The 144179-nt window shown below is 42.6% G+C and overlaps 2 protein-coding genes across 6 annotated transcripts, besides 1 other annotated feature; one reads left to right on the top strand and one right to left on the bottom strand.

Annotated features, from left to right (window-relative positions):
- KIAA1210 lies at positions 32348-104843 on the top strand. Of its 4 annotated transcripts, NM_020721.1 has the most exons (14): positions 32899-33187; positions 35885-36005; positions 59826-59896; positions 66814-66982; positions 74276-74402; positions 75007-75141; positions 78331-78486; positions 86787-86984; positions 89382-89489; positions 89703-89811; positions 93732-96932; positions 97932-98095; positions 100358-100463; positions 101974-104843. In NM_020721.1, the coding sequence occupies exons 1-14, from the start codon at positions 32899-32901 to the stop codon at positions 102147-102149; spliced, it is 5130 nt and encodes a 1709-aa protein (NP_065772.1). In that variant the 3' UTR covers positions 102150-104843. The 4 variants fall into 4 exon arrangements, with proteins under 4 accessions (XP_016885177.1, XP_016885178.1, NP_065772.1 ...); XM_017029688.3 differs by lacking the exons at positions 32899-33187; positions 35885-36005; positions 89382-89489 and adding an exon at positions 32348-32541; NM_001394962.1 differs by lacking the exons at positions 32899-33187; positions 35885-36005; positions 89382-89489 and adding an exon at positions 55666-55751.
- A 1866-nt stretch (positions 104844-106709) lies between these two features.
- CT47C1 (cancer/testis antigen family 47 member C1) lies at positions 106710-110485 on the bottom strand. Of its 2 annotated transcripts, none has more exons than XM_047442414.1 (3): positions 109400-110485; positions 108366-108518; positions 106710-107315 (listed from the first exon to the last, which is right to left on the bottom strand). In XM_047442414.1, exons 1-2 carry the CDS (start codon positions 110250-110252, stop codon positions 108397-108399), a joined length of 975 nt encoding a protein of 324 aa, XP_047298370.1. In that variant the 5' UTR covers positions 110253-110485; the 3' UTR covers positions 106710-107315; positions 108366-108396. The 2 variants fall into 2 exon arrangements, with proteins under 2 accessions (XP_047298370.1, NP_001383061.1); NM_001396132.1 differs by having other exon boundaries at positions 106713-107245.
- Positions 141649-142848: an enhancer, noted in NCBI's record as "CDK7 strongly-dependent group 2 enhancer chrX:118174593-118175792 (GRCh37/hg19 assembly coordinates)". NCBI's record gives its function as "activates an origin of replication core promoter dependent on BRD2, BRD4, P300/CBP, MED14 and CDK7 cofactors, with strong dependence on CDK7, by STARR-seq in HCT116 cells {active_cell/tissue: HCT116}" and the evidence as "EXISTENCE:reporter gene assay evidence [ECO:0000049][PMID:35650434]".

Here is a 144179-nt window from a genome sequence, read left to right as displayed (position 1 = left end):
TCCCCCTAGAAAGCACAAATGGCCAAGATGTTTTCCAGAGTGGCTGTATCATTTGTCACCCCCACCAGCAATGTATGAATGATCCAGTTTCTCCAAATCCTCACCAGCATTTGTGTTGTCACTATTTTTTTTTCATTTTAACCTTTCTGATAGGTATCTCATTGTGGTTTTATTTTTTATTTCCCTAATGTCTAGCAATATTGAACTCATTTTCATATACTAGTTTGCCATCTGTATATGTGTATATGTTCGTGTCATTTGGTCATTTTCTAATTGGATTGTTTTTCTACTGTTAAGTTTGAGAATTCTTTATATATTCTAGATACTAGTCCTTTATTGGATATTTTCTCCTAGTCTTTTCATCCTCTTAACAGGGTCTTTCACAGAGAAAAAGGTTTTATTTTGATAAAGTCCAACTTATCAATTTTTCCTTTCATGGATTGTGCTTTTGGTGTCACATCTGAGAACTTTTGCCTACACCTGGATCCTGAAAATTTCCTCCTGTTTTTTTTCTAAAAGCCTTCTAGTTTTACATGTTATATTTAAATCCATCATCCATTTTGCGTTATTTTATCTTTTTTGGCCTATTGATGCCCATTTGTTCCAATGCCATTTGTTGAAAAGGCCATCTTTTCTACATTAAATTTCTTTTGCACCTTTGTCAACAATCGATTGGGCATATTTGTGTGGGTCTAGTTCTGGCTTCTCTATTTTATTCATTAATCAATGTGTCCACCCCCCTGCTAATACCACATTGTATTGATTACTGTAGCTATGTAGCAAGTCCTGAAATCAGATAGAATGATTCCTCCCAGTTTGTTCTTTATCGAAATTGTTTTGTCTATTCATAAGTTCCGCTGGCTCTTCATATACATTTTGAATAAGCTTGATGGGATTCTGCATCAGGAGATTTTTGGTGCTGGCTGCCATTCATTCATCAGATATTACTGTGTACCAGTCATAATTCTGGGAAATCTTTCCCTTTTCAGCAAATAGCACTTAGCACAGGTTTGCTGATTGGGGTGATGTTTCAAGCCTCAGGATCAGGGTTCTGAATGACTGTCTATTCTAGGGATTTTCAACCTGGCCTGTATCTCAGAATCACCTGGAGGAGGAGGGCACTTGTTGAAAATGCAGCTTCTTGGACCTCTCTGGGCTTTCTGTCTCTGTTTTATTTTATTTTATTTCATTATTTTATTTTATTTTATCTGTGTATGGAGACAGAGTCTCCCTTTGTTTCTCAGGCTGGTCTGGAACTCGTGGGCTCAAGGGGTTCTCCTGCCTTGGCCTCCCAAAATGCTAGGATTACAGGTGTGACCCCACATGTCTGGCCCCTGTCTCCACCTTTGAATCTTCTTCTTTTTCTTTCTCTTTTAAAAAGTATATAATGTACGTAATGTATATACAGTCTAGCATTCTTATTTGTACTTAGTGGGAAGAATGGGGAAAAGTAGTACATTTATTCCATCTTCCCAGAAGTAGAAGCCTCCACAGGAAGGCTTCGTTTGGCAAAGGAAGCAGGAGGGAGAGGAAGAGATCTGGAGTGTAGATTTTATAAACCTGTCTAGGTGTGGCACCAGGTACCACCACTGGTCCAGGTTAAAGTTGCCCCACGTGGTTCTGGCTGCCTGAGGTAAGAGGTGTTGGGAGAGATGCATGAAGGGACAGGGGAGAGGCCCCAAAACATGACCCAGACCCTCATTACTCAATGGGATCATGCAGAGGTTCCAGGAGGCTTGGGCAGGCCCCATAGCAACCCTGGCCGGGATTCCTGAGTGAATAGGCCAGGCTCCCAGCAGCCTGTAGGTGGCACCTGGCATCAACAAATTCTGATGTGGGCCTTCCAAGGAACCCAGTTGGCTGTGGCCACAGCTGGTTGATCCCAGTAGTGAGCTCAGCTGATTCAATCAGTTCTTATTCTTGTAAGCCCACAGGGCTCCACAGTGAGGCTGAGCTCCTACCTCAGAATGCAGTGACTACCCTGGACATGGCTGCTCAGAAAGTGGGAGATTCTCACAATGCTTTCTTGGGTAACTAGTGGGCAAGAAGAAACAGATTTTTATTTTTTTATTTTTTATTATACTTTAAGTTCTAGGGTACATGTGCACAACGTGCAGGTTGGTTACATATGTATACACGTGCCGTGTTGGTGTGCTGCACCCATTAACTCGTCATTTACATTAGGCATATCTCCTAATGCTATCCCTCCCCCCTCCCCCCACCCCACAACAGACCCCAGTGGGTGATGTTCCCCATCCTGTGTCCAAGTGTTCTCATTGTTCAATTCCCACCTATGAGTGAGAACATGCGGTGTTTGGTTTTCTGTCCTTGCGATAGTTTGCTCAGAATGATGGTTTCCAGCTTCATCCACGTCCCTACAAAGGACATGAACTCATCCTTTTTTATGGCTGCATAGTATTTCTTGTGTATGTGTGCCACATTTTCTTAATCCAGTCTATAATTGTTGGACATTTGGGTTGGTTCCAAGTCTTTGCTATTGTGAATAGTGCTGCAATAAACATACGTGTGCATGTGTCTTTATAGCAGCATGATTTATAATCCTTTGGGTATATACCCAGTAATGGGATGGCTGGGTCAAATGGTGTTTCTAGCTCTAGATCCTTGAGGAATCGCCACACTGTCTTCCACAATGGTTGAACTAGTTTACAGTCCCACCAACAGTGCAAAACTGTTCCTATTTCTCCACATCCTTTCCAGTACCTGTTGTTTCCTGACTTTTTAATGATCACCATTCTAACTGGTGTGAGATGGTATCTCATTGTGGTTTTGATTTGTATTTATCTGATGGCCAGTGATGATGAGCATTTTTTCATGTGTCTGTTGGCTGCATAAATGTCTTCTTTTGAGAAGTGTCTCTTCATATCCTTTGCCCACTTTTTGATGGGGTTGTTTGATTTTTTCTTGTAAATTTGTTTAAGTTCTTTGTAGATTCTGGATATTGGCCCTTTGTCAGATGGGTAGATTGTAAAAATTTTCTCCCGTTTTGTAGGTTGCCTGTTCACTCCGATGGTAGTTTCTTTTGCTGTGCAGTAACTCTTTAGTTTAGTTACATCCCATTTGTCAATTTTGGCTTTTGAGAAAGTTTTTTTATCTCACTTCTTTTGAAGCTTTGTTTGAGAAAAATTCTGTTTCTTTGAAAATGAGCTCATCGAGCATCAGGAGATTTTTGGTGCTGGCTGCCATTCATTCATCAGATACTACTGTGTACCAGTCACAATTCTGGGAAATCTTTTCCTTTTCGTTAAATAGCACAGCACAGTTTTGCTGATTGGGATGATGTTTCAAGCCTCAGGGTCAGGGTTCTGAATGACTGTCTATTCTAGGGATTTTCAACTGGGCCTCTATCTCAGAATCACCTGGAGGAGGAGGGCAATTGTTCAATATTCAGCTTCTTGGACCTCTGTCGGCTTTCTTTCTGTGTTTTTTATTTTTATTTTTTTATTTACTTTTTTAGAGAGGGTCTCCCTCTGTCACTCTGTTGTCCAGGCTGGAACCCTCCCTGGGCTCAAGCGATCCTCCCACCTCAGTCTACCAAGTAGAAGGGACTAGAAGCATGCTCCGCCATGCCCGGTTAATTTTGCTCATATTTTTTGGAGATGAGTTCTCACTTTGTTGCCCAGGCTGGTGTCAAACTCTTGGGATCAAGTGATCCTTCCGCCTCGGCCTCCCAAAGTGCTAAGATTACAGGTGTGAGTCACTGCACCTGGCCCTGTCTGTCCTTCTGCACTTGAATGGACCAAACACATTTTTATCACAGCAAGATCTCTGCACTTGCTCGTCCTTCTGATATAATGCCTTTTCCATGGCTGGCTCCTTCTATCCATTCAGGCCTCAGCAGAATGTCACCTCCTCAAAGAAGTCTGTCCTGGTCACCCTATCTAAAACCATAACCCCACCCTAGTCTCTCCTTATCACCTCCATGTTTTGTCTACTTCATAGCACTCATAGATGCCTGCTATTACCTTCTTTCTTTCTTGCCTGTTTTTTTCACTAAATTGTAAGCTTCTTGTGGACAGGGACTCTTTCTTCTTCAGTGTTGGATCCCTGGTACCTACCATGGTGCCTGGCATATAGCAGGTATTTTCTGGATATTAGTTGATGTTCCAGTTGAATGACTGAAGGTGAGCTTGAGACTCTTTTTGTTAAGCAAGCACTCCAGATGATTCTGGTGCCCACTCAAATTTGACAACAAATGACCAAGTGCCACAGATAGAGAAATAGAGACTGGGCTGAATGTGATGTGCTCAAAATATTCTCCACTTCAATTTTTTTTCCACTCTCTTGTGATATAAAAAGAGATAGCTCATTTTCCTATAAGGGGTTGAGGCAAGCCAGGAGAAAGTTGCTGGTTATTTGAAGTCACTGGTCAAGAAGTTTCTAGTTCATTGAGGTTCAGGTCTGGCTCCAAGGGAATTAAAATATTTTTGTATTCCAGTCTGAGAGTTTATTACAGCACATCTATGACTTTTCAATCCATTCCTGACTTACATTCATAACAAAAACCGGTGTGATCTCCCTGTGTGCACAGCAGTTAGCAGTAGAGATTTGGCAATCAGAGTGAACCCAATCTAAAATTGTTTTAAAAATTCATCACAGCAGGCTAGGTGCGGTGGCTCACTCCTGTAATCCCAGCATTTTGGGAGGCTGAGGGGGGTGGATTATTTGAGGTCAGGAGTTTAAGACCAGCCTGGCTAACATGGTGAAACCCCATCTCTACTAAAAATACAAAAAATTGGCCGGGCGATAGTGGCACAAGCCTGTAATCCCAGGCTACTCGTTAGGCTGAGGCAGGAGAATCGCTTGAGCCTGGGAGGTGGAGGTTGTGGTGAGCTGAGATCTGCACTCCAGTCTGGGTGACAGAGTGATACCCTGTCTCAAAAGAAAAAAAAGTGTCACAGCACTCAGCAAAGCATATGATTTCCACATGCCTAAGGAAAAGTGGACTTGCTGCATTTCTTCACCAGCTCTGTGCCCTTCCTCATGACTGCCATATTTACAGCTGGATCCAGATTGCATGGAAGAACCAGCTGCTTTGTTAACACATGGGTTCCTGGTTTGGCCCCACAAGCGTGGCTATTGCCTTGGCATCTGGCACCAGGCTGGGGATGGAGAGGCAGTGATATAAAAAGAGATTCAGGCCGGGCGCGGTGGCTCACACCTGTAATCCCAGTTCTTAGGGAGTCCGAGGTGGGCGGATCACGAGGTCAGGAGATCGAGACCATCCTGGCTAACATGGTGAAACCCCGTCTCTACTAAAAATGCAAAAAATTAGCCGGGCGAGGTGGCGGGTGCCTGTAGTCCCAGCTACTCGGGAGGCTGAGGCAGAAGAATGGCGTGAACCCGGGAGGCGGAGCTTGCAGTGAGACTAGATCGTGCCACTGCACTCCAGCCTGGGCGACAGAGCGAGACTCCATCTCAAAAAAAAAAAAAAAAAAAAAAAAGAGGTGGGAATTGAACAATCAGAACACATGGACACAGGAAGGGAAACATCACACACCGGGGCCTGTTGTGCTGGGCGACAGAGCGAGACTCCGTCTCAAAAAAAAAAAAAAAAAAGTGGTGGGAATTGAACAATGAGAACACATGGACACAGGAAGGGGAACATCACACACTGGGGCCTGTTGTGGGGTGGGGGGAGGGGGAAAGGGGGAGGGATAGCATTAGGAGATATACCTAATGTTAAATGACGAGTTAATGGGTGCAGCACACCAACATGGCACATGTATACATATGTAACAAACCTGCACGTTGTGCACATGTACCCTAAAACTTAAAGTATAAAAAAAAAAAAAAAGAGAGATCCGGAGGATCACAGGACTGCACAGTGATAAGTTGGTGACAGAGGGGCTCCTTGGAGAGTTGTTCAAAAGGCAGGGTCCTGCTCTCCTCCTGCAGTGGCCAGATGGCTGGGTGCTGAATGTCCCTGCTCTAATGGCCTCTGTAAGTGTGACCCAGAGTGCATATGCCACCATTTCCCATCTGTGGTTTCTCACAACCTAGTCTTGTCATCAAAGGCAGCTGGAGCCTGCCCTTGAAACCCTGGGTCCTGGGCAGAACAATGGGACCAAGAGAAAAATGGGGCCAGTGTCCTCCAGAAGGGCCATTGTTGGAGAGATATTAACTGGCTCTTTGGGCTCTGGGCCCCACACAATTTGTCATCTGTTGACCCTTGCTCACCAGGCCCCCAAAACCTGTGGCTCTTTGCATATGTAGTCTCCAGGGTCCCAGAGGAATGTGACTGTGACCAATGGCAGTGGAGTCTGTTTTGTGGGGGTAGTTGGACTTGTTCTGAGCATGCTGGTTACTCTCTTCTTATGGTTTTTGTTATATCCACTAAATAAGGATTCACTTTTATTTTTTATTTTAAAAATTTCATCCAAGAGACACTCAAGATTCGATTTAGGTAAAATCAGATGTTCTGTGTTGCTTATTTACCAGGAGTTGTGGAGGTTTCTTTTGGTCTTATTTGTTTGGTGCTACTCAGCTGGCATCCTTATTAAGTACCACTTACAGAATTTCAAAATAAGGATCAGGGTATATTCTGAAGAGCAGATTACAGGGCTCCCCTCACAGTGTTGTAGACTGGCTGGACTTCAGAGAGCATCCTTTAGAGGGTTGGGCTGGTTAAAATGCCTTCATGGCCTTCTGCATAGAAAAATTGTTTAAAGAAATAACCAAAGTTATTGTAAACAAAACTAATTGAAACAAGGGAATAGAGAAGGAGTAGGTTTTGGGAAGGATGGCTACCACTTCTCCATTTGCTGCTAACATGGTGCTAAAGTAGGACTTCCATTTGGAGAATCTGAGAGAGGGAACAATTACCATTTGAATGGTGAAGCACTGATTCAGTGCACTCAATTAGGGGTAACATCATCACACTAGTGGGAGTGGCAAATTGATGGCCAGCCCTGAGTGAAGATTAGAGGCAGGTATCACACTCTGTGGTCATTTCCTTCTGGCCTAGCACACATCCAGATGAAATTTGGGGAAATGCACATCAAGGACAGTCATAAAGGGAAAAAAGAAGGCATGGAGATATCACTAACGCAGATTAAAGAAAAGAAAGAGGATGGGCAACCTACACCAGTGTGTGCGACCGGACAGAGCAGACTTCTAGGTCTTTCTAAGCCCAGCGGAGACTCCACTGTCTTCTTATCTCCACCTCCCTTCTACTTCCTCCTCCCTACCTACTGCCCCCTGGATAGTTTTAGCAGCCTGGTCCTATGTAAGTCCACTAGAGAGGAAGGGGCCAGATGGATGCTATTGGCTATCACTCTGCTATATCTAAGGAATGGCTTGGCTTGTACTGCAGTGAGCCAAAGAAAACAACAACATGAATAAGAATAACTAACATTTATTGAGAGTTTGTGGTGTGCCCAGGCCTCATTCTGAGGTATTCACCCGGAAAATCTCATTTAAACCTCACATCAACCCTCTGAGGCAGGGACCATTGTCATCCCCATTTTATAAAGAAGTTGCAGTGGTAGAGGAACATATGCTATAAAAAAATGGAGATGTGGTTAAGTCAACTCTGCAGATGGCTATAGGTTTATTTACCTCCCAAGCAAGAACCACAGTTTTTTTTTTTTTTTGTATGGGGAGCTTATGGGGGGAAGGTCCCTTCAGCATTTCAGGACAAGAAGGGAGAGGAGGGAGCCTCTTTGCAAATGTTTGCACACAGGTAGGGATGTCACTCTTCACCCTCCACCCCCATATCCTCCTGCATAGAAAACCTGTTTGATTATTATGAGACCTTGCTAAGAAACCTCACAAATTGCTAGCTTTAAGAACTTTGAAATCCACTCAGGAAACATCTTTTTTATTCCAAGCTTTAAACAGCAGGGAATTAGGCCTGTTAATGGGATCTCTGCTATTTTTTTTTTTTTTTTTTTTGCTTCTGGAGAGGGTATTGGTAACTCTCAGTTTCATGTCTCTTCATAAAGTGCTCTGACCTTGGAATGTAAATGATGATTATCATTATTGTGCTATTAGCAGAGTAGTCCTTGTACATGTAGTCCTTCATATACAGCAACTGGTCTTCTCAATTCCCTAATGAGGCCTGCTTGGTGTGGTTCTGCCATCTTAGCAAGATCAAGAGGTTTTGATTAACTGTTATGACTTTAAAGAACAGCAAGCAGGAAATTAAATAGTTCTCTCTTGGCCTTTAGTACATGTGTCCACTGGCAGATTTAGGTGGATCAGATAAGGAGGTTAATTGTTTTTAAAAGCAGTCTTATGAAGATATTAAATAAAATTTATAGGAGCCCATTGATTTGGACTGAGCTCCTGCGCTAGACCCAACAGACCAAACCAAAACAGTCACTCATGCCAAGGTTGCATTTCACCAAGCTGAAACTAAGTTGTTTATCTGATCTTCTGAGAAATCAAAAGAGTGAGAGAGAATAGCCAAATACCACAAGCCAGTTTTAGCCAGCATGATAAGTCCCCTCTGCTTTAACCTTTACAAGGAAAGTAACTTTGGAATTTGCTTTTTGTTCTCTGTTTCTGCTCTCCTCGGCCCTTTTCTGTCTATAAAACCAAACTCCCCTGCTCAGTTCATGTGAACACTTATTCTATTTTATAGAATGAGGTGCTGCTAGATTCTAGAATCACAATTAAAGCCAATTCATATCTTTAAACTGTATTTGTTGCAATTTTGTCTTTTGACAGAGATATAATTCACATTTCACATACCAAGTCACTCACCCTAATTTTTTTATATAACTTTTGATTATGGACATTGCTAAGCACACACAAACAGTAGAGAGACCAGTGGAATGAATTCCCATGTACCCATCTCCCAGCTTCAACAAAGAGCAACTTATGGGCATTCTTGCTGGAGCTATCTTGCTGCTCCCCATGCCTGTCATCCCCTCATAGCTGGGTGTATTTGCAAACAAATCTCAGACAACAGATCACATCATCTGTAATACTCCAGTATGCATCTCTAACATAGAAAGGATTTAAAAACAACATGCCCACTGGACCTAGTCTGTGTTCACATTTCTAGGTCAGAGGCCTCTGTGATGTGGGGTCCTTGAGCTGCAGAGTGGCTCATGAAGGGGCCTCAGAAGATATATATACTCCCTGAAAATATATGCAAAGGGTTATGTGTGTATATTTTCAGTGGAGGCCACCAAAGTAGTGTGGGCCTCTGTGTGTATGTGCCTGTGTGGGAAAGAGGAGAGACCCAGAGCTTTCAACAAATTCCCAAAGAAGTATATGATCCCATAAGGGCTAAGAGTCCCTGTTCTAGATGAAGGGGCTCGGATGTCCTGGTCCTGCTAAAAGATTTTCAGTGACCATTCCCAGGTGGCAGATTTGCTGGGAAAAGTGCTGAGAAATGTCAGGCCTGGCATGGAAGCTTTACCCATTCTTGCCTGTACTGTATGGCAAACGCAGGAGGCCATATAGTGTCACCAGGGCCCTAAAACTTCTGAATGTAGAAGAGCCCCTGGTGCGGTGTTAAACATGTGGATTCCCAGGCCCCACCTTTCAGGATTCTGAGTCAACAGATCTGGGGTGGGGCCTGGGAATCTGCTCATGTTTACCGAAATCCTGCTTTGAGAAACACAGGTGCAGTGATTAAGAGCATGGGCTTTAAGATTCAATAGACCTGAGTTTAAATCTGGGTTCTGCCTCAGATTAGCTGTGTGACCTTAGGCAAGTCATTAAACCTTTCTGTGAAGTGGACCTACTTCTAGCACCTCTGCCCTAGGGCTGTTGTAAGAATTAGTTCAGGTAATGTAGGTAAAGCACTTCTACATACTGCCTTGCATGAAGAATAACGCTCCATTGGATGGAAATTCTTTATTTATGTATTTATTTCTAGAGATGGGGTCTTGCTCTGCTGTCCAGAGCTGGAGTACAGTGATGCAATCATAGCTCACTGCAGCCTTTAACTCCTTGGCTCAAGCGATCCTCCTCCCTCAGCTTCCTGAGTAGCTTGGATTACAGGTGTGAGCCACCAAGCCTAGCTCAGTAGTTCTTATTCTTGTTAAAAATATCCCAGAGTGAAAGACGATGGAATGGCTCCCCTTCCTTCCCCCAGGATTATAAGGGTTTATTGTCCTTTTCATGGAATTGTAGAGATTCAAAAGGTATCAGAAAGTCAGAAAGTTCATATGATTCATGGGCCCTTGGGCCTCCACTGATTTCAGCTAACAAGAATAAAGCCCAGAAAACTGTAGAGCTTAGTGCTTATCAAGCTACATAGGCCAGGGTGAAACTGGAATGTTTCTTTCCTTAGGTGCCTTCAGGGATTGGCGGTCAAGTTATATCAGTTTTTAGGAACATAGTGCATCAGTCAGGAAACCCTTGATAATGAAGTGAGCCTGATTTGGCAAATATATTTCTTTAGCTACACTGCAAACTCCATGAGAGAATGTGGCAAGTCAGGGCCAGTCCATCTCACATGTAGCAAAAACAACTCAAAACCAATGCAGAAGTTTTGACTAGTGACACCTTCCTACACAGAGGAGGGCCTACTATCATGCCAATGACTTTTTCTAGCTTCAACAATTTGGTGGCCTTTGGCGACCCAAGGCTGGGAGGTACTGCAGTTTCTTCTTTAAGTACAGAAAGGCCCTGCTACACTTCAGACTCCCTGAGGGCAAGGTCTTGTTGAGGCCCCACTAGAAAACCTTAGTATCCATCCAGGACCTGGAGCTTTAACTCAGAATAATCTGTTCATGTCCTTGAGACCTATAGTTATGCCTCAATTTCCTACCCCTACTCCCACTTCTGCCATCCCTAATGTAATTGGGCTTTCTCACTTTGCCCACACCCTTGTTTTTCAATCCTGCCTCCACTGTAGTGTCTACCTGGTGCCTGACATTTCAGGTCTTATCTCTTGTTTCTCACTCTGCACTTGCCCTTGGAAATTAACAACCGAACATAACCTTCCTCACACTAACCCTCTGGCGTCCCAGGAAACATCTTGTACGTTTTTGGAGACTTGAGGTAATTGTCTTGCCTGAGTATATTCAACTCCTAGGCATCCTTCTCAGGGGAGCTTGCCTGGTCACCCCTCTACTCCCAGAGGGGTGACCAGAGAAGCTCTGGATGCACACGAGTGTTAATGGACTCTAGAGAGGACTTGCTGGCCACGTCTCTGTGCATGGGATGACTAGTGACAAAAGTGAATGAGTGAGCTCCCTTTCTTCTTCTAACCAGGGTTCCTGCCTATCCAACTGTGCCCAAAGGCCCAGGGACAGGGCAATGGCTTTTTAGTATGAGAAAGAATCTTTGGGGTCAGGCTGGGGCTGATCCTGTGTCTATTTTCTGATGGGTGACAAGGATGTAGGCCACTTTTCTTCCCAGAGGTAGGGTCAGTGGAGTCAGTGGGGACCTAGGCCTGAGGTCTAGATAACTCTGGCCTTCTCAGCCAAGTAGAACCTTAACTGATCAGAATCCTGGGGAAGGGGCTTAGTAGGAATTTCTGAGAAACTGAGGCTCAAACAGAAAGCCTATTTTGTCACCCTCCTTGTCAGAAGAGTTACCACAATATCTGAGGCTACCTTCCTGCCTTAATGAGCTCAGCCTAGTGACTGTAACGAACCTTCGTGAGGTGGTTCATCTTCTTGATTATCTGGAATCATTGCCCAGGCTAGGGATAGAAATCAACAAAGTATAAAACTGTGGCCTCAAGCCGGGCGCCGTGGCTCATGCCTGTAATTCCAGCACTTTGAGAGGCCAAGGTGGGAGGATCACGTGAGCTTAGAAGTTAGAGACACGACTGGGAAACATGGCAAAATCCAGTCTCTACAAAAAAATACAAAAATTAGCCAGGCATGTTGGCACATGCCTGTAGTTCCAGCTACTCAGGAGGCTGAGGCATGAGAATCGCTTGAGCTCTGGGGAGTTTGAGGCTGCAGTGAGCCGCGATTGCGCCCCTGCACCCTACGGTTACAGCGAGACCTTGTCTCAAAAAAAAAAAAAATGACTGTGATCTCAGTGTATGTCCAGGTATTCATGCATTGGTGCGTTCATTTGTTTGTTTTGTTTTGGAATGTTCATTTTTCTTCCCAAAACAGAGTTGAGAAAAATGTCTGAGGGGGTCCAAGTAAATGACCCTTTATCATCCTAAGAAACATAATCTTCCAATGTGGAATAATTTTGGTTAAGGATAACCTTGGCACTTAGAAAATCAGACAGAAAGCAGCATCCGAGGAAGGCTGCCACTGCCAAGGCCAGCTTTTCCTTGGTGCCCTGAGACTAACTTTAAGTTGGGTTTCTTTATTCATTTTAATTTTCTCATGGGGAAGCAGCCCAGGGGTTAGTCAATGAAAAAACCTTTGTAGTTTGGGGCTATGGAGGACACAGATAACTGTGGAGGACACAAATATGAGGCCATGGAGGACACAGAGAACTAAGAAGAAAGAGCCTCTGCCATCAGCCCCTGGTAAGCCAGTTGAGGAGACACAACATAGATCTGGCATGAGATAGTTTAGTACTTTTCAAAAGATGTCCCCCAGATCCTTATTCTGATTTCATAGGTCTAGGGTCTGGCACAGGAATCTGTTTTGATCACATTCCCCAGGAGACTTGGGGTCTATGGCAAGTCACTTCTCTTTCTGAGCCTCAATGTCTCAGACTTGCCCAGGCAATGAACTTTACAGGAATTCAGAGGAGAAGGAATCCCTTCCTGGGCTCGGGTGAGAATGTTTTTTCTTCATGGAAAAGGTCCAAACTAGACCTTGAGGGATGGAGGGAGGATTTGAAAAGGGCAGAGGAATTATGTGACTAGAGGATCAAGACTATGATAGTGCCACTGCCCTGTTTCTCTTTGTGCTTCTTCTCAGGGGAGTGGAGATGGAACAGTTGGGCCCGGAACAAAAAGTCATTCACATTGAGTACCAGCCAAGGCCAGAACTCAAGTCCCTTGAAATTTCTCAGATTCCATCCCTGCCAAAGTCTGGGAGCTCTCATTAGACACTGACCTGTTGTTATAGGGAATAGGGACTTAGTGAGGCCATGAGTTCATTCCACAAACCTTTTCAAATGCCTTCTTTGGTCTCAGTCTTGTGTTGAGTGCTAAAGATAGAGATCAATAAAATATGGTCCCTGCCCAGGAAGGGCCTCAGTTTGAGCAGACAATTACAGTACGAGGAGCGTGTTCAAGGTCTTATATGGAACATTAGCATGCAAAGGAGAGGCTGTAGTGAAGGGAGGACATACAAAGAGGAGGTGAGGTTTGAGTAAAATTTGAAAACTGAGTAAGATTCACCAGGTCAAAGGAGGGGAAGGGGAGCACTTTTTGGATAGAGGTGGCATACAAGAGTAAAATAGCATGGCATGCCAATAATGAATTAGGGCAGCTCATAGACCTATAATCTGTCCCTCCTCTTGTTGATGTAAACTATCTGAGGCCCCCATGAGAAGAAAGAGTGTTGGAGACAATTTAGCTGTGGCCAGGGCTTGTGTCTCTCCAAGTATTTTCACTTCACTGCAAAGGCTCTGGGAAGACAGGGAGGTGTTTTGAAAGCAATAAATTGACCTGGGCAGATTTGACTTTTACAGTGTTCCCTCTGGTGGTTTTGTACATGGCAGGGGGATGAAATTAACTGAGTAATAGCAAAGGAGATATTGAGAAGAATATTGTTCCAGTCCAAGGAGAGTTGATAAATTGGGGCGGAAGACAAGCCATAAGTGCATTAGAGAGCTATTTAGGAATTCAGATCCACACAGCTTGTGGATTAGTTGACAGTCATGTGCTGAGACAGAAGGCAGTGCTGAGGATGACCTTCTATTTCTTAATTTGGCAAATTGGGTGGTAAAGAGAGGCTTAGGAGATTATGAATAAAGAGGAGAGAAGGAGCTCAACTTTGGACAAGTTGAGTTTGAAATGCCCATGGGACATCCAGGTGGAGATGTCCAATAGCAGCTTGATAACAAGAGAGAGGCCCAGCTTTGAGGTGTTTCTGAGGAGGGATTTCTGGATTCTGTGTGAATTCCCTCCTTATGTGTCCTTTTGCGCTTTTATTACACTTCTAAGAATAGAGTTTGCTGATATCCCCAAATCTATATTTTCCCCTCCCTAATTCTCCTATGTCCGCCATTTGTAACAGGCCACATATGTACCCTTGAATTTCCATGTTTCCTAAAGACATTTCCTTAAATTGTGAGGACAAGTAAAAGAGGACCTCGGATCACCACTTCCTGACTCCTTGAAGTCAAGTGTGGATATTCCAAAGGCAACCGAGCATTTATTCAAGATTCTGGAAATCACATCTACTTTTTTAGGAGTAGGGAGGAAGAAACAGTGGGCCAATCCTGTGGACATTCTGCCTTGAGATCGGCCCTCCTGGGATGGGTTCACATCACCATCATGAACATAAAAGAGTTAACATTTCTTGGAGCATTTCTTATATGTCAGGCACTATGCTGCAGACTTTTCATGCAAGATCTCACTGAAACTTGGTAACAGCCCTAAGGTAGGACTATTATTATCCCTGTTTTTATAGATGAGAAAACTAAGGCACGTGGAATGTGAGTGACTTGCTCAAGAACCCAGAGTTAGTACTCAGTAAAGCTGGGTTTTAAGCCTGCAGCTGACTGACTCTAGAATCCCTGTTCTCAACCATACTTGATGCCATTTAACTCTCATTTTTATTGCTTTTCTTTCAAAAATTCTTCTAATTTTCTTTTATCTTTGGTAAGTAACCACCTGATTACTCAGCTAGTCAGTCAGCAGCCTGGATTGCATACTAGTTTTACAAAGAAAACTCCACTACATGTTGAAGATGGGGTGTGAGACAAAAGAACTAGAAAGCATGGTTCCCGTATCCAAAGACCTATCTGGCTTGTGCACCCATGAAATGACTTGAGTGTGATTATGCAGTGTAGGGCCAGATAGAATTTATAAGGTGGCAAGGCTTCCTGGAGGAGATGTTAGCTGTTTACCCACCTAGAAGGAAGAGAGACAGATGGGGTGAGGAATTGGAGGCACCAGAGAGAACATCTGGTTACTAGATTCTGGTCCAAACTTCTCATTTCCTAGATGAAGAAACATAGCAAAAGAAAAGTGGGGACCTGCCCAGGTTAGGGTCCCTGACATCCCAGTTAGTGGGGCAGGAGAGGCTGAAGACCAGCATGAGCAAAGTCCTAGAGGTGCTGACTGAGAGGTCAAGCACAGAGAAGAATCAGGCCAGGCACAGTCACAAAGCCACCTTGTCCAAGGCACACGTCAGCAAAGTTTGGGAAGTTTTGTTTTGATTCCACCTACTCTGTGGGCTTCCTTTGACTCTGGCAACAATGTGCAGCTTGCTCTTGCCATGTGCCTCTGCAGCCCAGGCTGACAGTGTACATTTCATTAGCCTGCCCATGCTGAAGTCATACCGTCAGTGGAACATGCTTCTGGCTTCTATTTACCCAACACAGAATATTTCCAATAAAGAACTAAAGCTGCTTTATTCCAACAACAACTTACATATTTTCAAACAAAGGAACCATAGAGTCTTCATTTATAAACTTCTAGCTGCCCTGGTGTTGGGTCAGGAAATACCAGTTTTTTACATGGTGTCAAAAATTAATTGACTTTGCATTTCCTCCCACAAAAATGTGGCTCTCCAGACATAAGGACGTGGGGGTTGGAATCCCACCTCTCCTGGCTCCCAGACTACCTTGTCATAGAGTCCTCATAAATCAGGAGGCAATCCTTTCTGCTAGTCTGTATTAATCTCTGCAGATGAACAGAAGTGCCAAGTTCTGGAGGAAAAATATCTTCCTGACTCCCATCTGGAATCTGTTGACAGTTCCTTCCTGACTCCAGTTAGACAGGGCTTAGGGGATAGGTGGATAGCAGCAGGTATGTATTCTTTGACTCGACTCCAGAGTGGGTAACTGGGTGCTTCTTTCCCTCCTCCCCAGCCCTGAGGCTTTGCCCGTCACCCTGAGCTTTTTGCATTCCAGGTACCCAGGACTTCGCCATCCATCCCTGGCCTCTAGCCTTGTTAGCCCTTAGTGGGGAGCTCAGAGGAACTGCCATCCTCTTGCTGTAGCTACACTGATTCTGGATCATGCATTATGCCTACTGGGTTAAGGGAGTGGCGAACAGGGCTGGATGGGCATCAGCAGAATGTGCCTCTGATGCATGGAGCTGGTGCACTCAAGAGCTATAAAACTGGCAGGTAAGTTGGGATATGGAGGGAGGGAAATAGATACAGTTCCTATGAACCTGTCCCATTTAATCAGAATATAATCATTTCAAGAGAAGGGGCTTTGAGGAGCTTCAAGACACAGAGAAACACCCCAATACTTTTATTAGGGATTTTTAAGATCAGATATCTCTGTACTTTGGAAACTTGACTGTCTATCAGTTTCATCTTAAAAATTATTTCCTTTTGTTTGCCATTAATTCTTTAATTCATTCAACAAATATTTATTAAGCACTCTACTATGGCCAGGCACTGTGCTGGCCCTACTGATGAACGAAACCACACATGGTCCTGGCCCCCATGGAACGTATAGACTAGTTGGCGAGTAAGACATTAAGTACATTATCAAGAAATGAATGTTAAAATACAATTGTGAAAAATTCTAGAAAGGAGAGGTAAATGCTATGAGAACACATAATAGGGATGTTCTGACTTTTCAGGAGATCAGGGAGGGTTTCCTCGAGGCAGTGAAGATTTTGCTGAGACCTGAGGGATGAGTAGACTTTAACTAGGCAAAGAGTGGAAGGAAGGGTATTTCTGGCAGAGGGAACTGTATGTGCAAAGGCTGCATGGAGGGCCTGCAAGAAGACCAATGTGGTAGAACAGAGGATCAAGGAAAAGCAGGGTGATAGCTGAGGCTGGCAAAGTCAGCAGGCTTCCAAGGCCAGATCATGACAGACCTTTAAGGAGTCCGCTGAGAAGTTTGGTCTTAACCTTAAAAGCTATGGGAAGCTTTTTTTTTTTTTTTTAATCAAAACACAATACTTTATTTCCCATGTAAAATGCGCCAGAACATTGTAACGGAGTAAGTGTTCAGTCATGTTTTTCAAATGACTACTGATCATTTTGTATCAGGTACATGGAGAAATCTGTTTTTTGTCTTTTTTTTGGGGGGGGGCGGTTTTAAAGCATTTTTTCCATTCCAAAAGTAATACATTTCATTATAGGAAAATTTTAAAATAGAATGAAAAATTAAAATATTTGAAACCCATCTTTCAGCAGCCTAAGGACAATCACATAACATTTTTGACATTTTTTCTTCCAATCTTTTTTCCACAGAGAGGATGTTTTAGAAAATTGTAATTATCCTATATGTATTCTTTTTTTTTCTTTTTTTATTTTATTATTATTATACTTTAAGTTTTAGGGTACATGTGCACATTGTGCAGGTTAGTTACACGTGTATACATGTGCCATGCTGGTGTGCTGCACCCATTAACTCGTCATTTAGCATTAGGTATATCTCCTAATGCTATCTCTCCCCACCTCCCCCCACCCCACAACAGTCCCCAGAGTGTGATGTTCCCCTTCCTGTGTCCATGTGTTCTCATTGTTCAATTCCCACCTATGAGTGAGAACATGCGGTGTTTGGTTTTTTGTCCTTGCAATAGTTTACTGAGAATGATGATTTCCAATTTCATCCATGTCCCTACAAAGGACATGAACTCATCATTTTTTATGGCTGCATAGTATTCCATGGTGTATATGTGCCACATTTTCTTAATCCAGTCTATCATTGTTGGACATTTGGGTTGGTTCCAAGTCTTTGCTATTGTGAGTAGTGCCACAATAAACATACGTGTGCATGTGTCTTTATAGCAGCATGATTTATAGTCCTTTGGGTATATACCCAGTAATGGGATGGCTGGGTCAAATGGTATTTCTAGTTCTAGATCCCTGAGGAATCGCCACACTGACTTCCACAATGGTTGAACTGGTTTACAGTCCCACCAACAGTGTAAAAGTGTTCCTATTTCTCCACATCCTCTCCAGCACCTGTTGTTTCCTGACTTTTTAATGATTGCCATTCTAACTGGTGTGAGATGGTATCTCATTGTGGTTTTGATTTGCATTTCTCTGATGGCCAGTGATGGTGAGCATTGTTTCATGTGTTTTTTGGCTGCATAAATGTCTTCTTTTGAGAAGTGTCTGTTCATGTCCTTCGCCCACTTTTTGATGGGGTTGTTTGTTTTTTTCTTGTAAATTTGTTTGAGTTCATTGTAGATTCTGGATATTAGCCCTTTGTCAGATGAGTAGGTTGCGAAAATTTTCTCCCATTTTGTAGGTTGCCTGTTCACTCTGATGGTAGTTTCTTTTGCTGTGTAGAAGCTCTTTAGTTTAATTAGATCCCATTTGTCAATTTTGGCTTTTGTTGCCATTGCTTTTGGTATTTTAGACATGAAGTCCTTGCCCAAGCCTATGTCCTGAATGGTAATGCCTAGGTTTTCTTCTAGGGTTTTTATGGTTTTAGGTCTAACATTTAAGTCTTTAATCCATCTTGAATGAATTTTTGTATAAGGTATAAGGAAGGGATCCAGTTTCAGCTTTCTACATATGGCTAGCCAGTTTTCCCAGCACCATTTATTAAATAGGGAATCCTTTCCCCATTGCTTGTTTTTCTCTGGTTTGTCAAAGATCAGATAGTTGTAGATATGCGGCGTTATGTCTGAGGGCTCTGTTCTGTTCCATTGATCTATATCTCTGTTTTGGTACCAGTACCATGCTCTTTTGGTTACTGTAGCCTTGTAGTATAGTTTGAAGACAGGTAGCATGATGCCTCCAGCTTTGTTTTTTTGGCTTAGGATTGACTTGGCGATGTGGGCTCTTTTTTGGTTCCATATGAACTTTAAAGTAGTTTTTTCCAATTCTGTGAAGAAAGTCATTGGTAGCTTGATGGGGATGGCATTGAATCTATAAATTACCTTGGGCAGTATGGCCATTTTCACGATATTGATTCTTCCTACCCATGAGCATGGAATGTTCTTCCATTTGTTTGTATCCTCTTTTATTTCATTGAGTAGTGGTTTGTAGTTCTCCTTGAGAAGGTCCTCCACGTCCCTTGTAAGTTGGATTCCTAGGTATTTTATTCTCTTTAAAGCAATTGTGAATGGGAGTTCACTCATGATTTGGCTCTCTGTTTGTCTGCTATTGGTGTATAAGAATGCTTGCGATTTTTGTACATTGATTTTGTATCCTGAGACTTTGCTGAAGTTGCTTATCAGCTTAAGGAGATTTTGGGCTGAGACAGTGGGGTTTTCTAGATATACAATCATGTCATCTGCAAACAGGGACAATTTGGCTTCCTCTTTTCCTAATTGAATACCCTTTATTTCCTTCTCCTGCCTAATTACCCTGGCCAGAACTTCCAACACTATGTTGAATAGGAGTGGTGATGTTCTTGATCAAGTTCCTTTTGAAAATGTCATACTGTTTGAGGAGCAATTGCTACTTAGGAAAGAAAAGAGTTGTTTTCCTTCTTTGAACATATGTAGTGTATTAACATATAAGTAAACCTCATTTCCTACTTTCTTGGATTCCAAAGGGAAAAGTCCTTCTGAAATTGAGCAGAAATCATTAGGCTGGAAAGAGCCTAACTAGATAATGGGAACTGTGGCATGCTGGGAAAAGGTCTGGCACTATTCCTCTAGTAGCATTTTCCCAATTCTGATCTTTCTTTTATACCATGTCTCTATATCCTCTCCAGCCACTGTACTAATTTTAAAATTTAAACAAATTTAAGCCTGTGGTAAAATACATATAGTGTTTACCATCTGAACCATTTAAAAGTGTACAATTTAGTGGCATTAACTACATTCACATTATTGAGCTACCATCATTGCCATCCATCTATGGAACTCATTTCATCTCACAAAACTGAAACTGTAACATTAAATGGTAACTCCACATTCCCCCTGACCCCTACAACCCCTAGCAACCACCATTCTACTTGCTGTGTCTATGAATTTGAGCACTCTAGGTACCTCAAACAAGTGGATTCATACAATATTTGTCTTTTTGTGACTGGCTTATTTCACTTAGCATGCTTTCAACGTTCATTGATTTTGTAGTACGTGTCAGAATTTCCTTCCCAAGACTGAATAATATTCTATCATGTGTATATACCACATTTGTTTATCCATTTATCCATTGATGAACATTTCAGTTGCTATTGTGAATAATGCTGTGAACATGGGTGCACAAATATCTCTTCAAGTCCCTGCTTTCCATTCTATTTTTTTTTGTTTTGTTTTCTTTTGTTTTTGTTTTTGTTTTCTTTTTTTTTTTTTGAGACAGAGTCTCTCTGTCGCCCAGGCTGGAGTGCACTGGCACGATCTCGGCTCACTGCAAGTTCCGCCTCCTGGGTTCACTCCATTCTCCTGCGTCAGCCTCCCGAGTAGCTGGGACTACAGGTGCCCACCACCACGCCCAGCTATTTTTTTTTTAATTTTTAGTAGAGATGGGGTTTCACCATGTTAGCCAGGATGGTCTTAATCTCCTGACCTCGTGATCTGCCTGCCTCGGCCTCCCAAAGTGCTGGGACCACAGGCGTGAGCCGCCGCACCTGGCCTCAATTCTTTAGAGTATATGGCCAGAATTAGAATTCTGGATTGTGAAGTAATTCTCTATTTAATTTTGTGAGGAACCACTGTATTGCTCTTGATAGTAGTTGCACCATTTTGCATTCCCACTAACAGTGTACAAGAGTTCCAATTTTTCCACATCCTCACCAATACTTAATATTTTCCATTTTTGAAATGGTATCCAGGGCTCGGCGCAGTGGCTCATGCCTGTAATCCCAGCACTTTGGGAGGCCGAGGCAGGTGGATCACGAGGTCAGGAGATCGAGACCATCCTGGCTAACACGGTGAAGCCCCGTCTCTACTAAAATTACAAAAAATTAGCCGGGCGTGGTGGCGGACGCCTGTAGTCCCAGCTATTCGGGAGGCTGAGGCAGGAGAATGGCGTGAACCTGGGAGGCGGAGCTTGCAGTGAGCCGAGATAACACCACTGCAGTCTGGCCTGGGCGAAAGAGGGAGACTCTGTCTCAAAAAAAAAAAAAAAGTATCCATCTTAATGGGTCTGAGTAATATCTCATTGTGGTTTTCATTTGCATTTCCCTGATGATTAGTGATTGTTATCTTTTCATTTGTCTATTCTTTGGGGAAATGACTATTCAGGTTTTTTGCCTGTTTTTTAACTGAGTTGTTTTGTTGTTGATGTTTTCTTCATATATTCTAATATGAATCCCTTATCTGATGTATGGTTTGCAAATATTAATATTTTCTTGTATTCCTTGAGTGCTCTCAGTTTTATAGAATGACTTTTCTTAAGGCTGGGCACAGTGACTCAAGCCTCTAATCCCAGCACTTTGGGAAGTCGAGGTGGGTGGATCGCCTGAGCCTAAGAGTTCAAGACCAGCCTGGACAACATGGTGAAACCCCGTCTCTACAAAAAATTAGCCTGACATGGTGGCATGTGTCTGTGATCCCAGCTACTTGGGAGGCTGAGGTGGAGGGATTGCTTGAGTCTAGGAGGTCAAGGCTGCAGTGAGCTGTGATTGCACCACTGCACTCCAGCCTGGGCGATAGAGTGACAAAAAAAAAATGACTTTTCTTAGAATAAGGGTCCCAGTTTTGATCCTAGTTCTACAGTTGACTAAAATGGGGATAGCATACCCTGCCCTGCCCGAAAATAACAGTAACTAACCTTTATCAAGCACCTACTAAGTGCCAGGCACTGTTAAGTGTTTACACATATCAGCTCACTTAATCTTCCCAACAATACCGTGAAGTAGGTACTACTTCATTTTCATGTTTATTTTACAAATGGGGAAACTGGGTTACAGAGAGTACGTAATTTGCCTAAGGCCATACAGGCAGCATGTTCTAGAACAGAGATGTCACCAAACAACCCAGCTTTAAAACCTGGCTTCTGTGAGGAGCCAGGATAGGAGGAAGGCCTGTAGACTGTTAAGTGCTGTGTATGAGAGACGCAAGAGAGGGTTTTCATTTCTGAGCATTCTCTGAAAAGAATGAGGGCTCATTGACATGGAAAAGCCACTTCTGGGGCACTCTAGGATCACGAGGAGTCAGGGAGAGTCCTTTGCAAGGGGCAGGGCCCTTGGGGTTGAACTTGGAGCCCAGCTCCAAAACGTGAAGAACCTTCGCCTTCCTCATTTGGCCTCTCTTTGCCAAGACTTCCATTGTAAATATATGTCCCCTAAGAATCGTTACTTGCAACTGTATAACACTTAAAAAAATTAAACATACCTTCACATACATTATTCCATCACATCTTCATAATGATCTAGTCATTCAGGAAGGGTGGAGGTTATTTTACTATTTTACAGATGGGGAAACTGAGACTCAGGAAGATTAAGTGGCTTTCCAAAAGCCCCGATGTGTGGCTAAATAAGAAGAAAACAAAGACTCTTGGACCTTTTCATTCATTCCTCAATAAATCTTTTTGCAAGCCCATCAGAAGGACAGGCATTCTTTTCCCTGGCCGTGGGCCAGAAGAGCAGGAAAAGCCAGGTATGATAACCTCTCAGTGACTTGGGCCAAAGCCTGATCCATACTTCCCACATGAAGGCTTTGAGGATTGTTAAGTTTTCCCTTCTTATCCCACTGCTTAGCAGTGAGCGCTTGGCTAAAACCACTGCTTTGAGGGACCGGGACCCAAACATTTAGATACCTCTCTAGGTCAAGGCTGCCTCCCTCCAAGATGCAGCAACAGTTCTACAAAAGAGATCCAGAGGACATTATTCCCTCCACCTGACAGATGTGGTAATGAGGGTAAGTAACATGCCTGAAGTCATGCAGCTAATAAATGCTGGAGTTTCTGGCTTCAATATTAATATTTTTTATCACTACACCAAGCTACCAAGTTGCCAAAAGGCGGTAGCAACTGTGGGGACAGTACTTAATCATGAAAGTGCTCGATTTCAATGTGGTTGGAACAGTTCAAGTGTGCCAGTGTGGACATTGTGGGCAGCCCTGGCCAGTGGCAGGTAGCAGGCTGGAGCAAGAACCCAGCTATGTGGTAGGACATTGTAGAATAAACAAAGATCACCCAAACAAGAACAAAAGAGGGTATTTATCCGGAGCTTGCTATAGCAAAGGGGTCAGCCACCACAATTTGGGTTGGCAGAGACTCAAAGGCAGGCAGGGGGTGGCAAAGCTTTATAGTGAAAAAAGGGAAGGCTAAACATATGCCCTGATTGGAGGCTGTTGGCAAGGGAAAACTGGACCAGTTTAACTAGAAACAAGGCATCCTACATGATTGGTGTGCGGGACCTATTTCACTTTCTCTGGTTATTCCTGAGTTGGAAGTGGAAGGGACAGTGGCAAAGATAGTAAATCTGGGATGTGAGATTGACCATGTCCTGACTGCTCTGGAGTGATTGCTGAGAGACTGTGGTTTGGTTTCCTGGCTGGTGGATGTAGAGGTTGTGGGTCAGAATCTTACTGTCATAGATGGTCCTGGCCATTGTCCAGTCAAACTGTCCTAACTGAGAAACCTACTGCTGTGGCTGAAATATTCATTATCAGCATTAGAAAAAAATGAAAGAATTTCCTGAGGTCCTTATGTCTTTCCCCACGGGTTGATGGTACTGTGTTTCTGGAGATTTTTCACATTGGCTCCAACAGGGTTTTCATAATCTGACTGATTCTGATTGACCCATATATGCTTTTCATCATCATGCATCAGAAAGCAGTTTCCTGCATGTGGGAGCAGAGTCCAGATAAAACATTGTGTTTGGAGGGGACAGGGGGCACGGTGTCTGAGGTCCTGAAGCTATGTTCAGTCTACTGAGACTAAGCTGGGGGTTGGAGGAGGGCATTAAAGAGTGGGTGCCCCCAAAATTAAATGGGGTGGGGCTACACACGGTGGTCCAAATTGTAGCACTAGCAATTTGGGAAGCTTAGGCGAGAAGATTGCTTGAGGCCAGGAGCTCGAGACCAGCCTGGGCACCATCACAAGACCTTGTCTCTACAAAACATTTCAAAAAAGAAAATTAGCTGGATGTGGTGGCGTGCACCTGTAGGCCTGGCTACTCTGGAGGCTGAGGTGGGAGGATTGCTTCAACCCAGGAGGTTGAGGCTGCAGTGAGTTAAGTTTGCACCACTACACTGTAGCCTGGGAAACAGAGCAAGATCTTGTTTCTAAAATAAATAAATAACTAGATAGATAGATAGATAGATAGATAGATAGATAGATAAACAGATAGACAAATAAATCACATGTTCCCACTTATTTGTGGGATCTAAAAATCAAAACAAAGTCAGGGACATAGAGAGTAGAAGGATGGTTACCAGATGTTAGGAAGAGTAGTGAGGAGCTGGGGGAGAGGTGGGGGTGGTTAATGGGTACCAAAAAAATAGAAAGAATGAATAAGACCTAGTATTTGATAGCACAACAGGGCAACTATAGTCAATAATAATTTAATTGACATTTTAAAATAACAAGAATATAATTGGATTTAGTAACCAAAGGATAAATGCTTGAGGGAATGGATACCCCATTCTCCATGATGTGATGGTATTGCCTGCCTGTATCAAAATATGTCATGTACCCTATGAATATATACACCTACTAAGTACCCCCAAGACTTAAAAATAAAAAATTACATGTAAAATAACCATTTTAAAGACTTGTGAGAAAATGCAAATGCAAAATATCTCATTAAAAAGTTTTATTTTAATCACAAAAAAGTAAAAAGTAAAATAAATAAATAAATAAATAAAAGCAGGAGTGAAGGAATGCCCAAGACATTTTTCAACTGGGACCCTCCATTCAGAACACCTTTGCAGCCAATCAGTTGTTTTCATTCCCCCATGCCACACCCTACCATGACTTTTTAAAATTAGTTGTTTCTATGATGACAAAAGTAGAATATATACTCATTGTGGGAAAAAACGATCTGGTTCATAACTACATTAATTTAAAAAGGAAAGATCCTGCCCACCCTGAATTCTCATTCCAGAGGTAACCACTGCTGAGAGAAACCATATATCTCCCTATAGGCCCTGTAGGAAGTCATTTAGGAGTGACTCCTCCTCCCCCATCTTGCCCAAAAGGTCAGAAAAAAAAATGCAAGAGATTTCAGATTTGGCAGAAGTTCTGCTCCCCCACTCCCCTGGGATTCGGTTGCCATTTCATTTCTTTAGTTGCTTTGAAGTCCAGATTCAAGTTTCTGAATAAGACGCCTGCCTCCCTCCCATACCCCTTTATGAAAGCACCCATTAGCCTCAGTGCCCTGCTGGGCAGAAGCAGGGCCCAGAGCTTTGGGTGAACTGTCAGGTTTTGAGCCTCAGCAGTCTGTGGGCACATAGCTGCTATGTGTGCTCTTGGGCTCTGCTTTCACCTTGGATACCGGGAGGTTTGACATTCTTTTCATGAATTTTCAAGGAAATATATCTCCCATCTGGATGGAGACTGGCTGTAAAGAACTCAGCTGTGCCTCATTGGTGAATGGTTAAGCACACTGTGATACATCCATACCATGGACACTCAATGACAAAATAAGAATGAAGTATTGATACATAGAATGATGTGGATTAATCTCCAGAGAATTATGTTAAGTTAAAAAAAGCCAATCCCAAAACTTTACATATTACATGATTCCATTATATAACATGTCAAATGAAAATGAAGGAAGTATAGAAATGAAGATAAGTGACTTCCAGGGGTTAAAGAAAAGGAATGAGGGAAATAGGTGTGGCTATAAAAGGGCAACATGAGGGATCCCTGTAGTGATGGAACGTTCTGCATCTTGACTGTATTGATGTTAATATTCTGGTTTTAATATTATACTAAGTTTTATATTAATGATATGTTACCATTGGGGGAAACTGGGTAAAGGGTATGTGGGATCTCTCTTACAACTTGTGATAACTTACAATTTACATGTGAACTAACTGCATGTGAACCTACCTCAAAATAAAAAGTTTAATTTAAAAAGAAAAGCCCTTTCTGTTCCTCTGTTTATCCCCTTTTCTTGGGTCCCTTGTGTAGGTGAACATTGAAGTATAAATGCTAAGTCATCTTGAGGATGGCAGTAATTCAGCAGGGCAGTTCAATTCAGTAATTGAGTAGGTGGCATGTAGGGGGTGGCCTGAAAATCTACACCTTTCTTTCCCCCACCCCACTTCAACTCAAATAGCCTCTGCACTGTACTCAGCATGATACTCGAACCTCCTGCCATTAACACCACTTTTGGGTACCCTCTCCGCAGGCCTAGGCTCTTTGTGTTTTGAGACAAATAATGCATCGATTCTTTGGCTTGATTACTATTACCAGCTGTTGTCACCAGGCACACAGCAAGGCTCTGAGATGCTAAGGAAGCAGGACAGAGACTTTGGGGCTGAGTATAAGAGAGAAGCCAATGTATCTGTTCTCAAATTTTCCTTCCCAAGGATCATTCGAGAGGCTGCAGTTATCAAAGTATGAGGAACACCTTGGCCTGTGAGGAAGAGATTGCTAAGATAGCAAAGATATATATATATATATATATATATATATATATATATATATATATATATATAGTGATAACTTATATATGTATATGTATAGTGATAACAAATATATATGTATAGTGATAACTTATATATACACATACACTTAACATATACATACATTTATATGCACACATATGCGTATGTATGTACATACATATGTATATATACATATGTGTGTGTATATATACATACATGTAGGTACACACACACACACACACACACGCACACACACGGCTCTTTTGTTTCCTGGAAGGAAACCAAGAAGTAGGTAGGGACATGGTGGTGGTGAAGGGTAGAGATGGGTTTTCATGTTTCATCATTTTATACCTTGTCTACCATTAGAATTTTCCAGCCATTTTTTTTCTTTGTCTTTTGGGGAAGTTCTTGGAGGCCAGGTACCCTGGCTACATGCCTCTGCTTTTCCCATTGACCAGTCACTCAGCTCAGGATGTCAGCAGCCCAGGAGGAAGTACTGAAAACTCCTTCTCCAGGATATTAAGGAAGGAAGGAAGGAAAGAAAATGACAGCAGGAGGCTGTTTGGGTAAGCCAGTGTGAATCACTGATTCCAGTCCCAGGGGGTTGCTTTCCTCTCAGCTGCCTGGCCAAGGAAGGCAGAAGAATTCTCTGCCTGGCTAGATGGTAAAAATGCCATTTACTATGCCAAGCAAGTGTCCCTCCTCCAATGGGGGTGGCATACCTGGCTGGGCCCTTGCTCCCTTGGCTGATGTTGAGGGGAGGGGATGCGTGCAGGCTTTGGATAAGGCTGCATGTGGGGGCAGTGTCTCACCCCTCCAAGCTCTGGGCTAAGTGAAGTGTGAGTGATAAATGTGTGTGTTTTCTCCCTGCTGGGGATTTTCAGGTTGGAGACTGTGACTTTGGCCATGGCTGGAGGTGAGGGAAAAAAATTGGGTTCCTCCTCCTTCCTGAGCACTGTTCCATTTTCAGGCTCCTGAGGACCAGAGAGCTGGAGGGAGTGGAGCGAATTATTTTAGAGTTTTGTGCAGCCGGGAGAAAGGAGATGAAGGCATCCAGCAAGAAACTGGCAAGGGCCTTCCACATCCTTGCACCTTTACTGATAGCATCATTGACCCCATCTGAGTTCCAGTTTCCACTCCTGAAGGGGACAATCTGAAATACAGGCAAACAAGCGGGCAGGTGGATGGACAGGTGTGTGTTTAGAAACATTGCGCAATGTCTAGTTACAAACTCCACTCATCTCTGCTCAGTCAGGCAGATCCCCTAGGACCACACCTAGAGCCAAGTTTGTGTTGTGTTATTGGATATATAGCCCGAAAGTAATAAAACTGTACTGTAGACATTCTATACTATACAGACTTCCTCTAAATCTCCTCCACTACAAGAACGAGCCAGGAGTGTGGTGAGTCATGGTGACTTTTCTGGTTGTCCTCCCCCACTACTCCAACCCCAGCCAAGAGATGTCCAATGACTCTGAATACTGCCTGATGGGAGAGGAGGAGGAATGGGAAGAGGGGGAGGAAGAAGTAGTCAGGACTGATAACTGCCATTAGCAAATGCCTATATAAGCATCATTATGTAAGCATTCCTCCCTAGAAGGCATCCTCTCCTCCCCCTAACCCACCATAGTATCTTGTTGGCTCTCCTCCACCCTACTTTTTTGCCCATAATGTGAATTTATGTCAGACTTGGCCTGTTTACAAATGTTGGGGGAGGGCTGGGGGAGGTCCCTGCCCTGCCAAGTGTACTTTCCTCCAGCCTAGCTCCCTTAAGGACAACTCTGGATCTGGTGGTCCCACTTGCCCCCAGCCTCCCTAGAGCGTTGTGAGGGCAGATATTCTCAAGGCACTCTGAGAAGCCTGGTGAAATGGCTCCATAGAAGCCATAACTCAGATCTCTAACTCAGCCTCCTGGGCTTCGTGAGATGTCACTCCATCTGAGATGCTCTAATCAGCAGGGTCACATGGATTTAGACACTAAACCGCTTTGTCTCTCTCATTTCTCACCCTTAAACCCACCCACACCTTTGCCAGCCTTTAGTGGGAGCTCATTCAGTGAGCCTCAGGAGGTGGGCTGAGGGGATTGGGAAAGAGAAAGCAGGGAGACATGAGCCAAAGGAAGGGGAGGAGAGACAGAGACTGAGAGCGACCTTCTGGAATGGTTTGCCCCTGTTCAGAAGTAAGGACGTTTCACTATTCTCCGTTTCTGGATCTACTGATTATAGAGATTTTCCTTTTTTCTTTTCTTTTCTTTTCTTTTTTTTTTTTCCAGACGGAGTCTTGCTCTGTCACCCAGGCTGGAGTGCAGGAGTGCAATCTCTGCTCACTGCAACCTCCGCCTCCCAGGTTCAAGAGATTCTCATGCCTCAGCCTCCCAAGCACCTGGGACTACAGGTGCCAGCCACCATGCCTGGCTAATTTTTTGTACTTTTAGTAGAAAGCGGGTTTCACCATGTTGGCCAGTCTGGTCTCGAACTCCTGACCTCAAGTGATCCACCCGCCTCAGCCTCCCAAAGTGCTGGGGTTACAGGCATGAGCTGCTGCACCTGGCCGATTATAGAGATTTTTCCAGAGCCGCATGTTTAAAAAGCCTGGTAGAGTTTCTGAATCAGCCCTGAAGGTTTCAGTTAAATTTATCCTGCATGTTTTAGACTCACTGGAATCATTCTTAGAGCTAGGAAGATCAGATTCCCCCCAAAGCAATGGAGGCATTTATCTAGGAACTGCGGTTTGGGGGGATTCACTCATGGTGTTTGTACTTTATCTTTTGCTGGAAGCAAGTGGCTGAGCTATGCTGCACCTGGAAATCTACGTTATTGGGCCAGCATCTTAAGAATGTGCCCAACTTTCTTAGTAGAGGTTATACGCATCCGGAATGCCAAGTAATGGAATGTATGCCCTCTTGGGATTTACAAAGGATGAACACTTTCCAAAACCCAGAGCTTAAAAAAAAAAAAAACTATTCCCCAAATAGTTGTTTTTGTTTTTGTAGTCCTGTCTTCTTATCCAGCCTTATCCAGCTCCCACCGTGTTATTCTAACATTTTCTTCTACTGGTCTGTCCTAATGACTGGCTTTTGGGCATGTGGTCATTTTCAAGTCAATGCTATGACCACAGATCCCTCAGAACAGTAACCACAAAGTCCCTCAACAAGGTGTTTTATTCACTACCTATGATTCACTCAGCACTGTACCATGGGCAGATATAAGAAAAAAATGTGCACTTTGGGAGGCTAAGGCAGGTGGATCACTTGAGGCCAGGAGTTCGAGACCAGCCTGGCCAACATGGTGAAACTCCGTCCCAACAAAAAATACAAAAATTAGCCGGGTGTGGTGGTGCATGCCTGTAATCCCAGTTACTTGGGAGGCTGAGGCACAAGAATCACTTGAACCCTGGAGGCAGAGGTTGCAGTGAGTGGAGATCACACCACTGCACTCCACCTGGGTGACAGAGTGAAACTCCATCTCAAAAAAAAAAAAGAAAGAAAGAAAAGAAAAGAAAATGTAAGAAATGTGTTTTTTTCCTCTGGAGACTTCTAATCTAAGTTAAGGAGAAAAGTTATGTGCATTTGAAACACCACGAGGACAACAAAAGACAGTATATAATAAGATGTGGAATGGAATGGTATGATAATAGCAATTCCTATCAGTTATTGAGACCTTCCTAAGGGACAGGCACTATGCTAAAGGCATCACACTTATTATCTCATTTTAATCCTCATAACAACCCTTTGAGATGGGTTCTATTAATATCTCTACTTTTGAGCCAAGGGAACTCAGGTTTAAGAGAGTAAATAATTTGCTGTAAGGCAGTTGGTAAAGGCAGGCAGAGCTAACATCTCATTCCCAACTTTTTATTTTGAAAACACTTCAGAATTACAGGTAAGTTGAAGAATACTGTAATGAAGACCCGTATATGCCTCACCTACATTCACCAACTATTAACATTTTACCACATTTGCTTCATCATTCTCTCTCTCTCACTACACACACACACACACAAACTCACTCCTATGCATTTTTTCTGACCTAATTGAGCATAAATTGCAGATATCATTACACTTCCTTTCTAAATACTTCAGCATGTATCTCCTAAGAACAAAGACATTTTCCTACACAATCACAATGCAGTTACCGCACCTCAGAAACTTAACCAGAGTCAGAATTTGAACACAACTCTGACCCCAGAGCCTTGACCACAGGTGATATGAGATTTCAGTAGAAGGAGCCATCAATGCAGTTTGGGGGTTATAAGATGGATTTTCTGTGGACTCTCTACTTCTGATTATTTGAAGTAATGGAAGGAAGGAGTTAGGCAGAGAATCACAAAGCATGCATTATCCAAACACCAAAGCTCATGTTTTTCAAAGTGTGTTCTTTTTGGGTGGGAAGGGAATGATATAGATTTGCCTTTCTAATTAGCTTCTTTTCTGGCCAATATTAAAATTGGTCTTTCTTAACAGCCTGCTGACATTACAACCGGTGTAGGTATTCCAGAAGTTATTCTTTGATTAAAAACACAATTACAGGAAATGTACTAAGTGGGTAAGCAAAGCCACATATGAATAATGGAGAACTAACCACAAATTTGACTTAGAAAGGAATTCTAGCTAGAAATTCTAGCCACAGGTCAGACTTTAGCATCTGCAACATAAATCTAGTTCTTGCTCAGTTATGTTCCTTTTCCCCAAAGTTAATAAGAGAGGGTCACATGTACTGCCCTGTCCAGAGACCCCAGCCTACCCACCCAGTGAAATTCCAGAAGCAGGGTGTTGCCTATTTCAGACTGAAAGGAAAAACAGGCCTCCGCTACCAGACTTGCGAAGACCCCCTGAAGGGACCCCAGCTAAATTTCTTCTTTCTTCTTATTCTTATTTGGACAAACCCAATTTGGAAAGCCTGTCAGATTAGGCCCAGCTAGACAGTGTTTAATGCCCCTCATGAATACATGCACAGGAGAAATCACAATCTTTTGAAACTCTTGATTCCTCAAAAGTCATTTTAAAAAGCCAAAAGCCTGCATCTGCATTTGTTTTGCGTGTCGCACTCCCACTAGGCACTTTTAAAAAATCAAAATATTTCAGATCTGTGCATCTCAGAGGCCAAGGTAGGGACACACACCTCTTTATGGGACTGAGATTGGGAAAGGTGCCCTACTGGGTCTTCCAGGCAGTCAACATTAGGTCACACTTTTGCTCGTTGTCTCTGTCTCCAGTTCTTTTGGTTTTCTGTGGACACAATCTGATCTGCAACATCTCTGAATCCATGTAATGTAAGCCATGTTATAATTGGGGTTCCCCGTGTACACACAACCTTTGGTAGGGACTTTCATCTCGAGGGCAGAAAAGATTTCACAAATTTAAGGAAATTCTTGCTTTTTTGGTTCATGGCCCCAGACTGGCTTAGGGAGTAAATAGTTTTCCTTAAGACTGAACAAGAACAGCTTAGAACACCTCAAAAACAGTGTTCACATCTAGATGGGAATGCTTGCAGCCTTGCTACTTAAATTTTCTTTCTTCCCTGACCTCTCTCTTCTCCCCTCTGCTCCCCTCTCCCTCCATCCCACACCATCTAAAATGCCAGAAAGCGATTTATTTACATCGCCTTCCCAAAGCCCTTGAGTGTCCTTTCCTGCTCGGATAAAAGCCTCTACTCTTTCCTTAGGGTTTCATCTCCAAATTACTTCTCACGCTCAGCTCTGCAGGGATACAGAGAGGCTAAGAAAGAGCATCTGGTATTTTGCTCTAAGGATGCTGTTGTGGCGGGAAGATGGAGACAGAGGGAAAAGGGGAGTTAACAGTTCCTAACCATGTAAGGAACAAGCCCAGCCCTTTTTGGACTGAGATCAGAAGACAGCGAGAGGCCTTGGAGAAGAAACTTTATCTGGCTGGTTATTGCTTCGGCCTGTGGGTCTGGGGCTGCGTGCGGGTGGGCGCTTGAAGTGCCGAGCTGCCCCCACGTGGCAGCCTCTAAGGGCATGCCCACAGCGCGGGCTCCCATGCACCCCAGCAGGCAAGGCACGTAACCGGCCAGCGGCTCCCTCAGCAGCACCATGGCTAGCTTTCATGCTTGCCTCAAGATTTCAGAGTAAGTGGCGGGCGCAGCCGACCTACTCCCCCTAGACACCACAGAGTGGAGGGTGGCAGAACGCCAGCCGGCCTTGCAGGGGCTCCTAACCGCCCAAATGGTGCTCTCGCCGCAAAAACGGGCGGCGAGGAATGACCCGGGGGTGGGCGGGGGACAGCGAGACACCTCTGGGCTCGAACTTGCAACATCATTCCCCTGTGCACCCCGCTGGTTGGGGGCGGTGCCCTCCTGGGAGAGCTCGCGCAGGTGTGCGTGTGCGTGTGAGTGGGAAAGCTCAGCAGCGGGAGAGTCCTCAACCCAGCTTCTGGGACTCGGCAGGTCGGGGGACACAGAGACAGGTCAACTCTACGCGGGGAAATGAGGGCCGGCTGGACGCCTCGAGGCTTCTCTGCCTTTCACGCTTCTCTCCTTCCTGGCCGGCACCCCTACCTGGCTCACCTGGGCCCCAGGGACCGAGGGGCCAGGATTGGAAGTCGAGCGTATTCCCAAGGCTGTTGCAGTTGTCTTTGGTTGACTTACAAAGGCAAGAAGGAGGGAAGCACCAAGGGGGAGCTTGGCCCAGCTGCAGTGACTGACCTGGAAATACCTAGTTATTCCCGGGGCTTCCTGCCCTGCACACCGCGATTCCCTACCACTTGGTGCAGGGGTACTTTGTGGCACTCCTACAGCCTTGACTTTGACAGAGTTTGTAAGAAATGACTCAAGTCTGAGAAGGGAGAGCTGCACAAGGGTGATGTTTATATAACAGACAGACCAGGGAGAGAGACTGGACAAAGCTATAGCTTCTCTATGTGTCAAGAAACCTAGCCAACATCATCTCAAAGTAAAGCACCACACAAACCTGGATTTTACAAGGCTCATTTCATTGATTAGTAACACCATTCAAATAACTGACAGCAATAATTCCGTCAAATAATGTGGTTCAATTATATCAGAACATGATGTTTTGGCACTAGTAAGCAGCCAGCAAGCAGCTAGCATGACTGACAATAAATGATCTTGTAGGGAGATAAGGGAGATGGGGGACTGGGGCCAAGAAGTGGAAGAGAGACGAGAGGAAGGCCGAGAGAGGGATGGAAAGAGAGAGGGAAACATGGATGAGTAGAGAAGAATCACCTTAAATTTTCCGAGTTGTCTTAATTTTCTAAACTTATTCCAAGCTGTACAATATGCAGTCTCCCAGTTACTTGATGGGGTATTATATTCAAGCAGTATATTCTTATTATGTGTCCACAGTGTTGTTTTTGGATGTTGTATGTGCATATGTTTACGTATTGCAAGCAATTCCAAAAGGAAGAAGATATTAACCAAAATAGATTTAGTCATATGGTTAATTAGTGGGTATGTGAGTGTACATGATTATTGCCAATTTTCAATCATGGAGTGAACACTCTTCTTTTCCCTTAACTATTCCAACTTGGAATCACAGCCAGAAACCCACCTCACTCATTGCAAGTCTCCAATCACTGAGCGTTGCATGGGTTCATTTGGCCCTGACAATTCGGCACAAAGCTAGTTTCTCCCTCTGGGAGAAACTTTTCCTTTCCCCTCCTGGAGCCAAGCAAGCACAGTGTCTGGCACAAGTATTTGTTGAAAGAATCTTGTTGACTGAACGAAGATGCACTTAAGGAGCTTGCCTTCTTAGGGGGTGACCAGGCCAGTAAACAGCAGTTTGCAAGAGGTAGAGGATGGGGACATAAGCTCAGTAGGAGAGAATGTAAATGAGAGTAGGAGCACTTGGAAGCGAGCACATGGAGGAACTGTCGGGTCCTCTTCTTTGAGCTTTTTCCTAGGCTCCAGGTGTTGTGGGAGAGGAAGACTGGGAGGGAAATGGTGCTGGCTCAAACACTCACTGCTCCCCCGTAAACCTTGGGCACTCTCGCACCCTCCATCCCCCTAACACCCCCACCTCCCCCCAACACAAGGAGGTTTCATAGGATCACAACTTGGCCAAATCAGCAGGGTTGCACTTTCTCAAGGAAGCCCAATAGGCCTTGAAATTCAAATTTGGGCAGAAACACAGGATTGGTTCACAGTCTCCTCTCCCACATACAATTGCAGTCTAGATTTTATGTATAAATATATACATTTCTCATCGTGGAGATGTTTGAAATGTCTGGCCAGTGGTGGAAATGGGTATGTTCAGAGCAGCCATCCATATTCTTGTGGGCCTTGACTCCATGCCAAGAGCCTCATTGGCACTTTGCTCTAATCAAATGAGTCTCTAGTTTAAAAACCCAGTTTGGGTTTTTAAATTCCAAACTAGTTACTGTAGATATAGATCTTGTTCAAGATAACTAGTTATTAAGTTCTGTTACTATTTTCATAGAGATAGAAGGACAGCAGTTTACAGGAGAATTATCAAGAGATTGGTGAATACACTTTTTGGAAGAAGGGAGAAAATAGCAGTAGGCTTAAATTATGTGATACCATATTGCACAAGTATAGAAGGAGATGAAGGCAAAGCAAAAGAACTTTTAAAATCTGACAAGACCCTGTAATTGTGGGGTGGGTGACAATGTCTTCACTTTAAGAGTAAACAAAGTGGGCCCCAGAGGTTTTTAGCTATTCTCTTTGGGTCATACAGTCAGTGGCAATACAAAGATTAGACTCCTGAGTACCCTGACTCCCAGCACAGAGCTGTCTAGCTCAGATAGAGGAAAGATTGTCATCTGAGTAGTAGACCAAAAGCATACATTGTGGGATACTGTGGCCTCTCTCTGGGACTGCTGCAGAGGTCAATTCAGCCTAAGGCAAAATGGTGAGCTCAGGCAACTTTTTGTTGTTGTTGTTTTTGAACAGGGTCTCTCACTCTGTCACCCAGGCTGGAGTGCAGTGGAACAATCATAGCTCCCTGCAGCCTTGAACTCCTGGGCTCAAGTGATCCTCCTGCCTCAGCCTCCCAAGTAGATGGGACTACAGGTGTCTACCACCATGGCCTGGCTAATTTTAAAAAAATCTTTTTATAGAGACAGGGTCTTGCTATGTTGCCCAGACTGGTCTCAAACTCCTGGGCTCAAGTGATCCTCTCACCTTGGCCTGGGATTACGGGCATGAACCACCGTGCCTAGCCCAGGGCAACTTTGTTTTTAGCAACCCCAGTCTCTCCTGTTACAACCCATTTCCGATTTCAGTACCCCTTCCACCCCAGGCGTTCTGGGCCTGAACTTTGCCCTTCTCTCCAAGCCTGTCTTCTCCAGGCCTCTGGCCTTCTAGGCCGTGGACTTCCTCTTGGCTAACACATTGCCATCTTGTGGCCCAGGGCTAGCTCTTAGCCAACTGACCTGTGATGATAGGTTAGTAGACATTAATGATTAACTCCTGATAATGTGTATTTCAACAGGACCTGGATGCTTTTGTGGCACTGCAGTGATTGCTGGTAATCTTGGGGATCTGGCCAGGATAGTGGGCCCCTCACATCATGCTAGTCAGCTTCTCCTACTCCAAGAACAGGATTCAGGAAAGTGAGGCTGAGAGCTTCTGCAACAGGTACTTGACACCTGACCAGGGAATTACTATTGTAAATTATGTGTCAGCCTGCTCCCCTTGGCTGCAAAACTTCCCTGATGACCCTGGAAGCAGTGTGGGTTACAATTTGAGATTAGAAGCCACAAATATTGACTTGTAATGAGGTCCAGTTGCTGGTATTCTGAGGATCCATGCATTCTTTCTTGGCCCTGAGCAGCCCCCTGGAATCCAGATGCTAGAGGACAGCCAACCCTGAAGTGTCCTCTACCAACCTGGACCCATCTTCCCATAGCATCTGCAACCAGTTCTCCGGAACCCGAGACCTTGCGGCATACCTAGCTGCACGGAGAGAACAATGATGAACATGAAATTTGGCTCTATGTCACCTTCCAGTTAGGGAAGGCAAATTTAGGCCATTTGAAAGCACCAGAAATGTGTAGCTGCAGCTTAGCCTGCCAGATCAGACCCAACTTCCACTCCTCACTGTAATTAGACGTGTTTAATGTGGTCATTAGAGATCCCTGTGGCACTTCACTTCCTTCTCTCCCTCCCTTCTTTCCTGTTTTTTTTTTCTTTCCCCCTAGTTTTAGAAGAAAGATTGTTAACTCTAATTTCCTGGCAAGGGGCTCAGTCTGGGTGTCGCATTTTGCTAACTTGCATTCACTCAGTTGCACTTTTCATTCATGAGAGCGATAGGAGAATTGATGGGTGCCAATGGAGTGGCAGGTACCAGTGTAGGGGTCAGAGGGAGGAGATACTCTCCCAGGCCCCCAGCCTCACCCTCTGTAAGGAGTTAGGGGGAAACTGGCTCTTGGGCAATTTCTTGAATAAATTATTTGCCGTATTTACCAGTTCACCTAAAGTTTTTTCTTTCAGTTATTTACAACATAAAGTATTTAAATCTTTGCAAAAATTCATTTAGGAGAAAATGGTTTTAAAGCTTTTGGAGATGTCTCTAAAGATGTAGTTGACAGGTTTCATTTGGTCTTTAGCAGCATTCTAAGGGATGTTCCACTTGTTGTAGGGAGGTTTGGTTTCCTTGGGAATATATGAACAATCTGGAAAAGTATATTATTTCATCAGGAGCCAAAATTTCAGCATATTATATGGGAATGCTTAAATTTGTTTCTTTAAAGAAATTTATGTATTTTCTTGATTGACAATGGAATATTTGTGTATATTTATGGTGTACAACCTGATGTTTTGATATATGTATACATTGTGGAATGATTAAATCAAGGTAACTAACATACCCATCACCTCATATACTTATTTTTTGTGCACTAGCTTCTTTTGAATCCTTTGAAAGTGCATTTTCAGTTGTGTCAACTTTAGCATTTTTAGAATTCTTTCATCAGTTTCTCATATACCATAATTTTTTGTTGTGTGTTATTTCTGGAAATTAGTAACCAAAATGTAAAATGCGATGTGATTGCCCTTGTCATTTCCTAATGATTTTCTACTTTAGCATTCTTTTAGCTTTTTAAACCAATCTGCTTCTTATGCTTCCTTCACAATTCCATAGTTATAGTCAGTGGATAGCAAATTTGAGGAATGAATCCTACAATGTATTATAGTAATCCCTCTTGGCATCTTTACTCTCCTTCTACTGCTTTAAACGGTTTTACTCTTTCATGAAATCTTCAAGAGCTATTAAAACAGCCCATTCAATTCAAATTGCTATAAACTTTATAATTCACTAGAAGAAATTAGTTTTAGTGAATTGGCTTGCTTTCAGAAGGCCAAGTTAAGTTAGTGAAGGCTTGCCATTTGATTACTTCAAATGCATATATAGTACTGCCTTGACCCAGTACTTCTGAGTCAAGGTAAGTACTTGTTCTCTTAACAGCTGGATGTGCTCACCTCACCTGCCACTCACCTCCTGCTGTGTGGCCCGGTTCCTAACAGGCTACAGACTGGTAGTGGTCTGTGGCTTGGGGGTTGCAGGCCCCTGTTGCATGCTATTACTTCAAATGCATGTATAGTACTTACCTTGACCCTCAACTGGAGGGTGGCAGGGGCATGTGGGGGATAATTTTGCTCCCCAGGGGACATTGGGCAATGTCTGGAGACATTTTTGGTTGTCAAAACCGGGGCCAAGGTATGCTACTGACATCTAGTGGTTAGAGGCCCAGGGACGCGGCTAAACATCCAAGGATGAGCAGGAAGAGCCACTCCCTACCTCCTACCAAAGAATTTTGCAGCCCCAAATGTCAATCATGCCGAGATTATGAGACTCTACCTTAAACTAATAACAGTTTCCCAAAGTAGAAGTCTGAGGAGGACCCACCTTAAGAGCGTTTAGACCAGCACTGTTCACTCGAAGTTTCTGTGATAATGGAAATGACCTCTATCTGTGGTGTCCAATGAGATAGCCACTAGCCACGTGTGGCTACTGAGCCCTTGCAGGGTGGCTAGCATAACTGAAGAACTGAGTATTTAATTTTATTTTATCGCAAGTAATTTAAAATTAAACAACCACATGTGGCTAGTGGCTTTCCTATTGGATTCAGTGTTAGAGGCACTATGGTCTAGTGGAGCATAGTCCTTGGTTCATGTCCACAGTCTACCACTTTCTAGCTTTATGGTCTTGAGTATGTCATCTAGGCCTTCTGAGCCTCAGTTTTCTCATCTGTAAAACAAGAAGTAACAATGGTACCTACTTTTCAGGATGGTGAGTATCAAATTAAATTATGCATGAGAAATAAAACATGTAGCAGTATCTAGCACAGTAAGAATTTGAGAGATGTTAGCAATTATTGCTAGAGATTTGTGATAACTATAGTAATTGTCATCATGTAAGTGGGGCTTGTGCAGGGCTTAAAAAGAAGACCTCCCCTGGAATACTATTTAAAGGCCACTTCAGAGGCAGAGCTCCAACTCTCAGCCCTCACAGGATTCCTCTAGTCATGTCCCCATGCCTCTTTGGCCACATCTGTAAAGTGGGAATAATAAAATGGTAATCATAGTAGTGCTTCTCCCCTAGCTGTCTATGCTACAGCATTGTTGGGTTGTGCTCTGAAGAGTACAAGTCCCTCTGGAAGCATAAGGTTTGTGCCAAAAGTTTGCACATTACACAGCTGTGCTTTCATCCAGATTCAGTACAAAAGTCCTGCCTTGGTAAAACTGTCTTAAATTTGGAATGTAAGTGTCTGAATTGGGAAGGTTGTACCAGAGAGCAGCAGGAAACCGGGAGTTCCTCACGATGTTAGGCCCTGCTCTGTTGGTCACCTGACCAGTGTATGGCAGGACAGCCCAGGCACCATTTTAAGGATGCATTGAAGCTTGGCATTTGGGGCTGGGAAGCCAGAGCACTATATGGGCAAACCTGCCTCCCAGGCTCCTAATGAAGGAGCAAGTCATGTGGTCCAAGTGGAAAGAAGAGCAGCTTATAGTGTGCCATCAAAGGCCATACTTCCCAACGGTTCAGCCACTTAGGCAGAGTGTCTGGACTGACAGATACATATGTACACACGTGGAAAATATTTTGGTACCATATAGTAGAAAGTGCATGGGGCTTTGGAGTCAAATATGGGTTTGAATCCTCACAATGCTACTTACTAGCCATGTGGCCATGGGTGAATGCCTTAACCTTTCTGAGCCTTAATTTTCTCATTTGTAAAATGGAGATGATTCCTACCTCATGGTGTTGTCACAAAGATTAAATTAGGTAACTGGCAGGCACACATAGGTTGCCCTCAGTAAATATGAGTTCCCTTGTCACCTTATGTTGACAAACAAAGAGTGACCATTAACCAATTAGGTAGTCATGATCCCATTTCTGTTCTTCTGGGACAGCCAAAGGAAATGAAAGTTTCTGCTGTTGGTATAGGAAAGCCATTTAGTCCTTTCTGGAGAAGAGGAAAGGGGGAGGATTTTCCTTGCTGTGCCACTACAGTGTCCAAAAGAGCAGTCTGAACTGTTTAAGAATAGCCTCGGGTGAAATATAAAAAGCACAGGGCCTGGGTGGTCACAAATACAGTTAAGGAGGAGCCTGAGCAGCCTCACCTGGGCTTGATACTTGCCTCAAAGAAGTCACTCCATTCTGTGAACCCAGAGAGAGGCTTTCTGGGGACAGCTGGTTTCCCAGGAGTCTGGGATTGAAACTCAAGCCGTATCTGTGGCCTATTGATCCAATGGTGGCTAATGGGCCAAGGGCACAGGTTGGATCCAGTTGGCTTTGCCCTCACACACCCATGGGCCCCAGCCCCCAATGCAGGTAACCATTGGACAAACCTGCTGGTTACTGGGAGGCTGATGGAGAGAGTATGGGTAACTGCAGAAAGTCTCATCCCCCACTTTTGGGAAACTGATGAAGAGCAGGGAACACAGGTCATTAGCACCATGGGGAGGAAAACCTTCTGGTGGAGAAGACAGAGTAATACCAATAATAGTGAACATGTATTGAGTGCTTACTGTGTGTTATGCCTCATGCCAAGAGCTTTATATGAGTGATATAGTTTAGATACTTGTCCCCTCCAAGTCCCATGTCGAAACCTGATCCCCAGTGTTGAAGGTGAAGCCTAGTGGGAGGTGTGTGGGTCATGGGAATGGATCCCGCATGAATGGCTTGGTGCCCTACCAGTGGTAATGAGTGAGTTCTCACTCTATTATTTCACATGAGATCTGTTTGTTAAAAAGAGCCTGGCACCTCCTCCCCTCTCTTTCCTCTTTTTTTTTTTTTTTTTTTTTTTGAGATGGAGTCTCACTTTGCTGCCCAGGCTGGAGTGCAGTGGCATGATCTCGGCTCACTGCAACCTCTGCCTCCTGGGTTCAAGTGATTCTCCTGCCTCAGCCTCCTGTAGCTGGGATTACAGGCATGCACCACCACGCCCAGTTAATTTTGTATTTTTAGTAGAGATGGGGTTTCACCATGTTGGCCAGGCTGGTCTTGAACTCCTGACCTCAGGTGATTCACCCACCTCGGCCTCCCAAGGTGCTGGGATTACAGGTGTGAGGCACTGTGCCCACCTCCTTCCTTTCTTTCACCATGTAATCTCCACAAACCAGCTCCACTTCTGCCATGATTAGAAGCTTCCTGAGGTCCTCACCAGAAGCAGATGCTGGTAGTCTTGTACAGGCTGCAGAATGATAAGCCGAATCAAAGTCTTTTCTTTTTAAATTACCCAGCCTCAATTCCCTTGTAGCAATTCAAAATGGACAAACACAGTGAGTTAGTTCACCAAGCTGTCTGTGAGAGCAGGGCCCTTCTCTTTATTGAGCACTGCTCTGGGCTCTTCTTAGCACATATCAGGAGCTCAATGAACAATTATTAAATGAATGAATCTTCACAGTTAGCCTATGATGAAAGTACTAAGCCCCACTTATCAGCTAAGGAAATTTAGGTTTTCAGCAGTTCAGTGTCTTGCCCAAGATCACACACCTAGTAATTGACAAGAGCTAGGATTCAAACCTAGATTTGTCCAGCGTCATAGCCTAACCCTTTCACAATTATGTTATGCTTCCTACTCAGAAGGTCAATGTGCCAGATTTCTCTTTCTGTGACAAAAGCATATCTGCTTAGAAACTACTGGATCAGAGAGTCAAGAGCACTACACAAAGATGACTTATGATGTTCATACTTCTTTCATTCCACCTACTTCCTTCATCTCCTAACTTCTGTCCCCAGACCCTTCTATTATCATGTTCATTTTATAAATCAGGAAACTGAGGCATGAAGGGATTATATGACTTACCTTAGGCCACTCAGCTTGTCAAGATCTGCATTAGTCTGAGGTTCTGGTCCTCAAAAATTCCCCAGCCTGATAGGAAGAGGGAGAGTTTCATCTAATGAGGCCAAGGCCCCAGGGGAAAAAATTAACAAAGGGCCCCATATTGTTAAATCAACTTGCTTGAACTTCTAAAAGTAGAAACAAAATATTTTACCCATCTAATTTGAACATTTTGAACCATATTTCTTGCTACAAACACAAAAACTTAGAACAATGTAATTCAGTTATCTACTATAACATATAAGGGAGATGTTCAAAATGAGAAATAGAAACAAGAGAACAGGAAAAGAAGAGATATGGACCTGGGAAAGTCCAGATATGAGTAAGAAAAGAGCAACAGCACAGGAGGCAGTGTATTTCAGAAAAATATTGCTACAGAAGGTCGATAAAGTCATGTTGCATTTTTACATTAACAAGGTCTTTATTTCTTATTTCCTGGCCTGTGAACTTCATGAGCTAAGTACTAACTAGCCCATCCTATGAACTAAGGATCATGGTACTTCTTCCTTACTGCATTTAGATCTTCCCTTTCCATAAGCCCAACTGTCCTGGGAAAATGGAGAGTGAAGTAAGTCAAAGGGAGAGTCTTCTGAGCCCATGGGAGAAAGGAAAGGGTCCTGGGAGCACGGGCGCGTCTGCCTCCTCAGATTTGCACTAGAACCCAGTAGATCAGGGAAAGCTTCCTCTCTAGAGTTTGCCATCAAGCATATTAACAAAGGTTTCTGCATTAGTTCACTGTTCATTTGTGATAGTTGGAGGGGTATCCAGAAACCTGTTAACGGAAAGAGGAGGGGGAATATCCCCACTAAACCTCCAAAACCCTTTTTAAAAATGGGGTCTTGCTGTGTTGTCCAGGCTGGCCTTGAACTCCTGGGCTCAGGTGATCCTCTTGCCTTAGCATCTCCAGTAGCTGGGACTACAGGCATGTGCCACCATGCCCAGCCATGCCCTATTTTTGAAGGACATAATTTTAACTTCACACGTGAAGAATGTTTGTTTCTTTTGTCCTTGTGGCCCCAGAAGCCAAACATCAATGATCCTGAGACTTATTTTATACAGAAATGGCTTCTGTTTGCTTCTTCAGAGTTAGAGGAAGGAGGAAACTCTTTGGGATGAGGTAGTTCTCTTTAGAAGTGGAGGAAATAATGAGTAGGGAATTTTTAGTTAAATCTGCAACCTGTGCTTTTTTTTTTTTTTTTTTTTTTAAGAAAGAGTCTTGTTCTGTCGTCGCTCAGGCTGGAGTGCAGTGGCGCAATCTCAGCTCACTGCAATCTCTACCTCCCGGGTTCAAGCAATTCTCCTGCCTCAGCCTCCTGAATAGCTGGGATTACAGCCGCATGCCACCACACCCGGCTAAGTTTTGTATTTTTAGTAGAGATGGGGTTTCACCATGTCGGCCAGGCTGATCTCGAACTCCTGACCTCAGTTAATCCACCTGCCTCGGCCTCCCAGGGTGCTGGGATTACAGGTGTGAGCCACCACACCCGGCCTGTGCATTTTTTAAATGGGAAATATAGCTTTGGTTTCTAAACAATCTGAAAGTAAGACAGTTTTCTGCAATATTGACAGGCTTCTGAAAGTCTTGCTGTGAAGGCTGGGCCACCATTGGCCCACTCAGGGAGGGCTTATAGTGAGCCTCTGCAAAATCTGGCTACTCTAGGATGAACTGGGAACTTTGAAAGATCATCTCAGGAAATAATAGAATCCAAGAATGCCTGAGCTAAAAATAACCCTAGACTTCAAGTCTAGTTCAACCCCTTACTCCTTAGGGGAGTAAACGGAGGCTCCAAGAAAGGACTCCATGTGCCCCAGGCCTCACAGCTAGTTAATTGCAGAGCTGGGGTTTGAACTGTCCAAAAATTGCTAGAGGCCTCATTGGAGACTCACATCTTAGAGGTGTTTATTAGAAGAAAAATACCTTCATCTGTGGTCACGATTCTCTCTAGATATCATTCAAATTGCTTTTTCTTCACCACACTTGCCCTGTCCTACCATCCATTTCTTTTTATTATTTATTATTTTTATAGATGTAGGAGGTACAAGTGCAGTTGTGTTACATGGATATATTGTGGGTAACTGCAGAACATCTCATCCCCTACTTTAGGGAAACTGATGAAGAGCAGGGAACACAGGTCATTACCACCACGGGGAGGACAGCCTTCTTGTGCAGAAGGGAGAGTAATACCAATAACAGTGAACATGTATCGAGTGCTTACTGTGTGTTATGCCTCTTGCCAAGAGCTTTATATGAGTGATATAGTGTGGATACTTGGTGAAGTTTAGGCTTCTAGTGCACCCAACACCCGAATAGTATACATTGTACCCAATAGGTAATTTCTCACCATCCACTCCCCTCCCACCTTCCCACTTTCCTGAGGCTCCAATGTCTATTAATCCACTCTCTAGCTGCCATCCATTTCTTATGGCTTCCCAATTCAGGTTTTCTGTTTCAGCCATGCCCTGTACCCAAGGTGATTTACAGCAGGGTTTCCTTAAAGCTAGGTATTTGGAGCCCTCACCTCCCAGGAGTCACCTGGAAGGTTCTGGACTTGCAGGTCCCTGGGCCCCACTCCCTCTGAAGAAGCAGCATCCCTGTGAGTGAGTGCCAAGGAATCAGTGATCGTTACCCATGCTCTTGACTTACAGCCTTCCTCCTTAAACCCTGTGCTCACAGTTTGCCTTTATCTGTCATGGGAGTTTTGTAAACCTCACTATTTATTGAGCACTTTCTTTGTGCCAGGCACTGTGCTACTTTCTATGCATCTCATTTATTCCTCACATGCTGGGGTATGCTTTTCTCTCATGCTCAAGTGGACAACGGGGCAGTGTCCAGCTGGGTCAGGGGCCAACCACCTGCCACCCCCATTTAGGAGCTTCTCCCGGGCACTGTGAGGACAGATGCTACTCCAGTGTGGCTTTTTCTTTTTCCTAGGTCATTCTGACTAGGGATTCTTGTGCCTGAAGTTTAGAGAAGCCCAACAGATTTCTGCTCTCCTGGGGTTCACTGCCACTTTTCTTTTCCTTCCAGGTAGTACACTCTAGGAAGAAGAGCCTGGGCACATCATTTACTCCTTCCTGCTCACTAGGGTTTGTGGATGTCACCTGCCCTCTCTGTCCTCATCTGTAACTCATCTGTGCTGACTCTCAGTGCCTCAGTGCTCAAGCTGTCAGCAAACTTTTCTGCCTAGCACCTGGCGTATCTTAAGTTCCGCCTTCTCGGCCTGGCGCAGTGGCTCATGCCTGTAATCCTAGCACTTTTGGAGGCCAAGGCGGACAGATCACCTGAGGTCAGGAGTTCGAGACCAGCCTGGCCAACATGGGGAAACCCCGTCTCTACTAAAAATACAAAAATTAGCCGGGCATGGTGGTGGTCACCTGTAATCCCAGCTACTCGGGAAGCTGAGGCATGAGAATTGCTTGAACCCGGGAGGCGGAGTTTGCAGTGAGCCAAGATTGCACCATTGCACTCCAGCCTGGGTGACAGAGCGAGACACCATCTCAAAAAAAAAAAAAAAAAAAAAAAAACAACCAAACCAAACCAAACTTCTGCCTTCTCTATTGAGTCTTTCATGGTGACTTCAGCCTGCATGGAAATGTCCCTTTTAGTCCTTTCTGCTGTAGATGGAGCCACCCATAAAAGCACCTTCTGGTCCCTTCTGTAGCTTGACGGCCTCCTATGTTGTTCCCCTTCAGTTTCACCTTCCCTTGTTCTTTGACCTCATTTACATCTAAATCTCAGCATACTAGCCTTGCTTTGCTGTTCCTTGCCATTCTCAGCTTTGCCATGTGTTATGGACACCCTTTTCTGACTTGATCTTACCCCTCTGCCTCATTTCTGGCATCTAGCCCCCTGTACCACACATGTAAGCAAAGTACACTCCAGCTTTTTGTTCCACAACTCTTGGGGCCTGCAGACTCCTTCCACATGTAGCCAGTGCCCTAGAGCAGGGGTGGCCCATGTTTTGGCTTCCCTGGGCCACATTGGAAGAAGAATTGTCTTGGGTCACACATAAAATACACTAACTACAGCTGATGAGCTTAAAAAAATTGTAAAAAAAATCTCATAATGTTTTAAGAAAGTTGATGAATTTGTGTTGGGCCACATTCAAAGCCATCCTGGGCCGCATGCGGCACAGGAGCCATGGGTTGGACAAGCTTGCCCTAGAGTTTAACCCTGAGAATCCTTGTCCTAACACATGATAATTTTGCCTCATCTTATTTTACAAATGTGAGAACTGAGGTCCAAAGAGGGGCTATGACTCGGGCAAGGCTGCAAGGACAACTTTTTGGAACAGCAGATTTCAGGACGCGGGCTTTGTAATTCCTAATGTAGTTCTATTCTCAATTGTTTCATGTGTATTCTTTCTCTTTGTCATCAGGGAATTGGTCATTTTCTGTAGCACTTATTGGCTCTGGAGTCAGATTGCCTAGATTCAAATCCTACCTTCAGAATTCGAACTTGTCATGTGCCCCTGGGCAGTTACTTAGCCTTTCTGTTTCCTCATCTACAAAATGGGAGAGAAGTGAAAATAACTAGTACCTACCTCATAGGATTGTTCTGAGGATTAAATGAGATGATGTATCCGAAGCACTTCAAACAGCATTTGCACATATTCATTGTCAAGTAAATGTTAACGATTTTATTTTGTCATTGCCTACATAGCACCTGAAACAGGTCTAAGCACATAGTAGCTGTGCATAAAGACCTTGGGGTTACTAATGAGACAGGCTCTGGGAAATAATGTTCTGACTTTGCTGTCTGGTTCAAGGGGAAGGATTCTGATGGTGGATATTTTAGGCCAGGTAGAAAGAGAGGGTGATGCCATGGCTGGGGTAAAAGGAAAGATTTGGGGCTAGAGAACCTTCGGATAACTCTTCCCACAACTCCAGGTAGGGAGCTGCCTCTGCTGAGCTGCAGGGCTGTACATGGGATCAGGGTTAAAGAAATCTGAGGTCCTAAATTCTCAGATGTCACCTTGACTGAGAATGTCCAGTGATCTCAGATTCTTGGAGGCGTTATTTCTTTTCTAAAATATTTTTAGAAATTTTCTAAAGTTTCAGAAATTTTTTTTTGTAGAGATGGGGTCTTGCCATGTTGCCCAGGCTGCTCTTGAACTCCTGGGCTCAAGTGATCCTCTGGCCTCAGCCTCCCAAAGTGCTGGGATTGCAGGCATGAGCCACTGCACCTGGCCATGGCATTGTTATTTCTGTGGGTATGTGCCCTCTGGGGACAAAGACATCAGCATCACCCCTCCTTATGCCCATTCCCTTCCTGCTAAGATGAAATTCACTCAGAGACTTCTATATCCCTCCAGAACTGGGAGACCAAAAGGCTATTTCTCATAACCATGGGGTGATGCTGAGATTGCTTTCCCCAACCTCCACCCTGTGGGCCAAAAGGCTGCAAGATGAAACCAGAAAGTTACAATGTGCCTGCACAAAGGACACAGATAGTTCAGCTTGGGCTGGGGACACATTGCAGAGGACTGGTTGTTCTTTCTCCCTTATCTCCCCTACCTCCCCTGGCCAGAAAATGACTCCTGGTGTCTCCACTCCTTGACGGCTTTTGAATTCTAAGAGCAGGAGATATCTATATCAAATCCCACAGAATCCAATGAGCTATGTAAAATTCACATCCTCCACTAGCAACCCCCTTTCTTCTACTTTTTTTTTGTTTGTTTGTTTTAGATGGAATCTTGCTCTGTCACCAGGTTGGAGTGCAGTGGCGCAATCTCGGCTCATTGCAACCTCTGCCTCCCAGGTTCAAGCTATTCTCTGCCTCAGCCTCCCGAGTAGCTGGGATTACAGTCACCCGCCACCATAACCAGCTAATTTTTGTATTTTTAGTAGAGACGGGGTTTCAACATGTTGGCCAGGATGGTTTCAATCTCTTGACCTCAGGTGATCCGCCCGCCTCGGCCTCCCAAAGTGCTGGGATTACAGGCGTGAGCCACTGCACCTGGCCTTCTTCTACTTTTACTTTTTTTTCCTCTTTGGAGATTTTTACCTCCTCCCTCAACTGGTGTTATTATTGACCACTGGAAGCAGTAATAACAGCTACTGCAGTAACTCAACAACAAGATCAAAAGCCTTAGACACATTCTGCTGGGATGGGCTTGAGAACTAGCAGAGCATTTGGGGGCAGAGCTCTTGGCACCCAACACACACTCAAAGCTGTGAAGTCCATCCTTAGGGCCCCTCAATTCTGACTTTTCTCTTGAGTCTCCCAGTGTTCTCATGCTTTCCTGCCCCTCCTCCCCAATGCTGGAACAGCACTTCAGTCTGACCACCCAAGGGTCCCCATGCTGCAGACCTATCTCCCTTAAGATCCCTCATCACAATATATGTATCTAGTGGGTCATTTTTGGCAGGACTCTGTGCATTGTTAAAATGTCAGCAAATATCTGCAAAGGTGTTGGGGGCTGCTAATGGCCTGGTGAACTATTCTATTTTCGGGTCATGTAATAGACCAGTAAGGAAGATTCTCTAGGGCAGCAGTGAGTGGGCATTTCAAATTGACCAGATTTTGCCAAGTGAGGAAGGAGAAGAGTGTAGTGGTCGAATCATGGGCTTTAAAATCCAGAACTGGGTTTGAGTCCTAACTCTATTACTCACAACGTGTATGACCTTGCACAGACTGCCTAATTTCAGCAAGACTCAGTTTCCTCATCTGGGAAGTGGGTGTGAAAAGAATAAAAACAAAATAACAATGCCTACTACATAGAACTCTTGTGAGGACTCAATTAGATAATGCACATAAAATAATTTTTCACAGTGCCTGCCTGGCACAGACTGAGGACTCAGCAATTTCATTAGTTGGATTAATTGCATAATATTAATTGCCCCTCACTGCACAAGAACAGAGCCTTTGATCACAGGATTTGTGGATTGTAAGATGGAATAGGACTCCCTGTCTGCTAGGCTTCTAGGCCACTAGAGAGATCTCAGAAAGGACCTTTTAGGCCAAGTTCTTTGCATGTTCACTGGATGACAATCAGGGTGCTCAGAGGTATTTCTGAAATGGGCTTCCTCGTGATGGCGAGGTGGAGAGGGTGGATTCCATTATTCTTTGGCCTTCTAGTGTGTAAGAAAGGCCTCAGTGACAATTGTCCTGCAGCAAGTATCTGAGGCAGGCATCCCCTAGAGCCTATTTGGGCATCTGTTTGATGATCCAGATGTTCAAATACCCACAGGTGAGGGTGTGGAATGTAGAAAGATGATCTTCTCTCCCTGGTATGTCTTGCTGCTGACATCCATGGACATTTGGAGGGTTGACTTTGCCGAATTTGCTGAAGATGTCATTTTAAGTAGTGTGCCATCGCAGTAGTGAAGATGTGAAATTAATCTAACTGTCCATCAATAGATGAATGGATAAAGGAAATGCAGTATATATACACAATGGAGTACTACTTGGCTATGTAAAAGAATTAAATCCTGTCATTCACAGCAATGTGAATGAGCCTGGAGGATGTTATGTTAAGTGAAATAAGGCAGGCACAGAAAGGCAAATAATACATGTTCTCATTCATATGTGGAAGATGAAAAAGTTGATCTCATGGCGGTAGAGAGTAGAATGATAGTTACCAGAGACTGGGAAGGGTGTATGGGTGGCAGGGGTGAATGAAGAGAGGTTGGTTAATACAAACATACAGTTAGATAGAAAGAATCAGTTCTAATGTTCCATAGCAGAGTAGAATGACTATAATTAATAATATATTGTATATTTCAAAATAGCCACAAAAGAGGTCTTGAAATGTTCCCAACACAAATATTTGAGGTGATGAATATCTACTAAATACCGACTTGATGATTATATGTTCTATGCATGTAACAAAGTATGACATGTACCCCATAAATATGTACAAACATAATGTATCAATACAAAATTTCCAAATTAAAAAATATAATAATGTGCCACCAAAGCCATGCATCAGTTTCTGCTTTGGGTAGATACCCACCCAGGGCTCTCAGAGCCAGCATAAATGGCCATCAAGATTGTTCTCCTCCACCACTGCACTCCAGCCTGGCGACAGAGCGAGACACAGTATTTAAAAAAAAAAAAAAAGAAAGAAAAGAAAAAGAAAAAAAGATTGTTCTCCTCCTCTACCCAGGTTCCCGTGAGGGTGCTCACACCTGCTCCTAGGAGCACAAACAAACAGAAGTTCAAGGCTAGCTAGCTGGCCCTGGGCTTGCTGAGAAATGCTGCTGCTCTTGGCCCCTGCTGGGCAAATGCCAATCATTCCGTCTATATCCCACAGCCCTGATTTGTGCATGGACGTAGTTGTATCCTGGGTGGAACCTGGTATCAAACCCCTACCCCACCAAATGAACTCTGCCAATCAGTGGGGTGACTTTCCACAATGGAATCATACTGACTACTGGTGGACTCGTGGAGTAGGACTTCTGGAGCTCATTGTGTGATCTGAAGGGCAGCCATCTTCATTACGGAGTGTCCAAGGGCTGCATTTCAGGAGCTGGCTGGACCTCTGATGCCCTCCTGCCAACCTCCTGCAAGAAAAGAGGAAGCTGTGGGGTGATTATAGCCTCCTTTCCCCTGGAGGATACTTTATTTTGCAATTAAGGGGTATAGGGGCCCTTTCTGATACTTTCATTTTGGGTGGTTCCTCGTTCCTCAATGAGTTGGCGTCCTGGCATCAGACGCTCCCTCTAGAAGAATCCAATCACCACCACTCTCTCCCCTTACCACACCTCAGAATGTTCAACTCCAGGGCTCTTTAGCCACTGCTTGGTGGATGCACATACTCTTGGTTGAGGGCACAAAGTACAGCAATAGTTTGAAAGGCTGGGTGCAGTGGCTCATGCCTGTAATCCCAGCACTTTGGGAGGCAGAGGCAGGAGGGTTGCTTGAGCCCAGTAGTTTGAGACCAGCCTGGGCAACATAGCAAGACCCCCCCAACAAGAAAAGTTTTTTAAAAAATTAGCTGGGTATGGTGGCACATGCCTGTAAGTCCTAGCTACTCAAGAGGCTCAGGCAGGAGGCTTGCTTGAGCTCAGGAGTTCAAGGTTACAGTGAACTATGATTATGCCATTCCACTCTAGCCTGGGCAACAGAGTGAAACCCTGTCTCAAATAAAATAGTTTGAAAGGGGTTAAAGACATTGTCCTGAGGGTAGGGAAAGCCATCTCAAACAAGCTGAGCCTTTAAGGGGATTTTGCATGTTCTAACATTTTGGCAGGGTCTAATCAGTCCAGCTGACAATTTGCTTGAGAGAGTAGCAACTTAAGTTCTTCGTAAAGAAGTGCTTGCAGTGGGGTGTGCTGGGGGAAGGGAGCATATAATCCCCTCGTGTGCTTCTATACCAGGTCTGTGTTGCAGCTTACATGGCTCCAAACCTACCCCAGTTTTGGCTTCATCTGCAATTAGAGCTAGAGCCTCTAGGACTCTATTAGTCTTCTATTGCTATGTTACAAATGACAAAAAAAATACTGTCTTATGACAACACAAATATACCATCTCTCAGTTTCTATGAGTCAAGAGTCCAGACTGGGCTTAGCTGAGTCCTCTGCTCAGGGTCTCACAAGGCTCAATCGCCGTCAGGGCTGAGGTCTCCTCTGAGGTACAGGGTTATCTTTTAAACTGAATGGTTGTTGGCAGAATTCAGTTTTTTGAGGCTATAGGGCTGAGGTTCCTGATTTCCTTTTGTTCCCCCTCTGAGGCAGGGTCTCACTCTGTCACCCAGGCTAGAGTGGAGCAATCACAGCTCACTGCAGCCTCAACCTCATGGGCGCAATCAATCCTCCCACCTCAGCCTTAACTGGGACTACAGGTGTGCACCACCATGCCTGGCTACGTTTTGTATTTTTAGTAGAGACGGGTCTTCCTGTGTTGCCCAGGCTGGTATCAAACTCCTGAGCTCAAGTGATCCTTTGCCTCGGCCTCCCAAAGTGCTGGGATTATAGGCGTGAGCCACTGTGCCCTGCCTGAGGTCCCTGGTTTCTTGATGGCTGTTAGCTAAGGGGTTCTCTCAGCTACTAGAGGCCACATGTCATGTCCTGCCATGCCCTGCCATGTGGCCCTCGACAACATGGCAGTTGGTTACTCCAAGGCCAACAGGACAGCATCTGCTGCAGCTTTGATCTCTCTGGCTTCTATTATCTGATCTCTAAATCCTCCTTTTATTTACTCATGTTCAAATGTGTGTTTTGTTTATTTTTTCAACTTTTATTTTAGGTTCGGGGGTACATGGGTAGGTTTGTTACATGGGTAAATTGCATGTTACTGAGGTTTTGGGTATGATTGATCCCATCACCCAGGAAGTGAGCATAGTACCCTATAGGTAGTTTTTCAACGCTGCTCCCTCCCATCCTCTCCCCTCTAGTAGTCCCCAGTGCCCAGTGTCTGTCGTTCCCATCTTTATGTCCATGCGCACGCAATGTTTAGCTCCCACGTATAAGTGAGAGCATGTAAACCCTCCTTTTCAGAGGCCCACCTGATTAGGTTAGGTCCACCCACACTGAAGGAGAGGGGATTTACAGGACATGCATACCAGGGGGTGGGAATCTTGTGGGTCATCTTAGAATTCTGTTTACCGCAGACTCTGTGAAATACATTTCATCCTATTACATTGTTTAAAGAAAACCAACAACATGAGGCCAGCTGCTTTCCATTAGCATTCTCCATTCCGGGAGGGCAACAGAGCTGTCAGGAAAAGTCTTCTGAATCCCTGAAGCCAAATCAGGCTGTGGTTTAAAAAAATTCAACAACCTTGGAAGAAGGGCCTTTTCCCCTTTTTTCCCCTCTTTTTCCCCCAAAACCCTTGTTCAACCCTCAAATGAGCCAGTTTCAGAAGGAAAAGGCAGCTCTGGGGCCTAAGCATCTGGGGTTGGCCTAGAGAAGCAAACAAAGCACTTTAATAATGACTTGATAACGAGACTCGATACCTCTGCTCTGCCAGGTTTCCTGATAACCATTATTACATGACTATGTTTGGTCCTTGGAAGTGGTTCCGAAAGCCTCTCATAATTTACTGGATAAAAACATATAGTTCCTCTTCCCTCATTCGGTTTGCCAGCTTTTTCATGGGACTTCATGCAGAAGGGTCTTTTACTGAAAGTGTGTCTCAATGTGTCCCCATATGTTTAAAAAAGACCACTTTTCCCACTGATTTCTGTTTGCCACTGCAAGACCCTCTCCACCCCCTGCATTCATCCATCCACAAAAATATATAGTGAGCACGTCCTGCGTGCCTGGTATTGTGCTAGGTGCTGGTAATACTCAGATAATCAAAACATGGTCACTGTTCTCAAGGTGATATCAACTATGACAACAGGTATGCGCAAAGGTCTGAGAGCATGGGGCATGGGTGGCCGGTACCTTTGAGCTGGGTCTTGAAGCATATGTGTAATTTCAAGGATGTGGGAATTAGAGAGACGATGTTCCAAGCCAAGTGCACAACCTGTGTGGAACACAGAGAAAACAAAAGAACATGGTGATTCTGGGAGGTCAGAGCATGGGGCTGTGAGTCAGGGGTGGGCTGCTGGGAGACTGGACCCCCTCCAGTGGGCAGAGAACACCAGATTGCAGAGGGCCTTGAGTGTTAAGAACTTGGCTTTTATCTTGCAGGCAGCAGGAAGCTGGTGGACAAGTTTAAGCGGGGAGGCTCATGGTTATATTTCAGAGAGAACACTGTGCCTTTTTTGAGATTGTGAGGTGACTGTAGCTTTTTCTAAATATCATAAATAAACGTATAGCTCAGAGGAGGCAGCCCCAAGGTCACTACCAATGAATCATGGTATGATTAAGGGACAAATTTATTTTAAATTTTTATTAGCCATAATGAGGCACGTGAAAGAAATATACAGTGATGCCTCTAAAAGGAGACACTTGGGAAGGAAATTATTTAATAAGATCAGCTTGTGGGGGAAAAAGGACAGAAAAGGTGGTGGCTGGAAAGTAGGAAGAGGCAGCGTTTCTTTTATTGAAACATCTTTCTCCATGAGGGTCCAGACCTAGCCCAGCTGAATGGGGCTCCACACTCACGGTTCACGTGGCTAGGATATCTAGGAATGGGATCTGTGTATCAAGGGAAAGAGGGGTCCAAGAGTGCTTGATTCTGTACAGGTGAATAACCCAGGGCTGGGAGGGAAGACAGGTCTTGCTAAACTGGAAAACAAGGGGGTTCTTCTGCTAGGACAAGTCTTCCTCTGCCCCGTATAGCATGCCTCTGTGTCTGAAGAAATTTCTGACCACAAAGGTGGTTCTTTGATAGGAACCACTTTTTATTTTAATAATATATTTTACTTAACCCAATATAACCACCATATTATGACTATTTCAACATATAATCACTATAAAAATAATATTAATGATATATTTTACATTATTTTTGTTCACACTAAGCTGCCACATCAGCTGCATCAGCCCCCTGCTCCAAACCCCCCAGTGACTTGCCATCAAGCTCAGAGTGAAATCCACAAAGGTGGATTTTATTGAATTTTTCAATAAAAAATTGAAGAATTTTTTTTCTTTTATTGAATTTATGCATTCATTCAACAAACGTTTATTGAGTGCCTGCTATTCCCCTGACACACCACATCTGATCCAACAGTAAATCTTTTGCCTCTTTCATTCTAGGCACTATTCTGGGTCCTGGGAGATTCAATGATGATCAAAATAGACAAGGCCCCTGACCTTATGGAATTTACATTCTAGTTGAGGAGATAGACAAAAAACTAGTAATTAACATAGAATATAATTTTAGGCAGCAGTGAGGGCTATGAAGATGTTAATAAAGAATAATTGGCCTGGCACAGTGGCTCACGCCAGTAATCCCAGCACTTTGGGGGGCCGAGGTGGGCAGATCACCTGAGGTCGGGAGTTTGAGACCAGCCTGACCAACATGGAGAAACCCCGTCTCTACTAAAAATACACAATTAGCAGGGAGTGGTGTGTCACGTCTGTAATCCCAGCTACTTGGGAGGCTGAGGCAGGAGAGTTACTTGAACCCGGGTGGCGGAGGTTGCAGTGAGCCAAGATTGCGCCATTGCACTCCAGCCTGGGCATAAAGAGTGAAACTCCATCTCAAAAAATAAATGAAAAATAAAAAATAAATAAAAAAAGAATAATGGGATGGAGAGAGAGTGGGAGCATTTTAACTAGGATGATCATGGACGTGCTCTCTGGGGGAAGTAACATTGGATGCTTGAATGATGCAAGAAAGCCAGCCATGCAACTATGTGGGGAAAGAGTCCTCCAGGCAGAGAAAGCAGCAAATGCAAAGATCCTGAGATTGAAAGGGGGCATTACCAGGAGGGCCAGTGAGGCTAGGTGAAGGGATGAAGTAGGGGGGTAGCGGGTTTGGTGATCAGTGGAGCATGGGGGTGGGCTTGCATCACATAAGGCCCATGGTAAGGGGCTGGGATTTTACTCTCAGCTTGATGGGAAGCCACTGGGGATTTGGAGCAGGAGGCTGATGCAGCTGATGTGGCAGCTTACTGTGAACAAAAATAATGTAAAATATACTATTAATATTATTTTTGTAGTGACTATATGTTGAAATAATCATAATATGGTGGTTATATTGGGTTAAATAAAATATATTATTAAAAGCAGTCTCACCTGTTTCTTTTTTCTTGTTAAAAATGTAGCTACTAGAAAATTGAAAATACGTGGCTTGCAATTCTGCTCAGGTTAACTTTTCTATTTAATGGTGAGGTTCTAGGAAGTGATTGTAGACAAAGAAGAGAGCCAAGGACAGAGCCCTGCAGTGCTACATTTCAAAATCAGGGAGAGGAGAGAGATCCAGCAAAGGCGACCCAGAAGGAACAGCCAATAAGGTAGGAGGAAAATTAAGGGAGTGTGGTGTTCCAGAAGACAAGTGATAAAATTATTCAAAAAGAAGGGCGTGGCCAATCACGTCAGATGCTGCTGAAAGTTAAAGGAACTGGTGGATTCAGCAAGCGCAGTGTTGGTGGACTGGCTTGGAAGCAGTTCAGTTTGGAAGCCTGATTGGAGAGCTCACGAGAATAGAAAGTGAGGACATAAAGGCAGTAAGTATAGATAACTCTTTAAAGAATTTTACTTTAAAGAGATGCAGAGGAATGGGATGGTAACAGGAAGAGAATTTGAACTCAAGGGGAGATTTGTGTTTTGCTGTAGTTGCTGGGTTGTTTAGGAGAGGAGACAGTTCCACATGTCCAGCTGGATTGGTTGATGGTGGTGTTGTCAACAGAGTGCCTGCTAAAAGCCTCAGGGCTTTTAGGATTTGGTTAGGGAAATAAGGCAAGTATGCTACAAAGAATTTCAGACAGGACAGTCTAAGCTCAAGGGTTAAATGCAATGATTCTATTAGTGCTCTAAAAGTTCAGATGTAGCCAAGATGCCCTCTTTCTTTGTTCTCCCTCATCTTTCATATTTTTCTCTTTAGTGTTTTTTTTTTCCCTTTCTATCTTCTACACTTGACAGTGGTAGGTCAATGACAATGTTAGCCTACCATGGCCCCACATTGTGGTTAACGGGCTTTTTTTCCCACAGGCTTCTCTAAGATAGTTTATTTCCCCAATGTCTAAAAAGGCTTCTAAAGTGGCAGGGGTGGGGGTGCTGCTGTGTTTATTAAGATGGCCAGGAACTTACCAATGACACAAACTCCTCCTGTTCTCCCTCTGAATTTCCTAAGAGCTTTTGAATATTTTTTTTTTTTTTTGAGACAGGTTCTCACCCTGTCACCCTGGCTGGAGTGCAGTGGCATGATCTTGGCTCACTGTACCCTCGACCTCCCAGGCTCAAGTGATCCTCTCACCTCAGCTTCCTGAGTAGCTGGGACTACAGGCATGCACCACCACATTCAGCTAATTTGTTTTGTATTTTTTCTAGAGATGGGGTTTTGCCATGTTGCCCAGGCTGGTCTCAAAGCCCTGGGCTCAAGCAATCCACCCACCTTGGCCTTCCAAATTGTTGGGATTACAGGTGTGAGCCACTGTGTCCAGTCAGATGTTGAATTTTCCTTCCTCTTTGCTCCTGCCAGATCTCCAGATCTTGGAAAACTAGCAGAGACAGGAATGCCAAGGGTAAAGCCATTCATTCTGGGACAATGCATTGGTGTGTAAATCCATTGATGTGGGCTCTCCTGATGGTCTGCATATGATAAGAAAGGCGGTATGGTTATTGGAGTGGAGAGGGTGTGTGTGTGCATGTGTCTCCATGTGTGTGTGAGCGGGGTAATTATTGATCACTGTGTGGGCCTGGGACTCAAGTCATCTTTAGGCAGAATTGTAATATTAACTCATAAAAGTTGAGTGACTTAAAATATCAATACCTTTCAGCCAGGAACATACCTGTCGTTGAACAAATTGGGTTTATTACCTGTGGCAGTGAGGGGGAATTGTGGGGAACCACAGGGCATCTCAGTAAGTGGGTCTGAAGCAATCTTGACACCACAGCCCTGTCAGTTCTCATGGTGATTTGGAACCTTTTGCACTCCAAGGCTTCAGTCACTCTGGCTATGTGAACTCTCAAGTTCTCCTTAGCCTTAGAGCCTGTGGTCACCAGCCCCGCCCCCCGGCCCCCCACCTCTGGAGATACATCAGGGGTTTACAGCTAGAAAGCAGGACAGGATGGGCCTGAAGCCCACCCATGAAACAGCAATGGCAGCATAGCTATGTCTGGGAAAAGAGCAGATCTGGAGTGGCAAGGGGATTCCAGAATCTACTTAACCCCACTTTACAATAGTTCATTCAGTTACATCAAGACCTCAAGGAGAGTTATCATAGGCACAAAGTCTCTGCTTGCCTTTCTATGGCCTTCTGGCACAGATGACTATAGCACCCTTTCTCTGGGTTGTGGTGCTCCTCAGATCTCCCTCCCACCCCACCCCCACCCCCCACACAAACTTTCATCAAGAATGAAAGCATTGGGACAGGCACAGTGGCTCATGCCTGTAATCCCAGCACTTTGGGAGGCCAAGGCAGGGGAATCACTTGAGTTCAAGACTAGCCTGGGCACAGAGTGAGACCCCATCTCTCCAAAAAAAAAAAAAAAAAAATATATATATATATATATATATGTATTAGCTGGGCATGGTGGAGCACGCCTGTACTCCCAGCTGCTATGAAGGCTGAGGTGGGAGGATCTCTTCAGCCAAGGAGGTTGAGGCTGCAGTGAACTATGATTGCACCACTGCACTCCAGCCTGGGCAACAGAGCAAGGCGCTGTCTCTAAAAATAATGTCAGCATTGATTTCTAAAAGTTTGATTATCAACCGACATGCTTCCTTAGAAGCATGACATGGAGTGAGTCATGGGAGAACTATCCTTTTCATGATCACTTTGGTTGTTTCCCGTTTTTAACTATTGGAAACAATGCTGTGATACACATTCTTGTATGTATATTATTGTGTGCAAGTGTGACTATTTATCTATAAGGTAATGTTCGAGAAGTGATGTTCCTGGATCAAAAGGTATGTGCATTTTAAATTTTGATAGGTATTGCCAAATTGCTCTTTAGAGAGTTAGAACTACTCACTCCAGAGTGCATGAGAGTCCCTATTTTTTCCCACCTTCGTCAGCAATGTAATATCATCCAAATTAAGGATTTTGACAATCTGATAGATGACAATACTTATTTGATATGTTTATTTCTATCTCTTTAATTGTCAGTGGGATGGAGCCTCTTCATATGTGATTATTTGTATTTCTTTTTCTGCTAACTGCTTTGTAGTCTTTGTCCCTTTTAGACCAAGTTGTTTGTCTTTTATTGATTTATATGAGCTCTTTATAAATTAAGAAATTTGGCCCCTGTATCTGTTATATTTGTTGCTAGTATTGTTTTCTAGTTTGTCATTCTTTTATTGACTTATTTCTTCTCCATAAGTTTCACTTTTTTTTTTTTTTGAGACAGGGTCCTGCTCTGTCACTCAGGCTACAGTGCAGTGGCATGATCATGGCTGACTACGGCCTCAATCTCCTGGGTTCAAGTGATCCTCCCGCCTCAGCCTCCCTAGTAGCTGGGACTACAGGCACATGCCACAATGCCCAGCTATTAAAAAAAATTTTTGTAGAGATGAGGTTTTGCCATATTGCCCAGCCTCAACTCAAAACTCCTGGGCTCAAGTGATCCTCCTGCCTTTGCCTCCCAAAGTGCTGGGATTACAGGCTTGAGCCACTGTACCCGGCCTGAAATTTTCATGTAGTCAGATGTTTCAGTCTTTTCTTTATGGCTCTGTGTGTTTATCAAAACAATTTTGTCTCCCTGGGCACACCCGTGAATAGTAATAGGCATCCAGAGTTAATGGGCCCCAACCCACAAAACAATAGATCAGGTTTTTTGCATTTGTCTTTTTTTGGTAACAGCTTTATTGAGCTATAATTCACATACTATACAAGTCACCTATTTAAAGTATACAATTCAATGGTTTTAAATACAGTCACAGATTTGTGCAACCATCACCACGATCAATTTTAGAACATTTTCATCATCTCAAAAAGAAACCTTATCTGGGCACAGTGGCTCATGCCTGTAATCCCAGGACTTTGGGACGCCAAGGCAGGAGAATTGCTTGAGCTCAGGAGTTCTAGTTCAACATAGCAAGACCCTGTCCGTACTAAAAATTCAAAAATTAGTTGGGTGTTGTGGCATGCGCCTGTAGTCCCAACTACTTGGGAGACTGAGGTGAGAGTTTTGCCTGAGCCTGGGAGGTTGAGGCTGCAGTAAGCTGCGATCACACCACTGCACTCCAGCCTGAGTAACAGAGCAAGATCCTGTAAAAAAACAAAAAACAAAAAACAAGCAAACAAAAAAACAAAACAAAAAAGAAATCTTGTACACTTTACCAACGCCCCCCCCACCAAAACAAAACAAAACAAAAAACATCCTCCCAGCCCTGAGCAAGACATTCTCTGTGTCTACGTATTTGCCTATTCTGGACATTTTATGTAAATGGAATCATTTGGAATCATTGTCTTTTTTAAAGGAAGGATAATTCTCTGTAATGGCAATTCCATTTGTATATTTTTTCTAGGCTATTTTAAGAATATAACTGAAGGATAAGGGGTAGGGTGAAAGGATTGCATTACGCCCTGAATATCAAATGATGATATTTTGCTTTTTTGCTTTGTATTTTATTTTAGTCATCCTACAATGGCTGAATCACTAAGTGAAATTTCTGACAGTCTGGATGTTCTGGAGGCCGGTGATGAGGGTAAGTAACCCAATAAAACTTTGATAACCAGAATTAGATTTGTTTACTGTGTTTATTTAGCTCCTAGGACAAAGAAGCAAGGCACAAGAAAACAAGTTCAGATCATTAGACTCAGTCACGTTTACTTTTCAGTTTTCTAATTTCTTCTTTGGCACCTCCAACTCTGATAGTCAAAGATTTGCCTGAGGTCCTGCAATCTTCTTTGAAAATGGTTACCAGGTTTTACTTACTAAGGCTTTTTCTGCTTCATCAGAAAAAACCAATCAGAACAGACCATGATCTGACAAATTCAGCTGAGGTTTTGCTGTAGATAGTAATTCAGATCTAAGAAAGAGATTAATTTGTTGAGGAGTAAAAGGAGGTAGAAACAAAAGATGCCTCCACAGGCTTCTGTTAAATAGGATTAAATTTACAAAAATTCTCTTTGGCAAAACTTACTCGTGTATCCATTGCCTAAATTGTGGCACAATCTATGAGTGATAGGTGATCATGCATGGAATAATTAGAAAGGGAGGCAAATGTCACTAAACAATGATAAGCTTTACACACACACACACAATAAAAAGGAAATCATAAGATGCAATGTGAGACATTGAGTGTAAAGACAGAATTGAATTGAACAGTTCTTTGGGTTGTTCTTCCATTCTTTTGCTGAGTTTTCTTTAGTGGTGTATGGTACAGAAAACTTTGTCTGGAAGAACAGAGGGAAACCTCCTTGTGGCTTCCTGGGGGCCTGGCTTCACACATGATGTGGGGCAGGGGATGCTGAGAGCCTGATCACAGATTCTTAATGGCAGTGCTTGGGTCTTCTTCATCTCTGTGTTATCACTGTTTAGTATTGTGTCTCAGAGAGAGAGAGAGACAGAGAGAAAAAGAGAGAAAGAGATTAGGCACTCCAAAATATTTAATGAATGAATGAATGAATAAATGAGTGAAAGGCCTTCTCACCAAAGCAAACCCAACTACCAAACCAATTGACTTTTTGGATATGAACTAAACAGATGCCTATAAAAGAAGGTGGCAGCACAGGATATCTTGATGAAGAGTGGTAGCAACGAAATGCCTTTTCTCTGTTCTCAAGTTTGTTTTTTGTAAGACCAAATATTTGAGTACAGTTTTAGAAGTTTTAGAACTAGTCAGGGCTGGCCAGAGAATAAGGTGGCTGTTGGGAGGTTAAAGGGAAGAAAGTTTAGTTAGAAATGTTTTCTTTCCAGCTGGGCGTGGTGGCTCACGCCTGTAATCTCAGCACTTTGGGAGGCCGAGGTGGCTGGATCACTTGAGGTCAGGAGTTCAAGACCAGCCTGGTCAACACGGTGAAACCCTGTCTCTACTAAAAATATTTTTAAAAATTAGCCAGGTGTGGTTGCAGGCGTCTGTAGTTCCAGCTACTCGGGAGGCTGAGGCAAAAGAATCACTTGAAACTGGGAGGTGGAAGTTGCAGCAAGCTGAGATCGCGCCACTGTACTCCAGCCTGGGCTACAGAGCAAGACTCCATCTCAAAAAAAAAAAAAAAAAAAAAATGCCGGGCGCGCTGGCTCACGCCTGTAATCCCAGCACGTTGGGAGGCCTAGGCGGGCAGATCACGAGGTCAGGAGACCATCCTGTCTAACACGGTGAAACCCTGTCTCTATTAAAAATACAAAAAATTAGCTGGGCGTGGTGGCGGATGCCTGTAGTCCCAGCTTCTTGGGAGGCTGAGGCAGAAGAATGGCGTGAACCCGGGAGGTGGAGGTTGCAGTGAGCCGAGATTGCATCACTGCACTCTAGCCTGGGTGACAGTGCGAGACTCCGTCTCAAAAAAAAAAAATAATAAATAAAAACTAAAAAAATAAATTTCTTTCCAAGCAGCAATGCAAAAGAACAAAGTCATCATTATGCGATGTATTTTAAAAGCTCATTCATTTCAATTCAGATGGGCTGCCTGTATGCATTGTGGATAAGCAAATATACAACTTAGAGGCAACCATTTCTCATTAGATTTAGCTGTGTTTTCTTCCCTGGAGAAAAAACAGCCTTCAATGAGCTGTTTTCTGGCATGTGACACACTGCAGACCATGACTGGATGAGTATGTTGAAAGTTACTTGCTGCTTGGGAATGCATAGTCTTTGGGCTGAGACAGGGAAATCAGTGGCTTTGTTATAGAAGTCCAGACAGCTGTCAGCTCTCAGCTGTCAGCTCACTGACTGCAACTGCTGTACCCTGTGATGGCATAAGTTATCCAGTGTATAGGTGACCCATATAAACATTGCTGGGTACAAATGTGAGTTTTTACCCATACCTGCTGTCTAGATCTCTCTACTCTTTGTGCTTTTCCTAGATTTTGAAAAACAGCCTGTGGAGGGCTTAGCTGCTGGTGATTGAAAGGTGCCCCCACCACACTTTAAAAAAGAAAGCTTCAAAGGCCAAATTTATAGACTTGAATATATGGCAACCATCTCAGATTCCATTAGGGTTTCAAAAGCAACATAGCACATGGACAGTACCCAGCTTTGTATCTCACTCCCAGGGCTGAGACCAGGGCTCGTCTTCATTCATGGGATAGTGGGGGTGGGGGGTGTTGGATACAGTTAGGGATAGGGCGGTCTCCTAATGGAAAGCAGGCTGAAGACATAGACCCTTGCTACTGACATTGTATGTCTGGCAATGGGTTGTCACAAAGGCCGTATCCAGCTTTCAAGCCACTGACCTAGAGCAACAGCAGCCAACCTACCATATTTGGCAGTTACCATCTCTCCGTGTCTCCCCAGCTCCCTGCTAACAAAGCTATACCACCACCACACTCAGAGCCACACTACAGGATGGAATGGAAACATTCTTTTTCTTCTAGGGTCCATGGTTAAAAGAGACACCCATTGCTTTAGCTATTTTTGAATCTTTGCGGGAAAATAAGTTGTTTCTGCCCAGAAAAGAATGGAAAATTGGGGGGAAATTGGACTATATGCATACTTAACTTTCAGCACCTGTTACAGTTCCAAAGTCACTAGTCATTTTGTTAATTTAGGAACATAAAAATGTGTTAATGTACAATTTTTCTGCTCATACAATGATTGTTTGTTGAATTCATTATTACAGCCTAAATAGTTTATTAGACATGTTTTTATCCAGTTAGTCAGTGTTTATAGATTGTGTCACAAATGGCTATTAGCTGCTGACTCTCTTCTCCCTGTCTTTGCTGGATTATTAGAAGCAGGTTTGCAACTCAGGAATTGCTAGGGAATCCTAGCTTTGCTTTCCTCTCTTCCACTATGGGATTTTGAAGCAAGAGGGGCAACAATTGCTGTGTTTCTAAATCTTCTGAGCATAAAGTTGTTCCCCTTTCAGAAGGCCAGAATGAGATCCACCTGTCAAGAATCAATAAATCGTCTGGGCACAGTAGCTCATACCTGTAATCCTGGCACCTTGGGAGGCAGAGGTAGAAGGATCTCACTTCCTTGCCCAGGGGAGAGTACAGTGGCATTGTCATAGCTCACTGCAGCTTCAACCTCCTGGGCTCAAGCAATCCCCCTGTTTCAGCCTCCTGAGTAGCTGGGAGTGCAGGCACTAACCACCACCCCCAGCTAATTTTTCTTTTCTTTTCTTTCTTTCTTTTTTTTTTTTTTTTTTTTGAGATGGAGTCTCACTCTGTCACCCAGGCTGGAGTGTAATGGCTGGATCTGGGCTCACTGCAAGCTCTGCCTCCCGGGTTCGTGCCATTCTCCTGCCTCAGCCTCCCGAGTAGCTGGGACTACAGGCACCTGCCACCGCGCCCAGCTAATTTTTTGTATTTTTAGTAGAGACGGGGTTTCACCGTGTTAGCCAGAATGGTCTCCACCTCCTGACCTCGTGATCCGCCCGCCTCGGCCTCCCAAAGTGCTGGGATTACAGGCGTGAGCCACCGCGCCCGGCCTTTTTTATTTTCAATACAGATGAGGTCTGGCTATGTTGATCAGGCTGGTCTCGAACTCCTGAGCTCAAGCAATCCTCCTGCCTTGGCTTCCCAAAGTGCTGGGATTACAGGTGTGAGCCACCATGCCCAGCCTTAAATATTTTATTATTGTAGAAATTATTTTTTTCTGAAAACACTTTTAAAAGGGATCTTGCAGAAAATATACGTTTCCTATTTCATTTTCATTTTTTATTCTTTCTCTCTTTAGGTAGAATTGCCAAGTTTTCCCAACCATGCCCCTATATAGGCAAATTCTAGTAGATAAGAAATTGCCCAAGTCATCCAAAACAGAAATTACTTAAGCAGCAATTATCAAGCAAACAGTTCTATAATCTTTCGTTGCTCTACTCCATGCTGGCTTCTGCCTCCAATTATGCATATTGTACAGTTCACTATTCAGTTATAGATATGGGGCTGCTTCTAATGAGATAGAATTGAATCCAGCCCTGATAAACAAGTAATTACTGAGTCCCTAACACTAGCTCACATTTATTGAACACTTACTACATGCCAGATCATATGCTAAGCTCTTTACCTATGTCATCTATAATTTGCATCAACTCCTTATAAGGGCCAGTGTTTAAATTATCGTATGCTGAAGGATGACTCTGTTCAGTGGTCTCAAGTCAAAGGAAGTGACAAGCTGTGTTGGTATTCTGCGCTCCCCAGTGGACACAGCTGTTACTGCATGCCTTGCACTGTGCTAGTTGCTAAGGGGGATGCTAAGGAGGGCTTGCCTACAGCCTTGATGTAGGGGCGGTAGCTAAGACATAGGGAGCTATAACTTCTTTCTTTCTCACGGATACCCAGAACATGGTAAGTACTTGACCTTAATAAATATTTGTTGAATAGATGAATGAACGAATGAATGAGTGAGGAGGCTAAGAACATTCAGATGCAAAACTTTTGATGCTAACAGCCAAGTTTTAGGTGTTCAGAAGATAGAGAGAAGCATGAGTTTCACTGATTGGTGGGAAACTGGACTTAAGGCAGGCCTTGAAGTTTAGGAACCTTTACCCTGGCAGGCTCAGGAGTAATCGGTGCACAAATAAGTCATAGCATTTCAAAGCTAAAGGAACTCTAGTTCAGCATTTCTCAAAGTGTTTTTTGCCAGACATTCCGCTTACATACATTGGGAGATAATATTGTTGCCTGGTTTCTTGGAACTTCACCATATACATAACCATTTTGAAGTTTCAGAAAAGTTTTGTTGAAAAGCAGGCTACTGAACTTTGTCTAATCCAGAATTTTCCAGATTGACTGGACTACGGATCCCTTTCTCATACAACAAATCTTATGAGCATCCCTCTGAACACACTTTGGGAGATGCTGATCAGGTGCAATTCTTTAATTTTCCTGCTGAGTCCCAGAGAGGTTGAGTGACCTACTCCAGGTCACAGAGCTAATTGATAGTGAATTCAAGCCTAGGATTCCAGAATTTTCTGACTCTTGGATGGTGCTTTCCATTACACCATTAAGCCTTTCATGATGGCTGCTGCATTGGCAACTCCCTTGTCTGGACCCTTCATTGCCAGCACAGAATTGCTGTGCTGATGAGACCTTCTGGAGACCAGACAGTTGAGACTTGGAATGAGACAACTTAGTTGGCACTTGTTGCATGTGAAATCAATAAGAGCTAATTCCTTCCCTTTGAAGAATGCAGCACGAGCCCTCTCCCCCTTCTCCCCTTTAGTTTCTTAATAAGCACAATAAAGACATATGTGCTTATTAAGAAACTAAAGAGGCCCGGCGTGGTGGCTCATGCCTGTAATTGTAGCACTTTGGGAGGCCAAGGCGGGTGGATCACTTGAGCCCAAGAGTTCGCGTTTGAGACTAGAACTCAACTCTAGTTCTAGAACTCAACTCTAGTTTCTAGAGCGTCGTCTCTACAAAAAATCCAAAAATTAGCCACGTGTGGTGGTGCGTGCTTATAGTCCCAGCTACTGGGGTGGGACTGAGGTGCAAGGTGCAAGGTGCGAGGATGGCTTGAGCCCAGGAGGTGGAAGTTGCAGTGGGCCGTGATCATGCCATCACACTCCAGCCTGGGTGATAGAGTGAGGCTCTGTCTCAAAAAAAAAAAAAAAAAGTAAAGCCCAAACAGACAGCACCTTAAGGGCATTTAAAACTCACACTCCTCACTGCTGCCCTGGTAATTATTATAGATAGAGCAAACTCTCATTTATCTGCATGTGCAAAGGGCAGCAGCCCTGTAGATAATCCAAACCAATTGGCAAGACTTGAAGAACACACACAATGATCATCATCACACACACACACACACACACACTCCTTGAAAAACTCTTTGGTATCTGATTTTGACATGCCTTTTACACAGGCAGCTTCTTTGCCTGGGCAGCCCTTTCTTCTTTCTGATTCCCGGCCATCTCCCTTGCTCATAAATTCCTTCCTCAAGGAAGTGTTCCTGGACTGCACTAACCAACCGCACTCACTCTTTGGGTCTGCATCCTTTGAGCACGCAGGCTAGGAAGTATCAACTGCCACTTAGACTTGGATTTCTAAGGGTTCTGAAGTGTTTTTCACATGTGGGAGCTTGGCTCTCCTATTGGATTGCAATGACTCCAGCCACTGGGGTAGAGTCAGGGGAGTACTAAGTGCTTTCATTGCCTCAATCATTGCTTCACATGAATGAACTTCTTAGGACAAAGAAAGAGGTGTATATGTTAATAGCTGAAATTGAGAGGCAAGTGAATTCCTAGTGAGTTTGGCCTGAATAGCAGCTGCCCAGAGATGACAAGCTGTGGCCTGGGCTTCTGCTTTTACCAGTAACTCAGACACTTTGTTACTGAGTTATTAAGGGGACGACTAATCAAATGAATGTTGAAGGGTGCTGTCAGCATTGGGGTTGAGTCCAAGCTCTGCAGGACACCTGGGTGGGATCATGGTCCTCTTTCCTCTCATGAAGGCTCTTTTTCCTCTCCTGTCTTCCCTTCTACCATCACACTCTGCCTCATTTTCATTTTTCACTTCCAGGAAAGAAGAAATGCAAATTTAAAGCCCTTAAGAGCTTTTTTGTTAAGAAGAAGGAAAAAGAAGCCGAAGATACCCAGGAAGAAGAAATGCTAGAACTGAGCTTGTCCAGCAGCAACATTAACATCTCTTCTCTGCAGCCCGTTCGGGAAAATCAACCAACTAAGGCCAGGTGAGCTCAGATGCGGTGGAGAGTGATGGGGACAGGGGAAGAGGCAGGCAGTTGGATCTAGGTCACCTTTCGGCAGCCAAATCACCAGGGACACCAAGAGTCCCCACCTGTGGGGGCCAGGCTTGCAGCCATTGCCAATGCAGTCATGTCCGGGGGAGGGGGGTGGTGCTTTTCTCTGTGTGCATATGCATGTTTGTTGTCTGAGCTGCACATCTCAGTGGGTTGGAGCATGGCAAATGCATACCCCACTTCCCGAGAGCACTGAATAAGAGGGTGCAGATATTCAGGGAAGCCCTGCCTGTCGCAACTAAAATAACTTGAGATGTGGGGCCTGCAGCCAATGAGGAGCTGAAGGCCTGTTTGATCTGGTAAGAAGGGCCTACGTCATTCAGGAGGCTTGGTCTGGTTTGCTTGCCTGGCTCTCAGACTACCGATCTAGCCAAGATCTCATAACAAGTGATGAAAGCCTCCTATAGTAAAGCTATCTAGCTGGGAGTGGGGTGGGTCATGAGCATGAGATCACTGTGTTGCTGTAAAAACACACATGCAAGCAAACAGCCCAGATCCCTTTCTCCCTCCATTTCAGGAGACTAGGGGAAATGCTATAGTCACAGGGGGCATGGGGAAGACTGTTTCCAGCTACCACTGCCACCGCTGTTCAGATATTCATCTGCAGTGCCCAAATTTCCACATCCTATTGTGCTATCTGGACACCTAGGATTCCCAGCTGTCTCTGGATCAATCAGATCCCCCTCTATGAAGTTCTGCTTAGGCCTGTTCTTCTGGCCTTAAATGCCAGACTTATCTGGACTCCCCACAGAGCTCACCAGTCCTGCTGCCCGCTCCAACCAGGCAAAGCCTTGAGGGAATGAGGCAGTTAGCTGACATGTTATACTGTCCCCAATATCTCCCCCAATACATTCTATAACATAATGGCCTGATAGTTATCATATATGGCTCCTTAAGAACAACCTTCATGAGTGCATCCAGTGTAAGGAATTTCAAGTAGTCTTGCTGGGAGTAGGGCAGACGGTTTTGAAAGAGGGGCTTATGTAGTACCTCACAAGTAATACTATTATAGCCCATTGCCTTGCAGTGTTCAGTAAGACTAAGACTAGCCCTGCTAAAACCCAGGGGGAGGTCAGGGAGGGGCATTCAGGTTTACTATCTCTGCTAAAGTTCTACATTTCTCCCTTTTACTTGTTCCTTCCTTTCCAGAAGTGTGTGCACATGTGAACCTGAGAGAGAGAGAGAGAGAGAAGGGGGGGATTTTTTTGTGTGCAAGGAAATTCAAATAATATAACTTAGGGGGCCTGAAGATCACCCCTGGTCTCAGTCTTCTGCTTAATGTGCTAGGGGAAGAAACCCTGGAAAATGTCACTCCGGAGAAGGGAGATCAGCTTTTTTCATTCACTGAAGCAATTAGTCATAACGAAACTTATGACCAGCCTTCCCCTGGCCTGTACCATAGGACCAGCATCTATTTCCAAGACTGTATTAAGCCGTATCTGATGGAATGGACAAATCCCGTTCCTTCATTTGATTTCTTAATGAGTGCTGTTGTAATAATATACTTCACTGCCCTTAATTAAGGCTGAGATTTTGTTTGGGAGTTTTTATTTTTATTTTTATTTTCGCCTCCAGGGAACAGATCAATGAGCACAAGATATGTTAAGTGGACAAGAGTTTTCATTTCTGACAGACTTGGCCACAACTGGTGCTAATTTAATCTTTTGATCAGGGAGGGCTTGGCACTATAGAGCCAATTCAACCATTTCACTTTGGTTAATGCACAGCATGGAAATGAGAGACATTTCTAAGCCCACTCATAGCCCAAGATTTCCTCTCACTTTTTCTGCAAAAAGCAGAGGAGGCAAGGTAGTCACAGATGCTACACTGGTTCTGAACCTGATTTGAGCCAGTAGATCATAGAGCAGCAGTGAATGAAAGCGTGTTATATGTGCATACTGAGCGTATGCGTGTATATAGAGATGTCTGGAAACATTACATTCTCAATGCTGGATCAATCATATATATATCCATTAAGTGTTTATCTAGAGAGTCACAGTAATTTTCTGCTGGACTGCTGTTTTATAAAGCAGACTACGTTGCTTCCAACACCAGGGCCACCTGGATAGCAGAGTTTTATAGGGAAAAGGTAAGTAGGAGTTTAGTAAAAAGCAGCAGACATCTCTCTCCTCTCCTCTCCTGTTGGCCCACAAGCCATCTTAGAGCGGGTTCTGTTTTAATCCCCATAACATGAGATTGTCCTTATAGTGTGTCATTATCAAATATATCCATATGAAGTCCCCACAGGCTCATAATGACAGGGCAGGTGCTAGCCCCACAATGCCCAAGCTGCTACTCTAGTTACCATTTGAAGATTTTTTTTAAGTGCTAACATAAATGTATTGTTTTGTAATAAAGATAATAAGTACAAAAAGGGCATTTAAACATTTTAAAGTTTATTTTATCTGTTTTTAAACATTGCTACCCCTCCCTAAAAGAAACCCTGTACCAATTAACAGGTTCCCCCCTAAATAACCACTAATCTACTTTCTGCCTCTATAAATTTTCTTATTCTGGATATTTCATGTAAGTGGAATCATACAAAGGTTGTTTCACTTAGTATGTTTTCACTTAGCATGTTTTCAAGAGTCATTCATGTTGTAGCATGTATCAGCTTACTTGCTTTTTTCTTCTTTTCTTCCTTTATTTTTTCGTGTCTAATCTCATCTTTTATATAAACATACACATTTTCTCCTACCTAACAGGAATAACTTTTATCATTTAAAATTTTTATGTTTCTATATAACAGCTTTCTTGAAATATAATTCACATACTACAAAGTTCTACCTTTTAGCATGTGCAGCTATCACTATTACCCAATTTTAGGACATTTTGTCACCCTAAAAAGAAACCCTGCGCCCAGTAGCAGTCATTCTCCATTCCCCTATCCTCTTTCAAACCACTGATCTGCTTTCTGCCTCTATGGATTTGCCTATTGGGAACATTTCCCATGAATGAATTATACAATATGTGGCTATTTTTGACTGGCTTCCTTTCACTTACTATGTTTTCAAGGGTCATTTATTTAAAATCATGCATCAAGAACTTGATTTCTTTTTTGGTAGCAGTTTTATTGAGATATAATTCATATATTATACAATTAAACCACTTAAACGGTAAAATTCAACGTTTTTTGTAAATCCACAGAGTTGTACAATCATCATCATAATAAATTTTGGAACTTTTTCATCACCTCAAAAATAAACTCCTGTACCCATTGACCAGTCCTCCCTATTCAACCTTCCCCCAACGCCCGCCAGGCCCTAGAAATCATTAATCTGCTTTCTGTCTCTGTGGATTTACCTATTCTGGACATTTCACATGAGTGGAAGCTGGTCTTTTCTTATTGACTTCTTGTACTCATTATAATGTTTTCAAGGTTCATTCATGTTGTAGCATGTATCAGAATTTCATCCTTTTTGCTACTGACTGTCCATTGCATGACTATACCACATTTTATCCATTCATCAGTTAATGGATATTTGGGTTGTTTCCACCTTTTGGCTATTGTGAATAATACTGCTGTGAACATTTGTGTATAAGTTTTGGGGCAGATATATGTTTTTATTTCTCTGGGATATATACCTAGGAGTGGAATTGTTGGGTCAAATGGCCGTTATATATTTAACCTTTTGAGGCACTGCTAGACTGTTTTCCAAAGTGGCTGGACCACTTTAACACCAGCAATGTATGGGGGCACCACCAGCAGTGTATGGGTGTTCCAATTTCTCCACAACCTTGCCAATGCGTGTTATTATCTGAATTGAATTTTTCATTCTAGCCATTCTAGTGGGTGTGAAATGGCATCTCATTATGGTTTTGAGTTGTATTTCCCTGCCAACTGGTGATGTTGAGCATCTTTTCATGTACTTGTTGGCCATTTATATATCTTTGGAAAATATATTTGTATATCTTTCTTGTTTGGAGAAATGTCTATTCACATCTTTTTTTATTTTCTAATTGGGTTATTTAAATTTTTATTATTGAATTCCTTAAGAATTCAATAAAAAGAATTCCTATTAGTAAGAAAGAGTTCTTTATATGTTTCAGATCCAAGACTTATCAGATATATAATTTGCAAATATATTCTTCCATTACGTAGGTCATCTTTTCATTTTCTTCCTAGTAACCTTTGATGCACGAACATTTTTAATTTTTATGAAATCCATTTGTATTAGTCCATTCTCACTGCTATAAAGAACTACCTGAGACTGGGTAATTTATAAAGAAAAGAGGTTTAATTGACTCACAGTTCAATCATGGCAGAGGATAAAGGGGAAGCAAGGCACGTCTTACATGGTGGCAGTAGAGAGAGAGTGCAAGCGGGGATGCCACACACTTTTAAGCCATCGGCTCTCATGAGAACACACTCACTATCACGAGAACAGCATGGGGGAAACTGCCCCCATGACCCAATCACCTTCCACCAAGTTCCTCCCTCGACATGTGGGGATTACAATTTGACATGAAATTTGGGTGGGGACACAGAGCCAAACCATATCACTATTTATCTATTTATTTTTTCTTTTGTTACTTGAGCTTCTGGTGTCATATCTAAAAATCCATTGCCAAATCCAAGATCACAAAGATTTACTCCTATGTTTTTTCTAAGAATTTTATAGTTTTAGCTCTCATATTTAGGCCTTTAATCCATTTTGAGTTAATTTTTAAAATTACACTTTAAGTTCTGGGATACATGTGCAGAAAGTGCAGGTTTGTTACATAGGTATACATGTGCCATGGTGGTTTGCTGTACACATCAACCCATCATCTACATTAGGTATTTCTCCTAATGCTATCCCTCCCCTAGCCCCCCACCCCACAACAGGCCCCAGTGTGTGATGTACCACCCCCCATGTCGATGTGTTCTCATTGTTCAGCTCCCACTTATGAGTGACAACATGCGGTGTTTGGTTTTCTATTCCTGTGTTAGTTTGCTGAGAATGATGGTTTCCAGCTTCATCCATGTCCCTGCAAAGGGCATGAGCTCATCATTTTTTATGGCTGCATAGTATTCCATGGTGTATATGTGCCACATTTTCTTTATCCAGTCTATCACTGATAGGCACTTGGGTTGGTTCCAAGTCTTTGCTATTGTGAATAGTGCTGCAATAAACATACATGTGCATGTGTCTTTATAGTATTTTTATATATGTTGTGAGATAAAGGTCCAACTTAATTCTTTTGCATGTGGATACCCAGTTGCTCCAGCACCATATGTTGAAGAGACTATTCTTTTTTCATTGAATAGTCTTGGCACCCTTGCTGAAAATCAACCATAGATGTATAGGTTCATTTCTGAACTCTCAACTCTATTTCATTGATCTATATGTCTATCTTTATGCTAGTGCTACACTGTCTTGATTACTGTAGTTTTATAGTAAGCTTTGAAATTGAAGTATAAGTTATCCAACTTTGTTCTTCTTGTTCAAGATTATTTTGGCTATTTGTGGTCCCTTGCATTTCACTATGAATTTTAAGATCAATTTTCTGGAAAAAAAAAAAAAGCCAGCATGAAATTCAATAGCTATTGCATTGAATCTGTAGATCATTTTGTGAAGTACTGCCATCTTAACAAGTTTAAGTCTTCCAATGAATGAACATGGGATTTCCTTTCATTTATTCAGGACTTTGGCATTTTTTCTCATCAGTGTCTTATAGTTTTCAGATTATGAGTTTTGCGCATCTTTTGTTAAATTGACTTTTAAGTTTTTATTCTTTTGTTGCTATTGTAAAGGGAAGTGTTTTCTTAATTTCATTTTCAGATTGTTCATTGCAAGTGTATAGAAATACACTTGCATCCTTCAACTTTGATGAATTCATATATTCTAGTCATTTTTAGCGTATTCATTAAGAGTTTTATACACAAAATTATGTCATCTGTGAATAGAGATAATTTCACTTCTTCCTTTCCATTCTGGATGGCATTAATTTCATTTTCTTACCTAATTTCCCGGTCTATAATCTCCCATACAGTGTCGAATAGAAATGATAAAAGCAGTCATCCTTGTCTTGTTCCTGATCTTAGGGGGAATATATCCAGCCTTCACCATGATGTTAGCCGTGGTTTGTCACAGATATCTTCTATCAAGATTGAGTGCATTTATCATGGAAGGGTGTTGAATTTTACAAATGTTTTTTCTGCATCTATTGAAATGGTCATATAGTTTTTGTTTTTATTCTATTGATACAGTGTTTGGCATTCACTGATTTTCATACATTAAGCCAATCATTCCTTGTAAATCCTACTTTGTCATGGTATACAATTCTTTTTATATGCTGTTGGATTCAGTTCGTGAGTGTGTTATTGAGGATTTTTGTGTCTATATTCATAAGAGATATTGGTCTGTAGTTTGCTCTTCCTGTGATGTCTTTGGTTGAAATTTTTTAAAGGTAAAATACATTACCACACTCCAAAAAGGAGTCTTTCATGTCTTTAGCCTTTCATTTGTTTTTATCTTTCTTCTGATTTTTCTTAACATGTAATTATCATCAACCTGGCACCATTCCCAATCAGAAGGTATTTTCATCTGGATTTAGCAAGCTTGGGGAAGGGAGGTGCAGGTGGTACATAGGATGACTTTGAAAATAGGATAGATATATTGTAGAGCTCTTGTGTGAAAGAGGAAAGGATCTGATGAATTAAAGCCTTGTGTATCTGTGAAGATCTTTGATTTTTTTTAAATCAAAACAAAAACACGAGAGAAATTTGGATGTGAAAGATCTTTTATAATTCTCACTGTAATAATAACAAAACTCATGGCCTTTCCTCCCATTCCCCGGAATTGCCACTATTGAATTATATACTTTAAATGGGCAAAATGTATGGCATGTAAACTATATCTCAGTAAGACTGTTATGTAAAAAGGATATATGCTCATAATGTAAAAATTAAAATTATACAGAAGGACATGAAGTAGAAAATGAAAATTTCATTCCTGTCCCTAGTGCGCCATTCCTCAGAGGGAACCACCTCTAACAATTTGTGGATATCCTTCTAGACTTTTTTCTTTGAATATGAACTATATATGTGTGTATATATTAAATGGGACCATACTATTATCTTTTTCACTTACTATCTCATGAACCACTTTCTATGTCAGCACATATGCATCCCTGCTCTCCTTCTGAGGTATCTATGGTAGGCCATATTATGAATATACATTTGTCTTCAGTTCCCATGGCCCTTGGGTTGCTTTTACAAGACCTTTCCTTTCTGTCCAGGGCCAAGAGCAGCATGGGGAGCAAAGCCCTATCCCATGATAGCATCTTCATGTTGGGTCCTGAGCCTGAAAGATCAGCAAGTAAAATGTTTCCTTCTATGGATCCCCAGAGAGGCAGACCTCAGCAGGTAATAGTGGACTCGAGCATCAGTGTCTAATTGGACTACTTCTCTTCTGTTCCCTACTCTAACCCTGCCAAAATTAAAAGGAGTGGGAACTTGGTTCTGCTTCTCAGCTGATCCTACCCCCACAGGGCTGTTGTAAGCCTTGAGTGACAGAATGTATAAATATATAATGTGCCTATTACCTGGCACACAGTGTTGATTAGTATTGCCATATTCACTTCTTTTTTTTTTTTTTTGAGACAGGTCTCACTCTGTCACCTAGGCTGGAGTGCAGTGGCATGATCATGGCTCACTGCAGACTCAACTTCCCAGGCTCAGCTTCCCGAGTAGCTGGCACTACAGGCCTGTAACGCCTGGATGATTTTTTGGTACTTTTTGTGGAGACAGGGTTTCACCATGTTGCCCAGGCTGGTCTCAAACTCCTGGGCCCAAGCAACCCTCCCGCCTTGGCCTCTCAAAGTGCTGGGATTACATGCGCGAGCCACCGTGCCTGGCCTATATTCACTTCTCTTAACACACCATAAGAATAATTATTTTGGCAGCAACATTCCACTGTTTATGTGCTGGCATACCAATCCTCAAGTTTTTTTCTCTCTCTCTTACACAGAGATCCCATATTTCCAGAACTCTGCCTAAACCTAGGAGTAAGGTTCCTGGAGTTGTGTCTGGAGCCATGTCAGGAGCTGTGCTTCAAAATGTGCCTACAAGTGCAGTCTGGGTTGCTGGCCCCAAGATCACTGAGGTAACAAAGTGGAATTGTTCAGCGCATGGGCAGCTGAGTCAGAAAGACAGATCTATGCTTGAATTCCTACTCTGCTACTTACTGGCTGTGTGACCCCTGGGCTAGTTGATTAACTTCTCTGGGCCTTCTTTTCCTCATCTACAGTGGGTATAATATTAACATCTACCTCAAAGGGTTGCTTGTGAGGATTGAATGAAGACTCAGAGAAGTTAAAGATATTGCTCAAGCCCACCCTGGTAGTAAATTGTAGACTTGGAAATCTGACCCAGGTGTATTAAACTCAAACCCCATGATCTTTCCATTACCCCAAGATGCTCAACTTCTTTATACCTGCCTGGACAGAAAGAAGGGTACACCTTAGCACCTACATAATGTAGCATGTATGTAGCATCTTGCCTCCAGCTAATCCTAAACTTATGGTAGGGATCCATTGCTCAGTCAGAGTATAGCTCTGATCCAGAAATGCTTCAGGGGGAGCTGAAGATATTGTCAAGGAGACAACCCTTAACAGCTGCCTTCCCCGTCTCAGCCTGTGGGTGGAATTATGCCCAAAGGTCCCTGTGTAAGTGGGAAGAGAACAAGGAGGAGACCCTTCTCCATTGGAGAGATGATTATTTTCCATTTGGCAAAAGGTAAGTGGGGCTTATTTCTGACATGTCTGTTAAGACCCCACATCTCTCACTCTGGTTTCCTTTCTTCTGGATCCTTTAGCTATAGAGGAGAAAACACTGAGATAGACACTAATGGTGTTGACCCTAAAGTTGTTAAGCAGCCCCTAGGGTCAGAAGACTATTTCCCTCTTGTACTACAGCAGGAAAAGTCACTTCCATGAAGTATTCAATCTTCAGTTTTAAACATCAACACTAGCTTTCACTCACCTCCATAGTTACACTCCCTGCAGCCTCATGACCATGACCAAGTGGCAACAGGGTTCTCACATTCAGAAAGAGGAAACTGGTTTCTTGGACTCCTCCTTCTTTCCCCTCCTCTCTAAGTCCCAGCAACAGAGAGACTCATATAGCAGAGATATTCCATTTTTTTAAAAAAATTATTTTTTGTGAAAATTAAAGGAAAATATTCTAGGGGCATTACTTCTCACAAGGAAGTGGTTGGGGAAGGCCACAATAGCCTAAAGGCAAGCTTTCTTAAATGTTTGGCTTGGGCCTATACCTCACACTTTTGGCCTGATCCCTTAGTTGATACCCTGGAAAACAAGGCTGAAGACAACATAGGGTATTAATAGGACCTAAGTTATCAACAACCAACCTGACCTTTGCATGGGAAATTTCCCTTAAGTACCAAAATGACAACCCCAATGGAAGGATGGTTGATAGCATTAAGTCAAGGGTCCTGACACCCAGTGCTACATAAAAGCTGGGGCAAGCATGAAATTGGCCAGTGGGGTCAATTCCCTTGAAGGGGCAGGATTCTAATGGATTAAGTGACATTCAGAACAACGAGGAGATTGTTAAAGAAGAAATCCAGGTATACAGTTATGTCAGAAATACTGACACTGAGCCAATTTTATTTCCTGCCAGATTTTCACCTAATGTCCTATCTGAAGTGTTAGGAATGTGGATGCCTACATTACTCTCCAAGACATTTTCTGTTCCCTTTATTTGAGCACAAATAGTTAAAAAGATACAATGGCAGATTATTAGCATCTTGCTGTTGTTGAATCAAATTGAATTTAGTCATTTAAGAAACTGAGACTTCAAAACAGTTTTTCTTACTGCTCACGGGCTTGACTGTCCCTCAGCCCTTCTTAAGGAAGCAGGCACACCATATGTTCTGGTTGTTGCCTTTAAACGTCTTGAACTTGGGCTTCAGTATGGGCTCTCCCTTTTCTGGCTCTTATAATTAGGAGACACGAGTTCACAGTGATCAAGAACAAGGGCTATCAAGCTGGACAGACCTTTCAAATGCTTGCTCTGCCACTGAAAGAATTAGGGCAGGTTACATCATCTCTCAAATTTTGTTTTCCCCGTCCGTAAAATGGAGCCCACAATAGCAAATGCTTCAAAGAATTGTTGTGAGGCTTCAGTGAGATGTATCTATGGAGAGCACTCTCTGCTTAGCACATTGTAAGCTCTTAGTAAAAGTTAGTTGTCATTATTGTAATTATTATTATTAAAGCTGGGCTTGGAATTGGTTGATATGGCCTCTCCCCAAGAGCTCCCAATGGGGCCTGGTAGTAATAAGGAAGCACTGGAGACACTGGCCAGGAGCACCCCAGGAGCACAACCTTTGTAAGCTTCACTGTGGTTCCTTCTTTGGCTACAGTGTCTGAAGGCTATCTGCCCTGAGCTGAGCAGAGTCTACAACAGAAGCAAGTATGTCAGCTTCATGACCACAAGAATTTGTTTTGTTTATTGTTGTAGGCCCATTTCCTGGAATGGGGTGTAATGCATTGCAGATTCTTGGCCAGTATTTGTTAAAGATAAAAAGCAGGGATTCTGACCCACATCAAGAGGACCATGGCAGGGACCAGTGTCTCAAAGTCAAGTGTACCATTTTCTTCAAAATGGAATCAACTAAATTGTCTGCTGAATCCCAAGGAAAGCCCAAATGATAAATTTTTGTCCCTTTAGGAAACCATTCCATAGATTTTCTTTAAAATCTATAGATTTTTAAATTCTGTAGATTTTCTTTAAAATCCCAGAAAATCATTATTGACATGATTAAGATAAGCAACTAACACAGTCAAGATTCAATCCAAATAATTCCTTGAATAATAGGAGCAAAGAGTGCAGTTTGGATGCCAATTCCAGGTCATAACTCAAAAGACTCGCCTCTATGAGAACTGGACTTCCAAAGTCAAATTCAGACATTAAAACAAAGATCAGAACTAAATGAGATTTGTATTTAACATCAGTAAGGAGATAACATCAGGATTCTGATCTTGCACGAACAAGCAATTTGAAGTTTCTGTCTTTGTTTGGGGATTGGCAAAAGTGTGCAGCACCCCAGAGGGGAAATCAAGGCTAGTAGTCTTTGGTTTGAGTAGGTACTAGGAATGAAGACGGGGAGGTAGGAAATTCTTCCCTGGGCTTATTTTTTTCACTTTGGATTCTTAGTCCTTCAACCAACTTTGGATTCCTTACTCTTATTAAAGAATAAGAGAAAACCACTAATTTGAGGAAGAGAGCACAGGTTTTAAATTGTTCCTTCTATTCTCCCTCTTGACAGAACCCACCATCGCGCCGACGCCGACTCAGCATCATCCCACCTGTTATCCAACCTGAAATAATTTCTAAGAACTTGGTAGAAATCTCTCTCGATGATGAGTCACCTAAGAATCCACAAAAGAAGGCTTTACCACATAAGAGTTTGACAGCGACTCAGGTGAGTATATATTAAGGGACAGGTTGAGGGGCCTCACAGATCAGAGGCATAACTTCTTCTTGTATCATCTATTCTCCCGCTGGAGCTCAACACTAGGGGGATGATTGGGGAAGGACCTGACATTCTTGGCTTTTGATTTGCATGGTGGTTTTCCATCCAATTCTACAAACCAAATAATCACCATTTTAATGTATAAGCAAGGGAAGATAGTATTTTCGAAAAAATAATAGTTTGCAGATGTTTTGAGTTATTTCATGAAGATAAAAATACAGACTTTTACTGAAGCATAGACTCTACACTTAGAAATCCAAAAAAATCAGAGGTTAGGACATATAGTATTATTTGATAGACACATATCCATGTGAAAAATCAGTTGACACGTGAGAGGGCGATGTGTCTATTTCATATGTCTAGGTTTGTCAACCAGATAATATCAATCAGCGTATAATAGTGTGTGCTCATATCAACACTTCCATTCTCAAACTAATGTGTGTTTAATTGAATTGGTTGTTGGTGAACTTGAAAAGGCTCTGAGAGTGAGGTAGAGTTTAGAATGATTAACCTTTGGAAATAAAAAGTAAACAGAAACCTAATTTATAGGGAAGAGAATTGGCCAGTCAGAACAAAACTCTATTTTGATGTTAAAAGATCCTATGAAGTGAAGCAGCCCTCAGTTAGATATGTCAACAAAGAAATTAGGTTAAAACCAAAGTTAAAGCACAGACTGGTAGTAGGTGGATGGATGCTTATTGTTTTATGGATCTGGGCTATGACTACAAGTATTTTCTGCAGAATGCCACTAAATCAGATGAATTGGGATGTATAATCTGAACTAGTGGAAGGATTGAATTAGATAACATTTTTTATTGTAGTAAAATACAGATCACATAAAATTTACCATTTTAACCATTTTAAAGTATACAATTCAGTGACAGTACATACATTCACAATGTTGTACAATCATCACCACTATCAAGGTCCAGAACCTGTTTGGTTCTCCAAAATGGAAACCCCGTTCCTATTAAGCAGTCATTCACCATTCGTATCTCCCATCAGCCCCTGACAACAACTATTCTGCTTTCTATCTCTGTACTTGCCTACTCTGGATATTTCACGTAAATGGAATCATACAATATGTGGCTTTTGTGCTGGCTTCTTTCACTTAGCATAATGTGTTTGAGGTTCATCCATGTCGTGACATTTATCAGTACTTCATTTCTATTTATGACTAAATAATACTTCATTATATGGATGTACCACATTTTGTTTAGCCATTCATCCATTGATAGACACTTGTGTCCTATCTACCTTTTGGTTATTGTGTATAGTGCTATTATGAACATTCTTGTACAAATTTTTGTTTGAACACCTGTTTTCAATTCTTTTGGGTATATACCTAGGAGTGGAATTGCTGGGTCATATGGTAACTCTATGTTTAAGTTTTTGAGGAACTACCAAACTGTTTTCCCCAACAGCAATACCACTTTACATTACATCCCCACTAGCAATGTATGAGGGTTCCAATCTCTCCACATCCTGGCTAACACTTGTTAGGTTCCTGTTTTAAAAAAATTATAGTCATGCTAGTGGGTGTGAAATAGTATCTCATTGTGGTTTTGATTTGCATTTCTCTAGTAAATAATGATGTTAAGTATCTTTTCATGTGCTTGTTAGCCATTTGTGTATCTTCTTTGGAGAAATATCTATTTCTCCTTTGCCCATTTGTTAATTGGGTTATTTATCTTTTTGTTGTTGAGTTTGTAAACCAGAAAAGTACCTAAGACAGGTCAGAAACAATTTCGAAATTTTATTTTGCCATGGTTAAGGATGTGCACCTGGGAGGCAGGTCTGTGCCTTTCTCCAAAGATAATTTTGAGGGCTTCAATGTCTAAAGGGGGAAAAGGCGGATATTGGGGAAAGATGACCACATTTTTAAAAGGTGTGGGAAGATAAGAGACAAATGGTTGCATTTTTTTGAGTCTTTGATCAGCCTTTCACTGAATACACAATTTACATGTGAGAGGGGGTAGAGGAATAGTCACTTATGCCTTCATCTTCCTCAGTGAATCTGCATTTTTACATCAGAAGAAGCAATCAAATATGCATTTGTCTCAGGTGAGCAGACGGATGAGTTTGAGTTTTGTCCTTTGTCCCACACCTGTGAAGATAAGCTATCAATATACATTGTCAGGGTAAAATTCTTAAAGCTTAAAGTTTGGGCTGATTAAATTCCCTGGCCTCAGTCACATTGCAGGATAAATGCTGGCATTTAACATTTGGGGGTTAAGTTATTCCACTGAATTGGCTAATAAAGAGTTAATTTTGAGTGCTACAAGTATGCCTCTTTTTATAATATCTCATGCTTTACCTGGATGGCTTACACCATAATTCCCCAGCATTGTATACAAATAAGTCTCCGAAGCCCAGAGCCATCTTTTTTTTTTTTAAAGCAATCTTCTGCTGCATATGCCTGTAGTCCCAGATACTCGGGAGGCTGAGGCAGGAGGATCACTTGAGGTTAGGAACTCCAGGCTGTAGTGCACTATGATCATGCCTGTGTGTAGCCACTGTACTTCCACCTGGGCAATGTAGTGAGACTCTGTCTCTAAAATGAAATAAAATTTTAGTTTTAAAATCCGCTAATACATCAAAGGAGAACATAATGCTCCCTCCCATGATTGTATACAAATTTACAACTTTCAAAGTGATTTTCCTTATATAGTTACATTTGATTCTCTCAATAACTCTGTAAAGCAGATAGGAAAGATTCTCATTAAAGATCAAAAAAAATTGAGGTTCAGAGAGGTGAAGTGACTTGGCCAAGGCCACAGAGCCAATCAAAGATAGAGCTGGGGCTTGATCCCAGGACTCCTGACCAAATCCATAGCACTTTTCACTGAACTATGTGGCTTCTAGCAGTCCTCTTTTTATAACCAATGCCCAGCAATAGCAACGACAGCTAACATTTATCAAGACTTTCTTATGTAACGGGCACTGTGTTAAACACTTTCCTTGTATAATTTTATTTAATCTTTACAACAACAAACCAAAGTATGTATTATGATTATTCCCATTTTACAGACATGAAAACTGAGGCTCAAAAGGGCTAGGGAACTTGCTCAAGGTCAGACAGCCAATAAGTGGTATAGCTAGGATGTCATATTCAGGCCTATTTGGTTTCAAAGTCCATGTTCTTATTCTCTATACTAGTTAAGAAATTGAAGAGATTGTGATAGAAGGGGGCTGCAGGGAATACCAGAAATTCCATCTCTAAGAACTTTCAAGTTGGCAAAAATATTGACCACAACAGCTTTTAAGTAACATAGATTTTGAATGAAGCAGCAGCTGTGCAGGAACTCTCAGGAATGGGCACAGAAGCCACTTTGCCACACCCAGAGAATTAAAATCCCTACAGCCATTATTGGGTCTCACACTCTGTGCCAGTACCTCTTGGTGCAGAAGTCTCCCACCAAGAACCACATTTCCCACCAAGAGTCGCTTCTTCTTGTGGAGATAGACACATGCTTTTAGCTTTTGACTCACATAGAACCCAACTCTCCAACATCCCAGTGTCAGTTTCAGAATGTATTTTTTCTCAAGAGTGACAGCTTTATGGGCCAAATGCTTGATGAAATCTGGGCCTAGACAGCCACCTGGTAATCCCCTTATTTAAGACATTACAATCAGAGCTTTCCTTTGTTCCAGGAAGACAGTCAACCTTCTCTCTATCCCTGCTCAAAAGGGGAAAACCCTAGCATCATACAACAGAAAAAGAAATCATTAAAAAGGACTACCAAAATGTGCATTATTGACTAAACTCCTTTGCACTGGGTCTAGAAACTTGACAGAAGGGAAAAAAGAAGTGAAAATGTGTTATTATTTTCCAAAGAGCAGCCCTTATCCCAGCTAACAGCAAAAGAGTGTCCAGCTCTCTACTAACCAGTGCTGAAGAATCCTTTCCCCTGGCCCAAGGTCCAACCCAGGTTCCTTCTCTAAGAAGATTCTGGATTAGTAGGTACCAGGCCGGGCACATCTCCCAGATGTTGAGGCACAAGGAGCCCATTTAATTCCAGATATTAATCTGAAGATATCTGTGCTAAACTCTCTCTAAAACACAGGAGAAGAAATGAAAACATCTCAGCTGTACTTAATAATATACATAATGGACCAAATGTTCTCCTTTATAAGTGGGAGCTAAATAATGTGTACACGGTGGACATAGAGTGTGGGAAATAAACATTGGAGATTTGGAAGAGTGGGAGTGAGGGAGGAGGGTGAGGGATGACAAATTACTTAATGGGTACAAGGTATATTATTTGGGTGATGGTTACAGTAAAAATAAAAGCTCAGACTTCACCTCTATGTGATATATCCAATATATCCATGTAATAAGCTACGCTTCTACCCCTTAGATTTATACGAACGAAAAAATAATATGCAGATTGGGTTCAGACAGGGTATGTTGGCTGTCAGAGTGCGTGGAAGGAGAAGTAGGGTTGGAGGGGAGTGAGGATGGAAAAGTAGAGAAAGGTGTCCCACTTTCTCCACTCGTTTTTCTTTCAGAATTCTGCCAGGAAGGGATTCTATTTGCTTTTCTTGGGCAACTCATAAAATCCTGTGGTTGGCTTCTGTGGTAGCTTTTTTTTTTTTTTTTTTTTTTTTTAAAGACAGTCTTGCTCTGTTGCCCAGGCTGGAGTGCGGTGGCACAATTTCGGCTCACTGCAACCTCCACCTCCCGGGTTCAAGCAACTCTCCTGCCTCAGTCCCCCGAGTAGCTGGGACTACAGGTGTGCACCACCATGCCCGGCTATTTTTTTTTGTGTGTGTGTTTTTAGTAGAGACGGGGTTTCACCATGTTAGCCATGATGGTCTCGATCTCCTGACCTCGCGATCTGCTAGGATTACAGGTGTGAGCCGCCATGCCTGGCCTGTGGTAACTCTTCTAAGTTGCTGCTAACCAATAGGACTGAGGGAAAGAGGACCTAAGAAGGCCTAAGAAGGAGCCACACTTCCCAAAAGGAATCCATATATTTCTGACTCCTGTTCTAAGGCAACTGATGGGATTATTCCTGAACTTGCTGTACTCATATTTGAAAATGGGAGCCGTTCTCTTCATGCTAGAGGACTAGGCATTGGTTCTCAACTTTGGCTCCTGGAAGACTCATTTGGAAACCCTGTTAAAGCTATTCTAAAGCCTTTCCCCTGATCTTCTTACTCATTAGGTCTTGATATGTCCCCGAAATGTGCTTTTTCAACACTCATTCCAGGTGATTTTGGTGCTGGGGGATTCCAGACCATACATTGAGAAATACTGTGTAGAGTTCCAGAGAGTGTATAGTTTATTTAATTCACTGGTGAGTTAAGGGAAGTCATAACATATACATATAATCTATACCCACATAACATACTCTAAACCTAACAACAGAGATCCTGTTAAGACTGTTTTAAATCACATGTCTGAGCTTGAGCTCCATAGTCAGATGAGGAGAATGCTTGATCGTTTTGCTCTTTAATTTTTAGCCCCGGTTTGAGAATGGATGTGGGTCTGTGTTTAGACTGATGTCTATAGATTCCTTAGTGAGAGTCAAGCTAACACAGGGAGATCAGTGGCTGTTATTAAGTTTGATGGACTCTTGGCTTCGGCTGTGATTGGAAACAGATAAACTCTGTCCTGCACATACCCAATCTAGAAATTGCCAGATTTTTGCTGAGCCTGATTTTTCTGTTATGCTATAGAATGAGTTTCACTAAAGTAAATTAAGTATCTTTAGTGTTTATACCACAAGGTTTGGGATGCCAACTGAATTGAAAGTTCTTTATATTTATTAAATATGTACTTACTTGCCATGTGGGCATCATAAGTTGGCTTTCATGCAAAGCAAGTTGTACGGTGTTCTTTTAGGGTTTCCAGATTCATAGACCTCCTTGTTTTTCTCCTTTTACCTTTGGCTGGAGCTAGTGAGGCCTCAGAAAGAATAACTAAAATAATACAGAGAACAGAGGAGCTTGCTCTGATGACATCTCAGAAAGGCAACTTCTGGTGGAAGCCTTTAACGTAATCAAGTCACCAGTTCAAAAAACATGTTTTGAGCAACTACCATGTAGTGCTTGTGCAACTACTACAAGCACAGTTGGAGGTACTGTATCCCCAATACAGTAGTACATAGAACAGATAAAAACCCTTCTTCATGGAGTTTATATTGTAATGGGGGACATGGACAATAAGCAAGCTAAATAAGGAAAACATATTGTATGTCAGACAGTGAGAACAGTGACAGGGAGAAAAACAATGTAAGGAAGGGGATATGAAGTGGCTCAAACATTTTAAATAGATTGGCCAGGGAAGACATCACTGAAAAGGTGCCTTTTTTTTTTTTTTTTTTTTTTGACGGAGTCTCTCGCTTTGTCGCCCAGGCTGGAGTGCAGTGGGGTGATCTCAGCTCACTGAAACCTCCGCCTCCCAGGTTGAAGTGATTCTCCTGCCTCAGCCTCCCAAGTAGCTGGGATTACAGGCATCTGCCACCACACCCGGCTAAGTTTTGTATTTTTTGTAGAGACAGAGTTTCATCATGTTGGCCAAGCTGGCCTCAAACTCCTGACCTCAGTTGATCTGCGTACCTCAGCCTCCCAAAGTGCTGAGATTACAGGCGTGAGCCCACCACACCAGGCCATGAAAAGGTGGCTTTTGAATCAAAACCTGAAAAAAGTAGGGGAGCTAGCCACATGGACATGGGGGAAGAGCATGCCTAGCAGAGGGAACAGCAGGCACAATGGCCCCAAGGGGAGAGCATGCCTGAAGTGCTTGAAGAACAGCAGACCAGCAGTGTGTCTGGAGCAGGAAATGGCTGGTAATGTGGTCAGGGATAAAAGGAAGACAGATCATGTGAGGTTAGTGGGAGCATAGATGTTATCCTCCAGCCCCAAAAGACCAGAACTATGACACCACTCTGAGGTATGAAAGATGTTCAGAACAATAAAAGAAGAGCTTTTAGTCTATACACTGATATCAAATTTATATTTCCAGTAGATAACATAATCTAACTAGATGATATCAGGAAGAGGCAGTATATAAATTCATAGATGAAAGTTGCACAAAGAAGTAAAGGAAATCTTGGGATCAATCCTACTTTTGTGTGATTGATCCCACAAAAGTCAACTGTACTATTTCTCTGTCTTCTCCCTGAATCCAAAACTGAATGGTCTGCAGGATTTGTCATCAGCCTGACTCATTAGCACTGCGTTAAGTCCCCATGCACTGGAATGACAGTGCCATCTTCATAACCAAGATAGTAGCTAAGGTTATCACTGCATCAACATACAATGGTGGTGGGAACCATGAAGGCATGTGAAAGCTGCAAGTACCAAGGGGATACCTGGCACTTTGCAAAACTAGCCTGAAGAGAACTTAGTGGGTAAACACAATGGGAGATTCTGTCTACTTGCTAAATTATAATATATGGTTTGCTACTAGTATCTAGCAGAGACAGTTTATCAGCTGATCTTCAAAGGGCCTTCTGCTAACAGAAATCGAAATCTTCTTAGAAATGGAAAGAGCTCTGGGGAGGCTCTTTGAGATATGGAAAATGCTATGTCCAGAAGCCCAGAGGAGACTATTTTGAAGATCCTACAGAGGAATTCAACTAGGTGTCCCAGAACCAAATAGTATGGAGATATGGAGGCCAGCCATAATGAGGACAGGGTTACAGGCTCCATCACTATCCCACTGGAGGTTAGAGCATTCAGTTCCTGAGGGTCCTCCCATCAGTCTTGCACCCATGAACTGTCAATATAAATAAAAGGTAGTGTGCTGTCTATGAAAATGCACCTTGCAGACAGGCCCTCTTCCAACCTGATTTTCCTCCCTCCACCCAACCCTCCAATATAGAAATCCCAGAGCTCTGCTGGGTTTCACTGATACCAATTGTTCCTCTCACCCCAGCCAGATGTCCTGTTGATAAGAAGGGGATCTAGGACAAGAGAACATGCAATCTCTCTGACTTTGCAAACTCAATTAAGTGGTTGTGTTCCCATCCCAAGGACAATGGGGTGCCCCTGAAAGCTTTCTAAGCAGAGGAGTAACCCAAACTTCTTCCTGTTTCTTGTTTTCATCTGCAAGAAAACCAGTAAAATTATGGAGCTTACCTCTAATGAATAAGCCCATTGACAGGAAATGTAGGAAAGGGGACAATAGTTCATGAAGGATTTCTTCTTTGGGAATTCTTCAGCCGGAAGAATATCCAACTTTTGAGACCAGTAACAGCATACGGGTTGACTCGTCTATTTTCTCCCACCTTCCCCAGAGCTTCTCTGAGTTATCATCTGGACCTGATTGCTCACAGTCCTTGACTGCATTTGCCACACTTGCCTCTACCAGTAGCACCCAGCTGCCCATTGGTTTCAGCACCCCAGCCACCACCCAGGGCTGTTTGGATTCTTCAGCTGCTCGCCACAAAATGACTTTAAATCCCCGCAAACAAAAGAAGAACCTTCAAGTGATTGTAAGTCCTTCAAGAGACAGGGCACTAAACTCCTGTATAAGAAAAGATGAGTTCCAACCTTTGCAAACTACTACTAGGGAAATAGTATGGTGTAGGAGACTCATGCCCTAAGTAAGCTTGGCAAGGTCAAGGGTGCTGTCCTAAGCTTGACACCCCCAGAGGGGTGAGCAAGCTTGCATCTGCTGGGTGTGGTTTCCTATCCATGTGGAACTTATATTAGAAGGGACTAAAAGGAAGCAGAAACAGTAAATGATTTAAACCCCCATAAACTGCTTATTGGGCTAACATCTGGGAGTTCACTCAGCCCTATTTGTAGAGAATATTCAACCCTAGCCCAGATCAGGATTCTTTCAGTTATTAATCAGATGAGACCCATGAGTCACAAATTGCAGCACTATTCCACTTATTTGGAGATCAAGCTTTCAGCAACCCTAAACATCCAGAACTTAGTTGTTAACCCATCCAAAGATCTCCAAATAGATGCCACATGACTTTCCAGGAAGCAGACCTACTGTGTTAAAAACATGGCCACAGATTAGACTCAGACCTGACAGCAAAGAGAAGTGACAGCTGGTAGCAGACAGAATGACAGAAACAATCTGGGGCCATTTAATATAGGGGCTCAAGAACCTTGCCCACCTCAATATGTCCTTCAGGGCCACACTATATCATAGTCCAATGTAATAGATAATTTTATTATTTGTCCAAGTCATCTAGAAAAAGTAGATTATTTTCCGTGATCCCTGTTTAAAAAGATAGAGAAATAATGCTTTTGGAAAAGGCTTTTAGTAAAAGTTAAGGATTAGGGCTGGGTGCAATGGTTCATGCCTGTAATCCCAGCACTTTGGGAGGCCAAGGCGGGCGGATCACCTGAGGTCAGGAGTGTGAGACCAGCCTGACCAACATGCAGAAACCCCGTCTCTACTAAAAATACAAAATTAACCAGGTGTGGTAGCACATCCCTGTAATCCCAGCTACTCTGGAGGCTGAGGCAGGAGAATTGCTTGAACCCGGGAGGTGGAGGTTGTGGTGAGCCGAGATTGTGTCATTGCACTATAGCCTGGACAAGAGCAAAACTCCGTTTAAAAAAAAAAAGTTAAAAAATGTTAGTGTTTAGTGTTTAAAACGATGTGTCAGTTGTCTATAAAACTCACTTTGATCAAAAACTGAATTCGCCAGTGATTCTGGGCTGAAAGGAAGAGACTGTAAATCAGAGGTGAAGTGACTAAAAGATTGTATAGTACAAACATTTTACAGAGAAGGGCATTAAAGCACAAATAATTTCAGATACTTACCCAAAGTCAAACACCCAGGTGATAGCAGAGCTAGGGCCAGAATCCAGTCTTCTGACTTCCAGCTCAACACTTTTTTCATCCCACCATCTTGCCTCTAGCTTAGGCATCTCAATTTCACTTTAGGTTTTAGACAAAATACGAGTTGAAAGAACAGGTGGAGGAGCAGGGCGGCAGAGGGAAGCCCTCTGGTGGCCTTGAGAGTACCTTGTTAGTTTGGTGTCAAAGAAGGGGTGACCAATTACTAGGTGCCAAACCCTATACATGCATTATCCCCTGAATACCTCACCACAAACCTGGGAGATGGAGAAGGTTGGCTGAGGGAAGCAGTATGACCCTTCTAACTTTCTTCTTTCTGTATAGCCTAGTTGAGAAAAAGCCCGGGCATTACCCTCTGAGAAGGCCAGAGCATCCACTTCTTCCCTGTGACTCTCTCTCTGACATGTGGATGAACATAAAAAAGATCCAGGATCATTTATGACACAGGGACTACTACCACTTTCTCCCTGCTCTGTAATTTCTTAGATCTACAAGTCCCACAGGAGGTTTCTCCTGGTCCCTTATTTATTGATGTAGACACAGTGATTCAGAGAATAACTTGCCCAAGGTCACGCAGCAAGTAAATGATGAAGAGATTTTGAATCCAGGCCAATCTGACCACGTTTACTCAAAAATAAATTATTATGAGCTGTGTCTGTTTGCACAGGCACTTTGAGTGGGAGTGTAAAGAGTTACATGTTTGTCTTTACATGCATGCCATAAAGGCTTACACTAAGCAAATTCCGGACACTGTTCAGTGCAGTGCTATGCTGACATTTCCAGAGCTGTATTGTAATTATCAGAAAACCTTATTTATACTAAACCAACTTCAGCCCATCCAGTGTAAGGGCTGAACCTTTCAGCTTTTTCTCCTTTCCCTCCCAACAAAACCCCAATTCTTTTTCTTCTTTTGATCTGGAAAGAGATAATTCATGCTTTCATTACATTCCCTGAAAAGAAGCCAAAAAGGATTTGAATTTGACTCACAGGTCTGGTGAAGCAAATCGGAGAATCCCAATATGGCCGAGGGCATGATTGTTGTCAGGCCCAATGACCCCGTTTTCAGATTCGTGGCCTTCCAGTGTGGTTCAGTCATTTCCAGGGTATTTTAGAGGGATCCCTGCAGTGTGTCACTCAGACATTAGAAACTCCAAACCTGGATGAACCACTTCCAGTAGGTAAAATGATCCCCAAGGATCTCTTGGTGGAAACAATTCCATTAAGAAATCCCTGGAAATATCTCCATTGAAATAACGTCCATCTTTAAAGGTACTGTTACGTGCCCAGCATCAAGAACTTTTTTCCTGATGCTTTTTCTTTGGCAACCATGCAGGCGTGGTTGGAAAGCACTTCAGTAGGATTCAAGCTCTTTCTTTTCCTGTTTCAGGTGGAACCAAAGGAGGAGGAGCCAAACCTTCCATTGGTTTCTGAAGAAGAAAAGAGCATAACCAAACCAAAAGAAATCAACGAAAAGAAGCTGGGAATGGACAGTGCAGGTTAGCATATCTTCACCCTCACCCAGAAACATGTATGACAGACTTCATTGCACAGTGCTATGTTGATAGGAGCTATACCCAAGAACTACCCAAGACTGCTGCCCTTGGTCTTCAGAGAGCTTTCAATTTTATATGCAGAAAATGTTGTCCAGGCTTCTCCATCTAAACTGCCAAAGTAATACAATTGCCACTTGTGTGGGGTTCAGGTAAAGGATCATACCTGGATTCTTATTTTATGTAAATGAATTTCCAACAAGAGAGGTGTTTTGTTTGTGAATTTGTTTCATCCTCTCCGAGGCTAACGTACATGCTGAGTTCCTCAGTGAGCCCAGATATGAGAGGACAACCACTGATTTCCCCTTCAGCATTCTTCCTCAGCAGCAGAACCAGAAAGGAATAATAGAATTGGCCAAAAAATCATTTTTTTAAAGTTGCCTTTCTCTTCCTGTAGAGAGAAAATGTCTGTGTTAATAATGATACTATTGCCCACATCCTTGGACAAAGAGGGTTTATGCAGCTGCAGACAGATGTCCTTGGCAGCCAACACCTATCAAATCCCCAAACAACAAATATCACCAGAGTGAAAATCTCTCTGTGTGTTTATGTGGGTGCATATGTGGATGTTGGCTCCAGTTGATGGCAAGCTGATTTCTAGCAGTATTTGATAAAAAAATTCCAGTTCCTCAAATTAAGTTGAATAGTTATGTTACGTTTTTGCCACAAAGGATTTCACATGTGGGTCCAAAGACAGGACATTCCTAAACACGTTTTCCCATGAATACTAAGAAAACCACAAAACCCTCCAGAAAAAAAAAGAAAAAGGAAGATTAAATGAGTACTCTTTTGTCTTTTTGAGCTTTATTTTTATTTATTTATTTATTTATTTATTTATTTATTTATTTATTTAAGACGGAGTCTCACTCTGTCACCCAGGCTGGAGTGCAGTGGCATGATCTCGGCTCACTGCAACCTCCACCTCCCTAGTTCAAGCAATTCTCCTGCCTCAGCCTCCCTAGTAGCTGGGACTACAGGCGCCCGCCGCCACGCTTGGCTAATTTTTTGTATTTTTAGTAGAGAGGGAGTTTCACCGTGTTAGCCAGGATGATCTCAATCTCCTGACCTTGTGATCTGCCCACCTTGGCCTCCCAAAGTGCTGGGATTGCAGGCGTGAGCCACTGCACCCAGCCTTTGAGCTTTATTTTTTAATAGTTGTCTCTTTTACACACAGAGGATAGAACTGAGTCAGTATCCATGGTGGCAGATACTTTAGTTGATTTTCCATATCATGGAAGTGGTTTGGAGCATAGTCAGCTATTATCAGCGCTGTATGCTGGATATGAAACTACTGGATGGAGCTAAGGATGCAGCAGATAGTGAGGGAAGAAAGGCACAAGGGGCCCTTCCATCTGGGGATCAAAGTGAGTTCCTTAGAACTAGAAGAAAGGAGAGGAGTAATCTGTACAACTACTACCTTGTGCTTGACCTGAAGCCTGTGGACCAATGCAATTCTTAAGGCATTCCAAGAATTTCTTTGCATGTGTATTACATATGATCGGTTTAAAAAAATGTTTTTATTTCAATAGCTTTAGGGGTACAAGTGGTTTTTGGTTACACAGATGGATTGTATAGTGGTGAAGTCTAGGATTTTAGTGCACCTGTCATTAGAGTAATGTACATTGTACCCATTATGTAGTTTTTCATTCCTCACCCCCTCCTACCCTTCCCACTTTCTGAGTCTTCAGTGTCTAATATACCACTCTGTATGCCTTTGCATACCCATAGCTTAGCTCCCATTTATAAGGGAGAACATGTGGTATTTGGTTTTCGATTCCTGGGTTACTTCACTTAGAATATTGGCCTCCAGTTTCATCCAGGTTGCTACAAAAGACATTATTTCATTCTTTGTTATGCCTGAGTAGTATCACATTTTCTTTAGTTGATTTTCCATATCATGAAAGTGGTTTGGAGCACAGTCAGCTATTCTCAGCGCCGTATGCTGGGTATGAAACCCCTAGATGGAGCTAGGGATGCAGCAGATAGTGAGGGAAGAAAGGCAGCGAGGGACCCTTCCATCTGGGGATCAAAGTGAGTTCCTTAGAAAAGTACTAGAAGAAAGGAGAGGAGTAATCTGTACAACTACTAGCATGTGCTTGACATTTTCTTTATCTACTCATAGGTTGATGGGCACTTAGGTTGATTCCATATCCTTGCAATTGTGAATTGTGCTTCAATAAACATATGTGTGCAGGTGTCTTTTTGATATAATGACTTCTTTTCCTTTGGGTAGATACTCAGTAGTGGGATTGCTGGATTGAATCATAGATCTATTTTTAGTTCTTTGGGAAATTTCCATACTGTTTTCCACAGAGGTTGCACTAATTTACATTCCCAGCAGCGGTGTATAAGTATGCTCTTTTTATCACATTCATCCCAACATCTATTGTTTTTTGACTTTGTAATAATGGCCATTCTGGCTGAGGTAAGATGATATCGCGTTGTGTTTCAATTTGCATTTCCCTCGTGATTAGTGACATTGAGCATTTTTCATATGTTTGTTGTCCATTTGTATATCTTCTTTTGAGAATTGTTTATTCATATCCTTTGCCCACTTTTTAATGGATTATTATAGTTTATTGTCACCTGGCTTCAGCTCTGGGTGCTTTCAGTTTTGAAGACTCTGTATGAGTTCCTTGGTTGCAGAGTATCTTTGTGTGATGGCTTTCTCAGATGCTGACTGTAGTAGTGATGTGCTGGGTGTGTGCGCAGGTTCACTGTCTCCTATGGGGAGTTTTCCATCTGGTTCACAGTGTAGGCTGCTGCCCATCACTTCTTTCAAAGGGTCTGTGGTTTCTTTCACTCTTTCTGTTAAGTTCCTGTGTTGCTTCTTGGAAAAAGCTCACAGCATGAATATCTACATGCTATTTGTCTTTCCAAGTGGGAGAGACATGCTAACAATGCCTCCAATCTGCATCTTGGAAATAAAAACAACTAGGATTGTTTTAATGTAAGAGGGTAGAAAAAAAGAAGAAAAGGGGGCCATAATCTTGCCTCCCAGATAACTCCTATTGACCCCTTCTTAAAAAAAAAAAAGCAACATGGCCAAGCACGGTGGCTCATGCCTGTAATCCCAGCACTTTGGGAGGCCGAGGCAGGTGGATCACAAGGTCAGGAGTTCCAGACCAGCCTGACCAACATGGGGAAACCCCGTCTCTACTAAAAATACAAAAGTTATCTGGACGTGGTGGCATGTGTCTGTAATCCCAGCTACTCAGGAGGCTGAGGCAGGAGAATTGCTTGAACCCAGGAGTCAGAGGTTGCAGTGAGCCGAGATCGCGCCACTGCAGCCTGGTATGATGTATGAATTCAAAGTGTGAAATTTGTCTTTGGGTAGAGTGTAAAATAGAACCATAATTAATTTTCAATTTAATTTTCAATTTCACTCCAGCCTGGGCGACAGAACGAGATTCTGTCTCAAAAAAAAAAAAAAAGCAATACATGCACATGATATGAAATTTCAGGTAGTTCAGATAAATATTATGTAGAAAATAGAAATGCTAATTAGAAAGTAAAAAATTCAATTCCTCCTTCCCCAGTCAGTTTCCCCACAGGTAGTCATTGTTACAGGTTCAAAATTTGCCTTCTGATGTGTCTCACACTGAATGGTGGACCAGACTATTGGTAAAAAGGTGATAAGCCAACCCTGGAGTCAGTTTCTAGAACTAGGATTTCTCTTTGGCTTAAAAATATCCAACTGCAGAAACCTAATAGTGACCATGTTGCCCTCTGTCTTCCAAATAGCTGCTTCCTCATACTAGGAAATTTAGTAGCAAATAGGTACCACTGGGCCAGGGCACAGTATTCTTATTTTAGGAAGTGAAAGTCACACATATTTCTCCTTTCCTTATTTCTGTTTGGTGCAGATTCCTCAAGCCAGAAACAGAACAACAAAACTGAGATGTATGATAAGAAGACAACAGACCAGGCTCCAAACACTGATGCTTCTCGGAGTCAGGGCTATCCAATGTCAGCAGCATATGGAAGAAGATGGAGAAGAAAAGGAGCAAGTGTTTCAGGATTGAGTGGGTGTGAATTCAAAGGAAGAAGCCTTAAACAATCCAGTGAAGGGTATGGCCTGGGCGATAGAGCTGGGTCTTCACCTACCAATAAGACTGCCAGGAATGTCCCTTTCTCGCACTTGTCCTTAGAGAAGGACAACATGGAGCAGCCTACAACTTCACAACCAGAAACCACTACCCCTCAGGGGTTGCTTTCAGATAAAGATGACATGGGAAGGAGAAATGCTGGCATAGATTTCGGATCCAGAAAAGCATCAGCAGCACAGCCCATACCTGAAAACATGGACAATTCCATGGTTAGTGATCCACAACCATACCATGAAGATGCAGCTTCTGGAGCTGAGAAGACAGAAGCCAGAGCTTCTCTCTCACTGATGGTGGAAAGCCTTTCTACAACCCAAGAGGAGGCCATTCTCTCAGTAGCAGCAGAGGCTCAGGTGTTTATGAATCCTTCTCATATCCAGTTAGAAGATCAAGAAGCTTTCAGCTTTGATTTACAAAAGGCCCAATCCAAAATGGAGTCAGCCCAGGATGTTCAAACTATCTGCAAAGAAAAGCCTTCTGGAAATGTTCACCAGACCTTTACAGCAAGTGTTTTGGGTATGACAAGTACTACAGCCAAAGGAGATGTTTATGCCAAGACTCTGCCTCCCAGAAGCCTTTTTCAGTCCTCAAGGAAGCCTGATGCTGAAGAAGTCTCCTCAGATTCAGAGAATATTCCTGAGGAGGGGGATGGTTCTGAAGAACTGGCTCATGGTCACTCTTCCCAGTCCTTGGGGAAGTTTGAAGATGAACAAGAAGTCTTCTCAGAATCAAAAAGTTTTGTTGAGGACTTGAGCAGCTCTGAGGAGGAGCTGGACCTCAGATGCCTCTCCCAGGCTTTAGAGGAGCCTGAAGATGCAGAAGTCTTCACAGAATCAAGCAGTTATGTTGAAAAGTACAACACTTCTGATGATTGCAGCAGCTCAGAGGAAGACCTGCCTCTCAGACACCCTGCTCAGGCCTTGGGAAAGCCCAAAAACCAACAAGAAGTCTCCTCTGCTTCAAATAATACTCCTGAAGAGCAGAATGATTTTATGCAGCAGCTGCCTTCCAGATGCCCTTCTCAGCCCATTATGAATCCTACTGTTCAGCAACAAGTCCCCACCAGTTCAGTGGGCACTTCTATAAAACAGAGCGATTCCGTGGAGCCAATCCCTCCAAGACACCCTTTCCAGCCATGGGTGAACCCTAAAGTGGAGCAAGAAGTTTCCTCATCTCCAAAGAGCATGGCTGTTGAAGAGAGCATTTCTATGAAGCCTCTGCCTCCTAAACTTCTTTGCCAGCCCTTGATGAATCCTAAAGTTCAACAAAACATGTTCTCAGGTTCAGAGGACATTGCTGTTGAGAGAGTCATTTCTGTGGAGCCACTACTCCCCAGATATTCTCCTCAGTCCTTGACAGATCCTCAAATCCGGCAAATCTCAGAAAGCACAGCTGTTGAGGAAGGCACTTATGTGGAACCGCTGCCTCCCAGATGCCTTTCCCAGCCCTCGGAGAGGCCTAAGTTCCTGGACTCAATGAGTACTTCTGCAGAATGGAGCAGTCCTGTGGCACCAACACCTTCCAAATACACTTCCCCGCCATGGGTGACCCCTAAATTTGAGGAACTGTATCAACTCTCTGCACATCCAGAAAGCACTACTGTTGAAGAGGACATTTCTAAGGAGCAGCTGCTTCCCAGACATCTTTCCCAGTTGACTGTGGGAAATAAAGTCCAGCAACTGTCCTCAAATTTCGAGCGGGCTGCTATTGAGGCAGACATTTCTGGGAGTCCATTGCCTCCCCAATATGCTACCCAGTTCTTAAAGAGGTCTAAAGTTCAGGAAATGACCTCACGACTAGAGAAAATGGCTGTTGAAGGCACTTCTAACAAATCACCGATTCCCAGGCGTCCGACCCAGTCATTCGTGAAATTTATGGCACAGCAAATCTTTTCAGAGAGCTCTGCTCTTAAGAGGGGCAGTGATGTGGCACCTCTGCCTCCCAATCTTCCTTCCAAATCTTTATCAAAGCCTGAAGTCAAGCACCAAGTTTTCTCAGATTCAGGGAGTGCTAATCCTAAGGGAGGCATTTCTTCAAAGATGCTACCTATGAAGCACCCTTTACAGTCCTTGGGGAGGCCTGAAGACCCACAGAAAGTTTTCTCTTATTCAGAGAGAGCTCCTGGGAAGTGCAGCAGTTTTAAAGAGCAGCTGTCTCCCAGGCAGCTTTCCCAGGCCTTGAGGAAACCTGAGTATGAGCAAAAAGTCTCCCCTGTTTCTGCCAGTTCTCCTAAAGAGTGGAGGAATTCTAAAAAGCAGCTGCCTCCCAAACATTCTTCCCAAGCCTCAGATAGGTCTAAATTCCAGCCACAGATGTCATCAAAGGGCCCAGTGAATGTACCTGTAAAGCAGAGCAGCGGTGAGAAGCACCTGCCTTCAAGTAGTCCTTTCCAGCAACAGGTTCATTCAAGTTCTGTGAATGCTGCTGCTAGGCGATCTGTTTTTGAGAGCAATTCTGACAATTGGTTCCTAGGAAGAGATGAAGCTTTTGCAATCAAAACCAAGAAATTCAGCCAAGGTTCCAAAAACCCCATAAAGAGCATTCCAGCCCCTGCTACCAAACCTGGGAAGTTCACCATTGCTCCTGTCAGGCAAACATCCACTTCTGGGGGCATTTACTCTAAGAAAGAAGATCTTGAGAGTGGTGATGGTAATAATAACCAGCATGCAAACCTATCCAATCAGGATGATGTTGAAAAGCTTTTTGGAGTTCGACTGAAAAGAGCCCCTCCCTCGCAGAAGTATAAGAGTGAGAAACAAGATAACTTCACCCAGCTTGCTTCAGTGCCCTCGGGCCCAATTTCATCCTCTGTAGGCAGGGGACATAAAATCAGAAGCACTTCCCAGGGGCTCCTGGATGCTGCAGGGAACCTCACCAAAATATCTTACGTTGCAGATAAGCAACAGAGCAGGCCCAAATCTGAAAGCATGGCCAAGAAGCAACCTGCTTGCAAGACCCCAGGTAAGGCTTTTATCTCTCCAGATGGCAAGCAGATATCAAGTGGAAACAACTGGAAAGCAAAGCCTTGAATGGGCATTAAAGTCTATTCTAGTCTTTTACTGAATTGTGGCTTTGATAGGGCTGGTTTATGAGTTTGGGAGCAAAATAGTGCCCCATTCTAGATTTAATAGATTTGGAGGTAGTTAATTTTGAGCCTTCCCTTTCCTAATGGGATCCCCCTCTGGACATCCATCTACATTCCATAGTAGACACATGACCATTTCCCCATTCCCTCTTCCTCACCCTCTGCACACCTTACATTTGGATGGAATTTTATGCTTTTCTCAAAATACTTTTACATGTATTAAGCCCCTCCCTAACACCATGTGGATTTTTAAAGCCAACTCATTCGTAGAGCACTATGTTCAGTCTCTCAGCCTGAAATCTTAATTTGCCATAAATGTCTCTTCGCTCATCTGAAATATCTAAGAATTTAGAGCTAGGCGATCTTTTGGGCACGAATGTCTCCCAAAACCTTTGGACCTTCACACTCCATCCTTGGAAAAATCTTTTATATTCCTGTAACCACACTTATGTAACCACACACTTGTGTGAGGGACTATGAAGTAACAAATACTTTTCTAGGATTTTTCAAAGATTTTTCAAAGATTTTTCTAGGAGTTAGAGGAATGGCATCAATGGCCTGAGCCTCTGGCATCCTTGGGATTTTCCCAGCCCACCTGGCAAGCGTTGTCCTACTCTGATTTGCAGATGGCACCAGGGATGGACAAGGGAAGGGCCCACTTTTAAGTACAGCTTCTTTACTACCCAAGGAACTCCTGCCTTGCCAAGCTATAGGGAGGGCCCAAAAAAGGGGGGCCTTCTCTGTTTGATATCTGTTTATTTTCCTTTGGCAATTAACAAGGGTCCCATTTGGGATATTATTGTGGGTAAGCCCCAACCAGGCTCAAGACCCTGCCTGCCTTGCTTCAGTTCTAACTCCTTTCATTTCTTTCTCAGGAAAGCCTGCTGGTCAACAGTCAGATTATGCTGTCTCAGAGCCGGTTTGGATAACTATGGCAAAGCAGAAGCAGAAGAGTTTCAAGGCCCACATTTCTGTGAAAGAGCTGAAAACTAAGAGCAATGCTGGAGCCGATGCTGAGACTAAGGAGCCTAAATATGAGGTAGGACCTGGGGTAGCCAATAAAACACTCCAAAAAGGTTGCTGGAATCACTGATTAGGTTTCTATTGGGAACTTTGCCAACATGCAGCTCCCCCTCTCTTTGGGAACATTAATCAAGGCAGGAGGACTCTTCAGGGAAAAAGACTTGCTTTGTATTTATACAAACGTGCCCTGCTTTTATGCTCTTAAAGGGTTTGTGCAGGCCAGGTGCGGTGGCTCTTGTTTATAATCCCAGCACTCTAGGAGGCCAAGGCAGGTGGATTGCTTGAGCTCAGGAGTTCAAGACCAACTTAGGCAACATGCTGAAACTCCATCTTTACTAAAAATACAAAAACACAGCTGGGTGTGGTGTCATGTGCTGACATCCCAGCTACTCAGGAAGCTGAGGTGGGAGGATCACTTGGAGCCCAGGCATGGAGGCTGTAGTGAGTCAAGATCACGCCACTACACTCTAGCCTGGGTGACAGAGTGAGACCCTGTCTCAAAAGTGTGTGTGCGGGGGTGTTGTGCAAAGTCATGAACATAGAGAGAATCTGCAAAACAAATCCTGCCCTCAATATTCTAAAGCAAGGCTCCACGAAATTGGTTGAGAAATAAGGAGTAAGTCATTTTATTTTATTTTTAATTTTTTATTTCCATAGGTTTGGGGGGAACAGGTGGTATTTGTTTACATGAGTAAGTTATCTGGTGGTGATTTGTGAGATTTTGGTGCACTGTAACCCAGTTCATAGTATTTTATCCCTCATCCCCTTCCCACCCTTTCCCTCAGAGTCCCCAAAGTCCATTGTATCATTCTTATGCCTTTGCATCCTCATAGCTTAAAAAAATACCTAAAGGTAATCACTGGGGTAAGAGTTGAGTGACTATCTTTACAGATATTTTATACCTATCAATATGTATATATATTTTTATAAATGGAATCAAACTTAAATACTGTTTTTTTCATTTAACATTTTATTTCTGGGCACTTTTCTGTATCAGTACACAACAAGTTCCCTTTCTGTGTTTGATGTTTGGATTTCTACATATTGATTTGGTTTGGTGTGGCACCTACCTGTAAGTTATAAAATGTGATGTGGTAAACTAGGCTAACTACCACATGTGGATAAGAGATGATGGGATGATGCCTTTCTCCCCTCTTATCAAACCTGCAGAAAACTGACTCAAGGAAACATACCAAATTCATATATCAAGAGATATGTCTAAGCTCCTATACTTTTAAGTGCTTACTAAATTTGTTGAAGGACTGTGCGAGGAGGTGTTTAACTCTTTGCTTTAAAGGTCTTTTCTTTTTCATCATTAGTATTTACATGGGGACAGGAACATAGAGGGGTAAAGCCCACCTTTATTAAAGCTTTTTTTTTTTTTTTTTTTTTTTTTTTTTGAGACAGGTTCTCACTCTGTCTTCCTGGCTGGAGTGCAGTGGTGCAATCACAGCTCACTGTAGTGTCAACCTCCCAGGCTCAAACGATCCTTCCCCTTCATCCCCGCCATAGTAGCTGCGACTATAGGCACTATAGGTGTGCGCCACCATGCCCAGGTAATTTTTAAAATTTTTTGTAGAGATGGGTCTCACTGTGTTGCCCAGGCTGGTCTTGAACTCCTGGGCTCAAGTGATCCTCCTGCCTGAGCCTCACAAAGTGTTGGGATTATAGGCCACTGCTCTCAGCCTGGTTAAAGCTTTTGTCAGGAGGGATACATTAGTGTATATAAACTCATTAATTTAGACCAATTATGAAGAGGTTAATTTGAAAAGAATAAACTGCAGAATTTTGGAAAGACCTACAGTTATATTACTTTCTAATGTGAGAAATGCTTCAAGTCATATGTCAGCTAGTTTTGAAAAGTAGAAATCTTATGGAACTCACTTCAGTGAATTGATCAGATTTGTTTGCAACTACCATGTTCTGTTAGCTTGCTGTTAAGTGCTGGTAAAGTGCTAAGGAAAAGGTTGTTCTCAAGTTAAATAATTATCTTGTTAACCTGCTTTCACTATTTGTAAAATTAGACAGCTCTTTCTTTCTGGTCTGAAAGGTGGTAAACTTGAGCCAGCTTAGGTTTTGTGAACCTAAATTTTAAGCCAAAAGGCTCAATGCTATTTCTCTCCTTATCTATCTCTATATTTCTAATCTCTTTCCTTTTGGATACTGTTAAACTCATAGTACCCAGGACAGGGCTTGCACTCTATGGTCCTCTGAATAAGCAATCTGCCATTTTAATGTCAGAACTTACAAGCTTTCTGTTTTCATTTTTGTATTAAAGGGAGCTGGCTCTGCAAATGAAAACCAACCTAAAAAGATGTTCACTTCCAGTGTCCATAAACAGGAGAAGACAGCACAGATGAAGCCACCTAAGCCTACAAAATCAGGTAAAAGCATACATTCTGACCTCTCAAAAAACAGCCCCGACAGAATGTTGTAAAACTTTTGCAATTTCAAGCTCAGATAATACTTGTCTCTTACCTTAAGTCAGCTTAATGATTTCTCGCGTGGCTCTTTAATTAGATACAAATATTAGCTTATTTTAGGAAAATCTAATTATTTTGACTAATACAAGTCCAGTGTATAACTTTCAGAGGGTCTTCCAGTCTTTTGCCTCATCAAAGAAGCTGTCTAGGCACAAAACTGTGGTCACTCACTGAAACATTCTTCTGGCTGGGTATGCAAGAGGAAAGTACCAAGTCACTTTCCAGTTCATAGCAAAGCGGTATTTTCTCACTTTCTACATCTCCAATGAAACTGTTGAAAATAATTCACTCTAAAGGCCCAATGGTATTCAATTGTTTTTAATTATTTAGAAGGCTTGTTTAAGCTTCTCTGTATTCTGAGCAGGGATGTGTAAGTGGTGAGGAAATGTTGACAGCTGAGAGGAATACTCTGCTGGGATATAATAGAATGTGATCTCACCAGAAAGAATTGTGTGCTAGAGAGAATTTTTTCAGCAGGAGCAGGGGAGTGGATGATGGATTTTTATTGAACCATCTTTGTCCTCTCCCTTAATCCCGCTCATGAAGAAATTAGACCAGGAATTCAGGAACCCATTTTCTGGCCATGAAATAGCAGCAGTTGACTTGCTCACAGCTTTTAATGGCCTCATGGGCACTATACTCCTATCAAGTGAATCACAACTGTCACTGTGCATCAGAATCACCTGGTGAGCTTTTTAAAAAATTACAGATGGTCCTGGCTCCATCCTTAGAGATTCTAATTCATTTGCTTCAGGAAACGGCATGGGCTTTGGTGTTTTTAAAAGAGCCCTAGGTGATTCTAATGTGTAGCCAGGATTGAGAACCACTGGTTGATTCTAAGTCACTAAGTCAATTGACCATAAGCAGGATGAGGGAGGGAGTGGAATTAGGAATAGGGAGGTAGTCTCCTTGGCTGGGGTAGTTGGGTTGGTACAATATTATTTATCATCAACTTTTACTGGGTGCATCTATTAAGTCATCAATCAATTCATTTCACATGAAATCGTGGATTGGCAAACACAAATAACATTACCTTATCTGAAATTTTAGAAACTAAGTAGATACAATATGTTTCCCTCTGGTCTCAGTTCAAAGATGTAAGACAATCCAGTAATAACCACCTGAAGATTGGCAGTTACAGCCATAGGTATTACCTCCCAGGCCTTCCCATGCCCAGGGCCCTGTGGCCATAGCCAAGTTGATTTTACCCCTTTGACATACTACCCATGGCATCACACAGGTCCTAACTTTTAGAAGTCTGGCACCAAAGGGAGAAGAGTTTAGAAAGCACTAGAGCAGGGGGATCAGAGGAAACCTGAAAGGAGGAAACATTATATGGCATTCCATAAACAACATACCCCAATATCGCTGGGGTTCCTTATTGCTTGTGTGTTATTTGCTGTGGTTCCAGTTGGATTTGAAGCTCAGAAGATACTGCAAGTTCCTGCCATGGAAAAAGAAACCAAACGATCTTCAACTCTCCCAGCCAAGTTCCAGAACCCAGTTGAGCCAATTGAGCCTGTCTGGTTCTCACTGGCCAGGAAGAAAGCCAAAGCATGGAGCCACATGGCAGAAATCACGCAATAAAGAGCTCTTGTGTGGAGCATCAGCATTTATTTTATTTAGTTTTTTTTTTTTTTTTTTTTTTTGAGACAGAGTCTCGCTCTGTTACCCAGATTGGAGTGCAGTGGCGCGATCTCCGCTCACTGCAAGCTCCGCCTCCCGGGTTCACGCCACTCTCCCGCCTCAGTCTCCCGACTAGCTGGGACTACAGGCGCCCGCCATCACGCCCGGCTAATTTTGTTTTCGTATTTTTAGTAGAGACGGGGTTTCACCATGTTGGCCAGGATGGTCTTGATCTCCTGACCTCGTGATCCGCCCGCCTCAGCCTCCCAAAAGCTGGGATTACAGGCGTGAGCCACCGCGCCCGGCCAAGCATCAGCGTTTTAAATGATAATTGCTAATAGCTGTATTAATTCTATGTAGTGATCTTTTTACTGTGACCACTTGTATTAAGCAAAATAAGTATTAAGCAAACTAAGAATTTATTAAGCAAAATAAGAATTTATTAAGCAAAATAGCCTTAGAAATGCAAATTAAAACATAATTATTTGAATGAAATAAATGCCATGAATGCTTAACCTTCCACGTAGTCACTGCCAGCACCCAGAAACCCAGCATTTCCTCTATTAAAACTATCGAAAACATTTGCACTGCTGTAAAATTGCAAAATCTTTAACTTTGGACAATGTGCTTTAGAAGGGAGAAAGCAAAAACATTTTGTTGGAGCAACTAGAAAATTGTCATTTCCCTCAACCAAATAAAGTAATTCTAATGGAAACATTCAGATGATTTGACCTAAAGATTGGCCTTTAGGTTTTATGAGCCTAGATAGATGCCGCAATTATTTGGTTGTTGCTCTAAGCTTTGCAAGGGATCCTAAAAGAGGCGGTGGAAGTGAAAATTCTGGGTCTCCAAGAAAATTTCTGCACAGCCAGTTCTCCAATCAGCCTATCACCCCTTGAAACATCTTCCCTGTGTCCCTGGGGGCCCCTGATGCTTTCTCCTTGGGTGATAGTAACATGCAGAGCACTTACACAAAGCTCCCTCTTTGGACATACCCCACGTCGACCTGTCACAGGCCTGGCTGTAGCGAGCACCTCCCTATGACGCAGAATGCTTCTTGGGAATTATCTTACTCCTCTGGAGGGTTAGTCCATCAATGTTTTGCTTCTTGTCCCAATACTACTGTGACCCTCTCTGATCGCACAGAAATCACTGCCTATCACATATATCCTGTTAAGCACTGAAGACCCTATTGAAATTAGAGTTCTACAGATGCCAAAAGCTGTACTTTCCATCAGGCAGATGGCAAGCTTACTGCCTTGATGCACATCTGGAGCCACTGGAGCTCCTTCCTCTCTGGTTCCAGCATTAAGGTGGAGAACTCCATGTAGCTTCTTGTCCTTTCCCCTCAGCTGTCTTTGCTTCACAAGGTTTTAGCCCAAAGCAAGAGTGCAATCCCAAAGCCACAGAGAAATGAACTTTCCGCTACCTGGAAGCTTTAAGTGAGTAAATCAGCTTTTCCCCTCTCATTCCTAGAGGCACACACCTCAAAAGTTACTAGGCTGGAGAGACCCTACCTTCCAGTGACCCACTCATCCCCCAGCCACGGAGAAGAGGGAAGACCAAAAAGGGAGAGTGAGAAAGAGGATGAGAGGGATGGTCAGCTGTGAGGGGAGGGGGCAAGTGGCCCAGCAAATGTTGATGCCTCCCTTCCCATCTTGCCACACGGTCTTTTTCTTTTGTAGCACAGCCTCCATTAATAACTCCTCGGCTGAGGATGAAGATGTAGGCACCTTTACCCCCAGAGCCAGTTCCTTAATTGGCTGGCTTTCTGAGATGCAGACCACCCTAGAATCTCATCTAGGTTCACTAGAAGTTAGTTAAATCTTCCTTTCTCTGTCTTTCTCTTCATTCCATCCCCCAAACCCACCAAACACTAAGGGAGAGCTCCCTTTGGATGTCTGGGCAGTAAACCTAGCTCATTTTTCTAGGAGACCCAGAAGTGACTTCTGAGTAGTTATCACTGTGTCTGCCTCTGTTACACTGTGCTGCTTTGCTTAAACAGAAATGCAGGCCTGGACATCTGACTGTGCCTTTATATTCTGAGTGGGGTGCTGCCCCATGCAAAAAAATCCAGAGAGGTAGTGAGGTGTCAGAGCTAAACACTTGGTGCTGGGTTTTGTTGATGCTGGTATAATGTGACACAGTACAATTACATGCTAAATTTTGCATTTTCTCTATATAACATCTATTTTTCCTGATACTGTGCCTTTGCCATTTTGATAATGCTATTTTGATTGAGTGAATTTTATTTCCTTTGTATTCCCATAGTGAACAATATATTAAGGTAGATGCCCTTTATCTGGGTACTCCTGGTAGATTAGCTGTTACACCTCCCTTCCCTTTTTTACAGTGAACCTGTATTCAGTTATTGTCACTCTGAGAACTCTCCAATAACAATTTCTTTTCCACAGTTAACAACACAGCTGTTACACCTCCCTTCCTTTTTTTCACAGTGAACCTGTATTCAGCTATTCTCACTCTGAGAACTCTCCAATAACAATTTCTTTTCCACAGTTAACAACAAAGTTCTGTTTTTAAATGAAGAGATTAAGTTCTTTTTAAATGCCTAAAGGCATATTCTGACAACTTTTCTACTTCTTTAACTTTTTTGATTTAAGATATATGCAAAGCAAATAAATTCAATAAAGCCTATTCTGTAGTCCATCTCTGTCTGTGACATGGGGCGGGAAATCAAATAGGATATTGACAACTCAGAGCTGAAGGTTGTCAGAGAAGTAAAACGTTCTTTTTTTTTGAGACGGAGTCTCACTCTGTCGCCCAGGCTGGAGTGCAGTGGCGCGATCTCGGCTTACTGCAAGCTCCAACTCGCAGGTTCACGCCTTTCTCCTGCCTCAGCCTCCCGAGTAGCTGGGACTACAGGCGCCCGCCACCAAGCCCGGTTAATTTTTTTTGTAGTTTTAGTAGAGATGGGGTTTCACCGTGTTAGCCAGGATGGTCTCAATCTCCTGACCTTGTGATCTGCTCGTCTAACGGCCTCCCAAAGTGCTGGGATTACAGGCGTGAGCCACTGCGCCCGGCCAAAGTAAAATGTTCTTAAAAGGTGGTGCTGAGAATAAGGGGCGTCCACGCAGGTGTGCCTGACCAAGCTGATGGCTTTCAGGTGAGCATTGATATTTGGTATGGGGGAGAAGGGCCACTGAAGAGGTTTTACGTTTGGACACCTGGAGAATAAAGAGGGGGTGTGGTTGGGGGACGAGCAGAAGAGACAAGGTGATTGGTGGTTGCACTGTAGCCTGGGTCAGGGACAAAGTCCAAGTCCGATAGCAAGATGGGCTACTGCAACAAGCGCTTTTCAGAAGCAAGGGGCCCTACTGTGCTCAGGTAACAAAGTGGCATGGAGGGAGGAAGGGAAAGGGGTTATAGGCCAGATAATGAGCCTGGCTCACCTGTAACATTTTCAGGGTTTAGAACAAGAGTTCAACTTGGGATCCACATACCATATGTCTAAATATTTGAAATGTTTAAATAAACGAATACAGCATGTTTTATTTAATGGTTTATCTCCTTCCATGACAAATGTACCTTCATAATGACCTCAAAGGCCAGGTTGGGTTCTAGAATTCTCAGACTCCTGTAAGTCCTGCCCCAGTGGTGTGGGAAGAACTGCTCCCCTTCCTCCTCCTGCTTTAGAAATATTTCAGACCTACACAAAATTGTAGAAAATGTTACTATAAACATCAATATATCTACTATTCAGCTTAAGAAATGTAACATTACAAATATAGTTGATGCCTGCTGTGGAGCCTTCTCTGCTAGAATGCCCCTCCCTTTCTTTCCCTGAGAGGTAACCACCATCTCAAATGTGCTTCTTTCGAATGCACACCTTTCTGTATGCTACACTTGTATGCATCTCTTACAAGCACATCTTTTAGTCTCTCTATATGTACCCATAATCAATTTATGGTGATCATTTGTATGTTTTCTTAGAAGTCATATGCATGGTATCATGTTTGTATCCTTTTGGACCCGACTTTTTCCTTTATGCATTTTTCCTCTCTAGGCCTCAGCCCCTGTGAATTCTAGTCTCCTCCCCAGCCCATCCCTTGCTGTCCCTTTCAGTTTACCTGAAACAGCCCCGAGCCAGTGAATTAACCCTGGCTCGACAGGAGGTGCTCGGCTTCTTCCTCTGTTGCTTGAAACCACTGGTTCTCAAACCTTAGTGTTCATCAGAAGCCCCTGGGGGGCCTGTTAAAACACAGATTGCTGACCCCACCCCAGATTTTCGGATTCCGTAGGTCTTGGGTGGAGTCTGAGAATTCCCAGGTAATGCTGATGATGCTGTTTGGGGACCAAACTTTGAGAACCACTGCTCCAAATCAAAGTCTGGGCCCAAGCTCAGCAATACCATGTGGCTTCCAGGCAACCTGGGCCATCCATGAAGTTTTCTTCAAAACCATGCTCTAGAGCAGTATTGTCCAATAGACATGTAATGTGATCTACATGGGTAATTCTAAATGTTCTAGTAGCCACATTTGAAAATAAAAAGAAACCAACAAAAACTTTAACATTTCATTTTAATTCAAGTATTATCATCTCAACATGTAATCAGTATGAAAATCATTAGTAAGATATGCAATATTATTTTCACACTTACAGCACATATCAAACAGACTAGCCATATTACAAGTGCTCAGCAGCCACAACGTTACTAGTGACTAAGGTAGTAGACAGTACAGCTCTAAAGACTTGAGCCCCATCTCTCTCTTTGCAAAAATGGTTTTAAACTTGACATTTTAATTGACTTTTGGCTGCAGTAAAAGAATTTAAAACAGTCTTACTAAATGGTGGAAAGTAATACCTTTCAATGAAGGTATGGTGGGCCAAAACAAAGAGGTAAAAGAGAGATTTGAGTCAGAATTATTTATTGAAAAATCTCCCCATGTTTCAATTTATTCATTTAAAACAAACTTTTATTTCTAACTTGAACAAACACTGTCAAATACATTTGTGAAAGATAAAAGTTAGATGTCACTAGATATCACTTTTAAGGTAATGAACTTTGGAATGATATGTGTTAAAATTCTCACAGGCATCTGAATAAAATAAAATAAAAACAATGAACAACAGAGTCTTCTTTCTTCATCTTCTTTCTATTCTTCCCAACTACAGAATGAAATGAGAAAAAAATAAACAATGGTACGTTAGCCAGCACCAGTGACTTTCTAAATAGAAGAAAATGGCCAGCTCTGTGTATATCTGCAACATTTGTGTGCTATATCTTAAACAAGTAGAGAAGAACACCTTTTCCTTTTGTAACTCGCAAGCTTGGATATCAGGGTGCTTGTGAAACTGATGGTTACAGCCAAATGATCACACCAACCTTGTCTCCCTAGCACCAGAAAAGCTTCTTGTTGTTGTTTTTACATGAGAGGCAATTCTGGGATTTAAATAAATCTCTCAAGCTTTAACAGCCTGTGCTAGTTCCACAAATGATACTCCCTTACTCTCCCAGACCCTTGGTTTCCATATCTACCATATGGGAAAGAAGCTGTTATGAAATAATACAGCTGTGAAAATGCAAAAAAAAAAAAAAAGAAAAAAGAAAAAATGTTAACCATTTAAATATACTCAAAGACAGATATGCCTTAAGACTTAATTACACACATTCTTTTCATTTGTCACATAAAATACAAAGATATATAGCTAAACAAATATTTAGGTATTAGTCATTAAATGTGGTCCTACTTGAAATTCTTAGCTTTTTGCTATTTGTTAGTAGTCACTTTGTAAAAGGCATTGAGTTGTCTCCTAGTTACTATGGGAGCCTGCATTTCTGTGGCTAAGTAATGAAGTCCCAACCAATGTGTGGCCCAAGCAAGTTAGATGCTGCGTCTGGCAACTGTTTTCTACACAAATATTGATCTTAGGTAGTAGGTCTGATACATTTGCCACTTGTTAGTAGTCCTGCAGCTAGAGGACAAAAGACCTCAACATGAACAAATGAGTAGCCATGAAGTGTATTTCAGAACACACTGCAGTTCATATTACTACGTACATGAATATTCTAGTAACATTTTAAGTAAGCTAAATTGAATTTTTAAACTAAAACCTTTTCTTAATTAATTTACTGGGAATTTTATTTTAAAATAAAACTGTCAGCAACAGGTAAATGCCAGGAATAGTTGAGTGATTCTCAAAGCTATACACCGATACCTGGATTTTCTCAGCTTCCCCTCTGCTGCGTCTAGGTCCCTTTGGAGTTCTTCACCTTGTTTTCAGCATCCTTCTCTTTCTCTTCTTTCTCTTCCTTGCCTGCAGCATCTTGGGCCTCTTCATCCCACTTTTCATGCTGATATTTAGTGACTTCTTTAGCGAAGAATAATACAGATGTTGGGACCAGACATTCACAGAAAATATAGCCCAATTTATAACCAGCAGCGGCACCCAGTACTCCACCCTCAGGAGAAGCAGGAGGATAGACTTAACTAAGAAAGGAATAGCTGGGCACCTTCCTACTGGTTTTCACAACAGTGCCATGGCCCTCACGTTGCTGCTGCTTGATCATTTCCACAGTGACACTATTTCCCTTTTTTCCAGTAAATCTCCCACCCAAAGCTGCCGATTATTTCTAGTTCTTTGGAGAAGAGATCAGAATCATGGTGTCTGATCTCATTCTAAGTGTTTTGATCAGAACTTTGCTGGGAAAATATTTGTTGCCTCAAAAGACAAATTCTATGGTGAAGCTCATTGGTTCCTCACCCCCCTGAATGTTTCATTTTTACCAAGGGCCCCTGTATCACTTCATCATTTGGGGATCAACTTTCTAAGAATCTTTACACTTTGAAAAGCCATGAACAAAAAAGGATGCCTGCCATTTGCCTGTTCTTTTCTTTCCGTTGTCCCTTGTTTCCTGCCGAGCTCCCTCCTGAACCCCTATCTACCTGGCCATTCATCTGTGGGCCCCCCAAATGGCATTGATGATCTCAGATCTTCTATCAAACACAGGTTGGTAGAGGGCGGCATGTTTTCTCAAAAATCATAGATGTCGTTAGAGAATTGGGCTTCGACTCATTGGTACACATTTGGCCTTAAGTTTCAGGAGGGCCCTGACCCCCACTTCACCACCCGAGGCCCGACCCCCACTTCACCACCTGCTTCACCAGCTGTGCGCACACCGCGGCCCTGCCTGGAACCCTTGGGTGCACGGGTCCCTGTCTCCCCGCCACTGCAGATAGCCTGTTCCTCACCCTCAGGGGCAGCAGCCTCCTCTGTGGCCGGTTCCTCTGCGGACTCCTCCTCTGCAGCCGGTTCCTCTTTGGCCGGTTCCTCTGCGGCCTCCTCTGCGAGCTCCTCCTCTGCGGCCTCCTCTGTGGGCTTCTCTGAGGCCTCCTCTGCGGGCTCTTCTGCGGCCTCCTCTGTGGGCTTCTCTGAGGCCTCCTCTGCGGGCTCTTCTGCAGGCTCCCTGGCCATCTCGGCCAGGTCTGCTGGCACCTCAGGCTCTGGGACCAACGCGGCCTCCTGGAGCAGGCCCAGGCCCTCGCCCTCAGGACCCGCGGCCCCCACGCCCAGCCTCTCATGCACCAGCAACAGCCGGGGCTCTTCTGAGCCACTGGGCGCCGCAGTGCGGCGCCTCCGCATCAGGCGGCCGCCACGCATCCTGATCAGGATGTGGTCGTTGTGATAGATGCGGAGGAGAAGGGAGTGGACCATGTCCAGAAACTCCATGCGAAAGCCTCTTATGGGGTAGCGACGGGCGGCCGCGACCAAGTCGAAGTTGTCCGCCTCGTTCCTCTCTTCCTCCTCCTCCTCCTCTTCCTCCTCCTCATCCTCCTCCTCCTCCACCATCTCCACTACTATCCTGATCTCTGAGTCTTCCTCGGCGTTCCCACCCCCGGGGGCTGCGGCCAAGCCTGCCGCCTGCTCACCCTCCTCCTCCCCGAGGCCTCTCATGGGCCCTGCGACTCCGGCCACAGTGTTGCCACTGTCGGGGCCAGAGTCACCGCCCTCCCGGTCACCTACGGCCTCGGCCTGCGCTCCCTCCTGGTTCACTGGAGCCTCCTGGTCCTCTTGGATCAGGTCTTGATCCCCTGTGGCAGACATGACGCCAGTCAGTGCCTCAACTGGAGTGGCGACTAGGCTGAGGTGACAACGGTGAAGACGGTGGCCACTGATGTGGCTGTGGCTGAGGGGAGGTGAGGGGCTGGGCTGCTGAGAGAATAAGAGTCTGTCTCCTTACTGAGGGAATAAAAGTCTGTCTCTGAGGACACCCTAAGGTGGGAAGGGCAGGGAGCCGATCCCAGGAGCCTCCCGCTGAGGTTGGCCTGAGAGGACTTAGACAAGGCGGGAAAGATTCGGGTTGGTAAGTGACAGGGGGCGGGACAGGAAGGGTCAAGGAGGGGCTCTCAGTGAGCTCTAAGCTCATTTGCTGAAAACATCAGATTGACATGCTCTGCATCCAATGAATATCAAGGCCCTTAAGCTCTAGGACAACTCAGAATCCAGAACTCTATCTTTTCTTTGAGGCCTTAGTGTCCAGGGCTAGCCTTTAGGTCCACACAAGTCCTGTCCTTTTAATTTTACGATTATTAGCAGCACTATAGTGATCCAATGTGGAGGCACCCTGGATTGGGGAAACTTCTTCTGTAAAGGGCAGAGACGAAACATTTTAGGTTCTGCAAGGTCCAGAAGCAATATCAAGACTATTATGTAATTACTATCACTAAGTAGGTTTCCTGCCTTCCATAGGACACATACTCCTCTTTGTACCACCATTTTGTTTTTTTTGAGACAGAGTCTCACTTTGTCGCCCAGGCTGGAGTGCAGTGGCATGATCTCGGCTCATTGCAAGCTCCACCTCCCGGGTTCACACCATTCTCCTGCCTCAGCCTCTTGAGTAGCTGGGACTACAGGCGCCCGCCACCATGCCCGGCTAATTTTTTTGTATTTTTAGTAGAGATGGGGTTTCACTGTGTTAGCCAGGTTGGTCTCAATCTCCTGACCTCGTGATCCGCCCGCCTCGGCCTCCCAAAGTGCTGGGATTACAGGCGTGAGCCACTGCGCCCAGCCTGTACCACCATTATTTTCTGTATTTGCCTGGTCAGTGCCCTCTGATCTTCTTCACCTCCTACCTAAAATGATCAACCTTATTCATTAAACCATTTATTTATTCATTTACCAAATTTATTGAGTGCGTTACATGTACCAATGCCATGCCTCCTTACAACTGTCATTTGTACCTCTTGCTTGTTTGACTGATGAAATCCAAAGATGACAGACTGCTCATGGTTTACATCCTAGTGCCTCTTCCCCCATCGTTCCTGTGCCCCTCTTTGGGGTGGAGGTTAGCTAAGACCTCTGGAAGCTGAGCTTTCCCAGCTGCATAGAGTGTCAACGTTCCTATATTTGCAGAGACTCCAGTTTATACTAAATCATTTCCTCTTTAGTTGCCTTGTCCACTTATCAGTGAGTGTGAAACACAATGTGATGACTGCTGTCAATCTTGTAGTCTCTAGGGCAAAAAGTACACAGCAGTAGCTGCTTCTTTCTGCAGGGAGATAGAACTGGGCACTGGGCTTGTTATGGAGCAAGTTGTTGTCAAGGAGTGAGGCAGATCCTGGAGGAGATGGTTCTGTTGCAGTGGCAGTAAGCTATCTTACCAGTTGTTTTCAAGTCCCTGGGAGGGGAAACTAGTTAGCACCAGCAAACAGAAGAGAAAGGAAAAAGCTGAGCAGATGTGCTTTCAATAAGTGAAGTGAAACTACCTGAAGTGAAACTGAGGGAGAGTGTCCTCCTAGCTCCCGCATTGGGGCTCTCTTCATGGCAAGTATGTGAGCCAGAAGTCCGTGGAACAATCTCCATAGCCTTGGTTATCTGCCTGAGCCTGTTGTCTGCAGATGTAGACCCATCCAGGATGTCACATTCCCTTATCTCTGGTGTGTAGTTGCTACCTTTCCTTTATCTCCAGCTATCCCACCCATGACATCTGATCTTTGCCAAGCCAGGTAGTTGGCACAACCCAGGATTTCAGATTTTCTTAGGGAAAGGTGCTCTCTTTCCCCACCCCACCTCCCTCTGTCAGTCAACAGAAGTGGCCAAGTCCTTTCCATTTGCAGACCCACCATCAAGGTCAAGGTGGGCCAGTGGGAGAGACCTAAAGCCACAACAACCCTCAGAGGTTTCCACTTAATGTTGGGATGACAGGGAACACCCCTGGAAGACCAGCCCAAAGATCTCCTTTACAGCCTGGCTCAAAACTCACCGCCTCCAGGCAGCCTACTTTTCTATATCTGTACCCCACCACCCTCACCAGACACTATCCTTAATGACAGTGGTATGTGTGGACATGGTTTAGCTCCTCCAAGAAAGCACAGGCCCTTTAGGGTGAATGTCCAGGCCTGTCTCAAGTTTGTTAACACCCACGGTGCCTGCCACAGGGCTCTGCACCAGGTCGGTGTTTGATAAATGTTTGCTAAATGAATCAAACGGCTTTGGAATCACTATCACCATGAATGGTGTTTTTCTCTTCTATCTGCCTAGGGCTTGACTGTCTGCAAAGGGCCTTGCTATCCCCTCTTCCTTTCTCTCTTGGGATCGTCTCCCTGGCCTCTTGTGAGATTTCTGCTCTTGCAACCTAGTGTGATTCTGCTGTGAGGCTGGGGACAATGAGGGATCTCACCCCTCATGGGAGACCCTTCCCCCACCCTTGACATACAGGGAGTGACTTGGTCCCTTGCTTGCCTCCTAGTCTACTGTGTCACAGCCAGAGTAGGCTGCGGGTGCCTACTTTGTGCCTACTCTGGCACAGGAGTGCCATCTCCTTCCAGGCCAGGTAGAGCCCACGGTCCTCAAGCCCAGCACTTCCTGCTTCTCATGGAAGCCACGGGAGGGGCGAGGGACAGTCTGGAATGCTGGTCTCTCTTGGGATTTGACTTTGACTTCCACATCCCAAGGGGGTCATTGCACAGACTCTGTAACTTTGAGCTCAGCCCCTGGGAGTGGAGTTGCATGTCAGGGCTCCATCCTTCTGATTCTGGGCAAGTCTGCACCACCACAGGCTCCTTTTCACTTACAGGCTTATCTAGCTTGTGGGGTTTATGCCTTTCTTGCATCATCAGTCTTCTTTCCTACACTGAAGTTTGTTCATCATTCTTCGTGACTTTAACATCCACAGGGATGACTTATCCCATGACCTGGAATTCCACTTCCGTGACCTCCTCATCTGATCTTTTCTACAAACTTACATCAGATACTTACCCCCATGGTCCTACACTAGCCTTTTCCATTACCAGAAATGGCACCATTTAGAAAATTTCTTCTCTACTGCTACAATGTTTCAATCCCATCAGATTATTTCCCCAATCTGCTGACCTAGCCACTTTTTCACTCTACCTTCCTACCATCTTCTTCATTTGCCTACTTACCCAGTTTAAATTCCATCCATTATGTGTTGCTATTATCACAGGCAGAATGCTGGCCTCCCCAAAGATGCCCATGTCCTAATCCCCAGAACCCTGTGGGTCTGTTAGGTTACCTGGCAGAGGGGAATTAAGGTTGCAGATGGAGTTAGTGTTGCTAATCAGTTGACTTTAGGATAGGGAGATTATTCTGGATTAGTCAGATAGGCCCAATGCAGTCACAAGCATCCTTAAAAGTGGGAGAGGGAATTAGAAGAGAGAACCAAAGAGATGGCAGCATGAGAAAGACTTGGCCTGATGTTGCTGGCTTTAAAGATGGAGGAAGGAAACTATAAGCCAGTGAAAGTGGGCAGGCTGTAGAAGCTGGAAAAGTCAAAGAAACAGATTCTCCTCTAGAGTCTCCAGAAGGAATACAGCTCTGCCCACACCTTGATTTCAGCTCAATGACACTTCTGACCTCTGCAACTCTAATATTTTAAGTCTGTATTTTAAGCCACAAAGTTTGTGGTGATTTGTTACAGCAGCAATAGGAAACTGATACCTACTCACTCACTCCATTCCCTTTCTCCTCTTAGCTGTCTATCATATCTACTAGGCAAAACCCCAAACTCTAGTTGAATTGCACTATATTACTTTTTCCTTGCCACTAAATGAAGCAGATAAAAATATTGAAAGTTGGTTGACTAAATTCACTAAAAATTTGTGGTCATGAGCACGCTCAAGACTGCTTGGCAACCACAGTTTCACTACACTTTCCCTCCACCCTAAATCTTTGACAATTTTGCCATTGAACACACAAACGTTTCTGTTTCTCAGCTTCTACATTTCCAATAATTTGCCATCTACCCTACCTCATCCACTTACTCTCAGGACCATGCCAAGGATCCTAGACCTTTCTTAATGAAAATATACATCACTCCCAAAATCTCAAGATTAAAAAATCTTAAGAATTCCACACTCTGACCACCACTTCTTATTTTTCCAGTTTGGTGCCCTTGCTCCGACTATGGTCTGCAATGACCACCATGTGGTCAAAGCCATCAGTCTCTTTCTATTCTCAGTTTTCTTGATCCTTCAGCAGCAGCTACCCACATTACTCTTCCTTAAACAGCCCCTTTCAGGATTTCTGTGGCATTACAGTTTTCTGAGTTTTCTCCTCTTTGGCCACTCTTTACCTCATTCCCCCAAACTAGAGTTTCTCTGGGCTCTGTTCTGGGACTTTGCCTTTCTATACTCCCTTCCCTCAGTGATCTAATCTTTGTTTCAAGGCCTTGAAGATAACCCAATGATTATAATTTCCAAATTGATATCTGTGTCTCAAACCCCTCTTCCAAGTTTATAACAAATTTGACTTGGCATCTCCACTTGAGTATCTCACAGATCTCTCCAACTTGAAGTAGCTAAAATGTCATTCTGGATTTGCTCCTCCTCTCTGCTTGTTCTTTCCTCTTAGGAAATGGCACTTCTACCCACCAAGATGCTTTCATCGGAAACCTGGTTGCCCTCTTTAATTCTTTTCTACATCCATTCCATCTGTCGGCTTACCTCCTAAACGTCTCTCAAATCTGTCCACTTCTCATCTCTTCAACTATTAATACTCTCATTCTAATGCAAACCTTTAGCATTTCTGATTTGACTACTCAATAGCCTCCTAACTGGTTTTTCCCCTTCCAGTGGATTCTCTGCACAACTAGAGAGTTTTTTAAAGAATATAATTCATATCTTTCAGTCATCCTGTTTAAAAACCTTCACTGGCTTCTTGTGAATTAAATAAGATACAAACTCCTTATCTTACCCCATAAGACCCTTTGTGATCTAGTCTTTTCCTGGCACTGTTCTCATAATTTCTAGAATACATGTTCTTGCCTACACATGAAATTCCATCTGCTGGAACAATCCCCTTACCCCCTACTCTCATGTAAGATCGTGCAGATTGTTCTCTACACAAAGGTATCCAGCTGAGGTGTAGGGTGGGCCGAAATCTAGCCTGCAGTCCTCTTGCCAAGCTGTGCTCCTTGGTGTGCAAGACCTTGCTTCTACTCTTCCCATGGCTGGCTTCTTCTCAACCTTCAAGTCTTGGCTTCAATGTCAACTCCTCAAAGAGGCCTTCTCTGACCTCAGTTATTTTCTGTCTCACTGCCATATCTGTCTACTACCTTCATAGAACCTATCACCATCTGTAAGTATAGATTTGCTGTCTTTCTCCCTGTAAGCTCCATGAGAACAGACATCTTGTTTGTCTTGTGCCATGCTATATCACCACAGCACCTAATACATAATCATGCACTGAGAAGTGATAGTTGATGAGAAAGAAGGAAACTCCTGAGAAGAGAATGCAAAGAGCAAAGAGAGGGTCTAGGTTCTGCTTTGCCCAGGTGCCTCCTGCCACACTGATTGGCATCAGAAAAAGCCTTCATGTCATAGAGAAACCACAAGTGTGGCCAGAAATTCTCAAATGTGGCAGCACATCAGAATCTCATGGGGATTAAATTAAAAAGTCTTCATATCATAGAGAAAGCACAAGTTTGGCCTGAAATTCTCAAATGTGGCATCACATCAAAACCTCGTGGGGATTAAATAAAATAACATAACCGCCTCTCCTCTGTCTTTCAAGGTTCTGATTCATTGGGTCCGGGTGGCTGCTGCAGACACTCTCGGTGCACTACCGAGAGACTGCCACTGAGTGGTGCTGTATGACTCTGTTTCAGAGTAGAGGTCGCACTTCGCTCCAAGAGAAGGCATAATTTATAGAAGGATTTTTTTTTTTTTTTTTTTTTAGCTACTCTGACCTCAGATCTTCTCATTCCAGGAGGGTGGCCCAGGCAGTGCCTCCAGAAATGTTTAAGTTTTGGTTTCTTTTCTGTGCCCTTCCAGATTCACAATAAGGACATCTGTCCTTACCTAAAAGCTTCCCCTCACCTCTCCTAACCCACCCCCACAAAGCTCTACCAATATCCTCTTACCTTCTGCCCAAAACTTCCCGTACTTTTCTTCTCTTATCTTTTACCTCTTTATCTTGTCTTCCTCTTCTTTTTCTGGGAATCACTCTTCCTCAGTTTCCTTACTTGTAACCGGAGGATAAGGGTGGCATTGTGAGGATCTAAGGAGATACCACCTACCAAACTGCATTGATCTAACTTGGCATGTATTATCTTCATAGATTTTTACACCAATGCCATTCTAATCCACACAGTGATGGTAGCTTCTCTATTCAAGCAAACACAATTTTATTAATGCATATTTTCAAGAACACGTATTATAAGTGAAATACATCTGAAGAGGATTTAGAGAGAAGATTCGTATGCGCTACTACCCTGCTTTTTGCAACTGGTCATGAACCAGCCTCTGAGTGAACTGGAGGGGAAGGCACGGAAGAGGTAACAGAAGGGGCTAGGAAAAAGATTCTTCCAGGGCCTTAATCAGCCTGAAATGCTTTGGAACCAGCTGACCTAATAATTCTTCAGAGACTGTCAGTGCACTGGTGCCCAATGAATGCCTCCATACAAAGCTGCAAGCCCACTATCTATGGCAGTCTAGGACTGGGAAAGAACAAAGCAAGGTTATAACGGAGTGGACCTCAGTTCAAAGAAATGAGAACAAAAATCAGGCCACTCTTGGCCAGATAGATAGATAGATAGATAGATAGATAGATAGATAGATAGATAGATAATGATTTCCCCTTCCTCTATATTCCAAATGGCTTGCAGAAGGGGTTCTTGTTTCTCATGGCAGGGCTATCGATGGGGCAATTGAAGGAGCTACTGTAAAGGACTGTAACTAAAGAACATTTCAAGATAGCTCCATGGGCTCTTTGACAGGTCTAGTTCAGGAAGCCCCATGCCAACAACCAAACAACTCCCTTTGCAGTACAGCCCACAGCTCATCCTCTGGGCTGGTTTAGCTTCAAATGACCATTTGGCACTGTTTGGCAACAGGTTGCCTCACCAGCCCACTGACCTCCAGAGTCTTCTGGAAGTTAAAAGGACACACATTCACTACCATAAGTTCTAAAAACCTATAGCAGTTCCCACTCAAGCCACTCCACTGACAGTTGGAGCGGGTGGGGAGAGATGCGGGAGGGCTGAAAAGGGAAATGTTGCATACAGAGAGCTTATTTGAAATGCATTAGGGTGCTTTCTCTTTGAAGGAATTTGCAGGCAAGGGTTTTGTAAAGGAAAAAGTGCTTTGGTATGCGGGTAATATGCAGTCATTTATCTGTGTAGTAAGCTTAGATCTTATCCATCACATTTTTTTTTTTTTACCCTTGAGCTCATCTCTATTAGGGAGATTCTGATTTCTCCAACTCCTTGAGAGGCACCTCAGGTCCAGGGAAAAAATGAATAAGGATGACTTTCTCCAGAGGATGGTACGTTTTAATTCCAGATGTCCCTGCTGTGAATATAAAACAAAGAATTTGTCAAACTCGGGGGCTGAACTGCCTGGATTTTAACCCAAGCTCTGCCACTTAGTACCTGCGTGATCTTGGGTAGTTATTTAGCCTCCCTGAACTTCAGTGGGTTTTTTAAAATACGAAAAATGTAGATAATAAGAGCACTTATCACATAGGCTTGTTGTGAGTGTTAAATGAACTAATATATGTAAAATCTTAGAACAAAGCCTGGCACATAAGCAACATATGGGTCCTCAGCATATAATTCCTGCCCTCGAGTAGCTTGGAGTTCAGCTGGGGGGACAAAACCTATGCATTAAAGGTTAAATAGCAGTACATGCTACCGCTTCACTAGACCATATGTAGTGTTAGGCCTTAGGATATGGTAGTGAGCCGGAGAGTCTTGATATAACCAGAAAATGTCAAAGAAACAGATCAAACAGTAAAGGCACCGAGATCAGAGTAGTGAGAAAGTATTTTGGTGTGGAGTGGTCAGAGATGTCTTCGTAGAAGAGGTAGGACTTGGCCCAGAAATAGAGCAGGGGTTGGATAGATGGAAACAGAGCAATGCAGTGGGGTCAGAGAACAGGGCTTTGGAGGTAGAACACCTGTGGGATGGATGGAGGTATTCAGGAGCCTATTTGAAATGCACTTAAGGTAGCTCCCTGCACATGCCCTTCTGGTAAAATACTCATATGAGAAAGAGAAAAGCATCTCCTACCATCCAGGAGTTGGACTAGTACCATCAGCTAGGCCTTGCTGTTGCTAGGAGCTGGCCTAGCACTAGCAGCAACACCAAACTAGGTCTTGTTGTTCTGTTGAACATAAATCCACAGAATGCCAATATCAGACAAGGCAACTCTGTGACTATGATGGATCAAGGCAGAAGCAAGATAACTCTGTAATGGCTGAAACCAGACAAAATGTGAACACTGTCCAAACCACAGAAATGACAAAACATCCCTCTCCCAGCTAAAATGAATGACTGCTACTCTTTACTAACTAGAGCTGTAGCTTCCCTCTACTCTACCCTCCCTCTAGCTAAAACTTATTGAAATACTTGATCACAGAATTGTTCTACTGTCTGACAGCATCCAATATAGGGCAAACCATAGCTTTTTTTGACCTTCCCCCAGTCATCTAGCCAATGCCCAAATCCTATAACAAATCTTTTCTAACATACTGTTCTTGAGATGCCTCACAGTTCTTCACGGTGTACATGCCCCCTCACTTCAACAAGTAATAAACCCAGGTTGATCAACATGTGTGTGCCTAGTGATCTTTGGCCAAAAGACATTGACAATATCACTAAAATGATTGAGGGGTATGGATGCATCCCTCCTACTAGGGTTCATTTAAAAAATTCCATGAAACAAAGAAATGTCTGAAATAAGTGCAGCCCCACCTCATACAACACAGCATGGTAAGTAAAATGACAGAGGCAATCACAGAGCACTGTAGGGATACAAGAGGGACTTCTTTCAGCAACTTTTCCTTAGCAACCATTGTCAGGCACCGGGGATATAACAGGGAACACGATAGACAGATAAAAGAAAGAAAAATGCTGGGAGCAGTGATTCATGCCTGTAATCCCAGAACTTTGGGAGGCCGAAGCAGGTGGATCACCCGAGGTCAGGAGTTCGAGACCAGCCTGGCCAACATGGTAAAACCCTGTCTCTACTGAAAAATACAAAACTAGCCAGGTGTGGTGATGCGCGCCTGTGATACCAGCTACTCGAGAGGCTGGGGCAGGAGAATTGCTTGAACTCGGGAGGTGGAGTTTGCAGTGAGTAGAGATCGCACCATTGCACTCCAGCCTGGGCAACAGAGCAAGACTACATCTCAAAAAAAAAAAGACAGATAGATAGATAGATAGATAGATAGATAGGTAGATAGATAGACAGATAAAAGATAGATAGGACAGATAAGAAGAGAGAGAGAGAGTCCCTGCTCAATGAACGAAGGAAGAGTACTGCAAATGTTTGAAAACCAGAAACAGCAAGTATGTTCATTAACAGGGGACCATCGTCAGAGACAGTGTAACCTAGTGGTTGAGAGCACAGCTTGTGGATCCAACCTGCCTTGGTTTCTATCTCAGCACTACTACTCAGCAGCTGCCAATAGAGCACAATCTCACAATCTACTGTGCATAGAAATTTCCTTTTTTACTGATCACTCCCCAGTGAGGGGTGGTAGGGAGGTAGCTCAGCTCCTGTCTGCTGCTGTTCCTACACCAACACTTGAACAAGGTCTTTCCGCTTCCAAACAAGACATTCACCCAAGGCTGCTTTTTCTCTGTAATCTCTGGCTGAGGGCCCAGGGAAGATAAGTCTAGACTTCAGGCTGGTTAAATACAGAGCCCAACATAATGTACACATGGTTTTAGCATCCAGGAGAAAATTGCAATTGGTGTTTGTGCAAGGAGCTCTTGAAGCCATTTTTTAAGCGCTTTACAGGGACACAGACTTTATGTCATCCCCACGCCCATTCTCAATTGCATGTTTTTGAACACACGTTTGGTTCTAAACTATGCTAACCCACTGAGAGGGCTGGGGGAGGAGTATGACTAAGGTTATCTGACACCAACCTTATTCTCAAGGAGTAGACAGCCTGATTGGGGAGAGAGCCAATCGCTGACAAACGGAGCAAGAACATAGACCCAGAAGAATGTGCTAAATTACATGGCCTCTGAAAGGCCACCTGAACTTGTATCATAAATACAGGAGGAATTCTCACAGGAAGAGCTCACTGTGGGCCAAGTGAGTCTAAGACGGTTTTGTGGAGGAAGAACTGGGGATAAAATACAATTTAGATAGAAGGATTTTCAGGGGGCATTTCCTGCCTTAAATTATCTTTGGTATAAAATGAATTGGGATAATTAATTTTGAGGAAATTGTGCAAAAATGTTCCTTTGAAACCATTGAAGCCAATCTAGGGTGTTCCAAAAACAGTGCCAGAAATGGTCACTTTTTACTGCAATCCCAGCTCTCCTGGGAAATGTTGCCAAGCAGCTGGCTGCACATTTAGCCAAATATAAATTTTCCCACATATGGAAAAATCATAGAATTACATGTGTATAAAGGCCTGCTACCTCTGATTTGAAGAGTCTCCAGGGAAAATTCCTGAACTATCACCATTAGCAAACCCCCACCTTTCACAAGTGCCAAATATTCATCCTCACCAGCATGCATTGTTATCATTATTTCTTATTTTAGCCATTCTGATAGGTACATAGTTATATACTCACTTATTCCTCAGCTTTATTAAGGTATAATTGACAAATAAAATAATTGTATATATTTTCAGTATACAACATGATGTTGTAATATATATATATATATATACATATTGTGAAACGATTAAATCAAGCTAACTAACGTACCCATCAACTCACTTATTATTTTGTGGTGGTAAGAATACTTAAGATTTAGTCTCTTAGCATTTTCAAGTATACAATACTGTAACTGTAGTCACCATGCTGTACAGTAGATTTCCAGAATTTATTCATCCTACATAACTGAAACTTTGTTCCTTTTTACCAACATATTTCCACTGCCCTCACTCCCAGCCCCTGGCCACCATCATTCTACTCTCTGCCTCTATGAGTTCAACTTTTTTGGGTTTCACATATAAGTGAGACCATGCAGTATTGGTCTTTCTGTACCTGTCTGGCTTCTTTCATTTAGCATAATGTCCTCCAGGTTCATCCACATTATCACAAATGACAGGATCTCATTCTTTCTTAAGGCTGAATAGTATTCCATTGTGTATATATACCACATTTGCTTTATCCATTCATTCATCAATGGACACAGGTTAATTTCACATCTTAGCTATTGTGAATAATGCTGTGACGAACACGGGATTGCAGATATCTCTTTGACATACTGATTTCATTTCTTTTGAATATATACCCAAAAGTGAGATTGCTAGATCATATGGTAGTTCTATTTTTAATTTTTTAAGGAAACTCTACACTGTTTTCCCCAATGGCTGTACCAATTTACATTCCCACAAACAATAGACAAGGGTTCCTTTCTCTTCAGATCCTCGCCAGCACTTTTCTTTCATATTTCTGATAATAGCCATTCTAACACGTGTGAAGTGATCTCATTGTAGTGTTAATTTGTATTTCCCTGATGATTAAGCCTGTTGAGCATTTTTTTATATACTTGTTGGCCATATTGGTGTCTTCTTTTCAGAAATGTCTATTAGGTCCCTTGCTCATTTTTTATTGAGTTATTTGTTTTCTTACCATTGAGTGTTTGAGTTCCTTATATATTTTGGATATTAACCCCTTATCAGATGCATGGCTTGCAAATTTTTTTTTCCACTCTGTAGGTTGTCTTTTCACTCTGTTGATTGTTTCCTTGGCTGTGCAGAAGTTTTTTAGTTTGATGCAATCCCAATCATCTATTTTTGCTTTTGTTGCCTATGATTTGGAAGTCATAGTCCAAAAATCATTGCCCTGACTGATGTCAAGAAGTTATTTCCCCTATGTTTTCTTCTAGTAGTTTTAAATTTCAGGTCTTACATTTCAGTCTTTAATCTCTTTTATTTTTGTATATGGTGTGAGAAAACGGTGTAATTTCATTCTTTTTCAAAGGAGACATGTGGATATCCAGTTTTCCAGTGCACTTTATTGAAGAAACTGTCCTTTCCTCATTGTGTGCTCTTGGCACTTTTTCAAAGATCAATTGACTATAAATGTGTTGACTTATCTGGGGGCTATCTATTCTGTTCCGTTTGTCTAAATGTCTATTTTTATGCCAGTACTATGCTGTTTTGATTACTGTAGTTTGTAGTATATTTTGAAATCAAGTAGTGTGATGCTTCCAGCTTTGTTGCTTTTGGTCAAGATTGCTTTGGCTATTTGGGGTATTTTGAGGTTCCATACAAATTTTAGGATTTTTTTTCCATTTCTGTGACCCTTGTCACTTGAATTTTGACAAGGATTGCATTAAAGCTGTAGATTTCTTTGGGTAGTCTGTACTTTTTAATAATATTAATTCTTCCAACCTATGAACACAGGATATCTTTTTATTTATTTATGTCTTCTTCAATTTCATCAATACTTTATAGTTTTCAGTGTGTCATATTCTTATTTTTATGTATAATGTCGCATTTGCTTTTTTCTGTGCATTTTTTCATGGTTTCATTTTTCAATTTATTGTGTGCAGGATTCAATACAGTATAATTTTTCATGTTGTGTTTCCAATTAGAGTATAATTTTCCTTAGTTACACTAATGACACATCTTTAGTGAAACAAAAATGAAATATTTAGTTTCCAGCATGGTTGTTGGGATCATTCTTGATTCATGTTTTTATTTTTAGTTTCTTGGCTTAGATCCTGATGAGAGAGAGAAAAAAGAGATGTGTTTGTCACTTTAATTATATATGTCCAAGTTTTTTTTCAGACTATTTCAACTGCTTTGCGTGTCCACCAATTGTGAAAATAAATTTTTATTTGACCATACGGTTAACAAAATATATTCTTTTTTTTATTGCTGAAAGGCACATTAATTTCTGGTGTTAACATTTTGCTATTTCTGTAGGTATAGGATGCTTAAATTACTTTACATCTGCAGCATGATTATTATTTTATTTTTTAAATGGTTATAAATATATATGCACAGAAAAAACTAAAAGAGAAAAGGCAATAGTGGTCTCTGGGTGGTAAGATTGTGGGTTATGTTAAGTTTCTTCTTTATACCTTTGTAAATTTAATTTTCTACAATAAGTATATATTGCCTTTTTTAATAGAGTTTATTTTTTAGAGAAGTTTTAGGTTCACCGAAAAATTGAGCAGAAAGTACAGAGAGTTCCCATATATATCTTGACTCCATGCATGCACATACATTGCTTTTTTTAAAGACAGGGTCTTGCTCTGTTGCCCAGGCTGGAGTGCAGTGGCACCATCTCAGATCACTGCAACCTCCACCTCCTGGGCTCAAGTGATCCTCCCACTTCAGCCTCATGAGTAGCTAGGACTACAGAGGCACGCCACTACACTTAACTGATTTTTTAATTTTTTGTGGAGATGGGGGTCTCACTATGTTTCCCAGGCTGGTCTTGAACTCCTGGCCTCAGGCAATCCTCCTGCCTCAGCCTCCCAAAGTGCTGGAATTACAGGCACGAGCCACTGTGCCCAGTCTACTTTTTAAAATCAGTAAAAATGTTATCAAGGAAACACAATATAATGTATGTGGAAAAGCATATCATATAGGAAGTATAAATAAGTGTTTATTGAACCTAAAAGATAAAGCTATTTGCATATTTTATAGATTTCATTTCTTTTGTTATAAAAATAATGTTAATTTATTTCTCTTTTTATGCATGTAGATCTTAAGTTTGGCTATTCAATTTATTTTATTTCATGTGATTTGTTTTCAATACAATACCAGTAGTAGTGTTTTCGTTTGGTTTTCAGTTTCTAATATTGTCCCATTTGTTTTTTCTTCATGCTTATCACAGTCACATCTCATCAATGTTACTAGCACCAAAATAATATATGCTGCAGAAAATAAAAAGTAGTTATGAAATGACTGTTGACAAGGTGTTCCTGCATAGAAATATTTTAGTTTTATTTTTTATAACTACTCTACATTGAAGGATAATGCTTACATACTAAATGTCCAAGTCTTTTTCTTAAATATACCTATTAAAATATCCCTTGTAGACCAGGCACAGTAGCTCATCCCTGTAATCCCAACATTTTGGGAGGCTGAGGCTGGAGGATCACTTGAGCCCAGAAGTTTGAGAGCAGCCTGGGCAACATAGTGAGACCCTGTCTCTACAAATACATATATATTTTTAATTAACCAGGCATTGTGGCGCATGCCTGTGTTCCCAGTTATTCAGGAGGCTGAGACAGGAGGGTCATCTGAGCCTGGGAGGTTAAAGCTGCAGTGAGCTGTGATCATGCCACTTTACTCAAGCCTGGGTGACAGAGTGAGACCCTGTCTCCAAACCAAATATGTATATATACATATATATCCCTTGTAAAACAAAAGTTAAACTCTTACCCAATCTTTTAAAAATAATAATTTCAAATATTTGAACCACAGTTTCAGAAATAATTAAACTGTGAAACTGAGGCTGGGTGTGGTGGCTCAAACTTATAATCCTCACAATTTGGGAGGTCAACACGAAAGGATAGCTTGAGGCCAGGAGTTCCAAACCAGCCTGGGTAACATAGCAAGACCTCATCTCTGCCAAAAAAAAAAAAAAAAAAAAAAAGTTAGCTGGGCAGGGTGGTGCATGGCTCTAGTCCCAGCTACTCGGGAGGCTGAGGCAGGAGGATCACCTGAGCCCAGGAGTTCAAGGTTGCAGTGAGCTACGATCGGGCCACTGCACTCCAGCCTGGGCAACAGAGTGAAACCCTGATTCAAATGAAATAAATAAGTAAATAAACAAACAGTAAAACTAAAAGAATAATTCTGTATATGAATTGGCATTTCTGTGTTTAATAAGCAAAAATACTCAATTTGAACTGTATTAGATTTTAAAATTTTAAAGCAAGTTGACTCTGATTACAACTATTAAACATATTTTGTTTCTTTTTTTTTTTTTTTTTTTTTGAGACGGAGTCTTGCTCTGTCACCCAGGCTGGAGTGCAGTGGCATGATCTCAACTCACTGCAACTTCTGCCTCCTGGTTTCAAGCAATTCTCTTGCCTAAGTCTCCCGAGTAGCTGGGATTACAGGCTACTGCCACCACACCCAGCTAATTTTTGTATTTTTAGTAGAGATGGGGTTTCATCATGCTGGCCAGGCTGGTCTCAAACTCCTGACCTCAGGTGATCCACCCACCTCGACCTCCCAAAGTGTTGGGATTACAGGCTTGAGCCACGCCACCCGGCCATATTTTCTTTTAGAAAATGTTTTTAGCTTTTTGATACATTATCTTTTCAATGAAAAACATGCTGGCAACATTTTTTCTAAAATTTAATAAAATATTTCTTTTTTCTTTTTTTAGCCACATTTTACAGATGATCATATTTCTTTAATTATGAATGAATCACAGACCCACAATAACAAACTCAAATTCATACTCCTGTGCCAATTATCTCAGAAACTTTAAATTTAAATTTCTACTTGCTCAGGAGCAACCCACTCACTAACATAGAGAATAACAATATGGAGACTGTCTGTGTGCCATGATTTTAGACGCTTTTGAAATACTTACAGTGTTCTTAGTAAAATGTTCAGTCCCATTATCTTCATCTCGTCGAACGAGTTAATAATGGAAACCAGTACTGAAGGACTCCAGTCTCTGGCTATGGAACTTTTTCAATTACTTAACATTGTTTCCCATGTTTTCTTTTTCTCCCATAATCTTGTCCCTTGATGAGTTGCTCTGGGTGACACAATCTAGATGGGAAACTGTAACTTGGCAACGTGTATCTTTCCTACTCCATCAAATCCATACTTTCTTTCCAAGTGAAGCGCTGAGCAGTAGAGACCTAATAGCCTTAGAAGTACTGAAAAACCTGTTAGGATCATTAACACGGGAAAGTTACACAGCAAGTGCTTCTAGATTTGGTGAGCTAAGATTGACATGATAACAAAGACAATGTTATGTTAAAACTACTTGAAGTTTATGAACGTATAGGTGCTGCAGTTTCATTTGAAGAATTCTCAAGCCTTTTGAAAAATAGAAGCCCTCCAGGATTGTTCTCTTCTTCATAGCGGACATAATGAATTTTTTCCCACCAAGAAATTTAAAACAAGAAGTAATGGCTGAGGGGTAAATTATTACACTTTATCTCTTTTTGGCCACAGCTCAGTCAGCTTCTGTGACAATTTTTTTTTTCCAGAAACAGAAGCAAGCTTGTCATACAACTTGACAAATCCAACCGGCATTTTGCCTCAGTCATTAGGAATATTTTAATCTTTACAATAAACTATTCATGTCATGGAATACAGAGCTGCAGGATTTCCATCTGCCTGCCTCTAACAAAGCTTATTTGAGCAATGGATTTGGAATTTCTCTCCATTGTCCTCCCTGTTTGGCTCCTGTGTCTCATGCTTACCCTTAGAAGCCACTTCTACATGTGAGAGATAAAGCTGCGGCAAACCCCTTATTCATGCCAGGCAAGAGAGTCTTCTGTCACTTTACCTCCATTCCTAACCCTCCACAAAGTCCCTTTGTTAGAGTAGGCAGATAACCAGGAACGAACAGGCAAAGGAGCCCCTGGGAAAAGAAGTCGCAGAGACGCTGCCCACTGACAGCAAAAAAGATGGGCTACACTGGCTACTTCTGGCCTTGTGGTTGGGCTCCTCCAGCCCTGAAGGAGACTTATCAGGCCCTAGTTGGAGATAACCATGATAGGGACTTCCCAGGCAGATGTGCATGCACACTCCTCCAATAGCTTGCCCTAGAGTACCCTTTTGCTCATTATAATAGTAAAAAACAGACCCTTGAGTGGGGATTTTAAATACTAATGATACATGTGTCATGCATGCTAACATGTACCATCATCCAGCATGTGTACCCAAGGGTACCACCTAAAACATGATTGCAAGTGACACCCCGTTATGCCCCTTCATGAATAATCAAGTAAGATTCTCTTAGAGTCCCCCAGCACCAGCTGCTGCTAGCCCATTCTTTTGAGCAGCCTGCTCTGACTCGTGCTTCAGAGTGTACTGTCTGTTTAAATAAACCTTGCTGCTGCTGCTGCTTTCCAGCCAGACCAGCCCAGAGCTGTTTTGCAGCCAAGTTAACTGGCTCCTCTCTTGGGTTGTACTCTTATCTCTTTAATAAACCTTTGGCTTGCATTACTAATTGTCCCTTGGACAAATTCTTTCTCCCAAATTAGACAAGAACCAAGGATTCCTGCACTTCCCAGTAACACCTTCACTTTTTCCATCTTCTCACTTCCACCCTCTTGAAAGGGGCCAGAAATGGGGATGCTATAGAAGAGCAAAATGGAATCATACAGAGCTGGGGTCACTTGTGGGCCTACTTCATAGTTTTCTCAGGCCTGGCCCTGACTCTTCTGAGATGTGCACTTGCTTTTCCTGGCTTGCTCACCAGTTTTTCTCATCTTAATATACCAGGGTCACCTTTAACCAGTGAGCAGGCCATGCTCCTTCTTCCATGAACAGAAAGTAGATGACCTTAGAATAAGATTTATGCCTGAACAGAGGGGTCTTGTACCATTCTTCTGTCACACTCATCTTTTTCTTAGTACGTTAACACAATAGGGATTTCTTGATTGCTCATTTTTAATGACGTAGAGCATAAATTAGACAAGGTAATATTTTATGGACAATAATGCTCAAAGGAAGAGAGATTTTCTTTAATTACACAATCAATCCATGTTCAATGTAGAAAATTTAAAACTGCACATGATTAAATAATACAAAGAAAATTAGTGTATGGCCGGCCACTGTGGCTCATGTCTGTAATCCCAGCATTTTGAGAGGCCGAGGTGGGCAGATCGCTTCAGCCCAGGAGTTTGAGACCAGCCTGGACAACATGGGGAGACCGTATCTCTAAAAAAAATACAAAAATTAGCCAGATGTGGTGGCACGTGCCTGTAACCCCAGCTACTTGGGAGGCTGAGATGGGAGGAACACTTGTGCCTGGGAGGTTGAGATTGCAGTGAGCCGAGATCATGCCACTGCACTCCAACCTGGGTGACAGAGTAAGACCCTGTCTCAAAAAAACAAAAAAACAAAAAACAAAAAAAATTACAAAAATTAAAAAAAAAAAAGAAAAACAGCTTATGATCCCATCATCCAGAAGTTGTTGTTGTTAACCCTTTTGTGTGTTTTTTGTAGGTTTATTTTTATATGTATATAAACATATGAACACATGAAACACTTAACCTATTAATTTGAGAAAGGTATTCACACTCAGAAATTTCTCACATAGATCTGAAAAGTGCATTTGAAGCTTCCACTCCCATTCCCATGGATGTTTTTCCAGTGTCATGCTAAGTATGAGCTAACCACAGAAACAACAATGTGCACTGTTGGACCTTTCTTATTTAAGAGTCCATCACAGGCTGGATATATATATAGAAAAGAGCACCAAGTTCTAAAATCTCCCTCTGTGGAGCTATTAACCAGCCTGTGGGGCACTACTTGAGGAGCCAGATCTTTGGCGTTGGCATCCTGAGGGTAAGAACCTAAGGGGCTTCTAAAACGACATTGAAAACTATCACTTCAGTTTTAAAAATTATCTTATTTTTAAAATATTAATACATGCACAGAAAGACAATCAGTGAAAAGCAAGACTTCCTCCTGCTTCTCCCTTAAACCATCCTCCTGAGACAAACAAGGTTACTGATTTCCTTGTGTGCATTAAGAGACGTTCCACACTTACACAGTCTATAACATGTTTTTCTTAGAAATGTTGCATACTAGACACTGTTGTGTGCTTTGTTTTTCCCTTAACACTACATCTTGGAGATCCTTCAGTATCAAACTACAGAGAGCTGTCTCATTTTTTAAAGGCTGCATAGTATTCTATTGTATGTATGTATCGTATTTTGTAGAATCAGTCTTAATTGAAGGACATAGTTTTCAATTTTTTGCTATTATGAATAATGATGCAATGAGTGAATATTGATGTATGTGTGTGTGTGAGAAGGGTAAGTGCATTTTTGATTTTAATAGACATTGCCAAATCACTCTCCAGCTTGATAGTATTGTCAGTTTACACTCTTGCCAGCAATGCATGAGGGTACTTATTTTCCCACACCTTGGATCACACAAGGTGTAATTAAACTTTGTGTCTTTGCCAACATAACAGGTAAAAATGGTATCTGGGTGTGGTTTTATTTTGCATTTCTTTTGTTACTACTATTGATGGGCATCTTTTCATGAGCTGATGCAGCTCTTATATTTCCTATGAACTTTTTATTTATTCCTTTGCAAACTTGAATTGAATTGATGGCTTTTGTTGTTGTTGTTGTGTCAATTTGTAGGAGTTCTTTATGTATAATAAGAAAATTATCCTTTTGTCTGTGATACATGTAACAAGTATTATTCCCAGTCTGTCATTTTTATTTTTTACATTGTTCTTTGTTTATAGTGTATTTCGAAATGCAGAAGTTGTTTTACTTATATGAGTTCAAATTTATCAATGTTTCCTTTTATGGCTTCTGGATTTCTGTCATACTTAAAAAGGCCTTCTCAACTGCAAAATTAAATATAAAAATTATCCTGTGTTTTCTTCTATTTCTTCATGATTTTGTTGTAAAATCCTTGACCCATTTGGAATTCATTTAGGTGTGAGGGACACTCAGGTTTCTTAAAATAAGTGATATTTCCTGGATTGACACAAGCTTCCAAGTCTTCCAATCACTAGGTCTTAAATTCTTCTTAAAATGTCACCTAATTTTCTCTTGTTATTTCAGCAAGCTGAATATCCAACAAATATAAATAATTTTCTCTTGTTAACAAATATAAATAATTTTCTCTTGTTACTTCAACAAGCTGAATATCCAACAAATATAAATATAAAATAATATAGTATATAAATATCAGTATTTATATTCCAAAAAGATTTTATGGATCACAATGTACTGGCTCGTCACCCAAGAAACCCGCTGAGGCCATCTTGCAATGATTAAGAACTTCAAAATTTTTACCATTCATGTAAAGAAAACAGGAGCACAATGTATAACCAAGACCAGCAATTTCAAAATTAATCCAGTCACTCTACAAAAATTAATTGGGTGTTTTAATAAATGGTGCTGAAACAATTGGGCATCCATATACAAAAAGAGAATCTCAACACACGCTTTGCACCTTACACAAAATTAACCCAAAATGAATCATAGAGCTAAATGGAAAATGCAAAACTACAAAAGGTCCAGAAGAAAACGTAGGAGAAAACTTTATGATTTGGAGTTTGGCAATGTATTTTTAGATATAACACCAAAAGGCTAATCCGTGAAAGAAAAAATTGATATGTTTGACTTCATTACTATTAAAAACTGCTCTTCAAAAGATTCTATTAAGTGAATGAAAAGGCAAGCCACAGGCTGGGAGAATATGAAGAGGCTGATGGGATGTTTTGAAATCAAATCTAGGACTATTTGGACTCAGGAGACAGTAAATCCAATCTCAGGAGCCATTTTTGGTTCCGGATGAAGACGGCCCAGAATGATGACCCTGAGGACCTCCTCTTCTAAGAGCATTAGTGTTAGGACTCAGGCATGAAAGTGGATTCACCCATTTTGGGTAAAAATTTTAAGGGCCAAAAATGTAATAAACTATACATTCTATCAAACCCTCCATTAATCAGAAGACCGATCCCTTTGGCATTTCAGAGGTTGGCTTTCCACCTGGCACAAGGATGGGATGTATGTCTTTTGACTGAGGTTCTTCACTTGAGTTCTTTTCCCAGACACTTATGTTGACACCAAGTAAACCAAAAAAAAAAAAAAAAAAAAAAAAGAAGAAGAAGAAGAATTGCAGGAATATAAGGAAAGCTGTGGTTACTTCAAACTATTTTATTATTTTTTAAAATTTTTATTTATTGTAGCTTTAAGAAAGTAATTAAATGTGACTATTAAAAGTGTTGGATAACTCTTGAATTAGGAAATCAGTGTTTTGGTTCACTTTACTCCTAAGAGCATCTGTGGCCCATATTCACCCATTGGTGAAAGCATTCTTAAGCCTGATTAGATGAAGCCAGTGATAATAAAATGGATATTGTCTATTTCTTTGAGTTATTGATGAAATGTGGTAAAACTTGATTAAATGGCTAGATATCTTTTACATTGAGAAATTACAGGCTTCAACATATTAGTTTTCAAATTTTAGAAAAGGGACAACAAAAATTCTAAAATAGGTCAATAAACAAAATCTGTTTAAGGACAAGTTAATACATAATAAGAAAAAAAAATAAGACACTTGAAAAGCAATATGGTTGAAAATTAAGCAAGCCAATCTGTAAATTAGACATGGCCTCAAATGACACTCGGGCAGTTAAAAAGACTTAGATACTTTGCAGAGTTGAGGTAGGTTGAGGAGAACAGCACTGGCACTCAGTAGTCCCTCACTGCAAGATAGTGCTATTTCCTCTGTGCACTTCTAAATCTAGAAGTTTTATTATGTCTGTATATGCCCACCTTCATTTCCACCTGCAAAGACTATGAACTCTTAACTCTTTATGACTTTTATGTCTTGATATCTTCCCAGTATCTGGCATATAATATATTCTCTCTCTCTCAATATGTATGTGTTTATATTTATCTTTATATATTTATGTATATATGTACCATATGTGCATGTATACATATATTTCATGTCATACATATATCGAATTAAAGAGTAGTGAAGGATAAGAACTCTCAGCATTCCATGACCATATGGCTAACAAAGGGCTAAAAACTCAGCAGGAATTCAGAGATGGCTATAAAAACTGTTGAGGCTAAATAACTAAAAATCATAGTATTTCAAAGTTTTAAAAGAGCTAAAGGAAAATCTTATTGTGGAGCACTCTTAGTTCAAGGTGAATTCATTTCAGTTCCTAATTATTGCTGAACTAGGTTCTGCAGGAATGTAGCAAAACAGACATGAACTGTGACCTCAAGGGATTCCAGCTTAATTATGGGCATAAGACAACAACCAATAACTACAATACAAGTTAGAATATCTGGTCAGTGACAAAGGAATGGAAATGAGTCTTGGAGGATGGATGAGATTTCCACAGGAAGAAATAAGAGGGAATTAGTTGAGGTCAAACAAATGCACAGAGGCAGAAAAGTATGGATGCTAATTGGGGAATGGAATTTACTGAGATATGGCTGAAGGCCACAATATAGGTAGAACAGAGGTGAGAGACAAGGCAAGCAGGAGGAGGTATGAAGGCCTTTTTTATTTTTTGACATCTTTATTGACATATAATTCACATATCATACAAGTCACCTATTGTAAGTGGACAAGTCAATGTTTTATAGTATAGTCACAGAGTTGTACATTCTTCACCACAATCTAATTTTATACTGAAAACTACAAAACATTGTTGAGAGAAATTAAAGACCTCAATACATTTTTAAGAAGCATAAAATCTGGCCGGGCACGGGGGCTCACGCCTGTAATCCCAGCACTTTGGGAGACCGAGGCGGGTGGATCACGAGGTCAGGAGATCGAGACCATCCTGGCTAACACGGTGAAACCCCGTCTCTGCTAAATAATACAAAAAATTAGCCGGGTGTGGTGGCGGGCGCCTGTAGTCCCAACTACTCGGGAGGCTGAGGCAGGAGAATGGCGTGAACCTGGGAGGCGGAGTTTGCAGTGAGCCGAGATCGCGCCACTGCACTCCATCCTGGGTGACAGAGCAAGACTCCATCTCAAAAAAAAAAAAAAGTGCAAAATCTAATTTTTCTTTTTCTTTTTTTTGAGAGGGAGTCTCGCTCTGTCACCCAGGCTGGAGTGTAGTGGCGTGATCTCAGCTCACTACAACCTCTGCCTTTCAGGTTCAAGTGATTTTCCTGCCTCAGCCTCCTGAGTAGCTGGGATTAGAGGTGCACACCACCATATCCAGCTAATTTTTGTATTTTAGTAGAGACAGGGTTTCACCATGTTGGCCAGGCTGGTCTCGAACTCCTGACCTCAAGTGATCCGCCCACCTCGGCCTCCCAAAGTGCTGGGATTACAGGCATGAGCCACTGCGCCCAGCCTAATTTTCATTTTTGTTCCCCTTAAAGAAAATTACAGGCATTAGCCATCAATACCCATTATCCTTTACCTGCCCTACCACCATCTCCCCCTACCCCCAGCCCTAGGAAACTACGAATCTACTTTCTTTCTTTTTTAACATTTGCCATTCCTTTTATTTCATTTATCAAGTTTCATATACGTGTGGTTATTTCTTGGATTCTCTATTGTTTCATTGGACTATTTGTCTATCTTTGCTCTGTTACCACATTGTTTTTTTTTTTCAGCTTTTATTTTAGGTTCAGGGGTTACATGTGCAGGTTTGTTACATGAGCAAATGTCCTGAAGTTTTCTTTTTTCATTATGTCTCTGCCAGGTTTTGGTATCAGTTTTGTTCAGGCAAAAATCCTCTCTAGGGAGGTTGGGAAATTTTTCTTGGACAATATCCTCAAATATGTTTCCCAAGTTGCTTACTCTCTCTCCCTCTCTTTCAGGGATGCCAATGAGCCATAGGTTTGGTCTGTACGTAATCCCACATTTCTCAAAAGTTTTATTCATTCTTTTTCATTCTTTTTGTTTTTGTCTGACTAGTTGATTTGAAGAACCTGTATTCAAGCTCTGAGATTCTTTCTTCAGCTTAGTCTATTCTGCTGCTAATATTTCTGATTGTATTACGAGATTCTTATAGTGAGTTTTTCAACTCTATCAGATTGGTTTAGTTCTTTCTTAAAGAGGTGATTTCACCTTTCAGCTCTTGTATCATTTTACTGAATTCCTTAGTTTCCTTGGACTGGGTTTCAACTTTCTCCTGAATCTCAATGATCTTTAACGCCATACACATTCTGAATTTTATTTCTGTCATTCCAGCCATTTCAATCTGGTTAACAACCATTGCTGGAAAGCTGTTGCATTGTTTGGAGTTAAGAAGACACTCTGGCTTTTTGAGTTGCCAGATTTCTTGCACTGGTTCTTTCTTATCTGTGTGGGATAATGTTCCTTTAATTTTTGAAGTTGCTGTCCTTTGGATGAGGCTTTTTGCTTTTATATTATTTGATGTCTTCTAAGGTTTGACTGTGATATAAGTTGAATTTAGTTGACTGATTTTCTGTGTGTATCTCCTCCTCTCCACCATCACTATCACTGCCTCAGTCAAGGTCCTTGTGATCTTTCTCTTGTAGTTGCATTAACAATGATCATTTAACTGTTATCACCTTGTTACCATTCTTGCCACCACCTCCTGCCCACCCAAACCCTTTCTCCATGCTGTTATTAGAGTGATCTTTTGAACATAGATCTGATATGTTGCAAAATCTAGTGTCCATTTCTCTATGTGTTTCCTTTGCTTTTTAGCAACATTCAAGATGCTTTACCACACTCCCCTTCATGAAACACTTTCCTCTCTAGACTTCTGGGGAACCACTCGATGGATTTTTCTTCCTATTTCACCAATCTCTTCTAAGTTTCCTTTGCTGCATCCTACCCCTCTGCTTAATCTTTAAGTCTTAGAATGACCAAGGCTCTGCCCGGGGACTCTTGCTCTTCATCCCCTCTCTCTCTAGCAATCCTATCCAGTCCCATGGCTTTAAATATTGTCAATGATGTTGACGCCTTTATTTTCATCTCCAGGCCTGACTTTTTCCAAGAACTCCAGACGTATATCCAGCTCTCCACTTCTATGGCATCTTAAATTTAACATATCCCAAACGGTACTCTTGATTCTTTCCCACCTCCAGTGACAGTGTTTCCCACTTCAGTTCTTAGTTGCTCAAGTCAAAAACCTAAAGTTCATGTTTAATTGTTTTTATTCTTTTACCACTCACCTGCAATATCTTAAGACGTAGTATTTGCTGTAGCTCCAAAACATATCCCAAATCCATCCATCTCAATCACCACCACCTTAGGCCAAGCCTAAGGTTATTCTATTATTAAAATGTATTCTATTATTTCTTTGCCAGATGAATACAAACACATACACACACACACACCTTATTCTCTATACAGTGACCAGAGTGATCTTTCTTTCTTTCTTTCTTTCTTTCTTTCTCTTTCTTTCTTTCTTTCTTTCTTTCTTCCTTCCTTCCTTCCTTCCTTCCTTTCTTCCTTCCTTCCTTCCTTTCTTTCTTTCTCTTTCTCTCTTTCTCTCTTTCTTCCTTTCTTTTGGGACAAAGTCTCACTTTGTTGCCCAGGCTGGAGCACAGTGGTGTGATCGCTGCTCACTGCAACCTTCACTTCCTGGGTTCAATTGATTCTACTGCCTCAGCCTCCCAAATAGCTGGAATTATAGGTGTGCACCACCATGCCCAGCTAATTTTTCTATTTTTAGTAGAGACGGGGTTTCACCATATTGGTCAGGCTGGTCTCAAACTACTGACTTCAGGTGACCTGCCCATTTTGGCCTCCCAAAGTGCCGGCATTACAGGCATGAGCCACCACGCCCGGCCTGCCTGCTTGCCTCCCTCCCTCCCTCCCTCCCTCCCTCCCTCCCTCTCTCTCTCTCTCTCTCTCTCTTTTCTTTCTTTCTTTCTTTCTTTCTTTCTTTCTTTCTTTCTTTCTTTCTTTCTTTCTTTCTTTCTCTCTCTCTTTCTTTCTTTCCTTCCTTCCTTCCTTCAGAAAAGGTCTTGCTGTGCTGTCCAGGCCAGTCTTAAACTCAAGTGATCCTCCCACCTCAGCTGCTGAGTAGCTGGGACTACAGGTGAGCACCACCACGCCCAGCTCAAGTGATGTTTTAAAGACATAAATCAGATCATGGTACTCTTTTACCTAAAATTTATCAATGGCTTCTTCTGGCACATAAATCTATCATGCCCTACATGCTTTATATGATATGGTTTCTGCCTATGTCTGTGACATCATGTTGTACTAATTTCTTATTCACTATGCTCTAGCCTATCTCTGTTTCTATTTCTTGAACACACCAAGTTCAACACAACCATAGAGTCTTGCTGCAGCTCTTTTCTCTTTCCCCCCATATCTTCCCATGGTTGGCTCTTTTCTGCCATTCAGTTCTTCCTTTAAAAGTCATCACCTCAGGAAGGCCTGATCACTTAATCTAAATTAGCCTATTTACTCAATTCAATCACTATCACATATCTCTGCTTGATTTTCATCAAATAATTCATCATTGCTGGATATTTTCTTCTGTATTTACTGTTTTGTTTATTTTCTCTTTCTTCTCCATTAGAATGTAAGCTCTATGAGAACAGAGACCTTGTTTATCTTATTTAGCACCTCATCTACAGCACCTAAAACAAACATTCAATAAATATTTATTGCATAAATGAACTCTAAGTTTGGAGCAAAAGTGAGAGGTTAGAGCTAAAGAGCAAGAAAAGAGAGAGGCCGGGCACAGTGGCTCACGCCTGTAATCCCAGCACTTTGGGAGGCCGAGGCGAGTGGATCATGAGGTCAGGAAATTGAGATCATCCTGGCTAACACGGGGAAACCCTGTCTCTACTAAAAATACAAAAAATTAGCCGGGTGTGGTGGTGGGCGCCTGTAGTCCCAGCTACTCGGGAGGCTGAGGCAGGAGAATCGCTTGAACCCGTGAGACGGAGCTTGCAGTGAGCAGAGATGGTGCCACTGCACTCCAGCCTGGGCGACAGAGCAAGACTCCGTCTCAAAAAAAAAAAAAAAAAAAAAAAAGAAGAGAGAGAGAGGAGAGAGAGAGAGAGAGAGAGAAATTATTAGAAATCGGCCCACATGATTATGGAGACAGACACATCCCAAGATCTGCAGGATGAGTTGGCAAGGTGAAGGCCCAGAGAAGATGATAATGTAGTTCCAGTCTGAGTCAGAATGACTGAAACCCAGAAGAACCAACAGTGTAGTTCCAGTCCAAAGGCTGGCAGGCTCGTGACTCAAAGAAGAGCCAGTTTGAAGAATGTCAGGCAGGAGGAGTTCCCAGTTACTAGAAGGAGGGTCAGCCTTTTTTGTTCTATTCAGGCCTTCAACTAATTCATGAGGCCCATCCCCACCCACATTAGAGAGGACAATCTGCTTTACTCAGTATATTGATTATAATGGAGTTTTGGTTTTTTTTGTGTTGCTTTCTTTTTTGAGACAGGTTCTCACTCTGTCGCCCAGGCTGGAGTGAAGTGGCACAATCATGGCTCACTGAAGCCTCTGCTTCCTGGGCTCAAGTGATCCTCTCATTTCAGATTACAGGAACGCACCACCATGCCTGGCTATTTTATTATTATTATTATTTGTAGAGATGGGGGTCTCACTATTTTGCCCAGGCTGGGCTTCAACTCTTGAGCTCAAGCAATCCTCCCACCTCAGCCTCCCAAAGTACTGGGATTACAGGTGTGAGCCGCCACGCAGCTCCTCAAATGTTAATCTCATCCAGAAATACCCTCATAGACACACCCAGAATAATGTTTGACCAAATATCTAGGCCTAGTCTGGTTGACACACAAAATTAGCCATCACAAATGATAATTTGCATTTGTATAACTTGTAACTTTTCAAAGAACATTCACATATTTTCTTATGATGTCTTTATAATCACTGTGTATGTTGAAAAAGTGGGTATTAAACCTTGGGGAAACTGAGTTTCTGAGCGGATGGCTGACACTATAATCCAACTCTCCAAATTACTAACTCTATTAGTTCAAACTCTACTTCCAATGAAGAGTGGAATGTTTGGACAGTGCTATTGTTTGAATGTACCCCCTAAAGTTCGTGTGTTGGAAACTTAATTTCTCTACCTTCATGAATGGATTAATGTCAGCTCTGGCCTCATGAATGAATTAATGTTGTTATCATGGAAGTGGGTTCATTATCTCAGGAGTGGCTTTGTTATAAAAGCAAAGTCTCTCTGACTCTTTTGACCTCTCTCCATGTGATACCCTCCACCATGTTACAATGCAGCAAGAAGGCTCTCACCAGATGCCAGTAAGGCTTTGGCATCTTAGATTTCCCAGCCTTCAGAACTGTGAGCTAAATAAATTTCTTTATAAATTACCCAGTCTATGGCATTCTGTTACAGCAACAGAAAACAGACCAAGACATAGTCTTGTGGAAATCATAGAGACCCAAGTGATTTGAATGGAAACTGAAGAAGACATTTGCTAAATAACCACACAGGTTCTCATAACCTGTACATTCTAGCATAGTTTCTCTTGTGTTTTTCTGTCCATTTGTGGGAATAAATGAGTGGCTTCAAAGTGTTGTTTTATGGTTACCTGAGTGATATAAAGGACACCTGGTGCTCAGTTGCAGAGGAGCAGAGTGGGAAATGCATATGAAGAAATCTTGTGGGGGAAAAAAGAGAATAAAACAGAAGATATCTTTATTACCTCAAGTAGCTTTTATTTAAGTGGCTTTATTCTACCAAAAATCGACAGAAGAAGATTCATGAAGAGTTGGAAATGACAAATGGAATAAATAAATGTATCTTTTCTGAGCAGCTCAGAATACTCAATCTGTTTGATCAATATTTTAATTCTCAGCCAGGTTTGGTGGCTTACACCTGTAATCCTAGTACTCTGGGAGGCCAAGGTGGGAGGATTGCTTGAGGCCAGGAGTTTGAGACCAGCCTGGCCAACATGGTGAAACCCCATCTCTACGAAAAATACAAAAAAGAATTATTCAGACGTGGTGGCACGCTTCTGTAATCCCAGTTACTCAGGATGCTGAGGCATGAGAGTCACTTGAACCTGGGAAGTGGAGGTTGCAGTGAGTCAAGATCATGCCACTGCACTCCGGCCTGGGCGACAGAGTAAGACTGTCTAAAAAAATATGTATATTTCAATTCTCAAATCTCTACCTGCCCACTCTTAATTCCAACTTGTGCACATTTGTAAAGGCTCATCCTGTTCCCAATCCTAAACATAGTGGTGAATGTCAATGAGAGCATTCAGAAGGGGGAAGAATCTCCCAGAAATAGACTTGTGTTAACACAGGAAGTTATCTTTTCAGGATAAAAATTTTTAAAAATGTACGCAGATTTCTGACATTCTGCCTTATAGATTCTGGTCAATGTAAGTATCTTCTCTAGTCTGAGTGGTCTTCTTGGATTGGATTGGTTAGCTTAGTAAGTTAAACATTAAAAGAGTTGTGCAGTGTGATGTGTAATTTTGGTCCAGTTACTTGGCCTCTCTAAACCTCCATCTCTTCATCTATAAAGTGGAGAAAATAAAAGTTCCTACCTCCTAGCATTTGTTTTGTGCTTAGTGCAATTCTGGCAAATAGGGAGTAATCAATAAGTATTAGCTGTTATTATTTAAGGTAAAACAAATGATATTACAGTGGAAAGTTGCATGCTGTCCTGGAAAGGGCACTGAATTGGGTATCAGGGGTCCTGGATTCTAGTCCTGATTCTGCCACTAAATAAACATAATGGCCTTGGGTAAATGACAAAACCTCTCTAGAACTTAGTTTATTCACTTGTTAAAAATGTGGACATACGAGCCCTTCCAAAGTTAAATATCATTCCACGACAATTCCATAACCCCCTTATTGCTGAAAAGTCCACTCTATCTGACTTCTACTACTCCAAACTTCAGGAAACAGAAATGTTTTCCCATAAATTATTGGATTAAATGTCCATGAGGTTATCAGAGGAAAATACAGGCTCCTCACCAGCACTGCAGCACATTTCTCCCCATAGCAGTAGTCTGTTGTGAGGGGTAAAGTACAACAGGAACCCTGGAATAACCTGTTGGAGAAGGTTGGCACAGGCTGTATGTCATTAGTATGCCCAATGAGGCTGTCAAGGCCACACCTTATTGTCAACATTTAAGTGACTCTACTCTTTGCATTTGGAACACATGGGGGTGCTTCAGGGGTGCCCACATGATAGTTCTTTGATGACTGTGTCTAGAACAATTAAAATATCCGCACAGATCTTGCCTTTGGTTTTGTGTGTGTGTGCCATTACTGAAGCTTTGTTTCTGGGGGAAAAAAGTTTCCTCTGGAGGCTGGAAGCCTTTCTATTTCCTATGACTACAATCTGAGATTGAAAAGTTATGTGGTGAATTGGTCTTCACTGATTTGGGGGGGATATTAAAAGCACTCACTGCCCTGAAATTAGATCTCTGTATCTGTCATGGAAAGACTTAGTAACATTTCATAGAAGCTCACTTCCAGAGTTTCCTTTCTTTTGAGGGAAAAACAAAAAAAACAAATTAAACATAAAGAAATTTGTTAGAAAACATCTTGACTAGGCCAGGCACAGTGGCTCACGCCTGTAATCCCAGCACTTTGGGAGGCCGAGGCGGGTGGATCATGAGGTCAGGAGTTCAAGACCAGTCTGATCAATATGGTGAAACCCCATCTCTACTAAAAATACAAAAATTAGCCAGGCATGGTGGTATGCGCTGGTAGTCCCAGCTACTCCAGAGACTGAGGCAGGAGAATCGCTTCAACCTGGGAGGCAGAGGTTGGAGTGAGCCAAGATTGTGCCACTGCACTCCACCCTTGGCGATAGAGCGAGACTCTGTCTAAAAAAAGAATATATTGATTAATGTGCTGTTTCCAGAGAACGAACCTCGCAAAATAGCCTTCAATTTGAGAGCTGGTCAGTTCCATTGAGAGCTGAGTATGATGTTAGGGCATCCAAGGGATGCCTAAAAGGTCAAGTGTGCAGAAGAACCCAGGGAGCACCCAAGTGGTCAAAGGTCAAGTTATACTGACAGTGATGAACAATGACATCATCTTCTATATGGGCTGCACAAATCATTCCGTTAGTATGAACACAGAGAACCCTGGGATAGACCCTAACAGAAGTCTAACAAGGTAGTTAATAGAAGATAGTCACTACATTCATGGTAGAAGGTAGTTAATGCATTTATACACTCCTTACCAAGCATTAGGGAAGCTCAGAGAGAAGCCCATGTGTTGTTTCATGCCTAGCTTTTTGGGATATGTGGCCTTCGATTGGGTCAACATGTGCTGAGGGTTGATCCTCAGCTTTTAGGATGCAGAAATTAGATTAGATCACTGCCTCCTCTTCCAGGGTGATGAGGTTCTGGGGAGATAATTATCACTAATCAAACTCATAATAAATGGATTTTAAACACACATGGCCAATTTAGTGATTTACAGTGGAGATAACCTTCTATTTACCTCTATATAGCAGTGACTCCAAGATTAGATTTCATCAACTAATTTAACTTCCAAAATGATTTGGGGGAGTAATTTAATAATGATTCACACTCTTCGAGCACTTACTGTGTGACAGGGACTTTGAGACATTTTTTACATGATTTATCTTCTTTAAACTTCACGATAATCCTGTGACATATTATAAAGCACCATTTTATCTCCTCATTGTAGATGAGGAAATTAAACCTCAGACAGAGGATGTAATCTACAGGTGGTAAATGACAAATCTGTATGACTCCGAAGCCATCAAATGTCATAATAATAATAGAAGACACAGCTCCTTCCTCAATCAGCTGGGAAGAGTATGGGAGGGGATGAGGAAGAAGGCCTAGAAGCGGAAAACATAGCTTGTCTCCCACTGCCTATGACTCAGCTGCAGCTGTGACTCATAGAGGACTGAAGGTCACTCAGCAAGCTGGAAATGACCCTGGACTTCAGTATTAGAGCCAACGCATGAGTGCTGTAGCTCTGGTTGTTATCCCCAACTGACCTCTCTCACCACTACTCCCCCAGAGTTACACATTCTTCAGTCCTGCACTCCTACCTTCTCTCAGACAAATGTGATCAAAGGTAACGAATAAGCCACCTGGGTGTGCTGTTTGGGGATTGGGGAGGTCAGAGGTGCGTTCTGAGACAGCAATGATGTTGACAAGAAAGCAATTTTCAGGGTCAAGAAGTTGGGCAGCATCCCAGACTGGTCTTTTGGCATTTGCATGATTGGTGAGAATGGGGACCCTGACCCCTATGATAGGACTGATGTGGATCAGGCGACAGGCTTTCCTCCCACAGGATGCTGAGAAAAGAGAATCCATCTCTCTCTCCTTCAATGTGTGACCCAGGCTGGAAACAATTTTTTTCTAAATCAACCCTCGTGCTCTTCAGCAGATGCAAAAGAAAACAGTTGCCTTGTATGATGCTCTGCAATTCCCACATTAAATGAAACTGGGTTGATTAATCTATTTGCATCCGGTTTGCAGAGGTGTTGCTGAGATAAAAGAGCCTAATGGTGGGTATTCATTTCCAGCAGTCTCTGTATTAAGTACCAGTTTTTTATCTGCCACTTGTAGGCATAATGGGAACTTACAGTGGTTGGAATAGGTTGCAGGATAGGGAAGAATGAGGACTGAAAGGAATGTGTCTCTCGGATAGCTCAGCCTTCCTAATGTTGGCAAACCTTCAGGTTCCCAAGCCTAGGTTTTTTGTAACTGCCAGCATGCCCATCCTGGTCTTCCTGTTTTCTTGTCCACATATCGCTTTACTCCCAAGTCCAGCCGGTTATAGGGGAATAACAATAGGCCTCCCCGCCGACCCTTCTCCCCCATCAAAAAGAGGCCTGCCCACTCTTACCAGATTAGCAGGAGCAGCAGGGATCGTCTAGTCTGGGTAGTGCCAGACTTCTAACTCAAACCTTAAGCTTTCTGTTTTCTCAGGTTTTGTGGGTTTTTTTTCCTTCTTTAATGCATTCCCCCACCGCTTCCCATCCTGAAAACATAGGAACAACATGTTTCTGTTAAGCTTTCTGTTTTCTTAGGTTTTGTTTTTTTCATTCTTTAATGCACTTCCCCACCACTTCCCATCCTGAAAACATAGGCACAACATGCACACGCCTTGTCTCTCACCCCAGGTGAAGGCCCTCCTGATAATAGGGAAGAGTGATGCAGCCTCGGGCCTTTATAAAGACCTACTTGCTTCCTCCTGGGTGAGTGGGCTGTGATCTTCACTTATTCCAATTATATACTCATTGGTCAGCCGATTCCCATAAAGCTCTTCTCTGACCTAGTTGCACCTCTCAACTTAATTATTTCATAGGTTACCAGAGGTGCGGCTGCCAGGTTGCTATAGAAACCTTTGCTCTACTGACCTTTTTTCCCCCAATAAAAAGTTAAATTAAAAAAAAGTTAAATCAACTATTCAATGAAGAATTGGGTATATTTTAAGTATAATGTTTTCTTTCACAGTGGGGAATACTTCGAAGCCTTCTACCTTAGACAAATATAATTTGTCTCCTGGGGTATTTTTGTTTTGTTTCTTATTTTCACATTTCCAATCAAATAATCCTGGCCAGGCATGGTGGCTCACACCTGTAATCCCAGCACTTTGGGAGGCCAAAGCAGGTCGATCACCTGAGGTCAGGAGTTCGAGACAAGCCTGGCCAACATGCTGAAACCCCATCTCTACTAAAAATACAAAAATTAGCTGGGCGTGGCGATGGTCACCTGTAATCCCAGCTACTCAGGAGGCAGGAGAATCGCTTGAACCCCGGAGGCAGAGGTTGCAGTGAGCCGAGATCGCACCATTGCACTCCCACTGGACAACAAGGGTAACACTCTGTCTCAAATAATAATAATCCTATTGAGTTCTCAAAAAGGATAGACAATAACCTGGGAGTTGTACATGCTATTGCTAAAGGACCAAATTTATTGTCATGCCCAGGCTGTACAGGCTTGAAGGGAGTGGGGAAGGGCTGATGCACATGAGAGCTCTGATGAA

Source organism: Homo sapiens, chromosome X, assembly GCF_000001405.40.
Source record: "Homo sapiens chromosome X, GRCh38.p14 Primary Assembly".
NCBI lineage: Eukaryota > Metazoa > Chordata > Mammalia > Primates > Hominidae > Homo > Homo sapiens.
Note: the sequence above shows the minus strand (reverse complement) of the source record. Positions and strands in the feature narration are given on the sequence as shown.

Bases quoted from the DNA above. Each gene is read 5' to 3' on its own strand.
- KIAA1210 (NM_020721.1), top strand. From the start codon at position 32,899: ATGAGGGCCGGCTGGACGCCTCGAGGCTTCTCTGCCTTTCACGCTTCT. The intron at 59,897-66,813 runs GTAAGTAACCCA...TTTCACTTCCAG, and splicing joins TCTGGAGGCCGGTGATGAGG to GAAAGAAGAAATGCAAATTT. The intron at 74,403-75,006 runs GTAATAGTGGAC...TCTCTTACACAG, and splicing joins AGAGAGGCAGACCTCAGCAG to AGATCCCATATTTCCAGAAC.
- CT47C1 (XM_047442414.1), bottom strand. From the start codon at position 110,252: ATGTCTGCCACAGGGGATCAAGACCTGATCCAAGAGGACCAGGAGGCT. The intron at 108,519-109,399 runs GTGAGGAACAGG...TCTTCGCTAAAG, and splicing joins GGAGGCTGCTGCCCCTGAGG to AAGTCACTAAATATCAGCAT.